The following is a 144179-nucleotide window of genomic DNA, read 5'->3' on the forward strand; positions in this document are numbered from 1 at the left end:
CTGTTTTACGAATAGTATGAATAATTCATGTTTTTAGCAGATTTGGCAACAAGAAAGCAGTCCAGTGAATCGCAATATATTGGGAGTATTGTTATTCGACATGTTCAGGGCGTATAAACGAGCCTCGTTAACATTTGTGAAAAAAAGGGAAAATCCAATACTTCCGATTTTCATAACATTAATAAGAAAGCAAAATAAAATTAATAGTGAGCGGGTGACGTCATCGGTTCCCCCATTTGCATACAGACCAGGAGGTTCATATCAACTGTTTTGTGAAATTTAGCGAATGTCTAACATTATATACATTAATTATTTCGCACTGGACTTTGATGAAATTTTCAGAGCGCGATATTTAATTCAATTAAATTAAGTTTATTTTTCTTTCTGCATAAAATTGAGTTGATAAAATACATGAGGAACAAAGAATATCTTACATCAAAGTCATAGGTTTAGATTAAAAAATGGCATTGGGATGGAAGCAGCCATATAAGCAGGAGAGAATTTCCTCACAATAAGGTCGACTAAAATTACTTTTGAAATAATAAAAATCATAGACAATATCAAAAGTTACAAGATATATACAAAACAATCTGAAAAAATTACAAAGACATAGACATACAAGTGGTATGATTTACACACTAGTTTAATTATCATTTAAGAAATTTCCAATGTTACGTTTGAAAATATTAAATGAGCAAGATGTTTTCCATCTAACGGGCAAAGAATTCCAAAGAACTGTGCGACGAAAAAAAAAAGATTTATGAGATAGGCAAGTTCTTATGTTAGAAAAGTGAAAGTTTGCAGCATTTCTAGAAGGATATTCGTGATTATTACAATTAGACTTAAACAGTTCAATAAAAACGATGGTAGAAGTCCTTCATAAACGTAGATGCACAAAAAGTCCCATTACATATTTGTACATATCGTGGATGAAAAATATAATAAGGATGGGCATAAAAAGGAGTTGGTTTCTGATTGCGCATTTTTGAAGTTTATTTGGTAATATTGTTATTGTGGCTATATATTATTCAAGTTTGTATATTCCTATAAAACACACATCTTTCAGCTCAGCTCTTCACTCGAATTGGTTTCTTGAAACCAAACAATGATTGCAGAATAGAGAAGAAATATCAAGATACCACATTTCAGGGGCTGATCCAGGATTTTCCAAAGGGGGGTGCAGTTTTTTCGGAGGAAAATGTTGACAAGCCCCTAAAAAAAATCAACCACAAATAAAGGATATTTCATACCAGACATAAAATGACAAGCATAAAAAATGAAAAAAAATATACATTACAATTATTTTTATTTTGCGTATCAAAGGGGGGGGGGCACATGTCCCCTGTGCCCCCCCCCCCTGGATCCGCGCCTGTCTCATTTCACCAAGCACTCTTTCCCAAGGAAGCTGCAAACAACATGAACAATACGACCATGAAGAGTGTGTGTATTCACTTCTGTTTGATACTGTTAATGAATTTTTCCAATATGCATTTCTAAAAACGCATATTCAAATTACTTCATTTTCTTAACTCACGAGTTTATACCACGATGTAGACCACATTTCGAAACCTGCATGCGTCAAAAGTAATTCTTCTACGTGTTTGAATCCACAAGGTTGATTTAATATAATGTCTAATCATATTTCCAAGCCCTTTTAATAATGTATATACTTTTTGTTTACCTAGAGGTTGCACACCTTTTTATGTGTTACCAGTGGACAGCAGCGTTCCCTTTTTGAACAAGAAACATAATTATCTCCTATACAGTGCGTATCAAAAAAAAGTTTACACCTTGAAAAAGCCCTGGGAATTATAAAAATATACAACATGTGGGTATTTTTTTTTACATATAATCTTGAGTATGGGTCTCATCTATCAAATGAAAGTAAAAGTTTTGACAGAATGTCTTGAGTGAGCTCTGTCCATTTTTGTAAAGCTCGCTGAAATCTGTTTGCACAGAAATTCTTGTTTTCACGTTGTGTCAACGGAAACGGGCAAAATCAAACTTATCCTGCGAAACATTTTGCATACATTTCCCTTGCATTTTTAGTCAATTTAGAGAAAACGGATACATTTAACCAGTTTGTAACAATTTTGCCACCAAAATTGAAATTATAACACTTAGTAAGCACAACCTTTACCCTTTTTGCCAGCTGGATCTGAGGACATAACTGCATCTGAACAAAAGTTTACATCAGACATTTTTATCATCTAAAGTTGGTTTACATGTCATTTTTCATTTAATACATGTTTCTCCCCACTTTTCCAAGCTTGACAATGATTAACAAAATGAAAATCAAGCCCAAGCAATTTCATGTAAATCACAGCTCAGTGTAAAGCAAATATCGTCACGACGACGATGGCCTCTGTGTGTGGAGGAGTGGGGTGGGGCGCAATGCACTCTTCGAAGTGTTTTGGGCAAAGAAACAAGTTAAAAAGGGTAAAAGATATCTCAAATCAATTTTACTAGCTAAATTCCACGTGTGCTTCATGATTAAGGTCTACTTTTATTCGCATAACTATTTCAAAGTTCTGCGCAAATCATTTTCACAAACTTTTCAAAAGTAAGTGGTGCTCACTCAAGCGGAAATATTTTTCAATAGTTATATCGTCATTTGCTTAAGTGGATCTGTACCAATGTTAAAATGTAGAGAAATCTTCAGGATATTACAAATGTATGATTTTACAGGATTTTTTCAAAGTGTAAACTTTTTTTTTGATACGCACTGTAGAATGTGTTCAGGTTGTTGTGTAGCGGATGTGGCATGCCTTTTAACAGTTCAAACAATATATTCTAGGTTAGGGAAAGTTTGCGCGGCACGTTATCTAAACATAGCCCGAACAAACAATATATGCGAACATTCCTTTTCCTCCCTTGCATTACCCCTCCCGATCTTGATTTAATAATATGACGTGCATTATTTTCATCTATCTGAGAATGGAGGAAGCGATTCTCGATCGTAAATTGCCAATTCGTCTACTGCCAACTCGTCCACTCACCACATGGTCTACTTTGATTTAGTCTAATCATTAGACTAAACGGAATGGCGTAAGACTCTAATGTCATTCCATCCATCAAAATCTCGTTTAACCATTTGTTCCAATCATCACTTCATCTAAACACCATTTCGTCTATGACCATTTCGTCTCATAACCAGTTGGTCTAATATCCATTTAATTTCCATTCATTCTGCACAATTAACACTCAGTCCAACTAGACCAAATGGTATATGAACTAAATGGCTATTGGACCATCTGGTTATTAGAGGAAATGGTGAGTTGACGAAGTGGCAGTTAGACCATGTGGATTGTGGACGAACTGATGGAAGACCTAATGAAAGTAAACGAGTGGGCAATTTGACGAATTGGCATTAGACTTATTGGAAATAAACCTCGACGACTATACATCTCGCTTTGGCCTTTTAAAAACTCTTAATTACCGATCAATACGTGTACTCTTAAAGATAAAGGTGGGTATGAAGATTTCGTTCGTAACTGCAACGGGGACGAATTCAAGAGCACAGTAAATGTATTGAAAATGAACGTCAAGTGACAAAGAACAGCTGGGAGGACTTTGTTGAACATTAATTGGTAAACCGGAACAGCAGTTTCATCTTAACTTTCGGAGCAGACGAAATAATGCGAAGATGTTGTTCGTCCGTAGTCCAGGACGAAATTGCTGCTATGGTTCTCCAACTTCCGACAGAGACTTCTTGTTGGTTGCTCTTTGTCATGAACGGCATTTCGGCAATACATTGTCTATGTTCTTGAATCCTGTGTCACGATCCGAAATAACCGTAATGTGACGTGTGTTACGGTAATTCGCTCCCTAGCTTTTTGAAAATGTGTCCAGTGTGTGCGCGCACTGCCTCTGTGTTGTTTGGTACCATTTTGTTTGTACACCAACATCCCGGATGCACGCATAGGATCCACTGCATGCACACGTACACGATCGCCTATGATTTGCTCTAAATGAAAAATATGCTGCAGTGTTTTACCAGGTTATTATATGTCTTAAATCTCTTTTATTTTGTGATGAAAAAGATGCGTTTTTCTAGAACGTATTACAACTCCCACCCCAAAAGAAAAACTTAAGTATATAGTTGGAAAAAAGAAACATATATTTTGTACTGAAGTGATTTTTCTCGCATAAACTCCCCATTCAGTGTGCGCTCGTACATTATATTTGAAATAGAACACTTTTACTCGAACTTACCCGGCGAGTTACACTATAAGCACGATTCGCTTGTAAGATAGTAACAGACGTGTCTTTGATCTATTTTATTTCACATCTTTATACAGGGTGACCAATTCAGCTATACACGATAAAAAAACATTAACAAAGATAAAAAGCTGGTTTGCAATTGGGCCCTGTTAATCAAAATACATACAAATTAGAAAATACATAATATGCAAAATATACAAGAAATAAACCTTTAAAAATCCCAATCCTCATCAGAAACACACAGAAGCACCCAAACTCACACACACACCATATTACACTCTGCAGACTTACTTGTAACATACATACGAAATACACGACAAGGGAGGATGCTGATGCCGAGGAGTACACCTTCGCTTTGGCTTTTTGGAAATTCATATTTACAGATCAAATACATAATAGACCTTCAAGGATGGAGGATGGATCATTCACTTGGCGCTAGGCAGAAAGTGTATTAGGTCTATACGGTTTTTACATGCATTCTTAAAAATGCTGGGCAACGTACTGTCCACGCATTATTGGTTAAACCTTTATCCAATTCTGGGTAGTTTTAAACCAATAATGTGCGCTTTTGGGTGAAAACTACCCAGAGTTGGATAGATTTTTTAACAAATTGTACGTGGTAGAGTGTGGTAGATAGTAACTTCGTTGTTGTTTTGGTGCATGGATATGCCTAGTAAATCGAAACATTATATACGACACACTACAACACTACAACAATTAAATTGAGTTTGATTAGTCGTTCTTTTAATTTTCAAATTACAAAAGATAAGAATATACAATTATTGCAAGATTGGTAGTCATAGGAAAATTATATTTGATCAACTCGACCAACGTGAATTTAAAAAACTGCAATATATTTTTTTAATACCTTAAAACTACTGAAGAAATGAACACAAAGGCCTAACCATGCATTCAAGAAAATATCGAATGTGTTCGTGTGCCATTTTGTGGGTGTGAGCGTGTAGTTAGAGTGAATTTATGTTAATTTGTAGGTCAGTTTATAGGTGTACCCTGAGTGTTTGTGTGTGTCACAGCTAGTGTAGATGGTAGGTGTATATGTTCTGTGTGTAATCAATGGACTGAGGTCTTTGTGTGTGTGTGTGACTGGGTGCGTGAGGGTGTGTGTGGAAATCTGCGAGTGTACTTGTCGGTCTAATGGCCTTTCATTTACATTTTCCACCAACTCCATTGCTCGATTACAACAAACAATACTTATGACATCTAATTACATTAATCCCTGCTAGATAATTCACTCATTTAGAAGACACCTAAGTTAAAATCAGTATGTACTAAGAATCATACGAATACAGAATCAACGAGATACGGACTACCAAGACATTGAAGAAACGTAAACCTATAGGCCTACAGCTATGTACATTCGCAAGAAATGAGCGAAAATTGAAGATTCGTCTGTTTTCACTATTGTATTTTTTACATTAAAGACCGTATCTCGATAACCAACGGTGACGTCACTGCGACGTCACGAACTTATCACTTTTAAAGCTGACGTCATGAACAAAACAGTTCACCAAAGATAGAGACGTCTCAGCGAAGGAGACTTTGTGCATCTGAATTGGACCTGGAAAGCTATTCATCAACATTTTGTCTTTCGACAAGTTTTCTGTTCTAGATCTGACAACTTTTTATTGACTTTGATTGGCTGAGAAGCGTTAATGTTACAATGGTAACAGTCAGACAAAACATGACTCGATTGTCGGAGGATAAATCATCCGACAAGCCCTTTGACGCACCCAGGAGGGACGTCCGTCAGCAAGCGTTCAGTCAGTTCTTTCTCAAAGTGCATGGGTGACACAGCGACACTGCAACGTCTTATCAGTCAAGTCGGATTTCCGGCAGATCTCAGCGACGTCTCTGATGGCCAGACGTCACCAAGACGGCAAGACCTGCTGGAAACCAGACAGGCTGACGTCTTAGCAGTCGCGGGGACTGGAAAAGAGTCACCATCTCTCCTTCGATAATCGCAATCCGAGCTTGCGAAATGCTTAGGAGACGTCCATGCATGCAACTAGCAAAACTAGCTGTTTAGCCACGAACTAAATTTATTTAAGTAAACAGCGATGATATCAGTTTGCTCGTAGTTTGAGAAAAGTCGTCATTATTTTTCGCTCCTTTACGAACGCTCGTTGGTACAGTTTGATAGGCTGTCATTATATTACGAAACTTCAAGATTTGCTAATTTCTTGTGATATCAATAATATAGATACCACTCTTACATTAAAAGAATGCCCTTGCACTTGCTAAGATTCAAGTGTGGATTAAATACTGCGTGCCTTTATTACAAATTCAGCATATTCTTCCAAAAACACGATTGGAGAATCACAATCACATAATGGAGTGCCAACGCACACAATAAAACATCTAAAGCGCCATGTTATTTGTTAATATACAGAAGCAGGCGGCCCCATTTTTTATTCCGAAAACCTCAAAATCATAGCCTACAATAACTATGATAGAAGAACCGAACATAAGTTAACACCAACAGTTAAATACTTGGCCGGGGCTAGAAAAAATCTAATTTTATCGAACAACATTCCAGGTGGTGCTTCACAAATATAGATTATTGTTCGATTTAATGAAATGACAGTGCGCTAACGTGTCCTGTACCCCTCGATTACAACATGGGATTTAACAGCGAGTTTAGTCACTCTTAAATCGCTGTGAAACGCCATCCTTGAATGTCAAAAGTCATCACTACGTACACTCTTAAAATATTGGGCAACATACTGTCCACACAATAAATGGTTTAATTATTACCTAACTCTGGGTAGTTTTCAACCAATACTATGTAGTTTTCACCCAAAGCACATAAAAACTAATCCAAATTGAATAAAGTTTCAACCAATATTGTTGTGTGGACAGTATGTTGCCCAACATTCTTAAGAGTGTATTTGCCTCTTATTTTCAGCCATGCCATAACCAATTTACTGCTATATTTCAACCAAAAAAACAACAACGGACTGTTACACAGATTATAAAATTATTATTCGGGCAATAGGAACCGAATTATTGTTACAAATCATAGAAAACAATAATAATTTCTGGATGGCGCTAAAACAACTTTGTGTTATTGCCCAGTTCAAGCAGCCATTGATAACGTGTCTGTTAGGTCCCGTTATTGTTTGAAATTGGTTAAGGGCCAGTGATGTACATTATAATTAAGTATACATCTAACATTCTAATCCTAATTAATGACAAAAGTGAAGTGGTCATTTGATCTTGGTTCAGCAATTAGATTTCAAATTTGGCATTTCAGCTGTGAGAACTCGAATTTGCATCTAGCACCCTTTAACTGAAATGTATTATTATATTTAAAGGTATTTTTTAACTTTGTGAGCAGCTGATTTAAAAAATTCTCAAACCAAGATGAAAAATGTGTACAAGTGCATGTATTAGAACTAATAAACCCTGAAAACAACCATTATTGAGAATGAAAAGCTAAAACTACGAGGCAAACCCCGATTTTGTAAAGAGGCGTCTTATAGACACCTAAATAGTACACATAAGTGTATAGGATGAAATTAAGATGGTGTTTCCGGTCACTCTATATTTCAGTTTTTGAAGCACTAAATAATTATTTTCGAACGCAATTTTTTCTGGGCTTCATTTTTGTAACATATCACAGACACAGGTGACAAAATTGACTTTCTAGCTCAGATTTTTAAAAATTCAAACCAATGTTAACCAATCACTTTAAATAAATTGTATTGATATATTTTTATACAACACCATTTAGTATTAAAATGATTCCAAACTGGTGTTGTTTCAATACTTCTCTGGTGTGGAAATATATATTCCGAGCTGGTGTTAAATCAACACAGGAGTTTTTGCAGTGTATCCTTATTTTTTCAGTCCTTATAAAGCTTGAGATGGGGACCGGTTAGGAACGCAAAAATACGCAGATTTGTCATCGGCACGCGATCAAATTAAATTGTGATGTAAAATTCTTAAATAAATGAAAGAAACTTTTATTTCATATCCTTTATAATTATTTTTAACTTTTTTCGGACAGACACATTCATATTTTTTCGTATACTATAATTATATTGGAATTGTGACACGCACTATTCGGGTATAAAACTACACACACGATGAAAGATCGACTGTAAGTAACAAGAGACTGCTTAGTGCCTTTTGAAATGAATTACCACTATTTGAGGTCTAATGGTTATAAGGAGGCATGAAAATGACAACATTTCCAATATTTAAACGCCTCGACAGAAAATAACGGCAAATACGGTTGAGATTGCCAATGTTAGTAGCCCCGGGGTGAAAGTGATGGCGCTGTTGCACTTATCACCCATGCAGCAGCTTCGCCTGAAATGGACTTCGTTGCGCTCGTTGATACCGTTCCGCCCGCAGTCGCCGTCCGAGTATTGGACGTCACATCCATTACCATAGTACGCACATCCTCTGACGATGTCCTCCACTCCGTTGATGTAAGACAAGGAGCTCTGTGGCAGGGGTAGAGAGGGAGGGCGAATTAGAGACATTGTATGGAGATCCATCGAAAAAAGGTATATACACGCACTGTATACTAGTAGGCCCTGGTACTCGAATGCATGACTCGAAACAAAATTGACCTTATAGCTACTAACTTGATAAACATCCATTATGTTTTTTTTTATTTCAAAGCAAACATATCAGAACGTCAATCAACAGAATCAGGATAAACCTAAATCCTTCTCCGAAAATAATATCGATTTTTTTTTATTCGAGCTGTCAAATTTGACATACACCAAGTTTGTTCAGGGGCCCTATGAAAATGTTGTTGGACTTCATTAGGCCTACTCGTGGAAATTGAAGGATAATTGTCATTCCCGACAGATGCTGATGACCACTAGCGGATGTACTCCAAGAACTATCATGACTATGATATTTAATTACCATATGGATTATGAGAAGTGGCCTCACTTTAGATTTGGCGTAGTAGGTTTATCAAACTACATGCGGCAGTGTACCAATCCGGGGTACCAATGAATAAAAAGTTCGAGGGGAATTGTTATACATAATCTTTGAAGTGCAATTCACTCGACGAGATGACCTTGCCACGTCGACTTCCAGTTTTATGTTGACATGACAATATCCGCACAACATACCATGCATTTCGTCATGTTGATATACAACTTTCATGAGTCGACAAAGTGCAACTCGTCAAGTCGGTATACAACTCTTTTTCAAATTGATATGGCAAGATAGCGTATCTCGTGATGTCAACAAAGGTCGACTTGCCTGTATCTCGTCAAGTCCACGGTACTTCAAAGCTTCTTTACCATGCCATAACTGTGCCATATCTTTATAATATATATATACTTCCGTTGCTTATAAAATAACCCTTAGACATATTACAAAAATAGAAGCAAAAACAAAGTAATTTTAAGTCAATCTTTCTTGCTTACGTAACACATTCCGTGGCAGTGCATCGTTTCCACACCGGTTCCACTTTCCTCGAAGTTGCCGCGAGCGCAGGAACTGTAGGACTTGACTCCTGGAATCTCACTGTATCTACACGAGTAACAGGTCTGCGTCAGGGCCTTGTCCTCCAAGAGGGTCAGCAAGCGATCGCCGTTGCATCTGTCCGAGTTGCAGCAGAGCAGGCAGTCTTCCTTGTTGCTGCAGTCGTTGCAGTCATCAAGGGCATTGTCTCTTTGGCATCCTCGCACAATGCTGATGCTGGAAACCCCGAGACTGATCGAAGTCTAGAGAAAGAGAAAACGTGTTTTTGATCTTTATTTTAAGAAGCTATATATTTTTTGAGAAACTATAAGGGTAGAATGGTAATTGACTGGCGATGCTTGCACGAGCATGACAACGTTGGGACTTGTTGGAAAACCAACAATGATGTGATATTGGACATGTTGGAAAGGTTAAAAACTGTGGGGTTGAGAGCTTAATGGGCAGGTGGCGATGGCACAACAATGGAAACTTATATGAAATAGATTTCTTGGATAACCCTGCAAAGCTACGATGTTGACAAAGTCAAAGTCAGAAACTAGGCTGCACCGTTGATAAACGTTTGACCAACGATGGAAATTTATTTGATGGAGAGTGGAGTTGCTGAACACCAACAATGATACGATGTTGATAAGGTAGAAAACTCTAGGTTGGAAGGTTGCTAGACAGTTTGACGATTGCACAATCATGAAAACGGTGGAAACTGATTCGATTGGGAGTTATTGACAAAATTAGGAACTACTATGTTGCAATGACACAATGGTGGAAACGGATCAAAAGGAGAATCGTTGGGAAAATGAAAATAATAATATATTGGCAAGGTTGGGCACTGCAGGGTCGGAAGACAAGAGGCGAAGGCACGGCGATGGAATCTGATTTGATGGAGAGTTCACTTTTTGGCTTTTTGATTTCTTGCAAACAATTCGATTAAATAACCATCATGAAAGAAAATTACTTTCACTGAACTATTCATCCGGTTTTGATATTATCCGGTGTTTTAGCTGATTAATGTTCACTTTGTTTGAATGCATCATGAAGCTTTAGCCTTGGGATGCACCCGGCCATTTAAAGCAGCGAAAGTGTGTTTGAATTACTAGCTTACACCAAGGTCATAGGATATGACACAGAGAGCTGGCATTGAGGAAGATGCAAAGAGGAACAGGGCCCCAACTTAAACAGGCTTGCGATTGCTCCGATCAACCACAACTATGGAAAGCCAGCAACACCAACATCTAAAATATATGTCTGCTCAAAATGTTGTCTAGATGATGATTGTATACTCATACATTCATCGTTGTCTTGATGATTTGGTTTGTTCCCCTGTGGTTATAAAGAACATTTTGCAAATTTCCTGTATGAAAAAATATGACAATGATGGATTTCCATATAGTTGAGATTGTAAGAGATTTGTAAGACGCGGCCCAGTTATGTACTGTCTGAACTGTTCTCAATCTGTCCGACTCGTGCGTATACAGCGCGTTCAGACGCCCATTCTAAAGGCCTGGGGAGTGTTTCATCAACATTTTCGTCTGACAAGTTGTCAGCCCTGACAACTTTCCTTGATTATGATTGGCCGAGAGGCACTGTTACCATAGTAACTGTCGGATAAAACAGGACTTGTCGGATAAAACGTCTGACAACTCCTTTCATGAAATGCTCCCCTGGACACACCGCCAGAACTTGGCTGGAACGTTCCTGGAGCGGTGAAAATTTCATCACCGCTTGTAAACGTTCACCACTGCATAAAACAAAATGACCCCCGTTAAGGTAGTCTAGATTCTAGACGTCGATGTACTTGTTATTTCTCTCCCCTTGCTTCATTCTCCCCGGCGCGCCATCCCCAGTGATCGCGCTATCCCCTCTTTCACGCCCCTCACCATGAGGGGAGGAAATCGTGGGGCTGTTTTTTTTTTATTTTGGACTAGAAGTCGAGGATTGTGTTATTGATCAGCTGAAAAGTAGAACAGTCCCGGCTAATGACTACCGTTAAGGCAACGCCGTATACTCTCGGCCACCGCTGATGGTCCCTCTTACCGCTCCGAAAGTTTTAAGCTGCACAAAATATTGCAAGCGGCGGGGAGCGGCAATTTTCAATTCTGGCAAAGTTTACCACCGCCCCAACAACGCCCAGTCAAAAATTTGGCAGCGCTAGACTCAAGTTCGTGGACGTTTGGGTCCGCTAGGCCAACGCAGAAATCTTGATTGCTGGACCATCGCTGCAGTGCGCTGCTTCGCCCGGGCTGTGATTAAACGTTGCACAAAGTTTGGTGGAGCGGTTGTAAAGGCATGGTCACACCACCCGAGCGTTGTTGGAGCAGTCGTGGAGCGGAGAGAAAAAAATCATCACCGCTCGCTACCGTTCACCATTTTTGTTTTCGATTTTATTTCCCCCAATTTTGTGAGCAAAATTCGACCCTCTTTCCCTACCGCTCCACGACAGCTCTAACAACGCTCGGCAGTGTTACCATGCCTTAAGCGTTTGTGCGAGCGGACACGGCATTGCTGGAACGATGTCGGGCATTGAAGTTGCGATCCATTGCGGTGATGAACTTTGGTTTGGAGTTGGTATGGACAAGCAGTCGTAGCGGGACCAGCATAAGGCTAAAAAAATACGTGGAGAAATGGCCCAGGAGCCCATTTGGAATCTATCAGAACTTCTATCAAAGAGATCCCTTCAGCTCCGTAGTCAAATGCCGCTAAACCAACTTTAAACCCCCGCCAAGCCAACGCCTGCATGCGCAGAACACCGCTTTATCAACGCTCGCGTCACCACTAAACCAACGCTCGCTACCGTTAAACCAACGCTCTATGCAACGCCGGCTTCAGCGGTGCACCGCTAAGGAAACGCCCGTGTTTTCGACCCCCCCCCCCCATTTTGTGCGCGGTGACGAGCGTTGTCGAAAGTAGGCCACCTCTCTCTAAAGTTCAAGGAACGCTCCAACAAGTTTCGGGCGGTGTGACCAGCCCTTAAAGGCGGTTTTCCACTAGGGCGCAGACCAGGGTGACCAGACGTCCCGTATTTCCCGGGATTGTCCCGTATTTTGCTTCTTTGTCCCGGCGTCCCGACAAACCCTTCCCGGGACGCATATTTGTCCCGTATTTCAGAATATTGAACAAAATGTATTTAAAAGTGACGAATTTTCATCAAAATAACCAACAGATGACGAAGCAGAGACAACAATAAAATCGATTTGCAAGTTCTACGGTGATTTTCTTGCTAACCCAATACATCGTAAACTAACTGGCCTCCTGCCATTGTGTGGCAGGCTACTAGCTAGGCATGTAGGATCTGAGCAGATTCTCTCCACCAAACATGCCAAAATAATCACAAAATCGGCGGGAAATTTGTATGACTATATTATGGGTTCTCAGATTACTGATTTGGAGATGTAATCTCGGAGGAACAATTAAGTTATTGAGTTTTCATAACTAGATCTAGTTGTTTCAGCTTCCGATTTGAGTCTTGTTGTGTATGATGCCGCGATGTTTCATCTAATTTTTAAGTAAAAAAAAATCACCTTGATATTTTATTCATTTCTAAAACATTATTTTTAATTCTGAAATTATATTTGAAAAACACCAAATATCATTATGATTTTTGTTAGATGATTGGATTTTTTTGCTTGAAGTTTGAAATTTTTTCCTCTTTCTTTCTTTTCTATCCTTCTTTCTTCATCCTTCTATCCTTCCTGCTTGCCCGTTTTTGTTCCATCTATCTTTATTTCCTATTTGTCTTTCCTGATCCTTTCTCTCTCTGTTCATTTTTCTTTCTTTCCCCTTTTTCTTACCCGTCTTCTTTATCAAATTTCCCGTTTTATATTCTTTCTTTCTTAAAACTTTTTTTCTCCCCCCTCCCTTCCTCTCCTTTTTCTTTAAATTCTTTCTCTTCTTCCATTATGTTTTCATTCCCTCCTCACTTAAATTCTTTCTCCCTCTCATTCCTCCTTTCTTTCATTCTTCATTTTAGTTTTCCTTCTAATTCTTTCCATTATTCTTTATCTCCCTCTCTTAATTCCTTCCTTCCCTCCTCCCTTCTTTCTCTGTTTGCTTCTTTCTTTCAAAGAATGAAGGAAACATTTTTCTTTCCTTCATTCTTTCTTTCCTCCTCATTTTTCTTACTTTTTTTTCTTTCTCTCCTTTATGTTGTCTTTCACACATTGTATTCTTCTTCCATTCCCTTCTTTTTCTTTCTCTCTGTATTCAATTCAAAGAATGACGGTAACATTTTTCGCTCTTTTATTCTAACTTTCTTTTATTCTTTTTTTTCAATTTTCCTTCATTTTCCCCTTAATTTTTTCTTTCTTTCTTCTCAATTCATCTCTTTTCCTTCGTCTTTTCTTTCTCTCCTTCATTCTTTCGTTCACCCACCCTTCCAATTCTTTATGATTATTCACAGGTGTAACCAGTGGCGTAACTACGGGGGGCACGTGCCCCCAATCGGCTGGCCCCCCAAAAAAAAACGGGGGGGGGGGAAAAAAGAGGGAGAAAGTGAGAGAAACGTAGTGGGAAGGAAAAATTATTGTTAATTATGTTATATTATATTATAATTATGTTATATTACTTAAAAATAAAAAAGATATAACTTTATGAAACATAATTTGCTCAGGGCCTATGTCTTCATTGTTCCTGAAGCTCGCATTGTCTGTTTAACGAGATATATAATCCTGTTGTACTAAAACCTCCCGTTTTCAAGTCAATATACACCAAATATATTTCCTCGCACTTCGAATTATTATTGTTTTATGCAGTGACATATCATTTTAAGGTCTTAATATCAAACATTTCACGTCCGCGCTTACGTTCGCATTAGTGGATTAGTGAGATATGTCCGCTCTTCATGAATTCCTAAAACCAGTCCCTAAAATGTCCCTTTTTCTGATCCGAATATAAAAAATTTCAGCTTGCGCTCGCATCATTTGGTTAGTTAAATACGCATGGACTACGTGAATTCCAACAAACAAGCCTTAGAATGCCCCTCTTCAGGTGTGAATTTCCTAATTTTTAACTCGCGCTTCGCGCTCGCAATATTTGATTACTGAGAAGTGCATGTTAATCATGATTACAATGACTACAGGTGCTTTATGTGTTTGGATGCATATAATTCTAAAAAAATCAGCAAGCGCTTGGTACTCGCATTAGATTACTATGGTGAGATATGTATACTCTTATAGATTCCTACAATATAGTCCTTAAAGTGTCCGTTTGGGGTCAATATATACAAAAATTTCAGCTCGCGCTTCGCGCTCGCATTATGTGATCAGTAACATACATATTCGTTTAATGACACTTTCCTTAAAATGTCTCTATAGGTCAGTATACCTACCAAAAGAGCGCGCTTCGCGCGCTCACTAGGTGAATCAAAATTTTTGCTGGTGCCCCCCAATGCCGTGACTCACGGTACACCACTGGGTGTAACACTGTGTAGCCTTCTTTGTTGATCTTTTTTGTCGATTGTCCCGTATTTCATTTTGTGAAATCTGGTCACCCTGGCGCAGACAAGACCAGGAAGGGTTGCGGAAGCAACTTTTGTCATTTCGGCATGCTGTCCGCAACCAAATTCCGTAAAAGATTATGCAAATGATCTTGTCCTAGGACACAACCAGGACTGTCTGCGTATTGTCGTAGGACATTCCTGGGACTGTCCTAGGACAAGATTATCTAAATAAATTTGTCGGCGGTCGGTGCGGACAGCATGCAGATCGTATTAGGACAGAACCGGAGACATTTAGGACAACATCACGAGTGGTAAATTCAAGGCTAGGACAAATCGGACAACTTGCGAATATAGTAGGCGGCAAGTAGTAAGAATTCCAAAAAAAAAATACTCCATGAAAATTATAGTTCATATATTTTTTTAATGAATTTAGGGGTGTTATTTGGGTTTTCTTCGACTACAAAGACTATATGGGATTTTCTTTTATTTCAAATCAAATTGCATACATTGGTGGACATCCCAGGGGGACAGGGGCGACGCGTCCCCTCACTTTTTGGAAGGGGTGCATTTGATATCGAATGCCCCCCTCCCCAATATTTGGAACGAGCAAAAAGAAAAAAAATGGAAAGAGAGGGAAAAGAACCAGAAGGGAAAAGAGAAGAGAAAATGAAGAGGAAAAACAATAGGAAAAAGACGAGTGAATTGAATAAGATGATGGGGGGGGGGATTTCATGTCACTATGTTAAATTTTCGCTCACGCTTTGTGCTCGCATTGCCTAATCTATGAGATACATAACTTGCTCAATAGATTTATATTGAGCTTAAAATATCAAGTTTTAAAGTAAATATACAAAACATTTCTCGGTCATTAAGTTTTCAATTTTTTTGATTTACAAATAGATTTTATAGTTTTCTGAAAAATAACTATATTTTATGGTCTAAATATGAACATTTTCCGCTCGCGCTGCGCGCTAGCATTATTTGATTTGTCAAATAACTATTCTCTTCGTGTATTCCATATTTTTTTTGAAAAATATCCCTTTTTAGGATGGTCTGATTGTGAATAGTATCAGCTAAAACTGTTCGCTTGCATTTTGATTGGGGAGTTATGTATACCTGTATCAATTGTAACAAATTATTTTAAAATCCTCTATCATGACAGTTTATCAAAATTTTCGGCTCGCACTTTGCGCTCGCATTATTTTTGTTAAAAATATTTCAACCCATGCATCCTATTCATGATTACAAAATGTCCAGTTATCTGACCTTAATATCAATTTCGCGCCCTCATTGGGCTTATTAGATTAATAAGTAATATAATGATATTTTCATGATTTCCTAATAATCATTGTCCGTTTTTTTTTTCAGAATGGAATATCGACAAGTTTAATTTCTCGCTAAGGAAGATAGTCATCATAGTCATATGAAGTGTATGGTCATACCCCTTTCCTGTTCATGCTTTTAAAACGTGCTTAGAATGCCCAGTATTTAGGTCGGAATGTAAAAAAAATGTTCAGCTCGCGCTTCGCGCTCGCATTATTTAATAGTTGAAATATGTAGGATAAAGGAAAGTGTGTTAGCGGTGTAATGTAGTATTCACTTTTTGAAAGCATATTTTGTGCATTTTTATACATAACAATAAATTATCTCGGATCTTGATTTTTTTTCAACTAATGTAACTTTAAAAGACTGCATATGTTCATAGCAAAGTCGGGGCTCTCTTTATAACATTACTTTCTTATAATTTTTCAACAAATTAATACATACATTACAAAAGAGGAAGAAAATGGGAAGTTAGGATGCAAATTGCATTCGACAGGCACATGCGGATAAAGGGGTGAGGTGGTCTTGCTCCCCCCTTTAAAAAAGTACAAACAGACATGACAGAAGAAAAAAATTGAAATGGAAACTTAAAAAAGGATATAGTGGAAAAGAAAAGGGGGGGTGCCGTGCTGATACGGCCCTCCTCTCCCTGCTGCTGGCTTACCCCTCCCAGTATTAAAGAGATATACAAGCAGCACAAAAGAAATAGGAATAAACAAAGGAGATGAATGAAATAAGGTAAAATAGAATCAAGGATGAAAAAATCGCGATAATGTACAGAAAATAATTGGTCGAGATTATGAATGTGTAAGATTAGAAATATCAGTTTTAATTTTTGTACGAAAATGTGAATCCAGTGTCTAATCGCCTTTGCCTCCTCTTGTACCAATTGAAATAGACTAAGAAAGAAAATATAAATATGCAATTCCAGGAGGCCGAATGAGATCGCTAGGCCCTATTGACTGCGTAAAAATAGGAAAAATGGAGTAACCAAAGAAGAGGGGAACAAGGAAGAAGAGTGAAGAAATTGACAGATCTGCAGACGGGGAGAATATCAGAGTTTCAGCTAGGTCAATTTGTAAAAATTGATGGTCCCTTTCGCGCTTCATACTTTCAATAGTTTAATCTTAAGAAGATTTTGTACGCTGTTCATTTCTTTACGAAAAATACTTCAGTCTTTTCTTTTTCGTCCTTGATGTTTGAAAGAAGTAAGTTCGCGCTTCGCGCTCATATTCTATGTTTATGAGAAACATGTTCTGTGCGTGACTTTTTCAGGAAGGCCAATTTTTTGTAAAGAGTCGTGGTGTAGTGGTTCTGATTCCCGCCTTGTAAACGGAGAGTCGTGTGTTCGATTCTCACCGCGGTCTAAACCGTCCTCTGGCAAGACGTACTGCATACCTTGCCACTCTCCACCCAGGTGCTAAATGGGTACCCGGTTGGAAGTGAAAGTTATTGTATGCTTGAATTTGCCAGCGCCATTTTGAGGCTGGAATAAATGCAAGGAATACTTCCCAGGGTGTGGACATTGTGCACTTTTCATGCGGGATTGAAATTAATCATGGGGTAAATCATTTTGCCCCTGCTGTAAATCGTTTTGAGCCGTTCTGAGAAAAGCGATATTTGTAAACTTGCTCTCATTTATTATTATTATTTCTTATTAATGACACCTCATTCATGATCAAACAAAGTGCTTAAAATGTAATAGGAATATAAACTTGAATTTCAGTTTAAAATCTACACCTGTATTATTAATTTTGTTGTCCTATTTGTAAAGTCAAGCGCTGCCTATACGGTCCTTTTTTCAGTCGAGTACATTAAAATAATCTAGTTCATAATCAAACGTTGCATGAAACATCTTTTTATGTTCAGTACAGAACAAAATAATCTGCTCGCATCATTGCCAGCTTAACTATTGGAAGAAATATTTGAAAAGTCCACTTTTCGGATCGGTAGAAAATGCTTGAAATATTCCTCCTTCAAGTCTGTAACCCCCCCCCCCAAAAAAAAAAATCAACTCGTGCTTCGCGCTCGCGTAAAACACTGCTTGTAATATTAGGTTCTCAGGTTTGTTTAGTGATATACTAATTAGGCCCCTTGACCCCTTACTTCTTTACTTTTTGTAATTTTCTTGCCTTGTATTATTCCGTTGCCCCATCTAGTGCACTGACCACAAATGGCTTTTGCTACTTGTGTACTCGTTCCATACATATTAGCATTGGATCCACACATTCCTGAATCACTCCGCTTGTCTTCCTATTCCAGTCCGAACGTTCCTGAAACAGTCCGCTTGTCTTCTTGTTCCTGTCCGCACGTTCCTGAAACTGTCCGCTTGCCTTCTTATTCCAATCCGCATGTTCCTGAAACATTCCGCATGGCTTCTTATTTCCTTCTTGAAGCTGACCTGATTGCGGATGGTTTCCGGAAGACGCGGAAGGGTTTAGGAAGGGCAGGACATCATCAGGACATCTTCAGGACAGGGTCCCGAAGGTGTCAGGAATTCAATATCCGCGTCCAAATTTTGGTCTCGACCAAAATTTGGATGCGGACAAATTTTGATTTCCCGAACACCAGGAAGGGTTTAGGACAGCGTGCGGACACTCCCAGGAATGTCCGGACAGGTCGCGGATAGTAATTATTACATTCCGCGCCTTGTCCTGACGCTGTCCTGGCCCTAGTGGAAAAGGGGTATTAGGTGCATTCGTGGGAAGGTTAATTAATACAGGTAGGTGAATTTGAGAGTGTCCGCGCGCTATTGCAGCAAAGGATGACAGATTAAAATGCCATTATAACTATCATTGTCAAGATTATCATCACCATTGCTGTAATTATCATCATCATCCGGATCATAAGCAACAACATTAACATCAACATCATCAGCATCAACAAAATCATCATCAACATCGTCAATATTACCATTTCATTATCACCGTCTACAACAAACATGTCATAATCATCAAATCACCATTATCATCATCTTCATCGTCGTCATCATCAACAACAAGATATCATTATCACCACCATCATGCATCAGATATATCATCAACATGATTTACAATTTACAGATACAGAGGGGGAAAGAAACAGCTTACCGAACATTGTCCATTACAACTATCTTGTGTGCGTGTGTCAGCATTTGTTGTAAAACAATCGTTCTGATTCTCATCGGAATCTTTCCGGTATGTTCCTGAACATTCATAGCATGTTCGTTGAGCAAACACTGTTGACACTCCACCTACCATTTTGAGTGAAAGGCCAAGAAAGAAAGTAATAACATTTAGCAGAATAAACCGTAGTTCAGTTTTTGTTCATGCTTTTCAGTGATACTTTTACATTCCATGTACATTCCATGTAAATCTTTGAAGTTTTTGTTTTATTTTCAATTTGAGAAATACTCAATGAAATTCAAACTTATTGATAATTAACTTATTTGAATTTCTTCTCCTCCTACGTACACTATAGGCCTACTACTTCTACGACTACTACAGGACAGTATTACTATTGTTACTGCTGCTAATTTATGATACGTTTTATTGATATAGCGAAACTATAGGGCCTACAAACAATGGAGATCGGGGCACTCCACGGGCGGTGTCAAGGCGCATCTTTTAGGGTGGGGGAGGACCTATAAAGGCTTAAGTGATACTTTAGAAATTGAGCTATAGAGATATTATGAACTTACACACGGCCCAGCAGTCCTCATCTTTTCTATACCTCCTTTCTTCTTTATTCCCTTTTTTCTTGTTTTTTTTTGTTGGGGGGACCTCTGCTTTCTCTCCTTTCTCCCTTTTCCATGATTTGAAATCATAGGCCTCCCCCTATTCCTTCCCATGAGGCCGCCTAGGGATCTCTGTAATAATACCATATCTATTTAGACTACATGCTAATATTAGTACATATTAATATCTTCTTTTAAGAAATGACCATCTGTAATTATGTTAACTGATGTTAATGATTTTGGCACATCTAAGTTTCAAAACATTGCGTTTTAAAACCCCTATTAGCGCGACTATAAATGCAACACTAAGTAATTCTTAAAAAAGGTGTTTTAAAAGCGAAAGAATACTCCAAAACAATTTGTTTTAGACCCCTATTGGTGCGACTATAAATGCAACCCTGCGTAATGCTAAAAAAAATCAATGACAGAGTTTTAAAAAGTGAACACTATACTCACCAAGCAGAAATATCACGAGAATGGTGTTTGCAGGTCTTGCCATATCGATATCTATTAAATTGACTTTAATCTATTTATATGACGAATCTGGGGCGGTTTTTTTTTACAAGAGAATTCAAAGACAATTTTCAGCAACTCTGCAACAGGGTGGGACTGGTTATACCACTACCTCTTCCACAAATGATTAGCAAGTGATTAGGAACGACTAGTTGGCGAAATAGTCATGAACTTGTGCCTCTCGGGTGACCATGGTTACCGCTTCTGGGTGCCATAACAATGCATGATGTTTCTATCACTACAATATTTACTCGGGACCTATATACCCTATCCAGCTCCTGAGTTGGTCAAGATTAACCCTTGACAGCTTGACAGACCGCGGCCACCAATCGATACGCACGAAACGAACAGGCATTTCCATAATTCTTTGGCGTGTCAAGGGTTAATTGTTTGTCTCTCCTATACTTCTGTGACGCAAAAGCTACACGTGAAAACTTTTGTTGCTTCATCGCGGTCATGTTTACCCTCCGATCCTCAACCATCATTTGTTAATGAAATATTTTCATTAATCACATCGAGTCAGGTTGCTAAGGACGCCTCACTACAACATGGCAACCTGTATGGCGACTGTGTGTTTTCCCCCTTTATCTGATGTTATCTACTCTCTGTATCAGCAGGTTTTCAAGGTTGTATTCAGTGACATTGATAGTGCATTTTCCCTATTCAAAGGTGTTTTTAACTTAATTGCTAGACACCAATTTATCACTAATGATATTACCGTCATCTCTTTATTGGTTACGGCTATAGCAATGCTCGACATGATGCCCTGTTCAACCTCTACACCAGGCACTTCCATTTTATGAAAATGAACATGATGAAATAAAAGCTTTTCTAATGCCTGTTCAATTCTATTCAACTCCTCATTTACAGAGTCAATAAAAAAAATCCCCCCCCCCCAGTATAATGTCGTATACAACTCTCTTAAAAAAAACTCAGTTCGAATTAAACGAATGTCATAAAATGTACTCATCTCATTGGCTGAAAATCTAATTGAGATCGATTTCTACATTCGAGCTTCTAGCAACTGGCTAAAAATCACTAATAATCATCAAAAACTAATCGATATGAACCGATAGATCAATGTTTGTCAACTAATGTTCGAATACTTAGCTTTGGGACTGGAGCAAGTGAACATTCGGAAAATAGACAAAGGGGTTAAGTTTATGCTTTGAGTAACGACAACTCGATCTTTTCATCATTTTTGTTTGATTCCAATCTCCCTCCCCATAATAATTATGTTACGATAACAAATATTGTGAAATCAAGTCCACTGAAAAGCGACTATCGATTCGATCTCTAATAGATTAACAAGCTGAAATGTTCCCAGCTTTTTGCAGGATGGGGTGGGAAGCCCTATTGTAGCATAAATAAATCATTCCTTCGACTATTATGATTGTGAGAATTGATATGAGAATAAATACATAAGGTCAAGTCTACTCCAACAACTTCAATTTGATTTTAATAAACAGAAGTGAAAAATCAAAACAAATAATACTGTGGACACTCATCGCTATCTGATGGAAAATAATGTTTTATTACTTTAAACGCTCGTTTAATTTCACAAAATAGTTACAAGGATATTATGTAAGCAATTAAATTAGATCATACTACATATCACTATTTCTTTTGAATTTGATTACATGAAATATGAATGTATTTTCATCCTATATACGGTGTAACACATGATTTGAATCTACATGTACTTGTATAGTATGATTCATTGCAATAAAACGGCATCAAATTCGTTGCATATTAATATAATCAAACGATAGGACAGGGAAGAAAGTCTTCGTGTAACAGGTCACCCTTTGTGCATCTGAGGAAGGAAACCCATCCTACCTCAAGGCTACAGTTTGTCGCCTTTTTTCTTTTGGACAACTAAATTGATTTAGCGATTGTTGCTTGAATGCGGTGGACTGGTGCGTTAGGAAGGCAAGAGATAAATGTAGATAGAATTTACATTCCCTCTGTACAAAAAAAAAGTATCATTCATTTGACAATTAAAATAATGGTAATATCCTTCCTTTTACAGGACGATTGTGACAATATTGCGGAACACTGGTACACTAGCAATCCACCACTCCCTTCCCCCTCTCTATTCCACTCGCCCCTCTCCCTTCTCTTTCTCTATATTTAATTTCGTCATGAAATATATCGCTTGGCATCGCAAAACCATTGTCCAACGTTAAAGCTGCGTGTAAAACTTCATGACGACATAAAGGAGTTTCTGATTGCGCAAAGAGATAAAGACATAATTTATTGCGCTAAGTTTATGAGATTTTTTTATTGGTGTCTAAGGTTCAATTGCCAGGTAAGGTTCTAGGGCTAGGCAATGACACCGTTTTGATATGATGACATTTATATGTTATTTTGGGCTTCATATTACGATTTTGAAGAGGAAAATTTTTTCATAGGCTACCTTGCAAGTCGTCTGATGTGATCAATTTTTTTTCAGACAAATTCATTCTAAAAATGGATTGAGGGTGAGGTCGTTGAATCAATCACAGCGAGGGAAGTCCAGAGTACGTAGATAGCACATAAATAGTGTCCATTAATCTGGGGTCCTTTTCATAAAGAGTTGCAACTGTTGTAACTTTGCCATTAATTTATGGCAACTACCATGGCAACCTTGATTTTGATTGGCTGATGAGCCCTGTTTCCATGGTAGTTGCCATAATGTCAAAGTTACATAGTTGAAACTCACAGACAAGTTATATAATGCGAATAATTGTGTATTTTTTTTATTTCTAAGAATACCATTTTTAAAAACTCTTGGAAAGGTTTAGATGAGCTTTTGTTATTATGATTTAAAACGTTCGATACGTTTTAAATAAGTCACTAGGACAGTGATTTTTTTCTGGGAAGGGGGGTAGTGTAACGAAGTTGAATTTCGTGTTACCAAGGAGATATCATATCTCCTTGGTATTACACTTATTACTATCAAGGAGTATCAGCATTCTCAGTGTAAAAGGAGCCTTTTGAGCAATAAATTAAATTGCATAGCCCTTGGCCAGTTGGCATAGTTTGCGGGTTTGTTTACATCCCGGCCGCTTGCATGATTGCGTTTCTTCCTAGTCCCAGCATTCCCAGCTAAGGTGAGACTCTGCTTATGATCTGGGTCTCTCTCGTCAAACATGTCAAGAGGGATTGTCCTCTTACGTGATGGCAGAGACGGAGGAAAGTCACGGTTCCTCTGTCGCGTGCGGCCTTCACCCAGTGATGACAGAATGATCTCTAGCGCGTGCGACCTCGCCTGACCTCACGCGCTGAGGACAGATCGGTTACGAGCTCGCATATCAGCAGAACATGCACAAGTATTACGTAACAGCAGACGCGTGCGGCACTTCGCTCAGCGATCACTGACCTCACGCTGAGGACAGATCTTCTTATTCTGTGAGTCCAGGGTCTACCCAGTGTGCTATAACAGCAGAAAAAACTGACGCTCAGTCCCCCTAGCTTGGGAGAAGAGTATAGGCCCTAGAAAATATCACAAGGATGGTTGCTCAATGACAGTAAGAGTTAAGATCTAGAAAAAAAAATATGAAAGGCGAGTTTTCTGGATTACTGGGATTGTCCTAAAGTTGATTTCATTTCCAATCGACTGTCGTTAGATTGTGTCTTACTCTTTGAAAACGTCGGAAGTGACATGTTTAAAGGAGTATAGGCCTTAATTCTTCGGGCTGAAAAATACTTGCATAAAGTAGAATTCATAAAATGCTGAAAATTTCATCACAATATCATAACAAATGCTAACGAAGTTATTGAATTTCAAAGTTAAGCAATATTTTGTGAAAACAGTTATACGCACGTCGTCATGAATATTCATTAGTTGGGCTGATGATGTCACATCCACACTTTCCTTTTTCTTATGTTACTACATAAAATCATAAATATTTCATTTTTTCATACATGTGTAAATGATGCATTTCCATTATGATGAAATAAGTTGCGGCAGTAAATAACTAATGCACTTAATCAGTTGCCAATTCAATTGTTTTAGTTTTTGGTAGATTTTTTTTAATAAACCTAATTTCATATAACAAAATACAAAAGAACAAGCGGGGAAATGACATCATCAGCCCACCAAACAAATATTCAGAAAGTCATGCCTAGAACTGTTTCACCGGAATAATGCAAATCTTTAAAATTCAATAACTTCGTTATTTGTTATCCGATTTTTATCAAATTTTTAGCTTTTTGATTTGTGAATATTACTGTATTTATTAAGATATGATGTATATATCTTTAGCCTGGACCATCCCTTTATCGTTGTGATCGTAAGGTGTTTTTTGGGGGTGGGGGCTCATGAGCATACCTCTTTGTTACTTGATAGGCCTACAAATATCTTGCTACCTGACCGTTTCCTTCTGTAACTGACTAAGCCGGTGACTAAGCTAGGCAGGTATTAGTCTGGAAACATACACCCTTATTGAAAGTTTGGTAAACAAGTGGGTCTTGACACAAGACTAGCGCATATGAAAATAGTTGTAGGGCCTTCAGTCATTGTGTGCATACAGGCCACTTAACTTGATATGTGAAGGGTTTGCACAGTAGACTATGCCGGTATGTCGTGTATATGGGGCAAAGTTCACGCTATATTCTAGCTCGGATCGATCCCGCGTTGAAAATTGCAAGTCATATTGATTTGGAATACAATATTTGCACAAGCACATCTATCCGTTTCGCCGTAGAATTACATGTAGTTGCTGGCATGCACAATTCACATGATGTAGGTAGCTATGCTGGTACGGGCTCTACAATATACACATGCGAACAGAAGTATAAGAAAGAGATACATGTAATTATGCATATGCGCCCACTCGATGTACATTAGGATGGTATATGCTCCTCTGGGACCGGAAAGGTGTATCGGTTATTTTCGCTATTTGACTTCAAAGTTCGGGATCAGGTAAGTCTACCAACTTTCTAAACATACAAGGCGATTCACATCTGCTCTTGTGGCGGGGAAATTGAATTTTGATCTACAGACATGCATGCACATGCACTGAGCAGAGGATCTCTTTTGACTAGATCGGATGTCGAGTGTCCTGTCAGCGGATGCGGAACCCTATTATAGTCTGCAGTCACAGATTGGTTTTCACAATTCGCATAGTGCATGAATGCAGAGTCTGAAGTATTGAGACTAGATTCACTTTGCACTCAGACCATGAACCTATAGGTCCATGATCAGACATATAGTTTGGAGTCCAGCTAGTCTTCACTCTAGACTAGTCGACTCAGTGCTTGCAGACTAGGTGAATTACTGCCAATCATTGGCGGCGGAAGCCAGAAAATTTAGGGGGTGTCCACCTGAAATTTTGGGATGTACACAGGTAAAAAATTTGACAAGCGCCCCCAAAAAAGGTTTTGAACCTAAATTTTATGAGTTGCTAACCAAAAAATTTTTGACAAGCAAAAAAAAAAAGTCATCAACCTAAATTTTAGGGCGGAAAACACACGTTTCAGGGGGGTCCACCTGAATTTAGGGGGGGGGGGACGCAGGAAAAAAGAAAAAAAAGTTATCAAAAAATGTAGGGGGGACACGTCCCCCCCCCCCCCCCCCCGCTTCCGCCGCCTATGCTGCCAATGAGAAACTGCATTGGCAATAATTCACCTAGTATATGCGAGTACAACTTATCTCCTGCTGGATTTAAAATAGCAAGAGCAATTGAAATATATTAAGTCCTTTAAGTTTTTTTTATTATAGAGTAGGCCTATATCGAGGTGATGGCGTCAACAACAAAAAAACACTTTTTTGGGGGGGGCATTTCAGCCTTTTGATATCGTATTCTGGTAGAGCATGATGAAAAAAAAACACTTCCAAAATTTTGTGAAAATCGGTCCATTGGGGCCCGAGATATGATTTCGTGAATATATATACTTATATAGCCCCATTGAAGTCAATGTATTATTGGCCTGATTCCATGACTTTTAGAACCATGCAGGCCAATATTAAATAGATTGACTTCAATATGGGGCTTATTATACATTCATGAGGTCATATCTTGAGGCCCCACGGACCGATTCCCACCATATTTCATTTAGGTTGTGGGGGTTTTCATCATGCTAAAAACGCTGAAATGCAAAAAGTGAAATGTGATGACGTCACGCACGATACTCTATTGTGCTAAAAGAGAATTGCATCCATGGTACAAAAGCAGAACTTTATCCATTTTTGATCGAGATGAACCGTTTTTTTCTGTTACCTATATATATATATAGCTGCACCTTCACTATATCAGAGGAAGGGGTCAACGTGGCGCCGCTGACATAATCTGAGATCCGGAAAAACACTATTCTTCGTAGGAAATCTAATTCAGCTTAACTGACGCATATATATACAGATTCGCAATGACTTCCAATCTGCTGAGCATCAACTTCCTACGGCAGTTGATACGCCATGAGCAACGTCTCAACCAAACATCGACATTTCATAAGACTCTAAGCAGGAGTTTCAGGACACCTTCAACAGGGCGGAAGGCATCATCCAGACCGACCAATGTATTGAAGGTTGCGGGGGTGTGCCTAACCGGTGGTGCAGCAGCTCTTTTTGTCGCAACGAACTGGAAAGGAGTCACCAGAATGTTTTCATCGCTATGCTATCGAGATAATTTTTCGCCTTTTCAACTAGTTTTAAAAGTAAGTTCTTTGTTTTCCACATTTTGAGCCATATGAAATGAATCGAATAAATAGATCATTTCCTTTTCTTATTGACAGCAATCGGGTCACTATAGTAACTGCCCTACTTTCAAAATAGTTGTAAGTAATAAACTTGTAAATTCCGGTATAAGAACAAAATAATTATGCATACCTGTGGCCAATACATAAACACAATGGTCCGCTATACACCAGAGTTGTGATTTTTTTGCCCGGAAAAAGAAATCAATTTGTAAAATGTAAACACAATTAGATAATTTTCGGTTAATACCGTCAGTATAAATATATGTTTCTGCTTTCAATTTGTCAAGAGGGTCACGATCTCGAATCAGATTCACTCCTTGGTTCATATCAAAAACGTAGAAATTGGTCCTACATTCGTCCATCATTAATCGTAATCACAAATGAAAAAAAAGAGGAGTGCACACATTAATAAATCTGAAAGAGAAAAAATGAACGCTAAAGACGTGTAATTTGGAATGAATACTTTATTAATATTGAATACTTAATTATTGACTATTTATCATTGGTGATAATACAATCGCTTTTGTATGCATGCAGGGCGAAAAGAGAAGTGGTGAAATTACAGTCTTGAGGAACACCTAGATCAAAAAATGATTTTGTTGACAGAATTCAGATTATTGCGCTTGACCCGTTGCTGTGGTCTGTCTACACTGAAATTATGAATAATCCCGACAAGACAGGTAGACATTCATATTGAGTAGTTTATCTATCAGTATGTGAGATAGTATGGTTATTGGGTGATTTGTTGCTGGGATGGCAGCTGGTCACAGAATTATTTATTGAATGAAGAGGACTGTTCTGAAAGCGTGGATTGTGCAAATAAGGGTTTAAAAGGGCGGCAAATTAGGGACATTCTAACAAAGCACCTCAGAAGAAAAAAAATGATTCCGGGAAATCGTCTAGATACTTAACTGTTTTTTATAAAAAGAAAATGTCCATAAATAAATATATTTTTGATATTCATCTAACACATCCCCGGCTCTTTTTCTCCCTCTCTCACTTCATACTTCACTCCCTCTTTTAAGCTCTCTATTTCTTTCTTTCTATCTATCCATCTATCTACATATTTATCTGTATATACTCTCTAATTTCCTTAGAGTTAAAAAGATTGCGATCGGGACTAATCCAAAGTTGGATTGAACTTTCCACTGTAGGCCTAATAGATTTAGAATTTAAGATCTTATTAGATTGAAACTTTCGATCTAATTTTGGATTGGTCCATGACCACAATCTATAAGATTGAATTTCAATCTACAGAATTTAAGTAGGCCTACTCACATATAATTATCTAAGAGCAAAGTTTTCCCTGCTTGCTCTGGCAAAGAACTCTCCTTTGAGAGAAAGGTGTTTATGGGCGATACTATTTATAAGAATAGGGGAAGGCGGGGTAAGTTGTGACAGTTTTTGCTTTTTGCATGTTAGAATTGATATGATTAATAATCTTGTCGAAATAAGTACCTTGCCTTAAAATTTCATTCTTCTGAAATATTTTCCACCTATATATAACTTTCTATCCCCACACTGAAAGTCATCGTGACCTTTGAAAAAAACAATGTCAAATGGCTCAACTTGCCCCATATATGGGGTAAGTTTGAGCCACCTTCTGGGGTAAGTTGAGCCACAAAAACTATGTACAAAATGTATGGAGGGGAGAACCAGCATGTCAATTTTTTGTTTAAAGTCTTTTCACTTGCTAATTCTCTATAAATACTAACATCCTGTAAAAGGAAAAGAGCAGTCATGTAAATTTACTCCTTTCAGCCTGCATTTCAATCGATTTTTATGGTTTGTTTGCTTTTTAAGATACATTACCATAGGAATTACCATGGGTCAACTTGCCCCATGCTGTTTGGCTCAACTTACCCCAGTCCGAACTTAGTGCGATAATTTTGTATCCACACATTTATTATGCATCCATCATATAAAAGACTATGACAAGAATGAAGATCCATATCTGGACTAATAATGTTGTTATGTCTTTATTATATTTAAAGACGTATGTGTTTATAAAGCACTTATATATTTCACACTCTTTTTTACTTTTTTGGCTGAAATTAATATTTTTCCCTCTAAAAAATTACTTTTTGTTTCAAAGTTGGAAACATTATGGTGGGGTTAGGGGTTATGCTATGGGTCATCAATACATGACACCACCACAATGTCTGACTCATTCATTATTGGCCTGGGGCTGGTGGCTCAACTTGCCCCTATGTTCAACTTACCCCGCCTTCCCCTATATTTTAAAGGGGCTGCTGATACCAGCTCCGCTTTATGGTGCCTCCTCAATACGTAACCTGTTTGCATGACATGTAGAAATTATCAGTTTTCTTAATGTTTTTTTAGCTTCCTATACCAAGATATATGAAACCAAACATTATATTTCAGTCCTTGAAAATGGACATAAACGAAATTAAATGAAATCTATCTTTCTAATCTATTTCTGGTGCCAGAGATCTCTCTGTGCCCCGGGAAATCCGAAGGGCACTCCCGAACGGGACCTTCCCGGTTGGACCCCGAGGACGAAGGAGCTTTACGAGGACTATCAGAGACAGCTTCTCCGGGACTCCACGGGCTGGAAAGAGATGCTCAACTCGGTGAGCAGGGAGAGAAACAAACGGCTCTATACGCTTAATCACCCAGAATACGGCGCCACCTTTGAATACGTCATGTTCTCCAACGAGGAGCAGAAGAAAAGCATATCCGTCGTGCAGTTTGGAGAGAAGGTCCAGGGGCCTCCGGGGTGAGAAGAACTGCGAGATATACTTTCCGTCCTTCTCCTATTTGCACTGTCAGGGAGTTTCGCACCGCAACGCGTAACCAATTGCAGAACACAGTAAATCTATTAATTGATTATGCCTATCAGAATTAATGACAAAGAACAGCTGGGAGGTCTGTGTCGAAAATTGGTAAACCGGAACATCAGGTTCGGCGTAAGTTTCGGAGCTGACGAATTATTGCAAATAGGCAGTTTGTCCAGAGACCAAGACGAAACTTTAAAAACTGCGGTGTTAAAACTAACACCAATTGGTGTTCATAGAGGACCACACCCTGAGGTGTTAAAATTACACCAAAGAGATTAAATATAACACCAAATAGTGTAAATGTAACAACAAAATGTGTTGTAATAACACCTATAGGTGTAAAACCAACACCACCTATTTAACACCGGTGTAAAATAACTGGTGTGGTCCTCTATGTACACGGTTAACACCACAGTTTGTGCTGTGTGCTGTTTTGATTCACCAATTTTTGACAAAGACTTCTTGGTTGTTCTCTGTCAGGAAGGGCATTTGACAATATATTTGTTTACGTTCTTGAATGCGTTCTGCTTCGCAATGCGAACACCCTCTATATTGTCGAGTTGTCAACAAGACCAAAGTCACTCCACACAAGCTGAAATGTGCATGTTAATTAAACCAAACTGAAGTTGGTACACTGTAAAAACCGCGGTGTTAAAACTGACACCATTGGTGTTGATAGAGGACCACACCCTGAGGTGTTAAAATTACACCCTAGAGATTAAACATAGCACTAAAGAGTGTAAATGTAACAAAAGGTGTTGTAATAACACCTATAGGTGTAAAACGAACACCACCAATTTAACACCGGTGTAAAATAACTGGTGTGGTCCTCTATGTAGACTGGTTAACACCACAGTTTTTGCTGTGTATATTCTGTCTCTTATTATGTCTTATACTAACGCTCTTTGTCGGGGGTAATCGGATTTGATGTCAGTCCCAAATTTTTGAAGCAGATTAATCCCACTGATATTGGCTGTGACGTCAAACAGCCGCTACAAACGGTCGTGACCAGCCGCGGCGGTTTGCTGTATTAGAAATGCCCCCCACCCACCCACCCAAACAATCACCTGGGGAGCGTTTCATCAATATTTTCATCCGACAAGTTGTCAGATCTGACATCTTTCCATAATTTTGATTGGCTGAGAGGCACTGTTCCTATGGTAACTTCGGATAAAACGTCTGACAAGTCCTTTCATGAAACGCCCCTCCACCCAGGTATCACGTACATGTATCTTCATCATTTTACTTGATCCTTCGATCATTGTGTGCAAGTCAGAGGTGACGACAGAATATCCGTCTTTCACACGCTTTTCCAAGTATATTTTGCTTTCTTAAATCGTTGTATAAGTTCTTTATATTCGTAATAACAGTTTTCATCAAACGAATCTAGAGTAACTAAACAAGGAACTTGACACTATCAGCGTGATTATACAATTTGGAGTAAAAATTGAATTTGGAAATTTCAGAAATATCCAATAATCATCCCCGAAAACCTTTAATTGCGTCATAGCTCCCCGATACCCCTCTTCAGCAGCGGCAATAATCATCTCCAAGATGACCCTTTTTCAGTAACCAGCAGGTCTTAAATTATTATATTCTCCTTTATAAACCAATTAAAAATTAAACACTACTTTGAAACCTTTCCTGTTTCGTTCTCTATCCTCTCTTCTTCAATGTAAAAAAAAAACGCTATTTAATATTTTAATCACATTGTTTAAGCACACACACGCACGTTACTCTAACAACTTTTGTTCAAAGCTTTAAACAAGTTACTAAAAAAAGTCTAAACAATTTTTCAAACGTTCTCTCGGTTTAGGCAATTGCTTTAGAAAAATTAAGCAACACTCTAAAAATCAAGGATTTATAATAAATCCAGATCGGCTGTAGATAGTGACCGGTCAAATTTTGATTTATTTTAAATCTTTAGGATTATCTTTCAAATCTTTTAGATTTATATTTAAATCTACAAGGTTTAAAACTTAATCTAATATCGGCTGCTTACTATTCACAGACGATCTGGATTTAGTTTAAATGCTTGATTTTTAGAGTGAACTTGAATTTGTTGTTAAGAATGGCAGGCTCTAAACAAGGTGTTAATTTTGATTATTTCATAGATATGTCCACGGAGGAGCTATAGCAACGATTGGTGACGTCTGCGCTGGAGTCCTCATCCATGAGGGCCTAAATATCAAGACGTGTGTTACTGCAAATCTAAGTGTCAATTATAAAAAGTATGTACCGTTTTTTTTTTTTTTTTTTTGGGGGGGTATTTATTTGTTTACTTCTTATATCATACATTGTGAACATTCTGGAGTGGCTAGGGGAGGCACATGTTTTCTCATTGTTCATCTCAACCGTCGTCAATGGTACTGTTTTTGTGCTCATGATAATTTGAGAATACGGATTGCCAAGTTCTCTGGGGACAATATTTGGAGAGGGGGTTGCTCAGATCATTTGGGGAGGGGGGGGGGTGTCAAGCAAAATACCTACATTTTATTTGAGCATACCAACCTGATTTCCAGGGGTAGTGCTAATGGTGTATAACTAATGCAGCACCCAAGAAAAATGTTGGGGTTGCTTCACCATCCCACATCCCAGGGCCATGCTTAATTTTTGTGGATCTAATGAATTATTGGAGTCAAGGTCATTGTAATGAACGTAACTATAATGCAAGTTCGCGAGTAATCGAAGTCAGTTTATGGATGAAATTCAAACTGTGCCAATGTATTCTCTGTCCTCGAACTCTCCACGTGAAGTCTTTTCATCCATTAATATGCTTCTAAACAGGAATGAGCATGTCCTACCGGACACATCATCATCTTGTAAATTGGCCAATGCATTTTGCAGATACTTCACTTCGAAGATCAAAAACATTCGTCGTCTTATTGATGATCAGAATGCGGCACCTTTGGACAATTCTGCATCAGGACCGGATCCCCCTTGTGAACTATCACAGTTTTGCACTTTAACTGAAGAAGAAGTCTTAAAATTAATAAAGAGATCGTCATCCAAATCGAGCCCTGCAGATCCGCTACCGACATGGCTTTTGAAACGTCACATTTCATCATTCCTCCCCACTCTGACTGAACTCATTAATGCTTCGCTGTCAACAGGGACATTTCCAGCGGCTCTTGGCTCAGCTGTTATCACGCCAGTTTTAAAAAAAACATCACTTGACAAAAATAATCTACAAAACTACCGGCCAGTGTCAAACATTCGCTACTACGGGAATGCATTATCATCACCAATGCATTATCGTACTCTTCAAAACGTCTCTTTGAGCATTGATGAACATTCCTTATCTCCATCAGACTCTATTCGTATTCTTGGTTGTGTTCTAGATAAACATATGACAATGTCAGATCAAGTTACTAGTGTGTCTAAGTCAGTTAATTACCACCTTCGAAATATTAATAGAATCAGAAAGTTTATTGATAATGATACATGTCATACTGCTGTTAGGTTGCTTGTTACATCTAGATTGGATTATTGTAATTCTCTCTATAATGGTGTCACCTCTCAGAACCTAGATCGTCTACAAAAATTACAGAACAAAGCAGCTAGGGTAATTTACTGTCAACCATCATATACACAGACAACTCCCCTGATAAGAGAATTACACTGGTTGAAAGTAAAAAAAACGAATTGAGCATAAGTCTCTGACTATCACATTCAAATGTCTTAATGATCAAGCTCCATCATACCTGTCAAACCTCCTAACAGTTCGCCAATCAATGTACAACACTCGGTCATCATCACATATCCCTCTTCACATCCCCCGAACATTCAAATTAGTAGGTGATAGGTCATTTGCTGTGTTTGCCCCAAATATTGGAATAGATTGCCCCATAAACTTAGACAATGTTCTTCTACTGATGTGTTTAAGAAGATGCTTAAATCTCATTTGTTTTAACATGTTTAATATATTGCAATAGTGTTTCATTTTGTGTAGTTTTGTTTTAAGTTTTTACTGATTGTATTTGTTTGTCATTTGTACAGCGCTTTGTAACTTTTGAAAAAGCGCTTAATAAGAATGAATTATTATTATTATTATTCGCATATCAGTGATATGATGAGGGTCACATAAGTTAAAAGGGCATAAGTCACAAAAGTCATCATCGTGCATGGTGCACAGTACAGTAGTGATCACTGCTTAAGGACAAGTCCACCCCAACAAAAAATTGATTTGAATAGAAAAAGGAATATCCAACAAGCCTAACACTGAAAATTTCATCAAAATCGGAAGTAAAATAAGTTATTACATTTTAAAGTTTCGTTAATTTCATTAAAAGAAACAGTTATATAAACATCCAGGTCGGTATGCTAATGAGGAGACTGATGACGTCATCCACTCACTGTTTCTTTTGTATTTCATTATATGAAATATTCTAATTTTCTCATCATTGTCAAGTGAAACAAGGATTAATTACTCCCAGAACATGTTTAATTTGAATTGTTTTAACATTTTATACTTCAGTCAAGTTGGTCCTTATCATCAAATCTATAGAAAAATGAAATATTGTATAATTCAAACAATAAAAAACAAAAGAAAGAGTGAGGGACACCATCGACTGTCTCATTTGCATGTCACTGAATTGTGCATATAATTGTTTTGTGAAAAATAAGCGAAACTTTAAAATATCATAACTTTCTTATTTTACTTCCGATTTTGATGAAATTTTCAGCATAATACTAGTTTATTTTTTGTCTATTTATTAAAATCAACATATGTCTTGGGTGGACATGACCTTTAAGTTAAAATTTGGTGGGGGAAAAAGGACTATAATATTAGCAGCCCTGCATCCAGCATAGGGAAGCTGATGTGACCAGAATTGGAAGGGCTTGAGACTTTGAGGTAAAAAGTCGCTCATGCAACATGACCAATGATTTTTATGTTCTCCTTAAAACATTTAATGGCTTGATTTGAAAAAGGCCCATGCTTCATTCTTAATGGAAATGAAATTCAAATGAAGTGGATTCAGAGTGCCCTCTCAAAAGGTTGTTATGACTTTATAATACAGAAAAATAAATGTGTTAAAATTTAGTTTTCTTATTTCACTGCTTTTGTCTTTCAGGCCTTTACCTCTAAATTCCACTATCGTTATAGAGACTGTAGTGGACAAGATAGATGGGCGGAAGTATTTCACAACAAGCATCTTCAAGAGTCCTGATGGTAGCAAAATCTACGACACTGTCACGACTGTTTTCGTAGATGTTTCTTATTATTCAAAGAAGGAATCGGCAGCAAAAAGCTAAATAAACTTAGTATGTTTTGTCACTAAAATTCTATAGTGTCGTCACTTGAAATGTTAAGGAAAAAAAATTCTTCCAATTCATTATAATATTTTGATTTGTTGTAACTATACAATTTATGATGTATCATCGGTCATGGAACCTTGATATTTATTGGCTGTTGTGCAATTTTTAACATGGGAACTAGTGACCATCAATTAAAGAGTTGACATTGATAGTATGTTTTTATATGACAAGTGTCTGTCAAGTAGTAGACTCAATTTATTACACCACTTGTATCTAGTTCCCACTGTCAAGTTTTGCACCATGATTGAAACCGTGGTCTAAACTGTAAAGTAATCGTAGTGGTTGTGTCAGATCTTGGCAATCATTTTAGCTGTAGAAACAGAAAGAATTGGACAACTCAGAGATTTCTGCAATCAACTACGAAAGGCCAATCGGGTAATGATAATAGCAGGGCCCGCCGGGAGAACATTTCTTGGAAATGAAATGGCTACCCTTGGTAAATATATTATCATTATTGTTACTATCGTAACGGATCGCACAACGGTTGGAACGAGGTATTAGAGAATAAAAATCAGCTTGTATCTCTCAAAGCCATTGCAGAAAAAAAATCAAGAGCTAAAATGATAGATTTTAAATTCTTAGTACTCATCAAGATTCCTGGAAGGTCATTGATATTATGCCTACAAGATGAATTGAGAGATATTCTCCTATAGTTCTTTGTAAGGTTATTCTAGATGTATTCAAGTTTGCTGCAGCTGCTAGGGGTCTTTATTTCACAAAGTTTCTTGCCAGTGAAACCACTGCTTCTGATTGGCAGACTATATGTTGCAATTGAAAATCAAAACACTGAAAAAGAAGCTTCAGAAACAAATTTCTTCATAATTAAACATATTTTTTCAACAATTACTGGTACTTATCGTAATCCATGAAACGGGGTCAAGCAAAGGTAAATGAAATATGTGATCCACTTACTATTAACAGGATTAAGATCAAATGTAGAGTATCTTTGTTTTAGATTTATAGTACTTTCCTTCAACATACTTGCTACCTAAAAATCTTGATTTACATAAAGAAATTTTCATTTTCTTTTAATTTGCTTTGAAAGATGGCATTGACTGATAAACAGAGTCATCAACATCTACAAATCCTTGATCATTGTCTTTAAATTTTAGAATCTGGGATGCTTTTCATTAGAATTTGTTGTCTTCCAAGTTGTCGGATAAGACACAATTTTCAGAGGTTTAATGGACAAGAAGAACAGTTGGCCGGGTGTTGCTGTGATAACTGTCAGCTAATAAAAACTTATCGGTGTCAACGAATGTAAGAAACGGTTCCATTACTTCTAAGTTTGTAAAACGCTTGTCAAATTTGAAACTTTTTAAAGGGAAAAATACTGATATTTTGAAAGATAAGAAATATTTTAGAGGAGGTAAATCCTTGTGAAGTTTGATTGATGTGTTCAGTCATCTACATAAGGAATGTATTGTTTATTAATGCTGCATTTTCATTTATCGATACTATTTATAATACTTCTTAAAATGTAATGAATATCATTCTAACAATCTATGATACTGAACTGAATCCATTATAACCGGTGCTAAGGGTGCTTGCCTGTATATATGTTTATAATTATGATTCAATGTCAGGGTTTTTTAATTCAAATGTCTTAAACAATGAATGTGTACTGATTACTTGTCAACGGATGCACAAAGGATTTTAAAGCAGACAGGGATGATGATGCTCAAAGATGTACAAGTAGATAAAACTAGGAACATGGGACAATCCTCATGAAATATTCTGATAATTTAGGAAGTGAATTGTGTTTTATAATACTTATTTTGTGGATATTTCCACTTTCAGTTTTCAGAGTACTGCAGCTTTATGTGGTGAATTAATGACAATCATAGGGAGTAAGGAATCCAAATAAGACGTTTTTCTATGTTTGTTCGGAAAATCTTTAGAATAAAGAACTTATTATGTAGTATTTCCCGAGCTATACTTTTTTTCCTTCTGATTATAAATGAAGTTGATTCCCCAAAAATAACCAACCAACTGCTGAGATAGGGAGCAAGAGAGAGAGGGGGGGGGAGTAAAGAGGGGGGGGGGGGGCGGGTAATGAACACGGAATTTCCGCTCAGTGCCTCTAATTATCTCATTTCAGCATACACAAAAAAACAATAGGGAATACTGGATCACTGCTGTGTAATACAGAGTAGCATTTCTGCTCAGTGCCTTTTCCTTGCCAATCCTCCTAATTTACGCAAAGATGATGATCCAAAGCATTTATATTGCACCATATTTCTGTTAAAAACAATCATAGGTGCAGGCTCATGAAGCTAAAATAAGTGAGTTTTAAGAGATGATTTGAAGAGTTTAATGTCAATTTCATGGAATGAAGAATGGAGTGAAGTCCAGAGGCGTGAAGCAAGAGATGAAAAGGCACGGTCTCCATACCCCTGTAGGTGTGTGATGGGCACACGAAGAGTGACACCAATACCAGAAGAGTGCAAGCCAGGATGGACACGGCATTGTTCTTTTAGGGAAGTCACATAACCAGGAACCATGGACAGCCTTGAAAGTCGGGAGAAGGGTTTTTAATTTGATCCTGCACTAATTGGTCATAATTCTTTGTAGACACAAAACAATGGGAAATGTCGGAAATCTGATGTGGAAAAACGCAGAGGGATATTTCTGTTCAGTGCCTTTTCCGCACCAATACTACGCTTTTCGGCAAAGACTTTGGGGGAATTGGGGAAAAAGGTATTGCGAAAGACGTTAGTGGGAACCTGCTATAGGCCACGGCAGAGACTTTTCTTAAAGGGATGCTCCGGGATTAAAATATTTATATCTAAATAAAGAGTAAAATTTACAGAGCAAAATGCAGAAAATTTAATCAAAATCTGATAACATATAGCTATTTATTTGGTTTAAAGTTTAGCAATATATTGTGAAAACAGTTATATGAATATTCATTAGATGGACTGATGATGTCACATCCCCACTTTCCTTTTTCTTATGTTATTACATGAAATCATATTTGTTTCACTTTTCATATATGGGTGAATGATATGTCTCCCTTCTAATGAAATAAGTTACAGTAATGAATATCTAATGCAATAATCAGTTGTTATTCCAATATCTTTGGTTCTTGAGGAAGCAAAATTAATAAACTTAATTTCATATAATACAAAAGAACAAGTGGGGTGGGATATATGACATTATCAGTTTACTCATTGAATATTCCTTAAGACGTGCCTAGAACTGTTTCACCGGAATAATGATAATCTTTAAAATGCCATAAACTTTGTTATTCCTTGTCCGATTTTGATCTTATTTTCAGTGTTTTTTGTCTGATTTTCAAATCATATCATTTTCAGCCCGGAGCATCCCTTCAAGGTGGCATACTGGCATACTTGTAATTCGCCTTTCCATCGAGTCTCGTTGGCAGGATGGATTATATTAACAAGGTGTACAAGCAGTAAGCCTACTTCTCACATACTCGTAGACAAACACCTCATGGGCTAAACCTATTTGGTGTATGGTTGGAACTATCCCTTATCGACCACCTAATCTTCTAAGCATCGTATCTGCGAAAATATTCATCAATTTTACCCAGTTTTCGTCTCATTTGTGCAGAAAATTAAGCAGATCAGATTCCCATGTTTCGCACGGCGACTCCGATTCAATCCGTGTATATATCGACGAACAACGAATACGACGATTTTACATTTGCTCATTTTTCACCCATCTTTTGAAACCGACCACCCGCGATACACTAAGTTTATATTACGGCCGATTCTTGTCGCGGTGGCGAAGTATTTTTAATCTTCCAAATCAGTTCTATGATGTCAACATGCTAAATGATCATCTCACTACTTCCATTGTGAGCTCCGGCACATGATTCGATGATTGACGACGGATATTTGTTCTAAAGCCGTTTCCTATCGGATTTCTTGGTTTTTCAGCGGGGTTAGGGTCTGGTCAATACAATTTTGATTAATTCTACAAAATTTTACTTTTTGTTGCTTCTTTTTTTCTCGTAAAATCGATTCTTACCGTTTCCATTGACACTGCGCATACTCTCCCGCGCGTATCGTTTGTAATACGCAATAATTTTAACGCGCGCAAGGTGGTCGGTTTCAAAAGAGGTGGTCGATATGTGGTAGTCTCACCACTATCCATTTAGTGTAATGGGACATTTGGTGATTTTAGTCTACATTACACCTGGTCTTATACCACTTACATGTAGTCTAATTCACATTTATTCTGCTATCTAGTTGGTCTCATTGCACATATGTCTGTATCATTCTTCATATACATAGACCAAGAGGATTTGGACTAAGTGGAGGTTAGGTGACATGGGTATACCCTACCTGGAAAAAAATCAGACATAATGGCAAATGGGCTACATAGCGATAAGACCAAATGGAAAGTAGACAAAGAGGGTATAGACCAATTAGAAGTTTTCAGGCAGGGTTCACCTTGGCACACTTTCAATCTTAGATTAACTCTCTTACTGCTTAAGATGCCATATTGAGTTTTATAAAAGCCCAAAGAAACACAGCTTGTTACAAAATACACCTGTACAATGTTTATTATTGAACTAATTATGTCTCAACATAATTAAAAAAAAATTAAAATGCTATTTATATCCTTCAATATTTGGATTTTCTTCAAACCTTCACCAATATTTCTTTTCTTAAAATTTCTACGATAGACTTTTCGTCGGGGTGAACTTCCCCTTTATATAACATGTGCATGCTGGCATACTTTTAATTATTTAAGATTTCTTTGTTGACTTCGTTTACATTTATATCTTTTTATCCAAAGGAACTGTTGATGGGCTAGTGCCATGAGCGTCTCTGGATGGTGTGTGCACTCAATAAGACACCACCATTATTTTCAGCACTCCCCCCCCCCACATATTCTGGAAAAATGTCAGGGTCCCGTCTTACAAAGAGTTACAATTGATCCAATCAATCGCAACTGTATGGAAACCCATCCATACCATAATTTTTTCTCCAGGAAATGTGTGCAATTTCCTTAATACACAAAGAGAATCACAATGAGTCTTCAAGAGAAAAACGAATGTATAAATACACATCAAATTTAGGAAATATTTTGAAAAAAATCTGCATCTTGGATGTTGACGTTGCTGGCCCTCCATAGCTGTAATTGATCAGATCAATCGCAACTCTTCGCAACCTTGTTCTATATCAACATTCTCCTTGCTCCAGAAGATTCAACTCAAGCAAAATTACCTGAAGTATAAAGAATTTGAACACATTTCACTTCGATTTCCTCATTGCATCCATGATGTCATTCATCTTCAAGTCCAAAAACTGGCAGTTCATCATGGCATCAAAAACTATAAATAGATGTTCATGTTTGGGATGTAGTACAGGGCTTCACCGTCCGTCCCGCAGATCAACTGCGGGCCCTCTACGTCTAGGGAGTTGACAGGATTGCAGTTTCCTGGTAGAACGTGATTGATCTCCAACTGGTTGCTTGTCGTCTCGCTGCTCAGCCACGGACTGGACGTCTCGCTGTCCACAGGGGGCGCTGTCCTTGTTGATCCCCGAAGGAGAAGGTTGCTGGAAGGGTTTGGTCCTGGGGTATAGAAAAAGGAAAGGAGGTACGATAGTAAATTACTTCAAAAAGATACTCTTTTGCCAAAACAAAACCCAACTGAGAAGTGAGAGTTAGGACTAGAAACTATCATGTGAATATGAAGTAAAATTTGATGATAGGTACAAAAGAAATAGTAAATAAAAATAATTGGCTTTACACCACTGATGTTTACAAAATAATACTAGACTGGCAGTCTGGCATCAAATTACATCTTTAAAGCTTCTATCAAATTCTCAAAACAATTATATGCACATCCTGCTCAGTATGTAAATAAGGAGACTGATGACATCACCCACTCACCATTTCTTTTTTATTTTATTACCCCAGAGAAATGTTGATTAGAATCAAAAGAGAAAAATAAAAAAGCATAACACTGAAAATTTCATCAAAATCAGATGTAAAGTGATAAAGTTAAGAGATTTTAAAGTTAGGTGCTTCATTAGCTTATTTCAGTTCTTATGCGGAGAGGCATGACTACAGTAGGATTCAGGGAATGATTACTTGCCGGTGATAAAATCCTTCATGAAATGATGCCCACAGCCCCATCTCACAAAGAGTTACAATTGATCCAACCAATTTCAACTGCATGGAAATCCATGCATACCCTATTTTTTTGAACGAGAAATTTGCCTAAACTCCTTAGTAAAAAAAAGAGAATCACACTGAATCTTCACGAGAACAATGACTGTATGAATATACATCATATCTGGAAAATATTTTGAAAAAATTTGAATTCTGGATATTGACATTGCTGGCCATTCACAGCTGTGGTTGATCTGGGCCTCGTCTCACATAGATTGATGATTGATCTGATCAATTGCAACTATGGACGGCCAGCAATGTCAACATCCATTACACATGTTTGTTCAAAATATTTTCTAGCTGTGCTGTATATTCACATATTCATTAATTTTCTTGAAAATTCACTGTGCTTCACTTTGCATACAAAGGACAGTGTGCAACTTTTTCAAAGAAAAAAATATGACACTGATGAGTTTCCACAGTTACTTAAGATTGATCAGATCAATTGTAACTCTTTGTAAGATGGGGCCCTGATCAAATGCAACTCTTTGTAAGACAGGGCCCTAATTTTGGGGTACAGCACATTGCATCCTTCAGTAGAGTTTAAAAACACTTATCCCTGGTTGCCTAATCAAGATTTTACCTGTAGGAGTGTTGATGTTGCGGAAGGCAGAACCAGTTGAACTATGACCTTTGGTGGCGTCCCAATGGAGGACCGTTCCATCGTCAGAGCAGGTAAACAGGTTGTTTGGGTTAGTAGGGTGAAACTTCACATCCCAAACTGACAAGAAATAACACAGCATCATTGTCATCAATAATTATTTTAATGATATTCTGCTTTTTTAAATAGCGTGGGATACATATCTAAATGCTTAACATATATTACTCTGGTTATGTACACATATCTCCCCTTCATACAAAGAACTAACACTCAGTTCTAAGGTGTTTGCTTATTCAAAAACATGAACAATAATTAGTTTTCAAACACCTCTATTTGATAAACAGCCAGTTCTAATCAGATTTGATGCAAAAAAATGCTTAGAAAACTATTACTTTTTTCAGATGATAGGCTACTTAGTACTCGTGCATTTATATGAGCATTACATTGTTACTTGTAATACCAATTGCCTTATTAAACACTTATACACAAATCTAATAGATAAAATATATCGCAGTTCATTGCAGCGTAAAACACCTGCCATAACAAGGTTCATTATTATCTTACTGAGCTTCAGTAATCCAGCCAATTTTGCAGAATAAAGATGAAAAGAGGAAATTATGAGGTTGGTTCTTCACATCAAAGCTGAAACAAGAAAATTATGGTAATGAAAACTGGGATATCATTATCATACCATGACTCTGGTGAACTTCAAAGAGTGTGACTGGTAATTGTTCCTTTCTCATGTCCCAGATGTTGAGAATGCCATTCTGACCACCTGTGGCTACAAGATGAGGCTGGGTTGGGTGCCGGTCTATGCAGTGAAGCGGGACCTTCTCTCCAGATCTGAATACAAAAGTAGTTCATAATCCAGTTCACTATTCTGTGTCATGTTCAGTGATTATGTTGAAACAAGGGTAATCTGCATTTCATTACCGCACAAGCATCACAAGAAATTTGTCTAACTTACTAAACAGTTTTATGAATAATGACACTCTGGGGGCATCAATAGCCTAAAAGAAAATCAGAGTACACAACTGGGGCCGGTTGCAGGAAGATCTTGCAATCAATCGCAACTCTAAAAATCATACGCAACATGATTTCCAACCAATCAATAGCGTGCATTTGGGACTTGCAATTGATTTTCGACTTGCGTTTAAACGCAACTCTTTCTGCAACGGACCCCTGGTCTGCAAGTGCGGAATCAAATTTGACATAAATAACAGGCAATACCAGGGGCCCGTCTTACAAAAAGTTGCGATTGATGCGATCAATCGCAACTATGGAAAGCCAGCAAAGTCAACTTATAAAATGCATGTTTGTTCAAAAAATGTGTAGATATGAATGTATATCCATAAATTCATTGATTTCCTGACAATTTGGTTTGTTCTGCTTTGTTTACAAAGGACATACTGCAAATTTCCTGAAGAAAGAAATATGACACTGATGGATTTCCATAGAGTTATGTCTGATTGGATCAATCGAAAGACGGGTCATGTCTGTGCCAAAAAGTCACAGTGAATCTAGTCTCCTGGTTCAGACTGTTTTATGCTATTTGGAGCGTTGTGACCCAGTTGATTAGTCTCCGGACTTTGAAACAGAGGGTCGTGGGTTCAAATCCCAGCCATGGCGTAGTTTCCTTCAGCAAGAAATTCATCCACATTGTGCTGCACTCAACCCAGGTGAGGTGAATGGGTACCTGGCAGGAATTTATTCCTTGAAATGCCCCAGCGCTGTAAAAGGCTGCGGGGCTAAAGCCAGGGTAATAATATCCAAGTCCTTTGGATGCGCATAGAGACGTTATTTATAATGTGTTATGCGCTATACAAGAACTGTCTATTATTATGCTATTTTCAAAACCAAGGGAATGTGCCTCCAGACTAGCGTAAAATGATGTACCCTTTGTCTTGAAAAATGATATTTTGTGAAAATGGAAGAGAGTAAATGCTTCCTGAATGGATAAATGAAAATATGGCCAAGGGAGATGGGTTACTTACACTATGAAGAACCTTGTTGGCTGTGAGCCCGGCTGCCGTAAGTCCCATATCTTGAGCTGTCCGGCTGAGTTCACTGTTATGACTTCGTGCTGTTTCAGGTGTGTCAATGCGTTGATGCTGCAGCTGTCAGCTTCATCTACGTATGGTGAGAAAAAGTGTGCAGGGACCATTTCATGAAGCTGTACATGTACGTAAGAACCGCTTCATGCAAAACTGGTGATGTGACCAAGATATGTGAAATCTCCCCTTACAACTTCCACATTACCCAAATACATATTTCAATTAAATTTTTCTCGTTTATCGCAAAATTAGATGTTCTTTCTTATGAGAGGACAAATAATAGAGGTATCACATCATTACATCATGGTTGAATTGTTTGTCACATTGTTAGAATGGTCAGAGAGAGAGAGATGTTTTGAGGATAATTTCATTGTCCAAAGGGGAGAGTTGTACAAGTACGACATCATAGATCTTGTTCGCATGGCCAATAGGAGGATCTCCATAGCATTTATATTGAACTCGACTTTCAAGTGCTCATAAATTTCTTATTGACAACTTCCACTGATCATATTCTTTGATTTTTCTGCTTTCAAACAAGCTAATTTGCTCCAGGGTTTTCATTCTTCTTTAAAAAGAAACTTTCTTATTGTTTGTCTGATATTGTTCGAATTTTCATCTATCTTCCTGTCCGACCTATTGTTCAGAGGAGGAAGGGGGTGAACTATTGTGTCATCCCCCTCACTTCATTGGCAGGACATCATCTATTCACCCCTGTGTTCTTGGCTGCTTTATTCCTCCAAGAAACAACTTCTTCAATTTTTTTTCCTGGACAAAATACCTTTATTTTTTGGTTAAAAACCTTTTTGGGGGTTTTTTTGTCAATTTTTTCCTCGGAAAAATGTGCCCCCCCCCCCTCGAAAAATCCTGGATCTGCCCCTGCTCACCGATGGTTCTTATCGGTTGTCTGTGCTCCAGCCGCAGGACGTTAATCCTCCCGTCCTCTCCGCAGGTGGAGATATCCGTTCCATTGACGGCTACGCAGGTACAGGAACAGGTGTCGGCAGGGTGGTGATGAATACCGGACCACTTCTGAGAGGGCGCAAAGTCCTGAAGAAGGTAGAAGGGGTAGATTTGTTATCATTATATTACCTTACATTTTCTTTAATAGGTGGGGAAAATGGTTGGGGTAGGGGTTCATGATTTCAGATTTACTCAACTTAAAGTAGAAATACATGTACTATTGAGGAAGTAAATATATAAATTGATGAACAAACTAGCAAAAAAAATTGTTCCAACATAAAACTGACAACTTAAACAGCAAGGGACATATTGTGAGCTTCTTTGTTGGTATAAAAGTGTCGATATTCCGAATAGTCAGACCTTACTAATGAAATCAAATTATCAATCTTCCAGGTATGATTTGAAGCGAAATTGCCCCTAATGAGGAAAGCTTACAAAGAAAGTAAGTGATGTACATATTTCCATAATTTTGGACCTCAAATATGATTCTTCTGGCATGTATAATAATAATTGCACACATTTAAATGTGTGTCAGGGTTGGCGATTTTTTTTTTTTTTTTTTTTAAAAATCAGATTTTTTTTATTTAAATCAGATTTTTTTTATTTTCTTTATTCTTTTAAAGTTCCTTTGAAAAAAAATGTAATATTCCCCCCCTTACTCTTACAATGACATCAATATTGATATAATACATTTCACCCCTAATAGTGTTCTTAACCACATATTTTGTAATTAAAATCCAGTAAAAATGGACAATTAAAAATAAATTTGAGGAATCATGTATCTGAACTTAATTCTATCATACATAGGCCTATGAAGGAATATTCCATAGGGAATTCCCAGTGAGTAGAGAAAATTCCCCTCTGGGATTTTTCATTCAAATATTTAAAAAATCCAAGAGAAAAAATCCCTTATCAAAACTGCCAACAAACCCTTTGCCAATTACTAGTATTCATGTATATTGTAAGAGAAATAATTCAAATCAATGTTTTTTTTTCAATTAGTCACAGCTTTACAATAGTCAAAGAGAGACTACAACTGTATATGTTTAGGATCTTTTTAGTTTGATAAAAAGCTCTTCTCTTGCTACAGATATAGATGCAAAACTCTCAGTTTTGGAGAACAATATATGAGATAGCTTAGTCAAAGGGTGACTATACTACATTATGTTACTGTGATTTTTTTACATTAATCTACAATTTTTATTCCCATATTCTCTACAAAAAAATCTGTTTGATCCATGAAGTATGAAAAAAAATCTACTTACTTTTAACTTAAAGGATAAAAACTGCAAAACTGCTTAAATTACAACATATGTATTACAAAAAAAAAGTATTTTATTTTAAATGAGACACAGCTTACAACTGCCAATGATTGTAACTGAAGTACTTGCATCTTAACATTTAAATGCAGTATTAAATGTTTATTCTGAGTTTTGCAAATTGTTATTGTTATAGAGCTCTTTCCATTATTACATGCAGATACAAAACTTCCATTATTTGTAGCACTGAACATAAAATGGGCTGCAGTGACTTAAAAGGTTTATAAGAGAAAGCTTTTCTCAACAGTCAAATTATGACTGTACTACATTATGTTAATGTGATTTTTATAATTATGTTATTTAAAGCATCAAATGTATGATAAATGTAACAATACAAAATAAGAGGCATGTTAAATATGTTGATTACATGCAGGTATCATTTTTTATTTTACATGACAGAAGTAGTTATGTGTAGGTGAAGGATCAAAACTGGAAAACTGCCAACAAACCTTTTCTCATTGACTTTTATATATTATATATTTTTTTTTACAAACTGCTCTCTGAAAAGTCTTTGGATTATGTGAAAACTTTATGTTAAGAAATTGACTAATAATAACTGACAAAGAATGTTAAATTTCAGAAGAAAAACTCGACATAATTTACAAAAAATGAGTACCTATTGACAACATACATCTGTAGTTTTTAAGGAATTACCTGATTTTATTAATTTGATTTTAATTTGTTTTAAGTAGATATGAAGACTTTGTTGATCTTTTGTTGATATAAAGTTAATTCAAAGTTTTTCAGTTGACTTGAAGAATTAAAACTGCATTGAACAAATACTTTGTCCATGATTTGTACATTTTTCAATGGAAGTGATTTAAATCAATGATTTTTTTTAAAAATCATGGTGATTTAAATCGCGATTTAAATCACGATTTAAATCAACGTGATTTAAATCCGCCCACCCTGATGTGTGTGTTTTCTTATAATGTTCAATAAAGTTCAATGGTAATTTGAACCAAGATTACACCATGTTGGATTAAACCAAAGACAACATAGATAACATTGGTGTCTCCAGGTCCAACTTGTGGCAATTTACCAAGAGTAGACACTGTATTTCCATGGCTAGACTTACCCCTTTAGCTTTGTTGCATCTGAATGCTTGAACACTTCCGCATGATGAAGAAGCTAAGAAAACATCCTGGTTGACAAACTACAGGGAAGGAAATAGAATATACAAGAATGCTATTTAATTGCATATTTACCCTGAATGGGCCCGAGAATAATATATGCTAAAAGATTGATAAAGTGTACAAGTGAATGAGTGTAGTAGAAATGAGTATGAAAACATCAAGATGTCTGAATTCCTCTTTTGGAAAATAAAATAATAGAAAAATTTAAAACAACTTTGGGAGTGGTTAAAAAGAATTTCAGTATATGTAAAAATGGATCAATGTTCTTGGAAGATCATCGAGTCTAACATTTTAAAATAGAGGGGAAAATTGATTAAGTGTAAAGAAAAGAGAAGTACGGTAATACCATTGATTGCAAAGCATGGGCCTCCAAGAGCCTTTAAAATTTATCAAAATGCAGCATATATCACAGTTATTTAGTGCTTACTTATGATTACATAGCAAACCAATCAAATATGAATAAACATAGAAATTCATTCATGACCCAAGATTAGATTATCAAATTTTATCAAAATTTTGGTATGTGATCTATTGTTCTGGTAACCCTGCCTACATGGTCTTGCACAAGCACAAATCTCTTGGAGAATTTCACGTTTGAGGAGAAAATGACATATATCATGCATCATAATCTGATTTGAAAAAAAATAAATTCAACTGAGTGGAATACAGTCTTACAGATGGTCAACTGTTATTACCAACTTAATTGGTATTAAGTTGGTAGAGAGCATTGTTGGCTCAGTCGATAACGCGTCTGCCTGTCAAAGCAAAGATCGTGGGTTCGAGTCCACCCAGGGCGGATGACTGAAGCCAGTGTGTTGTATGTAAACGTCTCTCCTATGTTTCATACATGTAGATGCAGGCTATATGTTACAATCGAAAACACTCCGTCCCTTGGATAGGATGTTAAATGGAGGCCCCGTGTAAAGGAGAGTCACCACCTTTGCACATTAAGAACCCACTGCACTATTCATGTAAGAGTAGGGGGAAACCCCGGTGTAGTGGTCCACCTGCACTCCCCCCAATCAGTGATATCGGGAGGAGAAACACCTGCGGGTCACAGTGATTTACATGTAGTTCACTTTTCGCCTCCCAGGCACAGGTGACGCCAAACAAATAATAATTCAACTTTTTCTTTTTAATTGAAGCAATATTAAATATTAGATAAATCTAAAACAAAATTGGAATGAATCAGTCAATTATAAAAAATTATACCTGTATATCTGTGACATCCCCATCATGTTTCATCTGACAGAGCAATACAGGCTCCTGTTCTTCGTCTCCTGCCTGGCCTTCCAAGGCTGGGGTCTTCTGCTGCGGATAGTCCTGTTGCCAAGCTCCTGCAGCTCCTGCCTTGTTCTGGACACCTGGAACCTTCCAAAGTGAGATCTTATTCTCCTGCAGATTTTTTTTTCAAGATAAAAGTGAAAGAATTATTTTTAAAGTTCACACAATAGACAAGATTGCATGGCATGGCCATAGGAGACCTAAGATTATTTCTGACGATTTGAAACCAATCATCCAACATCAAAGGTTATATTTATTATATTATGATAGAATAAAAAAAATAACAGCTCAGCGTCTGTTCCCTCCTGTTCAAATTTGCACACAAAATGGCAGACCGGTCCTGATGGGCGCATACGCGAATTCTAGCTGAAGTTAGCGATGAAAAGATCTGCCCGCCACAGCTCATTCGTTTGTTAACATGATTTTAGTCGCCAACTTCAGTCCATATCAAAAACTTGGATTCGCCATAATTTGAATATGGACTGAAGTTCATAAATTCATATCGACTGAAATCATGCGAACGGGTGAGCTGCCGTGAAGATAAAAAAAAACCTTTTTTATTTAAAAAAAAACGGCAAAGAGAAGTCAACAAACGATCCAAATTGTTCGGTAAGTGTCATAGCACAATTTGAAATCTTGGGTATTAGGTAATGATACATTAATTTGTAAAAAAATGGAATGAAAAATTTGCGTGCACCAGGTGCATATGAATCCTTCGCACTCGAGATGAATTGAAGCCATGGGTGGTGTGGACAAACATCAAATGAAGGATTGAGCCGAGGTGGGTGTATTTCTGCATGATTTCCTATCTTTTTTTTTGAGGTATTATTGTGGAACCCCTTCCTTGTGAAAAATCCAATTGTAAAGTCCAACTCAAACTTAATTCTGCAAAGCTTAAAGGACAAGTCCAACTCAACAAAAACTTGATTTGAATTAAAAGAGAAAAATTCAACAAACATAACACTGAAAATTTCATTAAAATCGGATGTAAAATAAGAAAGTTATGGCATTTTAAAGTTTCGCTATATTTCACAAAACAGTTATATGCACATCTCGGTCAATATGCAAATGAGGAACTGATGACATCACTCACTATTTCTTTTGTATTTTATTATATGAAATATTTTTATTTTCTCGTCATTGTCATGTGAAATGGAGTTTCATTCCTCCCTGAACATGAGGAATTCCATTATTTTAACATTTTGTGCTTTAGGCAAGGAGGTCCTAATCATCAAATTTGTACAAATTGAAATATTGTGTAATTCAAACAATAATTAAAAAACAAAAGAAATAGTGAGTGACATCATCAATTCTCTCATTTGGGTGTAACTGGCTCGTTCATATAATTATAACTATCTTGTTAAAAATAAGCGAAACTTTGAAATGTCATAACTTTCTTATTTTACCATGTTTACATCCGATTATGATGAAATTTTCAGCGTTATGCTTGTCTGATTTTTCTCTCTTGATTCAAATCAACATTTCTCTGAGGTGGACTTGAACTTTAAGTTAAAGTGCCCAAAATAAACAGGCCAAAGCCATGGCAACCTCAAAAATTGTCTTTTCCTGCTTTTATTCACTTTTAATCATGCTTTTTTTTAATCATGCCTACAAATTATGAAAGTTAATCATGTCATGGTATTGGAGGTTTGTAATTTCTCCAGTAATCAGAGTACATATGAATGACTGGCCTTATCGTCATCCAAGTCACTGGGGACAAACTTGAGACACACCTCAAATATCGGCAATCTTTCAATAGAATCCACGGTTGGAAGATTTTCAAAAGAAATCTATTGTTCGCGATGCGAAACGGTGCGAAGCTTCTCACTGAGCGGGGACTTCCTTCCACCACACGTTTTCCCATTGACACAATAACAACTGACTCGGACACTTTTTCAAACGACAAAAATAGTCTCTTTCTTTTCACTCCTGTGGCGGTATATTCTTCCAAGTTGATGAAACAATGATCAAAACACTAAATAAGACAAATTTAATAACACTAAAAACACTATTTAACTGTCTAAATACTCCTCGTGATCCGAGTCCCCTTCCCGTGTTGAGTTCGTCTAATTTCCCATAGGAGGGGACTTGGATAACGAGGAGTACTATTAGTCGTTATCCAAGTCCCCTCCTATGGAAATAGGACGAACTCAACACGGGAAGGGGACTCCGATCACGAGGAGTATTTAGACAGTTAAATAGTGTTTTTAATGTGATTTTCATTGATTTTAATGATTCTTATTATCGAAAATATTCATTAATCATGTCTATTAAACTGTCTAAAAGTGGCAGAGTGGTTTTGAAGAGGAGGGAAATGAGGGGTAGATGAATATCAACGGGTTAATTGCCGTTTTGTATTTTTAGGAGAGGGGACTTGGATCACGAGTAATAGTACTCCTCGTTATCCAAGTCCCCTCCTATGGGAAATTGGACGAACTTAACACGGGAAGGGGACTTGGATCACGAGGAGTATTTAGACAGTTAAATAGTGTTTTTAATGTGATTTTCATTGATTTTAATGATTCTTATTATCAAAAATATTCATTAATCATGTCTATTAAACTGTCTAAAAGTGGCAGAGTGGTTTTGAAGAGGAGGGAAATGAGGGGTAGATGAATATCAACGGGTTAATTGCCGTTTTGTATTTTTAGGAGAGGGGACTTGGATCACGAGGAGTAGTATATACTGTTTTAATTCAATTCTATTGATCTTAATAATTCATCATCGAAAATAGGAAACAAGTGACACAGTGGTTTAATTCGGATGAAGGGGGACTTGAATCACGAGGAGTAATTATAGACCGACATTCTAATTACGTACCTTACGAAATAAAGCAATGGAGACAGTTAAGAGAGAGATATGCATTTTGATTTATTTAGTAAAAATGTGATAGACGAAATAAAGCATAATCATGACAAACATAATGAGATTTATTCATAGTATAATTAAAAAGTACGACGAAATAAAGCCTATATATACTGAAAAGAAGTAGGTGGTCGCATTTCATAAGTTGGGTATGCAAAAAGGGTGGCGTATGAACAATTTTCCACACGGTGCCATGGATAAATTGTTGCTACATCACAGCATCTTAACCAAATTTTTTGAGTAATATCTCATTTTGAAGCTAGAACTATAGGCTAAATATATTACTATGAATTAGATCAATACAATATCAGGAACAAAAACTATAGCACATTAAAGTTTGAAGTAACAGGGGTGGCGGAGCCGGTGGATGCGGTAAATGATAAAATATTAATTAAACCTAATTAACAACTTACTATAATATGTAATATGACTGATATCCTCATATTTCTGGGCATTTTAAAGCAGGGAACAACTAAATGTCATAAAAAATTGAAAATTTTGAAAATATGCAGCAATGGAATACATGTGTATGTCAGCTCTGATCTGCAACCTTATCAATTAGTAAACCGGAGAGATTTGGTTAATTATCTAATTTGTAATCTTAATTTTTAGTACAAATTTTGTGTATCATTGCAACAAACATTTCTACCCATGATGTTGTCATTTTGCCAAGCATACAAATACAGTGACAGGTATTTTGGGGGCAGAAATGTGAAATTAAATACTGTTAATTAATTAGTATAATTAACATGCATAAAATAATAGATAATTATTCTATTTTTGGTACAGATTTAATCATTGATGTTTCAAGATTATAACTGCAAAATACTAGGGTGATCCAATGTTGCATTAACTTTTGACACCATTTTATGTGCAGCTGGTCCAATTTGAGAAAAACGCATTTCAAAATTCACATTTACATTGACATCTATGTAATAATTAGCTGTTAATTAGTCATTTTAAGGAAAAATAACGGTATTCAAAACTTAAAACTTTTTCATTATGTAGAGAATGGTAATAGCTATAACATATCAAATAATAACATTTTTGACCATTTTTACCCTGTTCGCGAAATTGGACCACCTTATGACATGCGACCATATGCAATTTTGATTTATTTAGTAAATTAGGGATAAACGAAATAAAGCAATGTCTGCAGAAGAGGGATACTCGGGGCCGATTTATTTAGTAAAAATGTAAACGAAATAAAGCAAATTTCATAGTGTGGGAAACATAAGAAGATGAATTTACTCTTGATTTATGTATATGAAAAGTACTAATTTACGAAATAAAGCAATGGAGATTGAAAAGATGATTCAATCCTGATTTATTTAGTAAATTAGGAATCAACGAAATAAAGCAATTGAGACTGTTCGAGGGATATACTCGGGGCCGATTTATTTAGTAAAAATGTAAACGAAATAAAGCAAATTTCATAGTGTGGGAAACATAAGATGAATATACTCTTGATTTATGTATATGAAAAGTACTATTTTACGAAATAAAGCAATGGAGATTGAAAAGATGATTCAATCCTGATTTTTTTAGTAAATTAGGAATCAACGAAATAAAGCAATTGAGACTGTTCGAGGGATATACTCGGGGCCGATTTATTTAGTAAAAATGTAAACGAAATAAAGCAAATTTCATAGTGTAGGAAACATAAGATGAATATAATCTTGATTTATGTATATGAAAAGCACTAATTTACGAAATAAAGCAATGGAGATTGAAAAGATGATTCAATCCTGATTTATTTAGTAAATTAGGAATCAACGAAATAAAGCAATTGAGACTGTTCGAGGGATATACTTGGGGCCGATTTATTTAGTAAAAATGAAAACGAAATAAAGCAAATTTCATAGTGTGGGAAACATAAAAAGATGAATATAAACATGATTTATATGAAAAGTATAATTTACCAACTAAAGCAATAGAGATTGAAAAGAAGTATATAGATGCAATTCGATCTGATTTATAACGCCAATAAAGTGAAGATAGACCAAAGATTGTAAAGCGCGCGTACGCGGCGCGGGCGCTCTACAAATAAGTTTGGTGGAGACTGAAAAGAGACAAGTCACATACAACTACGAAGGAGGATGGTAGAAACAGGTAGGACATGTTTTACGTTGTGAAAAATTGTCCGTGGATCCGAGTCACCGGGGACTTGGATCACGATGATGCCGAATGACTTAACAGTTTATTGCCAAAAGTTAACTTGCAAATTAGGCCCTATTTATTCTTCCTTCGCAAGACGGGCGCTCCCGATCGAAAGCGGTCTTGCGTGCACACGCAACGGAAAGAACCATCTCAACCGTACACACTAAGTTACAGCTCAATTGAATTTCACAACTAAGTTTTCGTGATCTTCGTCAAGGAGCTATAATAAGACGGTATAAGACACGTTACGTACCTCATCATCCCAACTTCCGGTTAAAAATGTATCAGAGAATTGAATTCCTTTGAATGAAGAAGGCTGCCATCTGACTTTTCCAACTTTCTGCGAAACAAACTTGACAAAAATATCCATTTTATTTCACTTTAGTCTCCACATCAAATTTTAATTTTCCGCTACCGCTGTAATTGTGTGAACGTAGATGGCGCGGGGCAAGAAAAGAAGGAGGGTTCGGGAGGAAGGAATGGGGGAAAGAATTACCTTCAGAGTAAAAAAATGATCAAGTCAGAATTAAGATCGATTAACCCATGTACCATTACCATAATCCTGCAATCATTGTCTCCGTTACAAGGCGTATAGGTCTAGATACCCAGGGATACCCGCCACAAACAGGGCCGTAGCCAGAAGCATTTTGTTGGGGGGGGGTGTACTCCGCTCAGCTAAAATTTGCCAACTAAATTTGGTGTGACAGCGCCAACGTGAGCACAGGGAGAGTCTGATGGGGGATGTGCCCCCCCCCCCACAATAATCACATGTAAACAGATTTTGAATTTTTAGAATTCAGTGAATTAGTGGCATTTGGTGAATACTTTAAGGTTAATTATTCAAAGATATACAAAGATATTTGTACTGTAAAAATAAACATTTGGATCACAAAAAGAAAGGCTAGTGTGCCATAGTTGCTAACTCTCAGTATAATGATTTACCCTAATGTGGCTACCGTGGGTCACTGGCAAATTTTTTTAGTCACTCGGATAGAGACATTTTAAGGACTGTGCAATTAAACGGATATGTAATGTACCTCACTGAGCAAATGATGCGAGCGCGAAGCGCGAGCTGAAAATTTTTGATATTCAGACCTAAAAAGGGACATAATAGCAATTCTTAAAAAATAAAAATACTTATCTGTCTCGCTAAACAAACAAAGCAAGTGCGAAGTGCGAGATGAAATTTTTGTATTTATTGACCCCAAACAGAGAAAGTTTAAAGACTATCTTTAGGAATCAAATAAAAGAATACTAATCTCACCATACTCATCTAATTTGAGTGCCGAGCGCTTACTGATTTTGTCAGAAAACATAAAACACTTTTTGTAGTCATTGTAATCACGATTAAAATACGCATCTGACTAACCAAATATTGCGAGCGCGAAGTGCGAGCTGAAAATTTAGGTAATTCAGACCTGAAGAGAAGCATTTTAAGTCTTGGAGGAATTTACGAAGACCTTATCTATTTCGCCAAGTGCGAGCTGAAAATTATGTATATATCGACCCTAAACAGGGACATTTTAAGGACTATTTCTCTTTTTTTTTAGAATCCATTAAGAGTATACATATCTCACCATAGTCATCTAATGAATGCGAGTGCTAAGCGATTGCTGATTTTGTTAGAATCACAGTATCAGTTTCTTGTAGTCATAGTATCCAAATGGTATCCAAGTCCTTTGGAAGTGCATTGAGACATTATTCATAATTGTGATATGCACTATACAAGTACTGTTTATAATTATTATTATTATTATTAGTTATCATGATTATCATCGTATCTCACTAGCGCAAAGTGCGAGCTGAAGAAATAAGAAATTCAGATCTGAAGAGGGGCATTCTTAGGCTTGTTTGCGGGAATTTACTAAGACTATACGTTTTTTCACTAATCAAATGATGCAAGCGCGAAGCGCGAGCTGAAAATTTTTGATACTTAGATTAGAAAAAAAGACATTTTAAGGACTGATTTTAGGAATTCATGAAGTTATAGGGTTAGGGTCAAATTATGAAAAAAAATCATGTAATATAACATAACATAATATAACATTATAATGTACAATAATTTCTTCTTTCCCACTACGTTTCTTTCTTCTCCCTCTTTTTCTCCGTTTTTTATTTTATTTTTTTTTGGGGGGGGGGGGCCAGCCGATGGGGGAGAGAAGTAGACAAGTCTACAAGTTGTAGACTTGTCTTCATGAATTTGCCAACTGCAGAGTTACTAGATTTTTAAGTCTTGTGTTCGGTTCTTTTCAGATCTGAAACGGGGCAGCATTTGTTCATCACTTTGCTGACTGGTAGTTTGCAAAGTGTTCTGTCACTTTAATAGGCCCCCTTTATAATTTGCCAACTATACTTTGGCTTTGATTATTCAAATGAAACCTTGAAAATTCATCCCATCCCATATTTCTTTACTTAGTCTTGCCTCTAATTTTACAAAACTAATGTGTTCGTTAAATCGTCAATAATTGTGGTATAATTTGCAAATTTACAAGCTTTTTTATAATGGGCGAGGACCGGGGGCTTACTTTGTGTGTTATTATAGCTCCATCTGATTTTGTCCTTTGTATTTGGCTGACTAGTAGGGCTCTAAGCCTGGCTACATGGACTTGGCCCGGGACTTGGATTTGCCAACTGGTTGTCTTTACTCTATAAGTCGTAACCTTCTTCGAAGTTAGTACCCCTATTTTTCTTTCCTTTTTCTTTCTTTCTTTCTTTCTCTCCCCTCTCTCCTTCTTTCTTTTTTCTCTTCCTTTCTTTCCCGCTTTCTTTTTCTCCCCTATCCTTCATTTTGCCGACTGCCATGAATGTTGGGGGGGGGGTTGTCACACCCCCATACCCCCCCCCCCCCTCTAGCTACGGCCCTGGCCACAAAGATGCCACCCGGTCAACTGAGCAACTCCATCCCCCTAACCAGACAACATTCGTCACCGGCCAATGCGAGCTTCATGCTCGCATTGCCTGTTATATGAGGTACGTATCTTGCTCAATAGACTGATAAATGGAGCTTGAAATATTAAGTTTTGAAGTGAATAATAAAAGATTTGTTTAACCACGAGCTTTCATTATTTCGTGTGATTTACACATTGATCATCATTACTACCACCACCACCACATCATCATCATCGTCACTATATGACCACCATTATGTCGTCAACACTGTCCACCACCACCGCCATCATTACACTCATTCTAGTCCCCCGGGGGGGGGGGGGGCACTTACATTCACGAATGGATACCATGCGTGACCATGCATGGGGTCTCGAAAAGCACCCTAAACACGTAATTTCCATATTCTGAAAATGTACCCCTTACCAAGTATTGGCGTGTGAAACCCTAGTATTGGAAACAAAACGATACTCTGGCAAATTTTCTCTGAAAGGAACCCCTAAACAAGTACAGGAATGTTTTATTGTTACGGGTCCTTCGGTCGTCGGCTTTACCTTATTTGGTTTAGTACGACCCCACTTTCTACACCAAATCGGACTCTAAACACAAAGTGTTGGGGCAAATTTAAAGGACATCCTTTATAAAACATTTTAATTTTGTTTTATCATCCCCGCAGATTCGACCCTAAACACGTAGTTTCTCTAGCGAAATTGATACAATTTTTCATTATTTTTGTGTTTTGACACCCTTATCACATTACGTATGTAACGTGCACTATCGTGAAAAAGACATCCTTTTTACGTGTGTTTTTTTTTATCGCGCATGGTATCCACTCGTCAATGTAAGTGGCCCCCCGGGTTATAGTCACCACCGTATCGTCATCATCATTAGTATCAATATCTCGCCATCATCTTTACTACAGCATCTAGTGACGTGATTTTAAGCCACAATTTCTTAGGGAGGCCAGACTTGGCGTATGGGCTTGATCCGTTGTTTGTGGAACTTTTTTGTTGTGGGTCATGTCGATACCCATCCCCGTAATGTACGTTAGTGACACTCGGGCCGTGGAATGGTTTGTAAGGGGGCTCAGCCATGCAAAAAATCACAATCATATATGGTAATTTTTGCGATTTTGTACACGGTTTTGAAAATAGGGGCTGAAGCTCTCCCCCCTCCCCCGTTTCGCGGTCCCTGAGTGACACCATCACTTTGACCACCACCAGCATCAATATTGTCATCACCATTAATTGCAACCACCATCAATCAACGCAGCCGCCAAAATTAGTATCAGTATCTTCATCATCATCATCATTTCCTCAACACAGAAAAAACTGTGATGTTAACCCGTGTACATAGGGGACAACACCAGCTATTTTACACTGGTGTTAAATTGGTGGTGTTAGTTTTACACCTATAGGTGTTATTACAACGCCTTTTGTTGTTACATTTACACTCTTTGGTGTTATGTTTAATCTCTAGGGTGTAATTTTAACACCTCAGGGTGTGGTCCTCTATTAACACCAATTGGTGTCAGTTTTAACACCACAGTTTTTACCGTGCATGATCAGGACAATCGTTCTTACTATCATCATCACTTTCCCGATCCCGGGGACGTGGGGGGGGGGGCTTCCCCGCCATCCTGTTCTCATTGTTCGTCGTCTAAGATCTAACAGAATGTCTCTCAATTAATTTTAGTAGGGGTGACGTTACAGACACTCCCCTTGCCCTGTTGGTTGCCATTCGCGAACTATTTTATCGTCACTTCACTATAGATAATAGAGACCACATTGTTACAAAATAAATTCTCTTCTCCAAGTCAAAGTTTAATATATTGCATATTGTTAGAGTTGTATACCACTAATTTGCAGTTGTTACATTGTTGAATAATTTACCGTCATTATCGTTCAAAACCGTGTAACTGCATGGAATAACCACATTTTCTCTTGCATATACGCAAAATAATTACGAGTAGAGCACTTTGTATATTATCTGTTGCCTTGTTGCAACTCAAAGGAGTATAGCGTATTCGGATTCTGGCCTCTTTTCTTTTTCTTTTACTTTACATCTGACAAACTGCGCCGCGCCGTCGACGTGGTCGATGGCGTTATCAAACGGACGAGGTACGATCTTGTAGAATACAGGTGAAGGCAACCTTTTGGGAGATAACATCATTTTTGGCCTGCAGTAAATTTAAGAATGGTGATGATAATGAAGTCTCATTTTGTTATAAAAGGGATGAAGTCTCATTTTGTTATAAAAGGGGTTAAGATCTGAATTTCACCCCCTCAAATAACATTATCGACATGAATAATAACTCTTTACATTAATAATTATGATTATTCTTGCTTTTGCTTATATAGTGCTTAATACTTTGTAAGAAGTCTCCAAGCGCTCTACAGTGTATGCACCATAATTACCCTGCATGGCTTTATTAGCAGTGCAACGGTAACGCGCGCTGCGTTTCAAGGAATAAATTCCTGCCAAGTACCTATTTACCTCACCTGGGTTGAGTGCAGCACATTGTGGATCAATTTCTTGCTGAAGGAAATTACGCCATGGTTGGGATTCGAACCCACGACCTTCTGTTTCAAAGTCCGGAGACTAATCCACTGGGCCACAACGCTCCACATTATTTTACATCAAATTCAAATTGTACCCTCAAAATAATTATAAGTCAAATCAAGTGGATCTGTGAGTTATTGAGCGAATTCTGAGTTCAAAAGTTACGAATACTCCAATAAAAATGTTTCTATCAAGGGAGATGTTTCAATATAATTTCAATTTAATGGTACATAAACGAAACATACACTTCACATTGAGGGGCTATTGTAAGGACATCAGACACACATTTACCGAGGTAAATACATTGTTTTCAACCACATACAAATAGCACTTTTAATTCTTCCGGATCGGACATACAGTTGAGTACTTAAAGATAACCTTTGAATTAAGTTCATGAACATGACCATTTTATTTTTCCGGAAACACATCAATAATGTAATTTATTTAGATGTATTTAATGCCCATTTCCAAAGGAGATATCACATTTAAAACTGGAAGACTTTATAAAAACAATGATGTTAGCATAACAACTTTCCAATACTTCACAAGTTATGAATATTACATGAATACTTAAACATATATACGAGTTGTTTTTAATATATCATTTTCGATACCCTTGGAAGACAGGAGTTTACAATGAGATTATATGATAGGCATAATTGAAATCCAAATTCATACGAAAAAATAATTAAATGATAATTTATTCAGTACAGATCATAAAATCATTAAATATAATAAAGCACAATTGTTTAGATAATATAGTAAATACTTTTGGGGACTTAAATACTGCAATTACGACATAGTCAAGAATGTAGTAGGTCTCTTTTAAGTTGATGATGGCTCGCAAATTACTAGTAAAAGTTTGGGTGGCGCCAGCGTAGGTTGGGGCAAACCGACTTAAAAGTGAAAACCCAGACTTCAGTGACCACCTGAAAGGGCAACCTAAAAACATAAATGTATTACATGTATATGTAAATAGTTTTTGTTGTTCTGCTCTGAAGCGCCTTGAGCATCTAATCAAGAAGGAAAGTGCGCTATGTAAATCTTATGTATTATTTTATTATTATTATATCAAATACCCGTATAATTACACAATGGATACAATTCTTTCTTCCTTTTTCGTTATCCACTTTTCACTGTTTTTAATATCGCTGATAAACTGGCTTATATTAGCCGACACAAGTTGCTGTGGGAGGACTAAAACTCTAAATTTAATTTTCTAAATTTCACAACTTGTAATATCGTATCACAGTACCGTAAAAGCTGCATGATTTGGGTGTAAAACCCGACATCAGTTGGTGTCGGAGGACTATCCAAATGCTTGTTTATAGTGGTGTCTTGATTATGGATAGTCAATTGTGATATATAGCCTACTTATTTCCAACAATAGACGTTGAATTTGTCGGCAAAGTTTGCATGGTCCTCCTGTCCATTTTACTACATGTATCTTGAATACAACTTACATAGTCTTTTTTCATCAATAAGCATGGGTAAAGAGCAGAGTAATCATAAAAATAATCCAAATTAATGTAAATTTAGTAAGAACGTCGTATATCGACCCATAACCAATATGGATTGCAAAACTACAATTTACGAAAATTAGGAATTTTGAGAAGTAGGAATTTGAATAAGACATACGAAAACTTAAAACAGGACTATATATACATTTGACCACTCCTGTATCATATCGCCAATATTGGTCACAGTATGTGATATCATGGCAGGATGGATGTGCTCCAGATCTTTTGGTCAATGACTGTCAAGTACTCCATATCAATCAGGGGCCCGTTTCATAAAGGACTTGCAACTGTTGTAACTTTGCCATTATGGAAACTGCCATGGCAACTTTGATTCTGATTGGCTGCTGACCCCTTTCACCATGGTAGTTGCCATTATTGCAAAGTTACAACAGTTACAAATCCTTCACGAAACGGGCCCCAGATATTACATTCCATACTGCGCTGCCCGCGCGGGCGCGAAAAAGTACTTTTCAATAATCGATGAAATCGACGTTTGCTTCCCGCGAAATCAACTACATAGACGCCATTTTTATCTCAACTGGATCAAACAGACAAAGACCATTTTGTTGAGCTATATTCTAATGCGGCGTTATCAATGGGGAATTTTCGCAACCACCATACAGACGCTTTCTGGGACGGTGAGAATCTATTGTTGAACGCCCTTCATGACAAAGAAGTCTTTGTCGAAAGTCGGTGAATTAAACAGCAATGTTGTCAGCGATGCAGTCTGGACAAACAACTTAGTCGACTCAGAATTTTACGACGATCGACTGCTCCAACTCACCAATTGTCGACAAGACATCTCAATTGTTCATGGTGCTTTGACGGGCTCTTTCAATAGATTTACTATGTTGTAGGATCTGTCCCCTTTGCAGCTTCGAAAACTGCTTAATGATGCCATAGACCATCATCATGCCTTTGTAACGGTCAAGCTATCGAGTGTCTTCAGTCGTTTCTGTCTCAATATTGTGATGCTCTTGATGATGGCGAACAGCGTCAGGCCACCGAACAGGAGGCAAAGGATGACGAACTGATCGAGGGGAATGCCGTAGACGCCGTTCAGGGACTCGCCGGTCACAGCGGCACGTTCTATATCTTGTCTGATGATCTCGAGTATGGTGATGACGCCGACGATGACGACGACGCCGATCGGCATGAAAATGGCGATGAGGCAGAAGTTAACTCTCTGAACCATCTGGACAAAGAAAGTGGGAGGGGTTAAGATAAAGACATATTCACGTTTTTTTCATCAAATAATCATGCTCCAAAACCCCTTAGAAATGATTCGTATAGAGTCATGATATAATAATTATAAAGTGAAACTGAATGTATACATGGTATAACACAACACCCAAAATAAACATGATAAATACATAACGAAATTGAAAATTATGACATGAGAACTTGAGAAGGATATTAAATGGGGACACCGTGGCAACATAGCTCAACAGCCGATCACAATCAAGATTACCATGGTAGTTGCCATAATGACAAAGTTACAACATTTGCAAATCCTTTATGAAACGGGCCCCAGAACAGCTTAATTTTATATACGACCCCCCCCCCCCTCCTCTTTTTTTTTGCTGATTAAATATTTCCTGGAACAAAATCACTTTCATTTTATTTTGGGGGTTTTCAAATTTAAACCAGCACCCCCTGTTTAAAAAAAAATCGTTCCCAAGACCCTGCCCGGGGGGGGGGGGGGTAGTGGGGGAACTAGGTAATTGTGTGTGGGGGGTGGTGATAGTCTTATTTCATTTTGATACTGACCAATTCTGCTCGTAGTTCTTTGATATTGCTGTTACTGTACACCGTTTTACAAGCTTCGCAGCGGACCTTGCCGCTGCTCTTCAGCCAAGACTCTAGGCAGGTCTCATGGACGTGGAGCGATGTGCTGTCGCACCCACATGGGGAAATCAGCTCAGTGTTTCCTAAATTGGCAACGAAAACGATCAAATTCAAATTAGGATTCGATTCTATTTCTAACAGACGGTTGTTACAGACCATATAAAGTACAATACAAAGTAGTTCATCTATTTATGATAACATAAAAATAATATAAATCAAAATTAAAGTATTAAGTTTACATAACACAAATTAATTTTGTAGACAATTTGTAATAGGGCGATTCCATACGTGTCGTACGGGACATTTTGACAATTTCAAGTTTCCTAGCCGAATGCTTGAGCAATAAAATATTATTTTTGTCAATGGTAAAGCTTTAGAGGGTAGTCATGTGAAAAACTAATAACCCCCCAAAATTGATTGGTAAATTATAGGTGAAAATATTGTGTGTCGTACGGGACGCAGAAATGTCCCGTACGACAAGCAACATATGAAGCTCTAATTTACCTATGGACAACATATTTTTCTTGGTTGTCAGTTTTTATTTGCATATAGCCACTTTAATGTTACAACAAAGCAAATTGAAGTTCTTTGTTCGTTTGGACAGCAGGTTGAAAAATGTTGTGAAAATGGCTGATTTTTCTACCATGGAATCGCCCAATACATAACTTAAAAAATAAAGACGATGGGGAAAATTATCATGATTATGGGAAAAATTGTTGTTTTACGGTCATGTTTAGGTACTTTACCTTTAATTATGAATAATAACGTGAACAAATCCAAGATATTCAGCTTTTTGTTGTTGATAAGAGTACCATATGGTCTCGAGATCCACTTTAATATATGTTAGCGCGAGATATTCATTGGCCGACCTTTTCTCCCATCAGACCCATTGAGCATGGCAAAGAACTCGTTATGTTATAACACAGCTTATGGATATGGAAACATAATGTTGGAAGAACACAAAGATGAACATGGAGCATTAGTGTAAACAATGGAAAGATCTACATAGTATGCCACCATGACCACGGCTGTTTTCGTGTTTTTAACAGTCGTGTAATGTTAGAAACGAACTAACACAGACAAAAGTGAAGTAGGGGTGTGTATCATGGCACGATTTAAACATTATTACTTATTATCAGATCTATTCGGCAATTTCAAACAATATAGAATGTTGACATTGCGAAATCTGACAGAATTCAAAAAGACATCCCCCACTGCAGTTCCTTAGTAACTTGCCTGGAAGAAAAACACAGAAATGTAAAATTCATGTAACCCCGAAACCCGGGGGGGGGGGCACTTCCATTCACGAGTGGATACCATGCGCGACCATGGGGTCTCGAAAAGCACCCTAAACACGTAATTTCCATATTCTGAAAATGCACCCCTTAACAAGTATTGGCGTGTGAAACCCTACCCTTAACAAGTATTGGAAACAAAACGATACTCTTGGCAAATATTCCCTGAAATGAACCCCTAAACAAGTACAGGAATGTTTTATTGTTACGGGTCCTTCGGTCGTCGGCTTAACCTTATTTGGTTTAGTATACGACCCCACCTTCTACACCTCGCGCAAATCGGACTCTAAACACGAAGTTTTGGGGCCAAAAGAACATCCTTTTTAAAACATTCTAAATTTGTTTTATCATCCCCGCAAATTCGACCCTAAACACGTAATTTTCCTAGCGAAATCGATACCCTTTTTTCATAATTTTCGTGTTTTTGACACCCTTATCACGTTACGTACGTAACGTGCCCTATCGGTAAAAAGACATCCTTTTTACGTGTTTTTTTGGTCGCGCATGGTATCCACTCGCCAACGTAAGTGCGCCCCCGGGCCCCGAAATCAATCCTTCCATCTCCAGCTAAATCCGTTGCGTCTTAATATTATCGCATGCTCACAATGTGCTAAACTGACGCTAGGTTGCAGTATTATGATATCATTCTTTTTTTATTTAAGTATTTATTAAGATATCTCATAAAAAATCACGATATTTACAAAAGATTTACAAGATTGAACAAAATCATAAAACTTACAAGAAAAAGGCAGGATGATAATAATAGTAATAAAAACAAATTCAGTGAAGAGACTCCGAGACGAGACGGGAAAGAGACCAACTTTCGAGCAGAAGAAAATTTAGAAAAAAAATCCACAACCAGACCATAATAAGGGCATTTGATATATGAGTAGGAGAGGACAAGCTGCAGAGGGAGCAGCTTGAAGCAGCATTATGTTATTAATCAATCGTTCAAATTGGATGTGTGATTAATTGATTGGTTTTGTGTTACGGGACCACTGTCTTATTAGATTGTTAATTCATAAAGATTGGGATTGACCCCTACCGAAAAGAACAAAGGTCTCCAACAGAGTGGCCGTAGGAGTAAAAAAAAGACACCTCACAAATCAAACATTTATTAAAGGGGAAAATGTGTTATAAATACAAACTTATTATATAAGGCATGAAAGATTATCTTCTCCCAAATAATTTGATACCATTATGGCATGTGTTCATAACGCTTGAATAATCAGGGGGTATTTCTTTACTGTGATGTAAAGTCCAATTTGCGCCAAAGTAAGGCAAGGCTGCATGCGTACAATAAAGAATGAATCCAGGGGAGCGTTTCATCAATATTTTCATCCGAAAAGTTGTCAGATCTGACATCTTTCCTTGATTTTGATTGGCTGAAAGGCACTGTTCCTATGGTAACTGTCGGATAAACTGGTCCTTGCCGGATAAAACGTCCGACAAGTCCTTTCATGAAATACCCCCCCCCCCCAGATATGCCAATGACGTCATAATCCTACATGAGTTAGTAAACATATTGGCAAATCCATTTTCAGTGAAATTAACTTGAGAATTGAAACCAAGAAGTTTGTATTAAACAATTCTAATGTTATATGTTGAAAATATATTTTTCAATTGATTTTCATCCAACATTTGGAGGATCGGGGCATCATTGACATCATTAATCGCAGTCTCAAATCAAAATTTACATCACTGTTAAGAATATCTACTGATTATCCAAGCGTGAAGATATACTACATCAATATGGTATTATATAGGAGAAGGTATTTTTACAGCCATATTTAATAATTAGGCTATGTGTTATTGACGTATTTTCCCCTTAAATTGGGACTTTGTGAGGGTTTTTTTTACTCACACGGTATAGTCACAATACGGAACATTGAAATCACCTTCACGCTCTTGTATTTTAACATTTAACAATGTGGATCACTTTTACGATTTAAAATGAGCACACTGTCTTTGTGTCTACAGTGCGAAATTATTTCCACACTGTTAATTGTTAAATTTGAACAATTTAAACAGCTTGAATAACATTTGCATTTTGAAATAGTAAACTCTATGAAGACACTGCCGAGTTGTGCACAGTGTGAAATTATTTTCACACTCTTATACATATAAACCGAGTGAATCACAATACTGTACACTATGTAAACAGACTCTTGATGTGTCCACAGTGCGAAAGTACTTTCACACGGTTAAATTTTAACATTTAAACCGAGTGAATCACATTAACATTGTCAAATAGTGCACTATGTGAACACATTCCTGAGGTGTCCATAGTACGAAATTATATTCACACTGTTAAATGTGAACAACTGAAATATAAATCACATGTACATTTTCAAACAGTACACTCTGTGAACGCACTGTCTAGGTGTCCACAGTGTGATATTATTTTCACACTGTTTAATGTGAACAATATAAGTGTGAATCACATATACGGGTCGTGTGGTCCAGTGGTTAGAGCATTAGACTCATAATTGCAAGGTTGTGAGTTCGAATCCCAACTCCGCCATTGTCTCCACTTTGGTAAAAAGGCCCAAGAGTGATATCTGCCGTCTATTACGTCAGCCATTGTGACTGATTAACCTAGACGTAAAATGTTTCCAAGGTAATTGGTTATATACCAGCTTGGCGTTTACCAGCAATATGCTGTCCTGCTGAGTTTCTACGAGAGTTACCACCAACAGAAACAACAACATTTGCAAAGACCACTATAAAATCAATTCAGTGAGAAATTATTTTCACACTGTTAAATTCTAAAATGCAACAGTGTGAATCACATATACATTCTGTGAACACAGAGCTTAATGTATAATTATTTCCGCACTGTTAAATTTTAATATTTAAGCCGAGTGAATTACATTAACATTTTTAAATAGACTATTTGCACTATGTGAACACACTGTCTTGGTGTCCACAGTGCGAAATTATTTTCACACTGTTAAATGTGAAAATTTTAACAGTGTACATTGCAATTACATTTCCAAATAGTCCACTATGTTAACACACTGTGAATGCACTGTGACAAGGAGGGTTTTTTTTTCCAGCAGGAATGCGTGCAAAGAATAGGCCTTCGTCATATAATTACAGCATTCCTAAAATTTTAATCCAATCTTCTGAAATTCCCGGACTCTGTACTTTTTCTATTTTTCTTTCCCCATTCTTTAAAAGAGAATACATTCTCAAAATGCTAAACCCCTATTTACAATGTGCTTTAAACCTTTATCGATGCGCACCGATAAGTTTGTTCAGCGACTCGTCGTCTTCCCATTATAATACTATTCTCTTTTCCCCCACATAAACCAAAAGTGTTGGAAAAAATATCTCCATATGGACAAAAAGATGTTCAGTTTAGGTCGAATAACAACTTGAAGTCTTGTATATGTTGGAGTAGTATTGTTTTTGCTGACTGTAAAATATAGTAATACAATTCTGACATGCCCTGGCAAGCGGGGGTGCTGGGGTGCTAAAACACCCCAAAATTTTTCTTGGGGTTGCTGCCTGTGTTATTTCCCATAGGCAGCTTCCCCTGGAAATCTGGTATGACGAATGTCAGCAATGTAATAAAAATGGAAGTTTTGTAGCCCCCCCTTCAGAATTTTCCTACACAGTGCTTGAAATAGTGCTTAAACATGTTAAATAGTGCTTATATTCCGTTTTTTCTGAACGGAATTTCAAATATTTTCTGCCCTCGCTTTGCGCTCGCATTGATTTTTCATTATAAAAACATGTATTCAGGCTGTCCTATATTAAAGCGTACTTAAATTATGAAGTTTCAGATAAGAATATCAAAAATTGTGTGTTCGTGCTTCGCGCTTACATTAGATAATGTAAGAAGATTCCCAATTATCCATCCTTTTCCTGATTTACAAAGGATAAATAGAGTTTCCCGTTTTTAGGTCTGAAATCTTAATTTTGTTTCCGCTCGCGCTTGCATTAATTGTAGAGTTATATACCTATCCTGTTCATGATTACCTAAAGTGCTTAAAATTTATTTTTTTCATGTAGGAATGTCAAAATTTTGAGCTCGCGCTTCGCGCTCGCATTATTTGATTTGATTTTTGAAATATGTATAGTCTTCATGGGTAACTGCAAACATTTCTCATGACAGATCCCTTTTCGATCAGGCTTGAAAGTTAAAAATATCTGCTCGCGCTGATCTTGCTAGCACTAATTATTTGTTACAAACGCATCTTGTTCAGGATCATAAACATTGCTTTTAAAAAATGTACAATTTTCATGACAAAATACATGAAATTTCCAAAATTGTGAGCTCGCGCTTCGCGCTCGCACTATTAAATATCTATGTTCTTTTATAATAATAAAGATAAGAAGTTACTGTATATATCATTATATATAACAATTGTAAGAGCAATACATTCATTTATTTAGTTATTTCCTCTAAGGATATTCATAGCATATAATGATTAAGAATATTCCAGAATATCTCAGTAAAGCTTTGTTAGGCATGCCTATTTAATGAGAGCAATTTTTGTTATTTCTGGAATGTGCAAAGATAAACAATAGAGATTGCTACACAATAGACTCCAAGTGGTAGTAAAAAGAACAATATGATTAGCTATGTTGTTTACATTGTTAATTCTAGAGAAGTGGACTATTCTAAATAGAAAGATAATGTTCTTTTTAAAGACAATACTAGAAGCTTCCAGAATAGTAGAAATTTATAAGCTGGCAGTTTCTTCAAGGTCATCATCATATCAGATCAGAACTTAGAGTTTACACCAGACTTTATGTCAGAGACTAGTTTAGTTCCAACATAATACAACGTTTATCGTCTGTGGAATTATTTACTCGCCATCAAGGAACTGCTTGCAGTTACTTTGAAAGAGGAATTCTCAGTTCGAGATCATCAACCTGTTTTAATGAACTCTTTTCAACCCATGAATTGCTGAAATTGACTGTTAATCATCATGCATCAACATCGTCTTCACAGACATTTCAACCCGTTGCTTATCCGTCGTGCTTCAACATCAATTTCGTAATTGTGAACTTTGATTTAAGGAAACTACGCCAACCAACTTAGATTTTATCTGGATTTAATACAAGACTATCATAACCTTGGATTGCACATCTAACTCATCAAGCCATGTAAGATATTTTGTTTTTGTTTTGCTCATTGCTCATTTTCCTGTCAAATTCAAAACTAAATTGTCATTGCTATTAGATTTTCGTTATGGGGTGACCTTGTATGTGTGTGTGCGTATAAAAGAACAATGGAAAAATCAATTGTGTCCTCCCACTACCATTTAGGAGAGATTTTAGCCCATGTCAGGACCCCCACTGAAAAAAAAATCGTCCCGATGGCCTTGAATTCTGACATTTTAATCGAAGTTAACAATATACATACGATTTAAAAAAAAGGTTTCATGGCTCCTTTACTCAGAGAACTTGAGAGAAGCCTTAGAAAGCTCAAGAACTTTTGTTCTGCTATGTTTACCTTTCTATAATTAGTTTGTTCGGCAAACAAATGATGACTGCATGAACTCACAACCCTGCCATAATGTATGCTCGTACTCTATTGTTATGGTTCTCGTAAATCTGCTCGAAAAAAACATTGAAGTTATTCTTACAGCTTTTGTTTCATTTTTCCGTACTTGTTTTCTGGTTGAAACCGGTGAAATGTGTATACAAGCGATCTTGATACATAACAGTAACTCATATCTAACCTACAATATTAAAGGTTTCATTAAAAAAAGAGAGATCTAGATAATATAATGATAGGTGCTAAAGACGACGAGATTAATACGGGGATTGGAAATACGAAGTTGGAAGATGTGTGGCTATTCTACCCATTGGCGGCGGAAGCCAAACAATTTAGGGGGTGTCCACCTGAAATTTTGGGATGTACACAGGTAAAAAATTTGCAAAGCGTCCCCCAAAAAGGTTATCAACCGAAATTACATGAGTTGCCATCGAAAATTTTTTGACAAGCAAAAAAAAAAAAATAGGTCATCAGCCTAAATTTTAGGGGGGACCGTCCCCCCACCTAAAATTAAGGGGAGGACACGTCCCCCCCCCGCTTCCGCCGCCTATGATTCTACCCCCCCCCCCATCCTGTTACACCAACAACAGTTAAAAAAGGTCCACGAACGCAAATACACTCTCCCCACAAATGTAAATAGTTCACCTAGAAATTTGAAAATAAAGTAATCATGATTATTTTTGTAAATTAAGTTTGCGGGTCAAAATCATGCTTATGCATTTTTTCCTGAAAAGTCAAGGACTAGATTGTACATGATGACCATATTAATCTTCCAATTTTTAATGTCTTGAGTGTATATCGGGTACTTTCATCTTACCCACTTGTAGTATCAATCTTTCTATTTTTACTGTTTAATTGTTGTGATTGTTTACCTGTACGAACTCCACATTTTGAGGATCTAGATATACATTTTTCTCCTCTACTTGACGAGTGTAATTTTGATGAAGATTTTAGGGATGATAATAGCTTAAATATTACTCAACTGACTCTTTTAATAATAGTACATCTACCTTGAACACTTTCCTCTCCCCTACTATAGCCCCAGCGAAATGATTCAATATGTGAAAAGCATGAAGAATAGCAATTGAAGTGGTTTTGATGATATATTCAGGTGATATACTAGTATTGTCAAAATTCATAAAGCATGAAATTCATCAAATGTTTATGAAAGACATTTTTCCTGATGAATTAGGGTCTCTAAAATTATTCAAATTTTCAAAAAAGGTGACAAATATAAATAACTACAGACCTATTTCTATCCTGACATATTCTCCAAAATACTTGAAAACAATATTTACAACAAATTTCCACTCTTTATTGAAAGAAATCAATTATTACATAGAAGCCAATTTTGGTTTTCGTAAAAATCATTCCATCGAACATGCACTTTTATATTTCATAAATAGGATGTCGGATGCCATGAATAAAAAGAAACATTTTAAAAGAATTGTTACTGATCTCTCTAAGGCATTCGATACCTTCGATATCATGATTAAGAAATTGTATTACTATCTTGGCGCAACCATTTGTAAAGAGGGTGGTGGAGAAATGACACCATGAGCAGAATTGATAAAGCCAGAAATGTTTTTTGTGAAACTGAATAAGGTGTGGATCTAGGTCTAAGAAGTATGGAAGAAAACCCAAATTAACTTGTTCAAAACATAAGTCAGACTTGAACTTCTCTATGGTTGTGAAACATGATGGAAGATCGACAAAAGGGATGAAGAAAAGCTAGATTCGTGTCAATATCAGTGCATAAAAAGAGAACTTCAAATATTCTGGCCAAGTATTTTTGGCATTGATGAGGTTAACAGTCTCACTTAGCTTAACAAATCGAGTCAGAAAGTCAAAGGAAAACGTTGAAAATGAATAGGACATGTTCTCAGAAAGCAAGATAGCCACCATTGTTACACTGCTCCATGCATGGAATCCAGGAGGAAACGTAAAAGGGAGGAAAGCAAAATGGAGAGAAGTATAGTACCGATGGAAGAGTTGGAATGAGGCAAAGGCGACCGCAAAAAATGAAAAGAAAGCGTGGAGGCCTTATGTGCCAAAGGGTACGAATAAGGATAGTAGAATTACCACGATTACCATGATTACTATGGTATTCGAGGTATAGCATTTGATCTTATAGAAAGTTATCCAAAAGTGCGGGAGAAATTAACTTGTGTTGATACTAATTCCTGTGCGAAATTCAGCAAGGGTCAATCCTAGGCCCGTTGTTTTTTTTTTACATGTCAATGATATTAATAATTCTCTAACACCGTTTTATGTGCTGAAGACATAAACTTAATATTTAGTAAGAAAGACCCTGCAAAACTCCTAGAATATATGAACAGCAATCTTGCCAATTTACTAAAGTGGTTTCAAGCTAATAAACTCTCAATTGATTAAAAAAAAATTCTGAATTTCGGCCTTAATCAAGAATTAGGTATGCATTCTAAATTCGAATCCTATTGAGAGTCAGTTGTATTAAATTTCTTGGTGTGGTTATTGACCAGAACTGAAATGGGAAAAGTCGCATAGACAGTTTAATCAAGTTTTGTCAAGAAAATGAAGAAAATTGTGGTATTAGCTATAAATTATCGCATGTATTACCTGAAAAAATTCATCTGCTATATGACACTTTGTTCTTGTCATACTTAAATTGTGGAAACATATCACGGGGCAGAGCATCTTCCAAAGCTCTGAACCATATATACACTGTTCCTCCAAACATGCCAAAAGTAGTAGGTCATCCGCACTCTGGCATGCATATTTCCACGCGCACACACCCCTCGATCTATTTAAGCAGCTGAATATTTTACGACTTCCAGACATTTTTTTTTAAGACCAAACGGCTTAACAAATACAAAAAAAATTACCTCATATTTTTTACATGTTCTCTAGAGCAGACTCCTTTCATTCTTGCTCCACTAGACGTAACAAAAATCTCCGCACCCCATTTCTGAAATCAAACATGCTCTCTTCAAACTCGATAATACGCTATCCTACTTAAATAACTCACCTTCTTTAAATATATTAAAGAAATATTACAAGTCTTTTCTACAAGCTCACATTGAATATAATTATAGTAACTTAATACATCAGGGTATGTATGTCTGTATGTAGTTGTTTTTGTGTTGGGTTTGTCTGGCCTTAAGGAATGTCTCCTATAATATACATATATACTTGCATATTTATATCAAGTCTCTCTCGCCCATCTTTCCTACTCTGAAGCTGTTCTTATTCTTCACTTCTCTCCTATCTTTCATTTTCCCTTTAATTTCCTTTACCTCTTCTCCCTATTCTCCTCTCTTCTCTTTGACTCCTTGACCCCTTTTTTCAGCCTATTGCTCCAACCTTGTGTTCTTCTGTTGTATCTGAATCTATTTTTTCTTATTCAGGCTACCTTGCCTGCAGGCCTCTATAAGCCTTTTTAGGTTTGCCTCACAAGCCTTTCAATATTTTTAGAACACATTTTTGTATATTTTCCTTTCCACTGAAAAGATAAGTTCACATGTATTTTGTTTGTAATGCATTATGGAACATGTATATATTCTGGCATGAGCTGATATACATTTTGTTATCCTTGATTTTTTTAACTGTATTTATGTTGTTTTTAAAGAGCCTTTTAATCGGCTTGTGAAATAAAAATGAATTAAATTGAATTGAACTGACATGAACATGTCCTTTTGTGTGTATATATAAAGCAATTATGTTATGAAAGAGAAACTTTCATACAATGAAACGTTTACACATTCCTGCCCCCCCCCCACAACAAAAGAAATCACTCTTAAAAGAATTGGAATTAAAATCCAGTGAGCTCATTAGATTGATTTCGTCCAAGTTTTATTTTGAAATAAATGTATTTTAGATGATTGTTTTAAAGCAATGGAAAGCTGAAAAATATAACATTTAAGATATACTTTGTACATGAAACCTACTTCACGTGCAGAGGCCCCCGCCCCTGCATTCTGTAACATGCATTGGGTTTACACTAATTACGTGCATGGTATTGTATGACAAACTTCTGAATTTTAAATAAAAAGTTTGTGTATTTCACCATCTGAGCCAATTTAGCTGAAATCAAACAGTTGAGGTAATATAAACCGATATCCAGGTGTGTGACCTAAAGAATATCTTATTACAGATTATGTTGTATTTGTATCACAAAGTTGTCTCTCATTATTGTACATCGAAATCAACTTTATGGTTGGTTACTTCATTATAAAAAAATAAGAAAACTTTATGGTTTGTATAACAGTGTATAAATTAAGAAACAATAATGATAGGAAATATTGCGATTTTTTCCCTCTCTCTCTGAAATTAATTATGCTTACTATGTTACTGACATATGAATAATTATTGTTCACGTAGGGCCTACTGGAAGACATTTTTCAAACGTTAGGACCCGACCGTGTAATAATACAACAAAAGTTTATTTTTGTTCTACATACCAACCGCGTAGCCAGGATTTCATTTTGGAGGGGGCGGTAAATGCACGCGAAGCGTGCCAACACTTACAGAGCGCGCGAAGCGCGCTCCCTAGGGGGTGGGTGCAGGGAGGGGGAGTTTCCCCCTCCCGCGCGAAGCGCGAAGCTTTTAGTGTTTCATAAATTAAAATGAAAAGGAGCCGTTTCTCTTGTTTCTAGTACCTCCAATTTGGTTGACTATATTGCGATTTTAAACCTTGTTTTCAAAAGTGATTGTGAACACACAAAAGAGGTATACAATGGAGGAAATTAAAATGATAATAACTCCGCGCGAAGCGCGGAAGCTAAAGTGTTTTATCAAATTTTCTTGCCATAAAAAGGGTCCCGAGAAAAGGGTATTCTCAAAGATATATTGAAACTTTCTTTGGAAAGATCAGATTTGATTACAAACAATTTAGCATCAGTGCATATTTTTAACTCGCAAAACAGAGGAGAAGATTGGTAGAGGAAGATATTCCTCCCCGCGCAGAGCAATGAAACTCTGAAATTTCAAAGGGCGGACGTTTCATCAAATGTAAATATCTCTAATACCCAATCGTCTCTTATTCAATTGATTTTCTAAGATTATTGAACTTCATTACAAGGAAAATAGTGCGCATAAAATTGAAACTTCTGTGATTTATTGAAATTATCTATCTATACAGTGCGTATCAAAAAAAACGGGACAGATTTGAAAAGTCTATAAAATTTTAGTTTCAAATTATTATGTCTATATTTTGGTGTTAATAGGTGCTCTAAGGTCTTGTCTTTCAAATGCTATCAAAAAATTTAGTTTCGTTCTTGCTTGAGCGAACACGGGACGTTTTTGTTGGGGGTTCAAAAAGAGGCTTGCGCCAGAATTGCAGAATATGAGTAATATGATGTTCGGACTTCTTGCTAATTAGCAGACTTCCTCTTAACCTTTTTTATTATCTTTGCCATAATTTTCAAATCATGCGGTCAAAATTCATTTTCAGATCTATTTATTTGCTTGAATTATTCTGTTATTTCTTTTTAATATGCTCTCTGTTAACTTTGGATATTCCTTCTTCAAGCTAAAATTATTTTTTTTCAACCGAATTATGGGAGAGCATGGATTTTTTCTCAAATCTTTTCATTATGTGCTACAAAGGTTGTCGTGCCTTTTGAACAAAGCCACACAGATGGGCGGGCGCTCGGGTTGCCCCCCCCCCCTCAATTAAAAAAAAATCATGACCAAGAAAAAACGTGGACAGGAAATAAGGAAAGATAGAAAGTAAAATATGATATCATTTTCTGAATATTATGTCAAAATCTATCACAAAATTTGATATTGTAATTAAAAAAGAGTGGGAATATTTGCGTGCTCACTTCGCTCGCTCACAACTTTTTAATACATTTTACCCGATCTGCCATATCTAGCTCCCTCAAAATTGACTCAATACACCATTGTCATTGAAAACATGAATCCCTTCCTGTGTTTCCTGTCAAGCAATTAAACTTGGTCAAGGAATTAATGACCCCTTGAAAAATAGATTCATGTCTTTTAAAGGTACATAACATTATTTGTTTCACATAATAAAACGATTTGAATAATCACAAGTTTTCCAAATTAATAATTCAAATCTTCTTGCTTGGGTTGACAAAAAAATCTTCCTTTCTCAGTTACTTATGAAGGAAAATTAAAGGTAAGAGAAGTTTAAATGAAAAAACAAAATAATTCAATTAAATAAATAACTTTGTAAATGAAATTTGACAGCATAATTCGAAAATTGTGGCACAGATAATGTAAAGGTCAAGAGGAAGTTTCCTGATTAGCAAGAAGTCTGATCATTGTATTACACATATTCTGCAATTCTGGTGCAAGCCTCTTTTTGAACCCCCAACAAAAACGTCCCGTGTTCGCTCAAGCATGAATAAAATTCATTTTTTTAAATTGCATTTCAAAGATAAGACCTTAGAGCATCTATCAACACCAAAATATAGACATCATTATTTGAAAAAAAAATTTTTATAGACTTTTCAAATCTGTCCCGTTTTTTTTTGATACGCACTGTATAATAAAGGATGATTATTTTTTTACTTATCCTGAAGCGCTTCATTTTGAATATAAAGAAGCTTAAGTGTCATTCAAAATTTCAAACTGAGGGCGCAAAACAGGACAGGAGATGAATGTATACAGGGAAATGACATGAAGTTTAATACAATTTGATAAAAAAATATTGTACTTTTTTATTTAATACGACACGAATTCCATACCTTACTCTTTTTAAATTAGGAACCTGTTTGCCCCCAAATTATGGTTGTTTATAGTAATGAGCTGAAAAGCGGGAGAAGCTGACTTTATGGAGGTGACGGCAGAAACTGATATAAAGATTTTACCCGCTCGGAGCCGACCAGACCAGAAGTTGCGCGATCAATTGAAAAAAAAAGATAACTTCATATATTTACTTCGGCCTAACTTTACTCAAATTCATGCCCTAATATATACAATTTTAACTTTAACTGGCAAGAAGCACATAGCTAAGGTGGAAAAACAAGGTTAGAGAAAAGGTGGGGGAACAATGGAGAACTTCAATATTGTCATTTAACCGCGCGCAGCGCGGAAGCAAAATTCATATATGAATTTAGAGCAAGAAGAGTGAAGGAGTTTCTCTTTTGAGAAAAAAATAAAGAATAAAAAGAAAAAACACAAAGCTACCTTTCTTCCCTTTCCTCCCTTCCCTTTTCCTTTTCTCCTCTCTTTTTTCCCTTCTTTTTTCTTTTTGGGGACGTTTTGGGGGGGGGCGACCGCCCCCACCGCCCCCCCCTGGATACACACATGTATTTCAGTATGTCTGCGTGTATGTTCTGCAGGTTGCTTGTCTCTTTGAACATATTTTCTTCCTTGTTTAATACCTTTTCTTTGTTTATACTTGTTAAAGGTATGTGTTACTTGTATGCAGGGCCCCAAAGAAAAACAGTGCTTAGTCCACTGATGGGGTTATCCTGGGTAAACAAAACTAAATACATAAACAAGTATCTATCTGTCTGTATTTAGATTGGAAACTTTTCGCACGTGCGTTGCGATAGCGTTACATTTACACTTTTGTGGGCACAGTATACATTCATTCAACATTTATTCTGTATACAGAACTCTCTTCTTTAAAACCAGGAAGCTTGTCAGAGGTTTGCAAGACGTAGCAAAACTTAATTCCAAGTAGCCCTACTGAAGTCTTTTTCAATAGACACAGGTTGAAGGAACACCCCATCCGTTCGGTTCCACAGGAAGAAAAACCATGTTGCAGGGATCTTGACCCTTTTATTTGTTCAATAAACCTTTATTCTCTTCTCGCATCAAGCAAGTTTGAACATAGTAAAATTGAATTCATCATCATGAATTAAAAAACAAATTGAATTCCACCGCAATCGTGGTAATTACAAAACTTTATTTGAACTATGATCACATCCACACCTATAAAAACAAGCTGTTGACAATTATTCAAAAATAAAAGTCATGAATAAATTGTAAATCATGTACTAATTGCTCTCAAACTACTACTTGCAAAACAAAAGTTCGATCAATTCTACAACTGCTGGCGTATGGTCTGCCAGTAAAATATGGTTTTATACACTTTGATTGAAACTTACTCGATATTTCATAAACAGGAGGCCAAAACGGATGGATGGCGCACGGTTCAGCCCCCACTTCTGTCCGAAACCGTGTAAAAAAAATATTTTTCAAAACATACCATGACTGTGATTGTGATTTTTTTTGCATGATCAGCCCCTCCCCCACAAATTCATTTCATTTCAGTTATTTTCCACAAATCAATCAAAATACAAAGAAAAACATACAACTCATTCCGAAATAGTATGCATGATTACAATATAAAAGCAGATTCTAATTGGATGGACCAAAAGTAAAGCAAAAGCTTGTTGTGGATAGGCCCTTAAACTTAAACAACCGTTCAAGAATAAACTGGGAGAAGTGCATGAGAATTGATATGTTCTTTTGCCTCTACCTATATCATTTTTAATTGTTCTTGTGTAGGCATATTTGGCCTGCAAGTGAACGCTCTGTAATGTTTGCATATTATAAGAACAAACAGTGCCTTGTGGAATTACCTTAAAGGGGTCATTCGAATATAACTTTTATTGTAACTGATATTAATATTTCATCAAGAAAAGACACAGAAATAGGATTTTTTCTGATATACCCATTATGAATTATGGATATAGATCTCGTCAACAAAGAGGAAGCAAAAGTCAATTAATCCAGATTCAATTGAAATTTGAAGATGATCAAATTTTACGATTTTAAGAAAGTAGTTGCAGCAAACAGTTATTTCATGAGAATTTTTTTTATATCAAGGTTAGTTGTCACCTTATTATAATATAAAAATATCTAGTGTATTAATAGAAATTTATCTTTGTAAAATTATGAAAGATTAGCTTAAACCGCTAATTCTGTTGAAAAGCATATGTGGTAGAGTGCATGTATTATTGCTTGGAAAAGTACCCGACATTAATGTATTTCCGTACTTACATGTATTCTTTGTTCATATCTCAGCAATTACGCATTTTCTTCCAGAGTCATTTGGCACATATCTTTTATTTATACATATGAATACTTGAGTGGTTATTTCACTTGGGTGGTAGTTTTATTGGATTCTGTTCCAATTCATTTTGAGATCGTTACCACAACTGGGGGGTGTTTCACAAAGATTTAAGTATGACTTAGAGTCGCACTTAAATACCGAGTTGCGTACGGTATGAAAGGCTTGACCGCATTGGTCAGATCGTGTGATGAGGACGCGCACTAATGCGTATCTATCAATAAGATCGCGCGTTGCATATCATGTACGCGTCGGCATTTAAGTGCGACTTAAGTCATGTTTAAATTTTTGTGAAACACCCCCCTGGTGTTGAATCCTTACTTGTATACTTGATGCCACGCACCTGACAAAATTTGTGTTAGGACAACGGTACGAATAACTCTGTTCGTTGCAAAATTTTTCAACTTATACCTCGTGCCCCTTTAGATGTTCAATATAACAATATTTGCATCAAATTTTGCCATGATGCTGTATTCCAAAATCGGGTCGCAGACCAATCGTGAGATGTGAGGCGTCTTTAATTACGGCGCCCGACTCCCTGTAAGCCTGGGATTCGATTCCCGGACTCTGTATTACAAGGTCCATGCATGTGGTTCAGTGGCAGAGCGTTCGCCTCGTGAACGGGAGGTCGTGGGTTCGATCCTCGGCCGACTCATACCAAAGACTTATAAAAATGGGACCTTCTGCCTTCTTGCTAGGCGCTCAGCATTTAGATGGAGAAGGGTAATAACATTATTATGTTATGCAGGGCCCGCTGGTAGAGCAGTTTCCTAACTGAAGTGGCTACCCTGGGTAAATAAAACGTTATTATTATTATTATTATGGTATTATATTATGGGCACTTTCCATTTTTTTTAAATGTGTAGGCCTTCTACGTTTTTTGTTAAGTTTTGTCTGGGGTGGCCTTTATTTCCTATTCCGCAAAAAATACGGAAAGAATATTTTTAGCAGATAAAGGAGGCAGTGAAGCAAGTAGGTCAGGTGATTTGACTTCTTATTATGAGTACCAACAATCATGATGACAGTCAAAGACAAAGAATTTTTGTAGAAGATTTCAAGTAGTTATTAACAGAAATAAAGAAATGAGGATATGGTAAAGGGAAATGGAAATCTGTGGAAAAGTACTGTGGAAAAAAATTGAATTTGAAGATGCTTATATAGCATGTATAGGATACAGTCACCATCCAAAATACCCGACTTGGGACCAGGGGCCGATTGCACGAAAGGGTCTTTGCAAGGACCGTCTTTCGTGTCGCCCATCTTTTATGATGCGCCATGTGAAACGCATTTTAAATAAATCATCTGCAAATATATTTCATTCGTCCGTTAAAATAAACAAAATATTTGTTCATAAAAATGATGTGATATATCATGACATTGTATAGAATTTGATTTAAAAGCAAGCTAACGAATCTTATTCTTTATCATAAATTTCAGAAACACCCCGCATACAGCGTATCATAAAAGATGGGCGACACGAAAGACGGTCCTTGGAAAGACCATTTCGTGCAATCGGCCCCAGGGTTCCGTTTCATTAAGACTTGTTACAGTAACAAGTGCAAAATTTCCATGACAAATTTTGAATCAACCAATCAAATTGCAGGATTTCAGTAGCTTTAAACTGTTATTGCAATTTTGTTATTATAACAAGCTTTATGAAATGGGACCCAGGAATTTTTTAAAAGACATCAGGGGAGCGTTACATCAATATTTTCATCCGACAAGTTGTCAGATCTGACAATTTTCCTCGACTCTGATTGGCTAAGGAGTACCGTCACTATGGCAACTGTCGGAAAAGACGTCCGTCGAGTCTTTTAATGATGCGCTCAAAGACCTTAAGTAAGTTTGTCACTCCATGTAGGTTTTTTAACAAATACCTTTGGCACCTCCCGAAGTAGAGCCATAATTTACAGGTGAACCAGTAGACCGAAGACTGCAAGATTAGAATTTACAGAAATCAGTCAATAGGTGACTGATCTCTTTGTCAATTCATATCGTGGTCACTGTGAATAGAATAAACCTATTGTAAGCCTTTGATAAAAGCCTAAAAGGTTGTTTTCCCATGTTGAATGCATTCTGAATTCAGGAGGCCATACAATACTGGCGAGTGAGTTTTGTACGCTCAAAGAATATATGGAATATCACTAGTTTCCCCTTGATCCTGTTGATATACAGTTGTGCTCAAACATGTCAAAGGTTAGTAAACCTCACCACTACATGCATGCACTATAAATTTGTTGACCCCCCCCCCCCCCCGACGATATGTGATACGATTGATATAGTTTTCTTTATTTGCTAGGATGGTCATCCTCATTCTATACTGCCTTGCCCCACTCAGCTCTACTTTGTACTTAATTTGTTGTCACATGCATACCTTTTGTTTAATCTTCGCCACTACTTTCTTCATCTTTCTGGCCCAATCCTCTCTCTGTACCTTCTATCTATATCTCCTTTTAATTACCCTTCCCCTAACTCAGATTTTCTGTCTGTCCCCCTTTGCCGTCTTTATCCTTCCCATTTCTCTTTTATACTTTTCATTCATGCGTGTATAATGTGCCTCATTGTAATGGTTATAATTTGCGTACTTAATATTTATTATGTTAAATACAATGTATGATTTTATTTACTTTCAACAATTTATTTCTTTGTATTATATTAAGAAGTACTAGTGATTTCATTTCATGTTTGTATTTGAGTATAATTCTATTGTCGTAAATTGTACAGATGTTTTATTCAGCCTTTGGCCGCGAGGCATGTTTTTAATAAACCATTATAAAATTGAATTGAACTCCTTCGTGCTGAATATACAAAATACTTGCCCTCGGAATTGTATTGTATAGTACATAATCTCACCTTTGCTATCCCACAGGCTCTTGCAGTATTTGCATACGTTCGGGTAGGTAAACTTTCCAAAGTTCTTAATTCGTGGAGAGAATTTCTCGGAGACGACCGAGTTGGCTTCGTCCGCACCATCGCCTTCAAATGCATGGTTATCGAAAGTTTTCGATGGCGTCGCGGTGTTGTTCTTTCCCTTTCCTTTCATTTCCAAACTTTATAGTTTTCAGTCTCATACCAGTATCACCTCAGAACCTAGAAGATAAGCTTCACACATGCAGGGGATACACTGAGACAAACCTCTACTCCGTCAATTCCAATCGGTGATCAACAGTATTGGCGCTGATTGATATCATGTGTTGGTCCATTCAGTTTTATTCTTTAAAACAACCCGCCAGTAATCATGCTGTTTCAACCTCGAAGCTTTAAAGAAGTGATTTTCTGATGCCTGAACGAAGCTATTGATCTGGCACAAATCAGCAGTTTCAGAGCGCAGCTAGAATTAACGTGAAATAAATGTGTTATTTTCAAAAGGAAATAGTCCCACGGAAAAAGCCGACACACTTCAAAAGCATACATCTCGACTATAAAAAAAAACTACGTGCAGACAACAAGTGCCTGTTAAATTCAGGCAACAAACGGGCTAAACTCACTCGAGTGTAAAGTTTGTAAAGGAGTGGCTTAACATACAAAGGATTACTCGTGCAGAGATTGAGCAAAAACCTCAGAATATTGAGGACAATGTGGATATACGTTCCGTCAACTGCGTAACCATGATCGGGATTCGTAATGAGACGACATTAAGCCTTTCGATTTTCTTAATTCATGCAATCAAGCAACTATTTCGACAAATCTCGTGTGTGTTCGATTTACGAAGTAAAGATATACCCCCCCCCCTTCCTCTCTCTCTCTCTTTCTTTCTCGCGCTCTCTCTCTTTCCCTCTCTCACATACACACATGTTTGCACCACACACACACTAAAAAAAATTGCACAAATAGTTACTATGAATGTGTGTGTGTATTGGAGTTTTGTCAGACGTGTATCAAAACAAAAAAAAGTATCAATCAGATATGATTATTTACGTCTAGGACCGACCTTTAACGTCACCATCTGAAAGACGTGACCAGGGCTCGAACCTCTGCATCAATTTGTAACTTCCCCCACAGCTTGGATTACAGGCGCACTCCACAACGCCCAGTTACCATGAATGCTTATATTATTTCCGTTATATGCCTTGCACCCGTAATAGACCAGTCGGTCACGGCACCTCCCCAAACACTGTCACACACAGCCAATTTTGTTATTGTTTTTTTTCAAACACGTTCACACCTAGTTACCAATAATGCATATAGCATTTCCATTTACATGTATATATTTGAAAGCAGGATATAAGAGCATTGTAGATTAAATGCCTTGCTCATGGGCATATAGCTGCCGCGGCAGGGGATTGCACTACGGACGTTTTCATGTATAGCCAGGCGCCTTACACCACTCGACCACGGCATCTCCACTCACACACCCACACGCCACACCCTCCCCCACACACCCACCCACGCACGTGCAAAACCAAATTTAGGTCCATATGCCAAAACAAAAAAAAAGAAGAAACTGAAAAATATCTGGGAGCTTTTCATCAAAAATTTTGTCATCCGACAAGTTGCCAGATGAGAGCACCGTTGCCATGGTTGCATAAAAGTTACCATTATGGCAACCTGGCCATACAAGATTCATTGATTTTGATTGGCTGCTGATTTGCGTTACCATGGTAGCAACCATTGGAGGGTAAACTTACCATAATAGTAACTTTTATGCAACAGGGCCCTGAGAACACTGAACTTCATTTCGATTTGCTGAGATCATGCTCTATGGAAAGTGTGTTTATCGAATAACACACTTTGTCGAGTAAAGTCCAGTCCATTAAATTGGCATGTCAGAATCTGACGTTGCCCATCAAAATGTGTTCCTCCTCTTTCCTGGCATCGGCGTAAGATGTTGATGGACTGTACGCCGCCCACAGGAAGATCACTGAGCCAAGAGAGGAATGTCAAGCGCCCCACGTTCTCTCTGGTGTCACGCGCGTAAAACATTCCCCCATAGACTTGTGTGTAAAAATGGCACTTTTGAAAACTTCATAAAAAATGAATGTGAAATAAGAGGGTGGAATGTTTACTACCATTGGATAGGATATATATCTGACTTTCCATATCTGACCAGGAAAGGGTACCGTAGCCAGCTCATTTTAAAAATAAATCGCCATTTATGAAGATAACTATGAATGGATCAAATTCATCAACTGAAACAGTAAAATAGCCCTATTTAATCCGCCAGTCAAAAAATAGTTCAAATTCACTTATTTATCTTACCAATTTGGGCGAAGGAAGTTCAGTAGTTACCATTTCTGGAATCAGTGTTAGATTTTGAATCATATTCATACATTTTTGTCAATAAGCAATATCATATTTTAAAAAAATTCACGGGATGGGTCGAACGAATATATTTAGCCCTCCTGATGTAAGTAGGCTCGTGGCACCCTCTTTCCTTCTATATCATAGCACCAGCGAGTGCCACCATTTCTAGTGCGTTCCGAATGTTTCAAAACTTTGTTGAAAATTATTGTGCATTTCTTATTTTCACTGTGCTCTTTCAAATTAATGTTATTGTGGTAATGTAACCTAATTCGCCAAATATTACCTGACAGTTACCACGTTATGAGCTGACAAATAAAACCTGCACTATGGTTGCACGGGCCTATCAACAATGGGAAGGCAAAATATATTCGTTAAAGTCAACCCATTTTTTTTATATAGGTGATTGACAAAGAGTATGAATATGATTGTCCATATAACACTGAATCTATGAGGAAACTACTGAACGTCCTATTCCCGAATTTGGAAGAAATGTCACCAACTTTGGAACTATACTTTGACTGGCTGGTGAATGATTAGGTTTATTTTACTGTTTCAGGTGATGAATTTGATCCCTCAAGAGATGATTTCGTAAATGCCGATTTATTTTACTCAGACATGGTTTATCAGATATATATCTTAGGTCTATCCACAGGGAATAGACATTCGACCCCCGAATTTTTCAAAGGTCCAGTTTAATACACGAGTCTAGGGTAAATGTTCTAGGCCCATGAGACCCTATTAGAGATCTGTGTCACAAATGGATATCCATCGGCAACTTTATTTTTGTTTTAATTTTAGTGAGTTAAAATCAAACCTGAGGTGAAAATGTCAGATATTCATCAACAAATAGCACATGTCATGATACAGCTTGTAATAATACCTTGTTTGATAAGTGAACATAATACAAAATCAAATGTTAATATATTATTTTGGAATACTCACATTCTTAACTTTGAAAAGATGATTAGTGGCAAATCGGGGAGGAGGATTTCATATCAGATCATCAATTTATGTTTTATTAAACAGCATCATATATTTTGTTCCATGTCTATTTCATTTTACACCTATCTATTATAGTTTTTCATCTCATTAATTAAGAAAAGAATATGAAAACGCACAAACCTTTCTGATCGCTGACCATGTGACAGAGTTTGCAAAGGTTGGGCGGAATGAACGGCTGGAAGTGAGAATATTTCCTGGGTTTGAACGACGAGACGAACTTCTCGATGTCGACGTGAGACACATCTTCACCAGTATCCTCAAGCAAATCGATGATGGTTCGACTGCCAGATCGTCCTGCAGATCGACTGCCAGTTCGTCCTCCATGACCGTGTTGTCGATCACGGTAGTTTGAATTGGAAATCACGCTGGTTTTCTTCCGTGGAAGGGATGTCAGGGTGACGGGTTCCGTTGATTGGTCTTGACCCATAATGCAACAGTGATCTGTGCATTCATGACAACCAGACATTATCAACATTTTGACAGCTTCATTGAAGATCAACATGTCAAATAAATATATAGATATCATATATTTATAAATAAATCTTTCTCAAGAATAATTCCTCATTTAGCGCGACAAAAAGTACACTGTTAAAAAACCCGTGATTTTACAGAGAAATAAAAGAAGATTTTGCAGAAAGCAATTACAGAATCATTCTGTAAATTCATAAACCATAATTTTTTTCTCTGCAATTTAACAGAACAGGTCTGTTTAAAAAGGTGAAAAGACTGTTTTATTCAAGGAAATTTGTAAGATGCCATACATCAAATACCAATTTCCTGTAAGATTACGCAATCTGTTAAGATTACAGGTGTTCTCGAGACTCTGCTGCAGGAACTTCTTTTAGTTTAAGGATAAATTTTCTAACAGTGTAATAGGGGTGGGGCAGGGGCGTCGATCCATTTTTCAGATTGGGGGGGGCAAAATCATTAACGTTCCAAAGGCGGTCGATCGTACAAAACACCCACACACACACACATACATATATATATATATATATATGACTCATGAACAGAGACACGTATCACACAGACACGTATCTCACCCAAAAAAATTAATGTGAGCGCGAAGCGCGAGCTGATTTTTTTTATACTGACAGGAAAAGCGTGCGTGTTCAGGACTGTTTGTAGTAACTCATGAGAATGATATAATATCTCACTACACAGATAGTATGAGTGCCGAGAGTGAGCTGAAATTTCTTTATATTGTGACCTGAAAGCTTGATATTCTAAGCATTTTTGGTACCAATGATTAAGATTGGTATCTAAAAGAAGAATAGATGCGAGCGCGAAGCGCGAGCTAAAAATTTTGATATTCACATCTGAAACAATGACAGTTTAATGGACGTTTTTGATAAGAACAAGATATATATATATATATATATATATATATATATATATAAAGATGATTGCAAATCGAAGCAGGAGTTCTTTTAGTGAGGCTTAGAACTGAAAACTGGACATTTACATTCACCTATTTAATCATGAAAAGTACACTGTATGGGTTTTTGCTAGAGAAATGATGCGAGCGCGAAGCGCGAGCTGAAAATTTTTATATTCTAATCTGAAAAGCGGACATTTTGAGCACGATTTCAAATAAAGAACGAGTTGTGTGTCTCAATCTCGCTTGCTGAACATTACAATCTTGTTTTTTGGGGGGCATATCCGGAATTATTGGGGGGGGGGGCAAAATGATATGTTTGCCCCCCCCAATATTTTCATTGGTGGGGCGATCGCCCCCCCAGGATCGACGCCTCTGTGGTGGGGAGGAGAAGATTGCAATATGCTGCTTATTGTTCATGATGATGTGGATTGAGGGCGCGCAAAAATTGTAAAGCTTTGTCTGAAGAAACAATGGAAACATCCTGAAAATTAAGATGTAGCTGATCAGATATTATTTTATTCTCTATGTTTCAACAGGTCATCATAATTATGAACGATTTGAGAAAAAAAATCATTAAATGGTTGCAGGAACCTTAAATGTAAACCTAATAACTTTAAAGGGGAAGAAATTGCAGAAGCTATAAGAAAATTATAATTGTTTTGAAATTTGGATCCAAAAGAATAAGCAAATTTCAAATTGGCAACTGGGTAAGTAAATCATGACAAGTGGTAAAGACAACTTTCCCATATAGGCCATGCACTCAATTATCAAACCATAGAGCTATTAACAGACAAAGTAGCGAACTGTTTTAGGTCTTCATGAAAGAGGAATCGAGTTTGAAGTAGGCCTACAATTTTTTTAATGACATATTGGTCATTTCATGTATTGGAGTAAACTGAAGAGTAATCTTTGCCTTACACACAGCAAAAACTGTGGTGTTAACCGGTGTACATAGAGGACCACAGCAATTATTTTACTCCGGTGCTAAATTGGTTGTGTTACTTTTACACCTGTAGGTGTTATTACACCTTTTGTTGTTACATTTACACTCTTTGATGTGACGTTTAATCTCTAGGGTGTAATTTTAACACCTCAGGGTGTGGTCCTCTATTAACACCAACTGGTGTCAGTTTTAACACCACAGTTTTTACAGAGTACTATGACATCACCGTGACCAATGCAGCCAATTTAAAGTCTCCATGAACATGATCAGTAAAGCGATTACCAATTTTTACATTTTCAACAAAAGAATCATAAGTTTCTTATTGTTAGTGACTTAATTTGCCAGATATAAAACTTCCACTCACCTACTTGTCTGATTTTTCTTTTCCTTCTAAAAACAACTTTTAATAGGGTATATCCCGTTAAGCTCCACAAAGACAAGTCAAAGAATATTTATTGTTTTTTCACCGTACAATCAGGTAGTTATCTACAATCAGACAAGAATTCAATAAGGTGATACGGCAAATTGACCCCTTATTACTATAGTAAAAAATGAATTATCAAGTTCAGAATTCATATGAATAATTAACTTACCCAAACGTGAGGATAAACATCGAAATATGAAGACGATAAAATATTTCCTCCACATCCACTGCCTTATCTGCATCAGCATAAAGACCTAAATATTCCTCGTCGATTAAGAGTCTGTCATATTTCTCGATTTCCCATAGGTAGGGCAATTCTTCTTCTTTTTTCCCTTCTTCTTCTATCCTTTCTTTTCAAGGTCGAAAAATATTTTGTTAGGAACAAAGACTCGCAATGGGGCGTTCATTGTTTGCATTACAATTTCATTATGCATTATGAAAATAATCGCTACATGCTCCGTTGAACAAAGTGAAAACGTGTACATATATTGACAAAGGGCTTGAGAATCGAACCTATCTTTCTCAACAATATTGTTGAGCATGATTATTTCCTCAAATCACTTAAAGAAACTTTATAGCGGAATATAATGTAGAAATGAATTGCAAAAAGATTTTAAATAGCGCCCATCTTCACTTGTTCGCACATCTGATTTCTCAAACAAAAGTTGTTCCGGATTTTCGCTACAACTATTATTTGATTTCTTCATTTCGGTTCTGAAATTGGTAAATATTATGTATAGATAAGATCAAAAGTTTTTAATCAACCTCTCTTGTCCAAGTGATTGTCTGTTCAAACACTCCTGAACTTAGGTTTTTTTTTTTTAATTTATACAGCAGGGGCACGATATAACATTTTTTCTGTTAATTGTAACTTAGTTAGTAAACATAAAAAGCTTGACCCCACTGGTATTCTTTTTCATTGTACAAACCTTTTTGATTTACGAATTGAATTTCATTGATCAAAAATATACTTTAACTATTTATATCAGGGAACCCATACTAACAAGCTTTGCTTTCCAGTGGGTTCCCTTTTTTCATTTCTGTATATGATATTTTGTGTTATGCTTTACATTGTAACTTTTGTTAAATTTGGAATGAAAAAGAATAAATGCAATCAATTAATCAACTCTTATTGTAAAGGTAAAAAGCATGTTTATACAAGTGTATATTTCGTGTATCTAACACCCCCACACATATGGTTGACTTTTAGTTGATAAAGTCACTGTAAACCATGGGCAAAGTTTCAATTATGCTACTCTATATAGGTGTTAAGACTCAGTGGATAAGCCTCCTGACTTTGAACCCCAAGGTCTGGGGTTCGAATCCCTCAGTAGCACCCACTGGCCTGTCTGAAAAGCTCTGTCAGGAATTGGGATGATGGGAGGGGGCAAAAGACCACCCCTCCCTATCGTTCTCTCTCTTTCCCTATCTCTCTCTCCCTCTCTATCTATCGATCTATAAACTTTTTTTTCATCTTGATCGGAAGGTATAGAGTTGGGATTAGTTGACATTCAAGATGTGGTTTACCTCCCTGCCAATGTAGAAAACCCCATTGACGTGTTTCAGTTTGAAATCAACAACAAATGGTTCATGTCTTTGGTCCATTTACGTTAGCTACTCTAAATTCTTGTGTAGCAAAAATGCTAGCGTCTTTTTCAAACCACATAGTTCATAATACAAAGATATGACAGGAAGCGCCGATTACATCGTTGGTAAATTACGTAACAAACACAAAAGGACACAGGATAGATCCCTGTGGGACACCACCAAGAAAGTGTTTGAGGATAAACAACCAAAAAGCAAATTAAACTCATGTCTTATTAGCGCCTGATAGTTATTTTGTTACAGGCCCGCAAATGTAATTTTCGAAAAACAGTTCTCATTCAATAACAATTAATAATATCAATAAATAGGGCAAAATGAATAACTTTTTTAAATCTCCCGACTGCAATCCATTACTTAAATTATCTTTTCTTACATTGAAATATTAATGCAATGCCTCATGTAATTTTCCCACTTTTCAATTAAACTTTTCCTTTAAAAATGGTTTGAAACGCCGTCGTAAAACTCACACGTCCTAATGGATATCTCATTGAAGTGCCGTCGTTTTGGAAGCGAGTTTCTGTATTCATGGTAACGATCCATTAACAATTATCTCTTTCAGGAGTTTGTAGAGAGTTCTTGATGTCTAAACCTTTATTGATATCCCTCACGGCACAAGGCTCCCCAGGCAAACTAGCAATTAAATAATTGATCTTTTAGTCTGTCATGCCATTTGACGAAATGGAATCACGTTGTGACAAGTTCAAAGATCGTCAATTGTTAAAGCATTCTGAAAAGAAGTCTCATTTTGTCTCGTTTCGTGAGTTTGAAATCGTCAAACATTTCTCGACATGTGTCCCTGCTCTCTGAGATAATATCCCTGTCCACATTCAGAATTCTCCCACAGTCGACGTATTTAATCAAAAACAAATTTCAATCAACAAAACAAGTAAGCTGTTGCAATGACCAGTTATCTGCTATCATCTTGCTATTTCATTTGTTGATTTGTTGTTATATGATTGATATTCTCTTTATGTTGTACAATAATATAATTCATAATTTTGATCTGTTTAAATTTATTATGTTGTATTTGCTTTATTTACCTTCAATTTAAGTTGAAAAGCGCTTAGAAACTGTATGGTATTAAGCGCTATGTATATAAGAGCTCCATATTATTATCATTATCACTATTATTGTTGTTATTTTTTATGTTGTTGTTGTCTTAAGACATACAGATGATCTAATTATCCCTGTTACCAGCCTTTTTCCTTACTTCCCTCAGGATTCTCTTGTATTTATTTTGAAACAAGCCCCTCCCCACCCCTTTTATCTGTCTTTTCAAGTCTTAGACTATCTCCGTCTCTCTCGATCTGTTTATACGTCTCTGTCTCTCTATCTTTTTATTCATTTGTATGTCAAAAAGTTCTTCCTATTTACACCTTAATAAATGATAACAACAGCTCCCACCGACAGATTTCTAAATTAGAAAAGAGGCAGTTTTGACAGATATAAAAGTAAGATGATACTATTAGGGAGGAGGTGTAGTAGATACCACCTCTTTTCGACTCTCTTGAAAGGAATGTTGTAATTGTGCACAATCATGACAATGTACTTCCATGGTAGTTGTCTTCATGGCAAAGTTACAACAGTTGCAAGTTCTTTATGAAACGGGCCCCTGATTCCATCATTTTCCTAAATCAGTCCAGTCGATAAGTTACAAATATGTACATAACAGTCCTATGCAGAATACAAGACAATGTTACACCAGATTTCACATATTTCATAATTGACTTCATCTATACAAATTGTTGTCCTCTATGCACAAATGTTGCCTTTATATATCTTCTCATCTTTTCACAATTGCGTTTAAAACAATATTACTTATCTGAGATATAGGCGCGATGACCTAAAATACGGTGAAAATGAGTATTAACAAAAATAATGTATAATCATCATTGATTTGGACAAATAATACAAATGCAAGAAACATTTCAATATCTCATTACAAATTAATCATGAATAGATATATGTCTTTGTTCTTACTGGATAAAACATTTTCATAAATTCATAGCATAATAAAAGCGAATGAGTATACAATGTATAGGAAACAACACAGATTAACGATTTTGTTTGGCACAAATTCGACAAGTCCCCCTGCCGCCCTTTAGTCCAAAACCTTCAAAGAATCCCCGAATTTATATAGAGCCCCTACCTTGGGAAGATGATAACTTTTCTCATTTCTAGACAGAAAATCATGCAGTGTCAACTCCCTTTTCGAGGTGAAAACATTTGCTTACATTCTCCCTAAATATAGTAATGAGTGTATTTCAACAATCTTTACAGAAATGTGTTACCCCTCTGCATCAGCCCCTGCGAATCAGGTAATTCACTCATGCCATCATAGATATTTTACGGTGTTTGATCAACTGTTACACACCATTCAGTCATGAATAGTGGAAAATAATGCACACGTGTATGAGCAATGTATCTATTCTGCTTCGAACAGAAGACAACAGGCAGCACTCTTAAGTCTAATATCTGAGGACTCCAAGAGATTTTTATTGTGGCATTAATGCTTAAGTTACATTTTAGCACGTAGATTCTTGATCTAGCTACTTAACGAATGTCTTGCAGAAGACCTTACGAAAGGCCTTTCTGTACTCACTTCTTCCAAAGGCGTACACAAACATGTTGATGCTGCAGTTTGAGGCAGCCAAGACGGCTGAAGTCCACCATGTCGTGTCACCAAATGTGGCGCCAGTCGCGGACGCAAAGGTAAACAGCACCGTAAGTGGCAACCAAGACACAAGGAAGCATCCGGTGATGATAAGGGGTATGCACATGCTGCGGATGTTTCGTTGAATTCCTTCATGGTTACGCCTCGCTTTGCGAACATTGTCTCTTTTTCGACAAGCCAAACTGTTCAGGTTGACATCCAGCTGATTGATGACGTCTCCCATCCTCGAGACTCCATGTTCCAGGCCGTCGACATGATCAACCACGTCGTTGCCTTGAGTGGTCAATACGTCCCTCAAACGAGCAGTGCTGTTCATCTGAGCACTTATCTTCTCCGAATGGCGAATGGCAATCTGGAAAATCCTAGCATACATGACGAGGAGCAGGAAGGCGATCAGCCAGACGCTCACGGCAAAACTTCCAATCGTGCTTGGCAGAAATTCGGGAGCGGAAAAAGAGACGAGACACAACGAAAACCCAAGATGATACGCGATGTGGTCAATGGAGTCATCAGCTATTCCTACGAAGAATGATAGAAATATCAAGATATAGAATGCTGCTATTGCCACGGCTACAATGGCCCTCCTTCTGGTGACAAGAACTTGATAGGTTAACGGTCGGGTGATTTGTATGTAACGATCAAGGTTAATCAGGAAAAGAAAAGAAGCACTGGTTGCCGGAGCCAAAGTCGTGATAAAACCAGTTATGTCGCAGTATATATTACCATCCTTCGAGAGCCATTCGTAGGTGAATATCGACAAGGGTCCGTTCAAAAGCATGATCGCACCGATGAGATCGGCTATGGCCAGGGCTGTCAGGACGATCTTGCTCGCAGGACCAAGGGTTGTATCAGGAACTCTTGGGATGACGATTGTGTTGGTGATATTACCTACGATTCCAGTTAATGCCACTAAGGTCACAAACGTTGCTTTAGCCACCATGAAAATGAAGTCGACCGGCTTTTCATCAACGGAGTTGGAACTGCTACTTCCGTTGAAACTTTCCATGGTGATGTCAACATTCTTTAGGCTTAAAGCTGCATGAGTCCGAATTTCTGGAGGATGCGCTTGTATTTTGGGTGATTTTGCTTCTTTTTGCAAACTTTATTCATCATTTTGAAAGCTAATAATTTCATTCTCCAATTGGAAGCCTTTATGCGAATGCAGATTCATTGATCAAACCACGTTACCAGACCTGCACGTGACTTGTCCATGGATGTCATAATTATGATGTCTTTGGATATTTTTTTTATTTACCTGCTCTGTGTACTACTGTTCTTTTTATCATTATTTCTTTGAGTCATTCCGTGCTCATTTAATAGAAAATATGACATCAATTAAATTTGCTGTCCGGGGCAAGAGAGAGAGATGCCTTTCACATTTATGCTGGAATAATTCAGGTTCATATATTCTATACCGCACTCTGTCGCACAAATAGAGCACTTACCATTAACAAGACATTTCAAATTATACCGTTATTTGTAACGAGTTGAGTGAGAGCCGATACAGGAATCATATAAAGATTTTTTTTCAATTTTTTTCAATTTGATATTTAGCTTTTATTACGAAATCGTAACGAACAGCCCGCCTTTAACAACTCTGCGCCCCCTCCCCCCCCCCCCCTCTCACTCTCTCTACTCAACAAGGTATATTGTTGGAATCATATTGCAGACACATTTAATAATGGTGGTATCAATCCACAGTGTCGCCGTAATAATCACTACTTGAAAAAAATATGGGGAAATGAGTGATAATCAAAGAGTTTGGAGCTCTTAATTATAACACCTTCTTCACATACGATTTTTTTTCATCGATGATGAATTCTTCTTATTTAGAATTGACCTACCATTGGACAGCAAGATAAAATTATAATATCTTCTGGGACAGATACAAGACTCTTTTTCGAGGGGGGGGGGGCGTCTCTTGAATCTGAACCAGTGGCATTATGAGCAAGCGTGCGAAAATTACCTTTTTGAACCCTTTTAAAAATTCATTTTTTTTTATAGATTTAGAATTGCTATTTACATCAATTTTGTTTTACCCTTTTCCCTATTCTCCCCCCCCCCAACCTGCTATTTCCTAAGGTTCGTGAAACTTAAGGTAGCCATGGCCCCCGACCCCCCCCCCCTTACGCACCAGTAGCGCAGGCTCTTTGTGGACGAGTGCAGACGAACATGGCATATTGGAAGCAATTGTATTCATTGCGAGCGAGCTAAGGTGGCAATTTGTTTTTTCACGTTTAAAGTAAAGATAACTATAAAGGCTGACATTATTTTTTCTCTTCATAATAACCTTCTTCGATTCCTCCTCTTGTTCCTTTTTCCCTCCTCTTTTGGTCGCGGAACATTCCTCAGACCGATCCCCCGGCCCCCCGAAAAAAAAATCAATTTTTACGCCAGTGTCGGTGTGACTGTTTGTAAGAGGGTGTGGGTTGCAGTTACACTTCGTAATTCCGAAGGTTCGTAATTCCCCAGCTAACAATTGGACGTTTTCTGAACGTTTTAAGAACGTTCCAAGTTCGTTCTATGGACGTTTTGTCAAAACGTTTAGAAAACGTCCTTTTGTGGAAGGTTTTGGACGTTAATAAAACGTTCCAAATGGACGTTTAGAAAACGTTTTTTAAACGTTTAAAACCTAAAAATAACCTTTCGAAAATTTTTAAGGACCTGTAGAAAACCTTTGGAACCTTATAAAAGTCCAAAAACCTTTTACAACGTTCTGTGGACGTTCTACGGACGTCCAGAAAACCTTTAAAAAACCTTTGGAACGTTCCATGGACGTTCTGCGGACGTCCAGAAAACCTTTAAAACGTTCCAAAAAACGTTTTGCGGACGTCCAGAAAACCTTTGGAACGTTCAGAAAACGTTCTATAGGAACGTTTGGAGAACCTATTAAAAACTTATGTAAACAATGTAATGAATAAAAATATGTTATTATTTGCACCTCAAGCTCTTGGCTAAATTGTGGAATGGCACTTAAGAGTGAAGTGTCTCCAATCAAATCATGCTTAAAGGGCAGACTTGAGTGGGATTCATTTGGATTTAACTCTAAATATTGCTTCAGTAAATTTATAGTTTATTGAAAGTATCGTCTGTAATGGTTAGTTATTATTTTTTTTTGTTATGTTGGTACATTCCAAGACTGAATTAGTGTTTTTTAATCTTTGAGTGTGTTTCAGAACAATATTACAATAAAACGAAACACGAAAAGCATGAATTAATTACTGCTAAATAGAAAAGAACTCATTAAAAGCGTTTATTTCAATATGTCTAACGTACTATATACACTGTGAAAAAATTGGGCAATATTTTACACAATATTTTGCCCAACGTTGGGCCGATAGTCAACCCTACCAACTACTGGGCAATATTTTACCCAACGTTGTTGGGGCATGAATGTGCCCAACTGTTGGGTAATATTTTGAACTACATTTTGGGGGACATTAATTTGCCCAACTTTTTAATAAAGTTATTAACCCAACATCTGGGCAAGGCCTTTAATAATCACCGAGAAAAATGGCATAATTTTACTAAGTTGTTGAGTTATTATGATCCCTCCCTGCAATCAATAATACTATTTGTTGGGCATTTTTCATTTGCTTTACACAACAAATGGTCATTACTTGACTGGGGTTTTGATGTGAATTATCCAATAGATGGGCAAATAAAACAAGCATTTTGTTTCTCATGCATGATGGTTTGATATTTACGTTCTGTCAATGATTTATTGGAAAAGGTGCACGAAAATGCATCCAATGCTGTTTGTATATAGCAAGAGGAAAATTACTACAATGTATATTTTATAATAAAAGAACATAAATCCTCTGTGAGATATATTGTTTGTTTGCTTAAGAAATCATGTATTACTATCATAATTACTAATTATCATCTAGAAGCTCCTCCATATCTTATCGACCGTGTGTAGCATGCTAAAAGCGCAACTCGTGATCGTAAAGTTTCGCAACATTTACCACTCAGCAGGGCAATTACTAGCCCAACAATTGGACATCTGTATTTTGGCAGCGGCAGAGTAAAAATTTGCCTAAGTATTGGGCACATAATGCCCAACAAAACAATAACCAACGTATATATTACCCAACAAAAAAATGACCAACGTAAATTTACTCTTTTTTTCACAGTGTACAAATTACCACTCATTTGCATAAAGTCCTATTTGGACGTTTTAAGAACGTTCATAAAACGTTCAATAAAATATGTCTCGTTATAAGGTTCCAAATAAAACGTTTTGTGAACGTTTTGATTAAAACGTTCCATTTTGTAACGTCCAAAGAACGTTTAAAAACGTTCTTTTTGGAACCATTGTTTTTTCACAAATTGAAAGTCCAACTTGGACGTTATATGAACGTTTTCTAAATGTTTATTTCAGACGAGGACCTACGGGACCTGAATAAAACGTTTTTAAAACGTTCTGAAAACGTTTTATGTTTGCTGGGTCCGAAACATGTTATATACCTCGATGTTCGTTAATCCGAAAACGTAAAAGGGTTCGTTAATCCGAACATTTGTGGCGGTATTCCGAAGGTTCGTTAGTCCAAAAACGAAATAAGGTTCGTTGTTCCGAAGGTTCGTCCGAAAACGAAATAATGTTCGTTAATCATTACGTTTTTCGGACTAAAGAACCTTCGGAATTACAAACCTCATTTCGTTTTCGGATTAACGAACCTTAGGAATTACGAAGCTTCGGAATTACGAATGCATGCGGTTGGTGTTGTGTGTGTGTGTGTATCTGCGCACAGGATCTTCTTTTTTTTTACATACACTCAAGAAATCATACATAAAAATGTTCAAATCATTGTTTTGATGAATCGTGATGCGAGATTATTGTATTTGGTTTGTATAGAAAGTACCCATTTACGACTGCAAGATGTTTTGTTTTGTTTATAATTTACTTTTTATCATTTGTATGTATTTTTTCGCAATTTTAATTTTGCTCAGTTGTAAAGCGCTGTGATACAATCATTATGAAGGGCGCCATATAAATGCTTATATTGTATTGCATTGTCTTGTAGAAATGAAGTTAATCAATATATGATAACATGCTGATAATAACAAATCATGATAATTATAATGGTAGGAATATCAATGAGCTAATACTGGCGTACCGTGAGTCACGGCATGGGGGGGGCACCAGCAAAAATTTCGGGTGACTTAGGGAGCGCGCGAAGCGCGCTCAGTTGTCAGGTATTCTGACCTAATAGAAATATTTTAAGGCATGCAGTGCCATTAAACGGCTATGTATCTCACTGATTAAATAATGCGAGCGCGAAGCGCGAGCTGAAATTTTTTTATATTGAGGGCTAAAAATGGTCATTATAAGCAAATTGTTTTGTAATCATGATACTTAACTGTCTCGCTAAACAAACAATGCGAGCGCGAAGCGCGAGCTAAAATTTTTGTATATACTGACCCTAAACAAGGAAATATTAAGGATTATATTTTAGAATCCATTAAGAGTATAAATATCCACCATAGTCATCTAATGCTAGTGCCATCCTTTGCTGATTATGTTAGAATCAGATATATAATCCTGAAGTACTAAAACATCCCTTTTTCAAGTCAGTATAAACCAAATATATTTCCTAGCACTTGAGTTATCATTGTTTTATGTAGTGACATATACATGACTCAAAAAGTGATTGCCCCATGTTAAGGTCTTCAAATATATGAAACATTTCCTGTCCGTGATTACGTTCGCATTAGTGGATTGGTGAGATATGTCTGCTCTTCATGAATACCTAAAATCAGTCCTTAAAATGTCCCTTCTTCTGATCTGAATATCAAAAATTTTAAGCTCGCGCTTCGCGCTCGCATCATTTGACTAATGTAATACGTATGGTCCCAGTTACTTCCTACAAAGAAACCTTAGAATGCCCCACTTCAGGTCTAAATTGTCTAAATTTTCAGCTCGCGGTTCGCGCTCGCAATATTTGATTAGTGAGATTCGTATGATACTCATGATTGCAATGATGTGTTCAGATGTAATTCTAATAAAATCAGCAAGCGCTTGGCACTCGCATTAGATGACTATGGTGAGATATGCATGTTTGGGGTCAAAATATGAGAAAATTTCAGCTCGCGCTTCGCGCTCGCTTTATTTAGCAAGACAGGTACCTATCGTGATTACACAAATTTGATTATAATGTCCCTTTTTAGGTGTGAATATGAAAAAAATTCAGCTCGCGCTTCGCGCTCGTATTATTTGATCAGTGAGATACATATCTGTTTAATGAAATTGTCCTTAAAATTTATCAATTAGGTCAGTATGTCAAATGAGCGTCCTTTGCGCCGCTCACTCAGTGATTCAAAAATTTTGCTGGTGACCCACGGTACACCACTGTGGACATATCAGTGACAATTCCTTGTATATTTAAATACATGATTGCAAAAAAATGCCAAATATTTCAGTCATCCCCCCACCCATCAACACGGATTTACGCCAGTGTGTCTCTCCGACAGTGGGGGGGGGGTAGTTTTGAAGACCGAATCAAAATGTTAGCTTTATTCCTAGAATTTTCCTACAACAGAAGGCTATAAGTACTTCAAAGGACTGGATCAATAATGCAAGCGCGGAGCGAACGCTGATCGAAAAACTGATCTTAAAATAAGCCATTTTGAGGACTCATTGCATATTCATGGAGACATACATAGATCTTACTATTTGACCGAAATAGTGCGATATCTAAAATATCATAACTTGCTATTCCTTGTCTGAATTTCTTCAAATCATATTATTACGTCATGAAGTAAAACGTAGGACTGAAGAAAAATTGTCCTTTAAGTGCTGTTATATCCTTATTGCCCATATCCCATTCTTATCTCTATTTCTTCAAGTTGACAATCTTTTTTTTAGAAAAAAAGAGACCCCAGGTGTAGCCTGTAGGTCCTATGGCATTGTTAAAGGTCAAGTCCACCTCAAAAAAATGTTGATTTGAATCAATAGATAAAAATCAGACAAGCACAATGCTGAAAATTTCATCAAAGTCGGATGTAAAATATGAAAGTTATGACATTTCAAAGTTTCGCATATTTTCAACAAAATAGTTATATGAATGAGCCAGTTAAATCCAAATGAGAGAGTCGATGATGTTACTCACTCACTATTTCTTTTGTTTTTTATTGTTTGAATTATACAATATGTCAATTTTTACGAATTTGACGATTAGGACCTCCTTGCCTGAAGCACAAAATGTTAAAATAATTGAATTCCAACGTGTTCAGGGAGGAATGAAACTTCATTTCACATGACAATGACGAGAAAATAAAAATATTTCATATTTCATATAATAAAATACAAAAGAAATAGTGAGTGAGTGATGTCATCAACTCTCTCATTTGGATGTAACTGGCTCGTTCATATAACTATTTTGTTGAAAATAAGAGAAAATTTAAAATGCCATAACTTTCTTATTTTACATCCGATTTTGATGAAATTTTCTGTGTTATGCTTGTTGAATTTTTCTCTTTTTATTCAAATCAAGTTTCTGTTGGGGTGGACTTGTCCTTTAACTAGACCGAGTCAAGGCGACCATTCCACATCTAGCCTCTATAGGGCATGTTTCAGAATACTAGTTATCACAAAAATAAGAGTTTAAAGCTATTGAAATCATTCAGTTATTTTGATTGGTGAAACTTGTTATAGAATTAGTTAGGCATAATTAATGCATTGTTCTTATAACAAATCTCTTTCAGCAGGAAACTGGACCCTGTCAGTCGAAGAATTGCGAACAATATTAAAACGTGTTCAACCATACATATACTCATATATATTCAATCCTATCAACCCCAACCTCCAAATTAAAACATTCACTCAAATATTCACATTCGCTATTTAATATTCTGATTTTACTCAACTGCTATACACAGCACCAGCACCTGCACTTGCAATGCACCCACTTGGTCAGTAAATATCAATCTTAGTCACGAATCTTTTATGAGGCCGCCATCAATTCAAGCCAAACCGCTCACGATGGCGGTCTCCTGCGTTCATTTATTACATTATATGCATATGTTTACATTTATAAAAGATTAATTTATACTCACATCCTTATTTGTATTTATTATGTAATATGACCACATTGTTTATATTATGAATTATTTTGTATTTTGTAATTATAAATAATTTTGTATTGTGTTTTTGAACGCAGAAATAAATGCAAACAAACAAACAAATGGTGGTTCAGTGCAGGGGCCGCGGAACGGTTTTCAAAGTGGGGGGGGGGGGGCCGGCTGAGTGAGCCTAAAGTGGGGGGGGGCTGAAAAATCACAGCTATATGGTAATTTTTACGTTTTTGTACACGGGTTTGGAAAAAAGTGGGGGCTGAAGCCCCCCAGCCCCCCGGTTCCGCGGCCCCTGCAGTGGTCACAGAAAAGTTCTCAAAAAACAGCTCAATATAGAAATGATTCAACCATAGAGATACTAATAACGGATTCAACACATTTCATGATACAGGAAGACTCAACAAGCAGCTCTAATAGAGACGTGACGTAATAGCTGACTATGAAGTGCCCAAATATTATTTCCATGATACTTGCAAAGTATGATGAGAGTGTACAGAGAGATTATCTTCAGTTAAAGTATTACATTTTGAATAACTTTAAAATAAGATAAGTACAAAAAGTAGTGGATATATCTATAATTTAACTTCAGGAAATGTATTCAAATACTGTTGAAAAAAGGAAGATTGGCTTGTCATACATTGATTAAAGTTCATTTAATTTTCCGCGCGCAACATTAACAACATTATCAAAGAACTCGCGCTAGCAATCGAGGTGCATATTCTACCAAAATGCATTCAAGAGGGTCTTCAAAGAATAAGAATAGATCCAAGTCAGAAAATGAGAATCAAAGTCATGGAGATTACATGTCTGAGAAAATTCGAAAACTTGAGGAGCAGTTCCGAAGTGATGCACCAACAAATAAGGAGAAGTCAGGAACGTCGACGGCCATATTTCGCGGGGTCACCATCCATGTGAACGGTTACACAGGTATGTTCAGCCCGGAGGTTGGCCGAGGCTTGGATCCGTTGCGTTGGTTGCTGATCGCTCGAGCTCGCGCTCGCTTGCAGTTGCACTGCAGCTCTGAGCTGAGCGCAAGTGTATGCTTGTGCTTATGGTAACTAAATAGATCTAATGATAGATCCCAACGAGCTTGAGCTCATAATCATAGATCCGCTTAATTTTCACAACCATGACAACCGAATCTGAGTAGATCTAACGTTAACGTTTTATTTTAGTACTGAACTTGTATGGTAGTAAATCGTATTACCGAACACTTTTCATGAATTTGATCATATCAAACACATTATTCCAATAAAATTCACCAAACTTTCACCATAAATACACAAATACCTACAAAATATAAACATGCAGAAATTTTGCCGAAATTGTTTTTCATTTTTACGACATCAGCTTCCAATCGGACCCCTCTTCGCAAGTGAAATATTTTGGTCACTTGAAAAGGTATCGTATTACCGAACGTGTGTTTTCTATGGGAAAAGTTGGGAAAACAACAAAGTCACTGATGAGCTATTTTGACCATATTTTATTGCTTTGAGGATATAAAGACTTCGACATTGTGTTTTTGATAATTTTTCATCATTTTTCTATTTAAGTTCCCTTTGGAAGGAAGTTGCAAAGGTTTGAGCGTATTTGATTATTTTCTGACGCATATGATGCGCGCGTTCGGTAATACAAGGCCGGTCGGTAATACAATCACTCACTATACTGTAACGTTAGATCCAAATTCCAATGAAGACAAAACCAGTAGAGCCTAGTCCTAGAGGTGCTGGTCCAAAAATTGGGATTGTCCCAGAAAACAAGGATATCCTCAACCAAGACGAATCATGTCTTGATAAATTGAGACTGTCCTTGTTTATGGGGACGTTTTTTTTTCAATTCCCCCTACGGGACAAAGACAGCAATTACGGAAATTGAGAGTGCTAAAAATAGATTCAGTGACCTCAATTCCCCCCCCGGCCCAGTTCACCGTCTATTTTTCTTGACTTACCGTCTTCCAATAATCTTGTTATGAAACCTGATATGTTTACATTGACTAGCACACTTGATTGGTGTCGGCACTTGACAGGTGAATGAACTTTCCTAGATTTCTTGTGTGAAGAAAAACTTATAAACTGAGACACTCCCTGTAAACTGGGACGATCCCAATTTTCTGACCAGCGCCTCTACTGAAAACAGTCTGCATGCTGCCCATGCCATGGGCATGCCATGCCCATGGCCATTGCATCGTCCTGCCCATGACATGTCACATATGCACTTGGATTTGGAAATAATGACCTAAAATAATCTAAAATTAATCTTGTAAAAAATTAACTGTTTTAGTTTTACACAGGGTCAGGGCTATTGACAATTGAAGAAATACATGTTATCCGGGGTAATTAAACTGGCAGAAGCAACAATGGCAGAGGTATGCTAACTGGTACCCTCTAACAGTTAGGATAAAATGGCAAGGGCCGAAGGGGAAAAGAAGAGGCAAAATGCCAATGGCAAAGGTAAAAAAATTCTAAACATAAGAGAGGCTACTTTTATAAGAGAGGCTACTTTTATAAGAGAGGCTTAAAAATAGAGGCAAAAATGGCAAGAGGTAAAAATTAGTAGAGATAAAAATACTTAGTAAAAATAGCAGAGACAAAATTTGCAAAGGCAAAAATGGTACTGACAATACTAAAAATGGCAATGGCTGTAAGAATAGAGGCAAACATGGCTGAGGAAAAATTGGCAGAGGCAGAAATGGTAGAGGAGAGGAAAAATGGCAGATAATAATAGATAAGAGATCTTTCAAATTCATTTCTTAAGATCACTTTTACTTACCGGTACCATGTATTATCACTTCTTTTGGAAGTATATTCCACTTCCCAGCACCTTAAAATAAGAGACAATGGGGGCAGTAGACTGTGGCCTTTACTATTTCTTTTTTTACAAATGTTGTATAGAGATGAATATTTTGGGGTAATAATAGTATATGAACTGAAAGTTCAGTTTTACCTCAGAAAATCTAACTTCTGAAATTAAATGCCAAGTTCGAAATATATGGAAAGAATTCCACATGCACCTCCAACCAAAAATAAAAGATTGAGACTTCCAGTGCGTTGATTTCAGATTTTTCTACCCTTATTTACTGTTGCTTACCTTAGTTGGGACTCAAACTCACCTTTTTTTACCTGTAGTCAAGACCTTTCCCACTATGCTAGTGAGAAGCACTGATACCTGAAGGGGTATTTTAACGATTATCAGCCGAGAATTCATTTAGTCTAGACTCACAGACCCTTAACTGACTTAAACTGATGTCTATAGAGAACTACACGCACTGCTCAAAATATGACGGAATGAAGCCATATTTTGGTATGTATTTCCACTCCCCCATCATATATGTTCTATATTATGGCTATATATATTATTCTGAACCTTCTCCATGTTTTTATTTTCAAGTTTATTGGGGGTGCATATGGAACTCTTACCAAATTTATTTCAAAAACAAAGATCTGTTTGTGAGTTGTTAATACTCCGTTCTGTCTCTACCAACTTGCATGGAATCAATTGAAATACATGAACTAATTTGTGACTGGGATAGCAGGGTAGTTGAGTACAAAAAAGAAATAGATGTACATTGCACCAAAAACAAAAATACATACTCATTCTTTTTGTTAGATGACAATAAGTTACAAAATAAAAATGGCCAAACCAATTATTTCATTTTGCCTATTATGTCTGAAAACATGCACATAAGTTTTAACAAATGATTTTTGTTTTTTGTGTGTGTGTGTGTTTTTTGTACACGATTTGCCAGAGAATTTCAAGCTACAAATATTTCAACATTCAAGTGTATCTTTTATGTTACGGCACAGTGCGCTTTAATCTTCATTTTAATCTTTATGTGCAGATCCTTCGTCAGATGAACTGAAGCGACTGATGACAGTGCATGGTGGGATGTATCAGCACTACTACTCTGTATCAAGGGTCACACATATCATTGCAACGAACCTTCCCTATGCCAAGTTGAGGCAGTTGAAGAATGAGAAGATTGTCAAACCTAACTGGATAACAGACAGGTACGTCATTGAGCACTTCTCGTAGAAATCTAAATCAAATTGATGCCTCAATTGCAACCAATGTTGGATGATAGATGCACTTGAGGTTTATTCATGTTGGTATGCTTTCAGGGGTCACATTGGTAAAATCAATGGTCATTTCAGGTCAAACATAAACTTTACCCTGCAATCCCTGTTTTTGGCAAATAACTCTGTAACCGTCACTCCCTTTTCAACCAAACTTGAGGTCATGTGGCCCTCCTCATATTTAATTGGCTTCGTCATTCCGCGACAGATCTATATTTCATCATGACCTGTGGGTACATTTCTGTTGTGCTGGTACAGGTCCATGATATCTCTTGATATTTTCACAATAGCGTGAACCGCAATATCGCCAATGGCTTCTTATTACTTTGCGTTTGTTTAGTGATTGGAAACAAAATCATTTCACATGTTTTCTCTTTCTTTGCAGCATCAAGGCTGGTCGCTTGCTTCCTTCCTTGCCCTATGAACTGTACACAGACCGGTCTTCTCGTCAAAACCAAGCTGTTCTGACGTATTTCAAGGGACCAAAAGACAAATCCGGTGCTTCAAACGTTCCTTCGACAGCAACCAAAGCAGCTCAAGATGAAGAAGCAAGTGACAATGTTCCTCAAAAACAGGACACAGGTTCTGCTCTTTCTGAGGCAGACAAGAGTTTTGATACACCCGACACAAACACCCATGGAAAAGGCAGATCGATCGGCATGGCCACTGCAGGAGACTCTAACTTCCTGTCAGAGTTCTACAACAATTCTCGACTGCATCACATATCAACATGGGGAGCGGAGTGCAAGGCGTATGTTAATGAACTCCAAAGAAACGGGGATGCCACTTTTCCAGGAAAGCAGAGGCTCCTTGCCATCTTGAAAGAAAAGAGGCAAGGTCCAGCCGAGAAATGTGAGCTTGGAGCGGGTGGGACACAGGATGATGAAGAGCGAGAGTGGATTGAGGATTCCACGGTAGGTACCGAAGGAAGGGAAGGTCGGACTACAAGATCAAACAAGAAGGCTGCAAAAAAGGAGACTACGAGAAGGATTATGCACATTGACATGGACTGTTTCTTTGTATCCGTTGGTCTAATCAAACGGCCAGACCTTGTTGAAAAGCCTGTAGCCGTGACGCACTCAAAAGGACAGAGCGGCATGTCCGAGTACAGGCAGGAAATCAGTCAGTTTGAGCGGGAGTATTATGAAAAGAAGTATGGTTCTGATGCCTCACGCCAGAACCACAAGGAAGACCAGAGCAACTGTTCTGCAGACTCCGAAGGGACTGGTAAAGCAGGAGGGGCAGTGTCTTCGTCCAGTAGCAAACCTAAAGACACTTTCCACTCAATGGCTGATATTGCCTCTTGCAACTATGAAGCTAGGAAAGCTGGTGTAAAGAACGGTATGTCCATGGGGAGAGCTAAGTCGCTGTGCCCTGAACTCCAGACGATTCCGTACGACTTTGACGGCTATAAGAGGGTCTCGCAGAAGCTCTATGATATCGTAGCCAGGTGAGGAGTGACATTAAGTGCAGTTTCATTCCTTTGATTGTTTAATATTGACGATTGATTGTCATGAGAACTCTTTTTTAAAGATAAGGGTACACGTATCATCAACTCCTATAAAAGGGTATCATCAACTCCTATAACAGAGTTGCTAATTTTCCGGATTTTTCCGGAATTCCGGATTTTTTCCTTTGCTGAAAAATATTCCGGGAAAAAAAATCGATTGTCAAAGTGAAATCCGTAAAAATTTCCCCTCCAAATCTTGTCACGGAGTTCGCTACAGAGAGCGCAATTTCAATTTTGGATGGCCAATTTGCGCAGACGGAAAATTATTAGCGTTGTGCGCAGCATGAAGTTTAGCTGGTACTGTACTTGCACGGTACGCGCGAGCAATACATTGTAGCAGTTGCAAACGCCGCTCTATACCCTGCAGGGATACGGGTGTCAGCGCTATCCCAGTCGGGCGATCGCCCGGTAGAACCGCTCGAAGCACGGCCCGGTGTGGCTGCAATTGCCTGCTGCTGCGTGAGTGATTGGTTGTCTGCCGCGGGATTTCAGCTGAAAACCTATTTGCTACCATGAAATATGTGTTCTCTGGTGCGTATTCATCAATTCATATGTGTGAACCATCCATCATTTTGATAGAAATTGTGATTTATGGATTTTCAATAGTATAGGATTGTCTTGTTGATGAGTACAGTGAGTGAAAAAGGGCACCCCAGCTGCTACATATACCCGTCCCGAGACGCACCTATTGGCCGCAGCATATTAACCCGCAGCAGGTTAACCCGTACCGTAATGAGTACGGGTTACATGATTTTTTTTTTGAGCACCTTTCTTGCCTATGATATGAAGTTTATTATGTCATTAATTATTTGTTATGTACTACTGTAGATTAATTATTTCAGCCCTCTAAAGAATAAGAAAACGTTCCAGCTTCAGGGGGCTTCGCCCTTGACCCCGCCAGGGGCCCTGGGCGGGCCCCTGGACCCCCGGCCTGGGTTTTCAGGATTTTTTTGAGCTATCAGTTAGCATCTCTGCTATAACACGGGGAGGTTTTTTGTACCACTACAGTAATAATTAAGAAAATGGAAGATGAAAGTACAAATTTGAAAATTTCTGTACATGTAAGTCATAGGAATATAAAGAAGTCCACATTCATTTCTTTCACAGTTTAGTTCCAAACAATGCTTCAAAAGTTTGTCATTAATGACCTTCAAGGGAATCATATCATAGTTTTTGCCCAGGTTCAACATATGAATGACCTTTCTTTATAATTTTTTTTAAAGGTAAAGTCTGGTGTTGGTAAGAACAGAAATAAATTGACACAATGTGATAAAACTTAGACAGAATTATAAAAAAGCATAATACAAATAATATCTACCAAACAGTTTTTCAGGAATATGTATGATTACGGAGTAAAGAGCAAATGGAGATCTGAAGAATTGATAAAAATGCCTGTATTACTGTACTTGAGGTAACAAGTAATGTAATTTCAAGCAAGTCTGAATTATTTCAATTAACCTAATTGCTCTGAAAAAATATTCTGGCACATGATAAACACTGTAGGATTGCTTCCAACCATGTAGCTTTAAAAATTTAATTTTCTATACCAGAACCCAAACTTAACTTTAAACCAGCAATCCTAACTGTGCTTTTACATGTATGTAGTTTTTTTCCCTTGCTTCCTTGCAGCTACACACATGACATTGAGGCAGTAAGCTGTGATGAGATGTTTGTTGATATCTCCGGGATCTTGAAAGAGACTGGAGCCTCTCCCGATGACTTTACTCGGGTTCTTAGACAAGAGATCAAGGATGAAACACAGTGCAATGCCTCTGCTGGAATTGGTAGGCAAATTAATCATAGGTTAACATGAACATCAAGTTTTATTTTTTTGTGGGGGAGGGGTGGTCTGGAGAGGGGTACTGTATAAGTTACCGGATTATCAGCAAAATTTAAAAAAAAGTGATCATATTAATCTCGCTATGTTCAGTCAACAATCAAAAAAATGGAGGCGAAAATCATCTGATTTTAGCATTATCATACCGATCAAAGACTCTGAAAAGTGGTATGTAGTGACTGACAATATGAAAAGAATGAACTGGGTTTGACATATTCTGAGAGTAATTTGAAGAACTTCCGGCAAAGGTGTGTTTAGGATTCGGCAGCATGTTTACTGGCATGTATGTGGTAAGATAATAATGGTTTGTCAATTATTTCATTTCATTAAGCTTCCAGTATCCTTCTTGCCCGAATGTCCACCAGGGTGGCTAAACCGAATGGACAGTTCATCTTAGAATCTCATGCTGTTGATGACTTCATTAGGACCCAACCAGTCAAAGACTTACCAGGTATTGATTTGGACTTCTCTCTCTCTCTTCTTTTTTCTTTCCATTTCCTTACTACATGTTTCTATTTATCTTATCTTTACCTTTTTCCCCTTTATCATTATTCTCTTTCTTTTTTTGTCTTTCTTCATTTTCTTTGGTCTCTCTCTCTCTCTTTTGATTCATTTTTGTCTCACCTGCATAGCAGAGTGAGACTTTACACGCTGCTTTTCTGACGGCGACGGCGTCAACACCAAATCTTAACCAAAGGTTAAGTTTTTGAAATGACAACATAACTTAGAAAGTATATGGACCTAGTTCATGAAACTTGGCCATAAGGATAATCAAGTATTACTGAACATCCTGCCCGAGTTTAAAGTCACATGACCAAGGTCAAAGGTCATTTAAGGTCAATGAACTTTGGCCATGTTATAAAATGTGGATATAGGGGTAATCAAGTATCACTGACAAGTCTTTGGTCGGATGATCAAGGTCAAATGTCATTTATTGTCAATGAACATAGTTTTATGTCATTATATGAATTGTGTTTTTTGTGAATAATTATGATGCTTTGTTTATTGTTTATAATTATATAAACTTTCTAAATAAATTATCGTAGTATGCTTGAATTGAAGCTTTACTAGTAATGATTTGATTATTCCCTTGATGGTCAACAGGGGTTGGGAGGTCCACTACTCGCAAGATGGAAGCACTGGACATCAAAACCTGTGCTGACTTGCAGCAGCTGTCCATGGGGGCCATACAGAAAGAGTTTGGACAGAAGACCGGTCAGATGCTCTACGGATTCTGCCGAGGGCTGGACGATCGACCGATACGCCAGGAGCAGGAGAGGAAATCGGTTTCGGCGGAGGTGAACTATGGCATCAGATTTAAACAGGTATTAAAAGCAACATGTCTCACTTCTAGCCTAGAGGCTATGGTATTCTTGAATAGCCAAACTGTTATCATGGGAACACCAGGTTTCCGAAGGCAAAAGATTGTGTCATTGTTGAGAATATTTGATTCTGCAGATACCAGTCCAAGCGGTTTTGAAAATAAGGAATGTTATTATACTTCAGGAGGATTCGGTCTACTTCATTGATTACAAAAAATCAATTCCCCTCTCCCCCCAAAAAACGATGATGATAATAATAATGAAAATAATGATTATAATGACTGAATAGATAAATTTGTAAATGAAAAGATAGATCAGTGATGAATGAATGAATGAATGAATAAAAAGTATATAAATCAAAGAATTAAATAAAAAGATGAAATTAGAAAATACATAAATGGATGGATGGATGGAAGGAAAGAAGGAAGGATATTGGTGGATGAACGGACTTAATTAATAAATGGAAAAAATGAATGGAATTTTTAAAATCCAACAAGCCAAAAATCTCCTGTAAACCTTTGTCAGTGGAGCAACTTCACTCTTTCCCTTTCAATTAGGACCCAATAAAGCATTCTTTGGATTTTCTGCCACTTTATTATCTGAAGCAAATCAGGATGCAATTGCACCCTGTATCATGGCATCCTGCCTTTTGTGTTCATTCACAATAGCTTGAATTCCTGTTCACACGCATTGTCTTTGCTGTGGTAACATTGGTAAAGTTATCATTTTAGTCTAGAAAATCCTTTGTTCTTTGCGAAAGTGGGCTTTCAACAAAAAAAATCTTAATTCAAGCAGCAGGCAATCCTGTATTATTTTCCACATACCAAGCAAGGCACTCTATGCATTTTCTGCATTCTTGGGTTGTTTGACACCCAAGGCTAAAAACCAATTTAGTTAGAGCGTGTCTCTTTTATAATAGCTCTTAAAATGGGAGTTTTAAGAAATTCAGACAAAAGGTAGCAATGCACCCAAATATCTGCACAATGTGATGAATCTTTTCTTGTTTGGTAGCTTGAACGCCCCCAGCTTTGACTTGAAATGAATTGTAGTGATGTGAGTTTGGATGGATCACTCACATTAACCTCACCACAACGAATGTGCTGTGACCAGGGACTTCGGTCTTATGCGAGTCAAAGTACTGTATCACAGAATTGTGATACCGCCATTGGATAAGTGTGTGTAAGAATTGCATGCAATGATTATTGGAATGGCCTCCTGTGTAGATAGGGATATCCATGTCATCGGATCTTGTTGTTGCGTGGATAAAAGCTGGCAAATGCCATTTGTTCCTAAGGAAATGAATCGAGATGAGAGTTATCATTCTTCATTTGATCAGAAGTTTTCATCCAAGGAACACGGCTACAAGCCTACATCAAGGATCTGAAAGTAGAAGATTTTAGCTTTTATTCTCATCCTTCTTTGCATGATGAGCCAGGAGGCTCCTATAGAGTAAAAATCATTCACTAAAGTGCGCTTACTCTCCACGGAGTCAGGGACTCTGCCCATATCCTGGGGGTATCGGGTCAAAATTAAAATTTTCGCCCCCAAGCTTTCTACTTTCCCTGTAAAAGTTCTACCATAAATCATGTGAAGGGCTAGAACTTCATTTCCGACATTTATTCATACAGTAAGTTACGTCCCATCTTCTCAAAAAGAATTTTCTTTTCTTTTTTTATTTATATTGTTTTAAAAATGTTGGAAATGTACAAAACACAACAAAAAAATCAATTTTGAATGAATTTTTAGTAGGAACATTTGAAAATATATATTTATTCTTGACTTGAATCAGAGACTAAAAGAAACAAATCCAGAGTTACAACTGGAATCATTTCTATTATTTGATCATTATTTGTTTAAGTGCTGATTATGGCAAAGTTGCAGGTTAGGACCACAAAATAAAGTTGAGCCCTTTAAATCTGTGTTATGAGTGAATTGTGAAGTATATGAATATTCTGTGTACAATAATTCATTCTCTTTTTCTGTGATTATACATTATTTCAGACATTGTTGAATATTCTGTGTTGGTTTATCATTAATTGCAGGAGGCCGACTCTGAGAAGTTTATCACAGAGCTAGCAGCAGAGGTCCACAAGAGACTTACGGCTATCAAGATGCTTGCTCGGACTATCACTATCAAATTAAAGGTATTAGATCTCGCATTCATATCTTCCATTTTGTACTCATTCTTTTCATCTGTCTCTTTCTCATTCTCTCATCCCCAATCTTGAGAGCAATGTCTTTCTCCTGAACTTTTTCCCTTTTCGTCTCTTTTTTTGGGGGGGTATTGTTCTTGTTCTTTGTCAAGTCATGTGGCTGGAGAAAAATCATTTTCAGTTCCAGACAAATTCATCCAGTGATACAGTTCATGTGTGAGGAAATGTGTTCTCAAGTAATCCCTGCTTTATTTGTACCCCGTTCCCTGGTTGTGCCCCTTTCAGGTTCGCCATCCCGATGCACCGAAGGAAACTTCAAAGTTCATGGGTCACGGCATATGTGAGGACAAGGCTAGGTCCTGTACCCTTGGCCAAGCCACTGACGATCTCCAAGTACTGCAGAGGGAGAGCAAGAAACTCCTGAAGGAATTGCAGGTCCCAGCTGTGGACATGAGAGGGGTGAGTTGTAAAGACAGGAAATGTCTTTGAAGCTTGTATACTGTCTTGTCCTCGCCTTCCCCTTTAAAAAGAAAAATGAATATATAAATGCAACTTGTTTCAAATTCTCAGCTTTAGATATCATAGGGGTAAAATGCAGTACAAAGAAAATATTGTTCATTCTTGTTCACTGTCAGTTGCCACAATAGCAGTGCCTCTTTGCTGAACAGAAGCAAGAATTTCACAGATATTGTCAGTGAATGACAACATCCCATTGATGGGTAACCTCGTTGAAAATGGTTCTCAGGTTCAAGCTGTGGATACAAAAATATTCTTGCCATTTCTACCACTTGCTACGTTTTGTCCAGGTTGGTATTCAGTTGAGCAAGCTCAGCTCATCTACCCAAGCAGGAAGCCTGCCTAGTAAATCCATTGCCGCTTTCATGACGAAACCCAAGCCTGCTGACACCGCACCCGACCCTGATCCTCAGAGAGTCACCGATCAGTCAATCAGCCCTTCGGAAGCAGCTTCAGCTGCAGCTTCCACTCCATCGGGTTCCAAATCCAAAGTCAGGACCATGCTGAACTTTGTCTCCAAGCGGCCGGCAGACGCCGAAGCGGTTGCCGAGAAGGCGGATGCTGCAGAATCTCCTTCAAAGACACCACGGAAGAAGCGGAAATCGGTTCTCCCTCCCCTGCCGTTTATGCCTGGTCCTGCAGGGCCGAAGTCCAGTCACCTCTCAAATAATTTAGCGCTTCCATCCCCTTCTCAGGTATTGTAATTGATTTATATGGTTGACTTGGTGTTGCCTATGCTCAAAGGATGAAAAATGAATTGTACACTTATAACTAACATTTTGACAACATGAATAAGAATTGCTCTTCCAGCAAAGCTTAGTCTATAATTTTTGTTCTTTTTTCTATTTTGCGTATTTATTTAGAACATCACTGGTGACTTTTTGAGGTTTTCATTGTGGCGGGTCACATACTTAACTTGTACAAGGGTTTGATCTTTCTGTATGTGGTGCATTTGTTTTTATTGGGGGGTTCTCACTAGAGGTTTTTACATTTGTTACAGATCAAGATTGTGATATCTGTGCATATTTTTTATGATAATTTTATAATTTTCCATGTTTGTTGTTTCCTCAACAGATCGATATGTCAGTACTACAAGAACTTCCAAAAGACATACAGGAGCAGATCCTGGAGAGCTACAAGGGACAGAAACCAAGTCATTCTGCAAGGTAGGTTTTAGTGTTTTCTGAATCACCCCCCATTATGATAAAATAGATTTGTATATGGTGCAACATATCCGCTCTTAACCCTAATTTTTTTGGGAGGTCATATGGCCATGGGGGGGAGGGCTTCGGAGACTTGAAATTTAAGTTGGTGAGCAGCACGGTCAAAATAAATTGCACAGCGAAAATATTTTGTGAATCATTGAGGGGGGCCATGGTCCCCCCTCCCAGCCTAGATAGGGTTAAGAGTGCTGAAGGCGCAATGAATGACAGAAGACACAAATATGTATCCACCAAGAAATGAAAGACAAGGAGGCAAGGACAATTCAGAGAGCTGTTCGTAAGGGAACAGATTTATGAAATAGATTTCAGATAACCATTTGATAATATGCAGTAATTGAAAACTGATGATCATGTTTTGTAGCAGCAGAGATGCATCTGAACCAAGCACTTCATCTGGCATCACAGATTCGAGCAGGTGGGACCAAGGTGTGATCGGGTCTGTGCCTCCGCATATCTTGGAAGAACTGATCCAGGATGATCCCAACCAGGGAATGTCGTCACTGGGTGTGGTCGAAGCTCTTCCATCATTCTCTCAGGTAAGTTTCTAAGCCCACTGATCATATCAACATGGTCCCATCTTACAAAGAGTTGCTATTGATCCGATCAACAACAGCTATGGAAAGCCAGCAAGGTCAATTTCTGAAATGCATATTCAAATATTTCTTCCCCTTCATCCAAGTGGTTTATGGTACACCTGAAAATCCTAAAAAGGACGAAGAAAAGTAGATACAGGTAGAAGTGAAACAGAGAAGCTAAGAAGTGGAGGTTTAATAGAAATTAAAGCATCTTCAGGAAACAAGTGTCGCCCTTGAAAGGACTGTTAACCAGAAAGAGTTGAGAAGCGTTAGTATTCGGGAGAGATGAGAGGAGGCTGGCTTGGGTTGGAGAGTTGAGAGAAGACTGGCTTAAGTCAGCAAATGGAATTGTAGAGCAGGAGAGAACACTTGACATTTCAAGCAGGTTGACTCTCAGTCTTCAAGAATCTTAAATCCTTTCTAGGACTATCCACATGGTGTACCTTTAAACCCTTCTAAGAGTGTCCATACTGCCATGCAAACCTTCAAACATGAAATATCTCTTCGTTCAGATTGATCCGTCATGTCTCGAGGCTCTCCCTGCCGATCTTCAAGAGGAGCTTAGATCAGCTTATCGTGGGAAGCAGGCAACTGGTCAGCCTGAACCAGAGCCAGAGAGAGAAGTCAGGAAGATAGAGACTAGATCCCAGAACAGATCACCGGCCAAACCCAGCCCAGCCAAGAGCCCTTTCAAGATCAGGAAAAGAGGAAGGCCAAAGTAAGAGATTTCTAGCATTTTGAGTCTTTTTTCATGCGAAAAAAAAATACCCTAGATAAATCCTGAAATTGCTTCCACTAATATAGTTGTGATCAATTTTTGCTTGTTGCAAGTTAAGAGGTGGACTTGTCTGTTTTATATGACATGTTTTGTAGATTTTGTACACGAGAGATAGTGGGGATCAGGGTCATGAAGCAGAAGAATAAAATGTCCTGAATGTTAGAGAATTTATTTTTCATGTGACAGTCTTGGCAAAACTCTGTAATAAACGATGTACTGTACTTCAAACTTTCAGGAAAGGAAGTCCTTTTGGTAAAGCTAACAACCCCAAGCGACCTCGGTGGCAGATGGACATACAACAGATGATAACTCGAAACCAGACTCCGCCCAAGCCATCAGCCGGAGGTCAGCGACAGGAGGCAATGTCGCCTAGCAACAGCGGTCCTCAGCCTCAAAGGAATGAAGAGAGGAATCTCAAAGAAGATGAGAATAGGACGGAGGAGGACAAAGTGGAGAGAAGTGTTGAAGATTCGGAAGTCAATCTTTGTGGTGCCGTGGAATTATGGGATGTGAAAGTACTTCTAAAGGAATGGATAGCATCAACCAACGGTGAGTGACAGAAAGTTTTTTCTTGATCAAATAAAAAGGTGAGAATATGACGAAAGAGGATGAGGGGATAAGTTTTGAGTATACAGAAGTCAGTCTTTGTGGGGATGTGGAGCTATGGGATGCTGAAGTTCTTTTGCAGGAATGGATAGTATCAACCAATGGTAGGTGATGGAAAGTTGTTTCTTGATCAAATAAGGAGATGAGAATTTGACGAAAGGGGAAGAGGAGAGAAGTGTGAGTGAGAAGAATTGGAAGGCTGGGGTTGTGGGGTTATGGGATGTACTAACTAATACAGGAATAGCAGAGATGCCAACCCTCCCGATTTCATCGGGAGGCTCCCGAAAATTCATCCCAACTCCCGCCCTTACGATTACCATCCTTATCCTCCCGAAATTACGATTTTTTTGCATTGATCAAATTGGATTGGAAGGACATGTATCGTCTGCTAACTTTAGCATGTAGTAACTCCATTACGTTCGCTGCTACTAAATTCTGTGTGAAAAGTAGACAAATAAGGAGCAGCGAAAAGCTGGTGCATGTGATATGCCCAACGGGAATCCACTGTGCACCAGGCCGGTAGGCCCGGCTAGCTTCGCGAGGCGTGTGCGCTCGCGGCCACTAGATTTGTCGAGTCGTGCGGTGGAATATCGGTGTGTGATTTCGGCGTATTGATGGGTTGATATTGACACGAAATGGCGGAAAATCAACAAAAGAAGACCAAGAAATGGTCTCAGAAGTATAAGACTGAATACAGTCTCCAGTACCTGTGTGTTCGGAAGTCGGAAAGAGGAATTTACCATGCATTTTGCGCAATTTGCAGCGTGGACATTTCAGTTTAGCAGGGAGGTCGTGATGATAATTTGGAAGCACTTTCGTTCGGGAGCAAACGGCATAGGCCTACGGACATTGCGATGACAAGATCTTCGAGCTCCACTAGTACCCTGTTGTCTTTATTTCACCAAGCAAGGGACCAGCGCTGAGCTTTTCTTTACTGGATTTATAGTGGAACATAACCTGCCTATAGCCGATAGTGATAATTCATCCTTATTATTTTGGTGAACAGGTACTTCTTTTGTCCCCTCATTTTTTTTATTTACATGTGAAAATGCATATTTGATATTTTTAATGTTAAAAAGTGGGAACAATGTTTATTTCAAAACATGTGAAATGCCCCAAAATAAGGGTCAGATTGCACCAGAGAGCATCTAGAAACCCAGAGCTTCCAGGGCCCTAAGGCGGGCCCTGGACCCCGGCCGCAAGGGTCGAGCGCTCTGCGCTCGAGATGTGCGCTATGCGCACATAATTTGGTGGCGGTTGCAAATCCTCCCTAATTCTGATTTCCAAAAGTTGGCATCTCTGGAATAGATATCATCAACCAACGGTAAGTGACAGAAAGTTTTTTTTTTTATCAAATAAAAAGGTGAAAATACTGTATTACGAAAGAGGATGAGGGGATAAGTTTTGAGTATACAGAAGTCAGTCTTTGTGGGGATGTGGAGCTATGGGATGTTTAAGTACTTTTGCAGGAATGGATATTTATCAACCAATGGTAATTGATAGAAAATTGTTTCTTGATCAAATAAGAGCTGTGTTGTTTCTTGTGGAATGTTGAAGATGAGATCTGAGAGGAATTTTCATCCCTCTTGTGAGGCAGCAACACAATTTTAGCCAGGGCCCAGTTGCATAAAGCTACCATTATAGTAACCTTGCTATCCAATGGGAACTCCCATGGTAACAATGCTAAGCAGCCAATCAGAATCAAGGATTTCAGGGAAGCTACCATTGGATGGCAAAGTTTAACTTGGGCCTCAGGAATGATCCTCCCAAGTTTTTACCCTCCCCTCTCCACAAAAACTAAAGTGATGAATGAAGAAAAGAGCTATTATTGATAATAATAGACATTTATATAGCGCCATCTATCTAGAAATATTCTATTCTGAGGCACGTTGTTATTATTAATATTATTACCCGGGCTTTAGCTCGAGCTGCTGGGATTCGAACCCATGACCCTCTGTTTCAAAATCAGAAGACTAATCCACTTAGCCACAATGCTCCACATTGATGCACTTTCTTTCTTTTTTTTATGATAGATCCAGTCGATGAAGATATAGGATTCATAGTTCAGTATTTGAGAGAGCTGATCTTGGACAGGAACCTTGAAATGGTTGACCATGTCATGAGAAGTCTCATTAGGTAAGAAATATATTGTTCATTGAAAGATCATTGTAGAAAGACTAATTGTTAATCATTTGTTTTATTTTTTTCTATTGTCAAGGCAGCTTTATCAAGAACAGTCGACATTCATTGATCATTTTCTTTATTGAAAGCGCTTGGGTTTTGTATGCTGAATTGTAATATTGCACGCTGAGGGTGATAATGATATGTTAAAGAAGAAAATTATGAAAGAAGGATGAAAGGGGATAGAATAAGAAAGAGGAGGATGGAAAAAGAAGAAAAAAGTGGAGGATGTGGGAAGAACAAAAGGAGAAAGATGAAAGAAAGAAAGAATAAAAAGGAATGAAGGGGAAGAAAAAGAATATATAGTCTTTAGAGAAAAGATGGAAATAAAAACAATAAATGGAAGAAAAATGAAGAGGGAATGAGAAAAAAACAATTAGGAAAGGAGGGAAGAAAAGAAAGAGAGGAAGGAAAGAGGGGCATAAACAAAACAAAGGAGGAACGAAGAAGAAAAGTTAGGAGAAGTACAATGAGAAAAAAGACAAATAAGGGGAAGGAGTAAGCAGACAAAGAGAGAAAATTCTAATTCTTTTTCATATACAGAGTAAAGAAATTTTTTTTAAAGAGTGAGAGAGACGAACAGTTAACAAGAGATTGATTAGAACATGTGCAGGGAGGAGGTGGTCGGGAAATGAAAGAATTGTTTTGAATTGAATATTTCTTGAATAACAATGTCACTTATTATGCTTTAAAAAAAATCATGTCAATCAATACAAATTTGAAATCGTGTGATTTGTTTCAGGCAAGAAATAAATAGTGGAAGAAACTGTGACAAAGAGAGAGTGGGAAAACGAGACAAAAATAGCAAGCTGATATGTCTATAAAACAAGATGGGATGAGAGAGAAGGAAAGAAAAGAGCATGACAATGACTAATTAAATGAGGACAAGTGGGAGAGAGAGAATGAGAGTGGGAAATGGAGGCTTGGGAAAGAACCGAGGCACTTATCTACTTCAATTGATGGTGAAACACAAGACACCAATATTATGGGAAATTTTGAAGACGACCTGGTCTATTTCCTGTTACTCTGTCTTGTCCCCTTGGGGTGTAGCAAAACAAAGCAGAGTGCAATAATGGCAGTGCTTAAAGACGAGAGACCCGTGACGACCAAATGTCACTTTCGCCCTCGAGCAGGAAAACCAGTTGTGTTTCATGTAGCTATATGATTCTGTCTGCCTGTGTTTGAGTGGTCTGGTGATATTAATTTTCCAATATATTTTGGGCAGTGAAATCAGAGATTGAGTTATTCTAAAGCCATTATGAAATTAAATTTAGGGTCAGTAGAGCTGCATTTAGAAAGGTAGGTGACTTGAGATTTTTTTTTAATAAATCTGTTCTTCCCCTCCATCTTATTGCTCCTCACACATGGGTTGAATCTCCTATCAATTGATTTAAGTGTATTATTTGGTGCCAATCGATGATGATAAAGGGAAACTGCAAGAGTGATATTTTTTTGCCATGACTATGTTTTTGAACATCATTCACCAGTGTATAGACCCTACACACATGATATCCCATGGCCTAAGAGACCAAAGCGCACCCTCACTCAGACGACAAGTGAGGTTGCTAGAGGATATTCATTCACATGCGATCATGTGTGATTTTGATAGAGTTCAGACTTTGCATGGTGATGTTTTTTACATATATTTCATATATATTACACAAAGTTCCTGTACTCTTTGTTATATACATCACTATGAAAAAAAAAATAAGAATATGATTGTATGCTCATATTGATTTGTATCTATGTATTGTAAGGAAAGTATCAATAAAAATATCATTGAAATTATGATAAAGATCAAGTTGTTCATTTGCTTATCCATTTCAGATCGGTGAAACGGCAAGGATCTGGCCCTTGGCTGGAGGCAGTCGAAGTGGTGGTATCTCGGATACAGCACACAATGGGTCAAATATACAACGTCCGTCTCAAGATTGCCCCATCATGAAACGTCCTGTCATAGAAAGGGCTTGGACCTACATGTACTTCAACTTTACTAGAATTCCAGTCCTGGTAAGCTTTTCTTTCGATGAAACACGATGCTACTTCAGGTCAAGTAAATTCCACTATTAGGCTTTGTAAGCTTGAAGACCTCCGCACACCTTACAACTGTAACAGCTGCAGTAGCATTGTTGAACCTGGATCTGGCCCTTGGCTGGAGGCAGTCGACGTGGTGGTATCTCGGATACAGCACACATTGGGTCAAATATACAACGTCCGTCTCAAGATTGCCCCATCATGAAACGTCCTGTCATAGAAAGAACTTGGACCTACCTCAACTTGGCGAGAATTCCGGTCCTGGTAAGCTTTTCTTTCGATGAAACACGATGCTACTTCAGGTCAAGTAAATTCCACTATTAGGCTTTGTAAGCCTAAAGACCACCGCACGCCTTACAACTGTAACAGCTACAGTAGCATTGTTTAACTCATTTATTTTCACTTAAAAACAAATAATTTACCAATAAACATATAGTTTATATATCGGTAATAAACGTTGCAGGTTCAACAAAAGTTTGAAATAATGGTCACAGGAAGGCCATTGTTATTGTGTGTTTTCAAAGGCAATAAAAATAATGTCTTGCCAGTGATTTTTTTTTCAACTATACTGAATTCATGGGATGGTGTATTTGATGGTTGTGATACTAAACAGAGCAGTACTGCAAACTTGTTGAATATTTTATGAGATGCTAGATGTCTGTATTTTTGCAGAATTTTTTCTCTTTATTTTTTTTCAAAGCATAGAAAATAAGTGTTAGTGCTATTCCATCAAACACCAATTGAACATGTATCTTCAGTTCGTATTTGGAATTAATAAAATTCTTTTTGTTGTCTCTACGCCTACCAACTTTTAAGGGGTGGTCCGGGCTGAAAATATGTATATATAAATAGAGTAGAATTCACAGAGTAAAATACTGAAATTTCATCAAAATTTGATAATAAATAACAAAGTTGTCGAATTTTAAAGCCCACCTATTGAAAATTCACGAAGACCAGAATAATGCAAATCTTTAAAATTCACATTTTTTTTATATAAACTTTGTTATCGTTATCTGATTTTGATCAAATTTTCTGAATTTTACTTTATTTATTGAGATATTGATATCTCCAGCCTGGACCATCCTTTTAATATTCTTTCCAATAAAATCCGATACAAGGGACATTTGATATAGCACCTTTTCCTTTCTGTTACAAAGCACTACGCGCATACTACTCCATGTTTGGGCCACTAAAACAATAAATGAACACCTCAGAATGATGAGTGTGATCCATGCAACACTATGGGATGATAAGGACCAACTTATTGATAAAAGGAAGAAAATATACCAAGCGACTTGGAGGTTGCGTGAAAGTCTTTATTCCACCACGGCCAAGAGGCCAATGCAAGGGGGTGCGCTTACACTTTGCACATTCAGCATAAAAATCATCATTACAATGATTAAAACTACAAACTGGCGCAATCCATTCTGTCTGATTCTGACCCTTGACCTGATTTCTTTTTGATGAGTTTATTATAGATTTGATTTTATTTTATTGATTTCCGTTTCACAACATAAGAATGATGAATATAACATGACAAGGTCAAAAATACTGCAAAACATAATAATATATATATAACATAATCTTAGACTTAAGGAATATATCAAGCTGCAGTTGAGCATGAAGAAAAATTACATGTGAGAGGATGACTCGGATCATTCCTGGTGGTTGTTTCATAAAGCTCTTCGTAATGTTACGCTCAACTTTATGCGCGACTGGAACAAGTTCTTAGGTGATATCAGTTATACAGGGATATTAATGAGCACAAGAAGGGATCATCAGTCGTGCGTAAAGTCATTTTATCTTACGAAGAGATTTATGAAACGGCCACCTGGTTTTGATTTTGATGTGACCCGTGAAGATGGTTTGAATCTGACGGATCATGCAAGGTCACCCTCTAGCTCTATCAGTACTCTCTTCTTGACATACTCTTGTCACAAACCATTATATCCCCCCCCTAATTTTTTTTTTTGGGGGGGGCTACTTTTACTACTTACTGCCAAAACTATGTGCAACATTGGATAACATTAAACATTGTAATGAATGTGGATGTCCAGGGCTTTTAAAAAAAGTTTTTGAGGCTCTTTTGATCATTTTGGGGGTTAGATTGCCCCCCAGCCCCCCACCTCCCAGCCCCCCATGTATTTATTCCCTGATCATCCTACTACTCATGAAAGAATGGATAAAGAGAGGATAGAATCTGAAACAGGGTTTTTCTTTTCTATCAGGGGCTCTAAAATGATTTTTTTTGAAAATTTCTGGGTCTGTTTCTATACATTCAAGGACTACTTCTCAAATATTCAGGGACTACTCTTTCCATTTCAGTGGCTACCATTTTTCGCCATTTCAAGGGCAAATACCTGGTCTGGCAAGCGGCAAATGCCTTTGATGATGGACTGCCTTCCATTTTCCAGAAGATTAAAGTCTTCTTGATCTATAAAAACGAATTAATTAATGGACAAAGAAAAATTTGAATCATCAACCAGTCAAACTTACGCGATGTTTCCAGCTTGCCTGAGGTGCTTTGGATGTTTGGGTTTTTTTTACTGCAAAAAAAAAAACAGATTTTGGCCATGCACACAAACCATCGCTTGCACTTCATATTTACACAAACATAGTGCAAAGAGAAGCAGACAGTATTTAAGGATTGCATGTACAACTTTATTATAAAAAATAATAACATTGAATTACTGATATAAATATAACATCCTTTATGAGACTTTACAAATTAATGATTGAACTGAACCCATCAACAATGCATGGTGACTCCCTACTGCTGGTAGTCTCTTGACCAGGCTGGCTGTCGGCATGGTCTTCTCCTGTCCTTGGCCGACGAAAACTTCTTTGATGCCGTTAGTGTGACTTCGGTGTAGTACCACATCTGGCCTGCCGTATTCGTCATGAAGCTCGTAACATCATCTGAGGGTGGGGATGGGGGTGGCTGCGGGATATCCTCTGGTTCTTCATCTGATGGCAAGTACTGTGAAATGTCACGTAGATCCGGTAGATATGACTGGTTGCAGCCCTTGGAAACACTATCCTTAGAGACGGGGACGCGTGCAGCTTCTCTTCTTCGTTGGGAGGCGGAGTGAAACGCAAGACACTGCTTGTGGGGTTTTGGGTGGGCGATTGTGGCTGGTCCATCTATGGTGGCAGAGGTTTGGGCACTTGAATTTTCGATCAATAATGAATTAACTAGTTAAAGAACATACATGCACATATCTTTCCGCTTATTTCACAAAACTAAAAATGTAAGAATTTCAGAAATACCAACAAAGTACCTTTTTTAACCGCTGTTTTTTAACTGTTTCATCTAAACTAATTCGCTGGAATATTTCTGTTTTGTAATCTTACGTTCCTTTTTCATTGTAATTGAATTTGAGACTAAATATTAAGACAGCTAGTTCACCTTTTCTTCATCAGAAGTGCCTTTCGTTTATACATGTTGCTGGCAGTGTCCCTTTTCAGTCGGTCTTTTTCTGCTTGTGTTGGCATGAAGAGTAGCTCTAATAGAATAATAACAGAAAGCTGTTCTTTCGGTTAACGGTGACTTTACGAATGACCAGTTTTTATAGGTAATGACGTAATTCCCAAGAAAGGATTACCAATTGTTTGTAATGTCACTTGTGACTTACGAACAGCTTTATGAAAGATCCGTTATTCTGAATTTCGGTCCATAAGTTTATGACTCGGGATTTCCATTTCTAAAGCCAGTTTGTGTGCCATTTCTCGGGCAATTGCTGGTCTTCATGGTTCCTCATCTCGGCCTAGGTCCTGTGGGGAATATGGTGGTAAATGAGGAATGGCCCAAATTGAATTTTGTGCCATATACCTCTTCCTTTTCCTGGCATTGTCCCTAATAACTTGAACAAGGTGTTATATATAAGAATAATTGTAGAAGAATTGTGAAAGCAGTTACATTAATCTATTAGTTATTTCCTCTTTAAGAATAGCCTAGAATGATCAAGTACATTCCACAGCATGTTTGTAAGAACATTCCGGAATGTCTTTTTATTATGCAGGCCTTGCCTATTTAAAGGCCAAGGAGTTGTATTGTTATTTCTGAATAGAGATTAGGAACAATAGGCTTAGCTATGCTATTGACACACTGTTGATTTCAATGAGGTCATTCAAGAGTCTTCTGGATTTTTGACTGCTCCATTATAGGAGAATGTTCTTTTGGAAGAAGGTGTTAGAACCTTCTATGGTGGTGACATTTTTTAGAAGCTTCTAGATTAGTTGAAACTTAGTATATATAGCTGCAGTTTCTTTAAGGACATCATCACACCATCACATCATATGAGAGCAGGAGATCACATCACATCATATGAGATCACTTCACCAGATCAGATCAGAGCAGTTTATGCATCAATGAACTGTTTGCAGTTATTTTGAGAGAGAAATTATCAGTTCTCATCGAGATCATCAACATCATCAACCTGTTCAATGAACACGCTTCAACCCATGGATTGCTGAAATTGACTGTTAATCATCATCAACATCGTCTTCACGGACATTTCAACTCGTTGCAGTGACTCTTATTATTCATCGGACTTCAACATCAGTTTCATCATCGCCATCATTGTGAATTTTCGCCAGTCAACTGGGATTTTATCATTTGGATTATTACTTGGATATAGTATCATCACTTCGGGATTTTACATCGGACACTTCAAGAGATTTATGTAAGATCATTATTTGTTTTATTTATGTATAATTATTTCCTGTAATAAAAAAAAGGAAATTTAAATAAAATTTTTATTGTTATTTGTTGCAGTATCGTAACAAATAATTTTGGGGGCTTGTCCGGGAAACGAAAACCAAATTTGTATAAGCCAATTTGAAACTAAAACAGTTGTCCGGGAAACGAAAACCAAATTTGTACAAGCCAAGGCAATTTTGAAACGAAAACCAAATTTGTATAAGCCAATTTGAAACTAAAAACAGTTTTTCAGGAAACGAAAGCCAATTTGAGACGAAAGTCAATTTGAAACAAAAGCCAATTTGAATTGGAAACATTTTGGAAATTTTTGGAAAGTTCTAGAATATACTGTACTGTGTTATTACTTGGTTGTATTTGTGTATATTCACTATGGCTACATTTGATGTTGAAGAATTTCTTGCAAAGACAGAATTGTCATATGATCATTTGAAGTCACTGAAGAAAGATGATTTGATAACAGTTTGTGATCATTTGGGTGTATCTCTAGCCCCAGGTTTAAAGAAGGCAGAGATAATTGACTTGTTAGCTAGTCACATGAAGCTTACAGAGGAGCCTGAAACTTCTATCAATATGTCAGAGGATGCTCAGATCCAACTGGCAAACATTGAATTGGAAAAGGAAAGAATTAAAGAAAACCTTGAGAAGGAAAGAATCAAAGAAAACCTTGAAATGGAGAAAATAAACATTGAAAAGGAAAGAATCAGAGAAAACATTGAAATGGAGAAAATGAGATTGGAGTACCAGTTAAAGTTGAAAGAAATGGAGTTAGCTCATGCAAATACTAATACTAACTCTGTTAAAGATAAATCTCCCCAAGGCTTTGATGTGGCGAAGAACATTTGCCTTGTGCCAAAATTTGATGAAGAGGGAGTTGATACATATTTTGTGTCATTTGAAAAAGTGGCCAAGAGACTGAATTGGCCCGAGGAATACTGGACTCTTCTCCTCCAAAGTGTTTTCGTTGGAAAGGCTGCAAAAGTCTATTCTTCGCTCTCTGAAACGCAATCATGTGACTATGCTACAGTAAAAGAAACAATTCTCAATGCATATGAGTTGGTACCAGAAGCGTACAGACATAAATTTAGGAACATGCAAAGACAATCAGGCCAGACGTATGTTGAATTTGCTAGGGAACAAGAAATGATGTTCAATAAGTGGTACAGATCACTGAAAGTTGACAAAGATTTTGTTCACCTTAGGGAAGTTGTCCTCCTAGAAGAATTCAAAAAGAGTCTTCCTTTTGGCATTAAATCTCACTTAGATGACCATAGAGTTACTGAAGTCAGTAAAGCAGCCATAGTAGCTGATGAATTTGAGGTCACACATAAAGGTAGTGGAGATAGGCCTCCTTTCAAGAATTATTGGAAAAAGAAAGGTAAAGGGTCATTTGAATCCCACAATAAACCTAGTGAGGGAAAATATGCAAGCAAGGATAAAGACGCTAACAAGAATCAGGCTAGTGGGGGCACAGAATCAACCAAACGGTCTGAGAGTCGTAGTTCCAAAATTTGTACTCATTGTCATAAATCGGGACATTTGAAAGAATCATGTTGGAAATTGGTTGGAATGCCAACCACAACTAAGAAAGAATTGCTCAGATTCTTAGGTATGAGTGGCTTCTACAGGAAATTTGTTCCAAATTACAGTACTGTGGTTAGTCCTCTGACAAACCTGCTGAAGGCAAAAGTGAAGTATGTTTGGTCTGACGAATGTCAAAGATCATTTGAGAAATTAAAGGCCATTTTGGTGAATGAGCCTATTTTGGCAGCTCCAAACTTCACAAAGCCATTCAAAGTAGCAATTGATGCATGTGATGTTGGAGTAGGAGCAGTATTGCTCCAAGAAGATGAAGAAGGCATCGAAAAACCAGTGTGCTACTTCTCTAAGAAACTCAATCGGTTTCAAAAGAAATACTCAACTATTGAAAAAGAGGCCCTGAGTCTCGTACTAGCCCTTCAGCAGTTTGAGGTGTATCTAACCAATGGAGAGATTACAGTCTATACAGATCACAATCCTCTTGTGTTTTTGGAGAAATTCAAAACAAAGAATCAAAGACTGTATAGATGGAGCCTAATGCTCCAACCATTCCCTTTGAAAATTGTACACATAAAGGGAAAGAATAATGTAATTGCTGATGCTCTATCAAGAGTATAAAAAGTGAAATTATTCATGATTTTGACCAAGTGTGTCATTGGAAGAAAACATTTTTGATGTTCATTTATTTTAACATGTTCGTTAAGTACTATATCTTTGTACACGATAACTGTAAATAATTTATCAAGATGACTTTGAACAGTTAAAAGAAAAATTAATCTTAAAGAAACCTTTACTACGGTAAAGCTTTCTTTTCCCCGGTGGGGGAGGTGTTATATATAAGAATAATTGTAGAAGAATTGTGAAAGCAGTTACATTAATCTATTAGTTATTTCCTCTTTAAGAATAGCCTAGAATGATCAAGTACATTCCACAGCATGTTTGTAAGAACGTTCCAGATGTCTTTTTATTATGCAGGCCTTGCCTATTTAAAGGCCAAGGAGTTGTATTGTTATTTCTGAATAGAGATTAGGAACAATAGGCTTAGCTATGCTATTGACACACTGTTGATTTCAATGAGGTCATTCAAGAGTCTTCTGGATTTTTGACTGCTCCATTATAGGAGAATGTTCTTTTGGAAGAAGGTGTTAGAACCTTCTATGGTGGTGACATTTTTTAGAAGCTTCTAGATTAGTTGAAACTTAGTATATATAGCTGCAGTTTCTTTAAGGACATCATCACACCATCACATCATATGAGAGCAGGAGATCACATCACATCATATGAGATCACTTCACCAGATCAGATCAGAGCAGTTTATGCATCAATGAACTGTTTGCAGTTATTTTGAGAGAGAAATTATCAGTTCTCATCGAGATCATCAACATCATCAACCTGTTCAATGAACACGCTTCAACCCATGGATTGCTGAAATTGACTGTTAATCATCATCAACATCGTCTTCACGGACATTTCAACTCGTTGCAGTGACTCTTATTATTCATCGGACTTCAACATCAGTTTCATCATCGCCATCATTGTGAATTTTCGCCAGTCAACTGGGATTTTATCATTTGGATTATTACTTGGATATAGTATCATCACTTCGGGATTTTACATCGGACACTTCAAGAGATTTATGTAAGATCATTATTTGTTTTATTTATGTATAATTATTTCCTGTAATAAAAAAAGGAAATTTAAATAAAATTTTTATTGTTATTTGTTGCAGTATCGTAACACAGGCTTGACATATAGGATTGCCACCACTCATACTCTTCATCGCCAGAGAAAAGTAGAGTCCAGTCTTTGGTGTTCTGGGAGCAGTCTCTCCAGTGGGATGTTGGTGATATTGGGCTCAAGAAGTGCTGGCTTCCCAGTGGGACATACTGTTGTACCTTGTTGAGTATGCTTCAAGAATCCACCCATGAGAGGTTGCCATTCCTGGCACTTAATCCTTTGAAATGTCCAATTACTGAATTGCTGGCTTCCCAGTTGTTTATATACATGTAGATGTAGAACACAATAGACATCTGGCAGAGAATAACTCGCATAAATATTATGCTAATACATGTACCAGTGAAAGTAAGCAGAGCTAGCCAGTGACATTGGAACAATAGATGTATGCACCTGCCTAACATTTCTACTTTAGGATGAATGCCATTGTTGTTCCACTACACTGCACTTCACTTCCAGCAGCCAAGCAGCTAGCATGGACACACCCTTACCTCTAAGGTAATAATACAGACCGATACATGCTATAGTGGGTATAAGATATAACACCAGTGGGACATATGATTTTACCTTGTTTAGTATGCTTCAAGAATCCACCCATGAGAGGTTGCCATTCTTCCTTCCTACCCCTTCAATCCTTTGAAGTGACCAATTACTGAAGTGCTGGCTTCCCAGTGGGACATACGATTTTACCTTGTTGAGTACGTTTCAGGAATCCACCCATGAGAGGTTGCCATTCATCTTTCCTACCCCTTCAATCCTTTGAAGTGACCAATTACTGAAGTGCTGGCTTCCCAGTGGGACATACGATTTTACCTTGTTGAGTACGTTTCAGGAATCCACCCATGAGAGGTTGCCATTCTTCTTTCCTAGCCCTTCAATCCTTTGAAGTGACCAATTACTGAAGTGCTGGCTTCCCAGTGGAACATACGATTTTACCTTGTTGAATATGCTTCAAGAATCCACCCATGAGAGGTTGCCATTCCTAGCCCTTCAATCCTTTGAAGTGACCAATTACTGAAGTGCTGGCTTTCCAGTGGAACATACAATGTTACCTTGTTGAGTATGCTTCAAGAATCCACCAATGATGGGTTGCCATTCCTGGCCCCTTCAATCCATTGTAGTGACCAATTACGTACTGTGTCACCGTCCATCATAAATCTGAAGTGGCGGGGTTGCGAATGCGTATTCACTCTACTGAGATTCCTCTTCTCTGTTCATGTTGTTTTTTCTTTATAAATATAGTTAGAGCCTTCATGAACAAGTGATTCAGAAATGTCTCAGTCCTAGTTTCACATAAACATACAATATCAAAATTCAAGTTATTTCTTGAGAATGGCATCAGATATTTTTTTCTTTTGAAGACCAAAAACAGTTAAACCCATTAATGTGCAACAAAATTTGTACAAAATTTCATGGTCATCAGACCATCCTTGGCCAAGATATCAGGGGGGTCCCCCCCCCCTTCAAAATCTCCTCGTTTCGCCCATTCAGAATATGGTTAAATAGCCTTAGCAATTGCCATATCTACCGAGTATGTTAAGGGTTAAAAGGTATCATCAACAAAATTACATGTGGGTGTGTGTGTTTGTAATCTAGTGAATTCATACATTACCAACTTACTGTATTTCTCCTTCATTGACAGCGGATAGATGTTTTAAGACATGTCGGAGCTATAAGAGATAGGAAGGAAAATATATGATGGAGGATTTAAATATGAGGATGAATGTGAGTCTAAGATACATAATTCTAAATAAGTTTTTTTGGTTCATACATGTAGATGCAATACTGTTTATATTTCATATTCCTCTGGCACTACTTCAACTTCTCCTTCCTGTACAAAGCGAAATTCAACATAACGTCCATCAGCTGCAGGGAAAGTGTCTCTAATCAGTTGGACAGAGCAAGCTGGAATCACTCTCCTCACATGTTGCCCTAGAACTCCATGAATCCAATAGGTGAACATTCTGTAACCACAGTACCTATACGACCTGTAGATAGGGGGTGGTAAGAGATGCAATACTGTTTATATTTCATATTCTTCTGGCACTACTTCAACTTCTCCTTCCTGTACAAAGCGAAATTCAACATAACGTCCATCAGCTGCAGGGAGAGTGTCTCTAATCAGTTGGACAGAGCAAGCTGGAATCACTCTCCTCACATGTCGCCCTAGAACTCCATGAATCCAATAGGTGAACCTCCTGTAACCACAATACCTATACGACCTGTAGATAGGGGGTGGTAAGAGATGCAATACTGTTTATATTTCATATTCTTCTGGCACTACTTCAACTTCTCCTTCCTGTACAAAGCGAAATTCAACATAACGTCCATCAGCTGCAGGGAGAGTGTCTCTAATCAGTTGGACAGAGCAAGCTGGAATCACTCTCCTCACATGTCGCCCTAGAACTCCATGAATCCAATAGGTGAACCTCCTGTAACCACAATACCTATACGACCTGTAGATAGGGGGTGGTAAGAGATGCAATACTGTTTATATTTCATATTCTTCTGGCACTACTTCGATTTCTCCTTCCTGTACAAAGCGAAATTCAACATAACGTCCATCAGCTGCAGGGAGAGTGTCTCTAATCAGTTGGACAGAGCAAGCTGGAATCACTCTCCTCACATGTCGCCCTAGAACTCCATGAAGGAGTATAGATAAGAGAAGGTCTCTCATAACACTTCTCTGAAAGAATATGGTTATACCTGAGCATCATTTTTTTTTCAACATCTGTATTAGTAGGAGTTACAAGAATAACTCCTCAATACAAAAAGAATGTTACACCAGAAGGAAAGACGTAAAATCTGTACTGATAGGAATCATATAAATGCTCCTCAGTACACAATAACGTCACACCAACACTACCTTCTGTAGTTGCATCATAGGTATGAAACGGTTATTCGAACCATACATATTCATAAAATTAAATGATGGAAATCGGTTTGTGTTTATTTTATAACATTAATATAGACGTTTCCTATTTCATACCTATTAGATAAAATTTGGCGAGTAAGTAACTCTCAAAATTCATTAAAAAACAATAAAAACTTATTTTTCAACGAGTGTTCCAACTAGGGATGAAGTTCTCTGGACTGGAGGCCTACCCATAAAGTCGCAGCCCATTGGCAAATGTTATGGTCATGATCTCTGTAAGGGAGGTCCCACGGTATGTCGCCACCAATTGGCCCATGTCACCCAGATAGGCAGGGGTATTATACGCCTGGTCTGGATGGACCTTAAGATGGGGAGAATCAGTCTCCAACAGGAGCCGATCCCGCGGGATCTCCCGGACCGCGGCACGCTGCTTTGTAGAGAAGTTCTTGCAATAACCCGTTATACCAAAGTAGCAATGGGGGAAGGCCTGGGTCCATTCGGGGACTGCATGGAGGTCTCCAGTGAAACAATGGAGATGGATCCTCTGATGCACCAGGCACTTCTCCCGTAGTGCCTTAAGGACAATAGGATAAACATCCTTGCCCAAACGGTCCCGATCTGATCGGCAAGGTAATGCAATAGCAGGTCCCATTGTCTCCTAGTATAGAGATGGGCCTGCATTGTTCTAATTTTGCAGCATATCTTTTTGTGATTTTCTCCTGCTATAAAGTATATAATACCTGGGAACAATACAATTCTTTTGTTCTCTTTCAATCATTTCATATTCACAATGATAGAACAATTTATATATTACCACAAATCAATAAGCAAAGTAAAATAACAGCAAGCACGATTTACATACAAGATGTACAAAGTGGAAGTAACTTAGTGATAGTGGCTGCAGAATTAATATTTCAGAAATTTGTTTTATTCATTTTTAATTAATGTTTTTCTTTATATTTTTCGGGCCACCAAACTTTACTAACGGGCCACCAAAAAAATATTTGAAGGTTTTCGTGGCCCGAACGGGCCACCACCAAAAAAAGTTATTGTGGAGCCTTGATTAAAGCCTTGGCCTTGGCCTTGGAGGTTTGAGCCTTGACTACAACACTGAAATCTAGCCTAATATTGTCCACCTATTTATAATACTTTGCTAAAGATGAGCACTTATATATTCTTTGTTGTTGTCTTGTATGGGAGACTCATTGTTATTAATACTTGGATTATCATACCAATTTTTTTTTTCAAATATCCATGCAAAATCTAGAAATAACTGGTTTACATACATGTAGTACGTACTGTGGACTGTAAAACAATTGTATGTCACAGGTTTATCCATCTTTGAAATAAGAAAAAAAAAACAGCAAATGCTTAAAGCAACTATTGCCTTTAATATCAACAATATAGAAATTAACTTAATATATATTGTAATGGTATAAAAAAAATTGTATGTGAGGTTTCCAGCAAGACTTAGGTGCTCCGGACGATGGTTGCATCTTCTGAATTTAATAGGTTTCACCTGTAAAGTAAAGAGAAATACAGAAAGTATGTGTCCCTACCAAAAATACTCAGAACAGCAAAATAAGAAAAAGATGCCATTAAATAATTATAATAGGACTTAAAGTAGCTTATGTGTAATATATTTATCTTTATGCAATGATTTCAACTTAGCAAATCTACCGAGTGAAAAATTGATTTGACAATTATAAAACTTGATAAACTACTCACACATTAAGCCGGGGGGTGCATTGTTATCCCACTAATGGTGGCTGCACAATCGCGAACCGTGTGTGCGAGGAGAAATTTAAAAAAAAATTAAAATGGTGAAAAAACTCAAAACAGACGGCTGCCAGCTGTCTAGCACTAGCCAGCCAAGGCCTGTTGTTAGAGCAAAGTACATGAATCACTCATGAGAATGGCCTGCTTCTCTTCCCTGCTTTTTATAACTGGCAGCAATCCAAATTTTGTATGGTGATAATGGATGGCTTCACCTTCTCCGCTGTTGCTGTTTTGGTACCTCTTCGCCTGTTGCATTATATGCCTTTTCAAATTAGGCAAGGTTCCATGTGGGTATGATCCATGAATGATATATCTGGTAATACTTTCTACCAGATCCCTGTACTCCTCCGATTAAGACAGGAGATCTAAAAGCAAGCCCTTGACTTGAAAACACCTGGTGCTGATGGACTGTTTGTGATCAATCAGAAACAGAGGCTGCCCAAACGTACACCTTTGTCGGATGCTACAGTCTTGGCTTGAATTTTCTAGGGGCGACTTCGCCTGTTGTTGATCAACTTGCTGGAAACATACTGTCAAATGTTGATCCAGCTACACGCTGGACTCTCCGAAAAGATGACATTGTCGAAGTTCATTAGTTTGAAGGGAGGCAATCACATTGGCCAACTTTTTCTCTCTGTTAGGTATCCTGATGAGTTGGCAGTACTTTGCCCCTGTTGCTACCCATCCCAATTTCCTCCTGGCACTCCTGATCATTGGTAGTACAATGTCTTATTCCTGTTGACTAGTAGAATCTTCTGCTGGTCAGGTGCCGTCATTTTGACATCTAGCTGCATCCTGTCATGAATTGAAAATTGGGTCGTTTGACAACAAAATAGAGGGCAGGGTTCAATGTGATGACATTTTTATCTCGTTGGCAGAGTGGAGGTCTCCAGAGTGGAGGGGAACAGCTGCTGAATATTCCCTGCTGGATTGAAGGAGTTTGTCATGTGGTATCCATTGATAAGTCTTGATCCATGATACCATCAAATATCTTGATTTTGGTTGCTCCACACCTGGGGCCCGTTGCAGAAAGAGTTGCAATCAATCGCAACTCTAAAAATCATGCGCAACTTGATTTTCAACCAATCAACAGCGGGCATTTTGGACTTGCGATTGATTTCTTGGCTTGCGTTTAAACGCAACTCTTTCTGCAACGGGCCCCTGGAGATATTGCCCAAACGTGCACCTTTGTGGGGTGCTTCTGTCTTGGCTTGAATTTTCGAGGGGCGGCTTTGCCTGTTGTAGGATCCACGTGCTTAAAACATGCAATTGCATGTTGGTCAAGATGCACGCTGGACTCGTCTGAAAAGATGACACGGTCGAAGTTCTCATTGATGTGAACACGGCCGATTACACAGGCCAACCTTTTCTCTGTTATTTTTAAAGAAAAACCAACAGAAAGAAAAGTAAATTAGTACAGTGAATGATACACCCCCCACCCCAGCCAGAATATTGACTTTTTAAAATTGGGGGGGGGGGGTGGTCACGGCTTGTCAGTATGTGTGCTACTGGAAATAGGGGATGACCTTTGACCTTCAGGAATTTTTCTTCACCACTCTTGACAAGGTGTTATGCTAGGTCACTGCATGAATACAATCTGTTCTATATTATGACACTTTGCAATTCTTTCTTGTACATGGCATTTTCTGTATAAAAAACACCTGTAGTATCCTTCCCAGATAATGCTGGAACCACCGATTTGTCATCCAGATGAATATTCGCTGTGTAATCTTGAGGAGATGCAAACTTTCATTTCACAATCCTCAGAAATAATCCAGTCTGTACCCTGTAAAGTATATCGAGAACTGCATTTTACCACAATATTTCCCATGAACTCCATACCCGCACACTTGTACAAACATAATGCTCACTGAGACAAAGAAATATTGGAACAATTACAGATTTGATCATCCAGGAATTAAAGTGATTACACTCCAAATGAATGGATGCATAGGATGGTATTGAGTTAAAAATGATTCATGGATTAGTTTTAGAACCTTTTCAGTGAGTAGCAAAAGCTGATTGCATTCATGATTCTTTCAGTAGACTAGGGAACTTTTGTTGAATGCTTCAGGTGTGGTTTGAGTTTCCTCGGACCAGCGTCTCTTGTCTCAGGGTTGACTTGGCGGAAGCAGACTTTGGCGTAGTGATCCAGCTAGACAGTGCACTCATCTGTGAAGACAATATCGGAAAACCGATCACCAACTGATAGCCAGTTAGAAACATACACAGAATGTTTGATGCAAATCACATCATGATCAGTTGGCTATTTCTGATAGCTATCCAATTGAATCAACAGATAGAGTCCAACCACTATGAATTACAGTAATATAATTATATGATATTTTACCAACACTAATTATATTACTACAATAAGGAATGGCTGGAAAGCCATTCACGTCACATCAACGTGTGTTGACGTCACACAACTCAAACTTTTTATACCAAACTTGACACGACGCTTGATGGCGAGTACTGAATGTACACAATACGGTTTTTCATTCTGGTCATTTCAGCAATGCTGATTTTTTGTGTGGGGGCATAATTCCTCTTAAAGGCATCGTTGAATCTGTCCTGTACTGGTCTCACCTAATGCCAAGGGTCAAACCCCTAGCATCTCTGCCCCTCAGTAGCATTGCCATTTAGATGAATCATTCTGTTGATGAGAACATATTGCCAGAATGGCAGAACAGAATTGAAAAATGGGAGTGTCTTTACTAAGCTGCATTGACCAATAGTGTCTTTGCTGTGATAAAGTTGAATTTCGTACTTTCAAAGACGGATGAAGCTGCAAGATGTACTCCTACTTGCAGTGATCTTCCTGTTAAAATATGTATCTCCTTATGACCATCCAGTTTCTGGTTGGATAAGTGGGATTCTTTTTTAAAAATGTGTCCACTTCTTTACCTGGAAGCTTCCTTCCTTTTTTTCTGCTGCCAACCGTACCCAGTGATTCCTGTTGACATTGATTGGAAGAAAGCAGGAATGTCTTCTCCATGTTGACCAGAAATTTGGAGTGAACAACAAAAATGCCTTGTGATGTCTGTCATATAATCAGAAATGTCTCACAGCACCTCCTTTCTATGTCTTTCATGCATCTTCTGATCCTCTACATGGTGGACAAAGAAATGGCAAATGTTCAAGTTCAATTCATTTATTTCCAATTAAAAATCACAATATAAAGATTCATAAAAATACATAATTAAGCAAATGTAAACCTGAGATTTAGGGTAGGTGTTCTCTGCTTGGCTGCTAAGTAGTAAAGTGGCTTTGAAGTTCAGATTCGAGAATTTTTTCTATTGTCAATAGCGTTGTTATTTATTTTATTTATTCATGTTTTCTTTATAAAAAGCAGGGTAGTCCCGTTCAAGCCAGAGGCCTGCTTTACAAGGGAGCCCTGCTATCATTCCATTCAGGCATCCATATATTCTATTGCCAATGGATAGTATGTAGATTTCTAGGGAGCATGTACATTACAGCTGGCAATTTTATTTGTAAATTCTTCAATAGTACATAACAATTCCCATAATGATATTTTTCACCCACTCCAAGAAGGGAGTCACAATATTCCTTGAGACTTTTCCTGTGGCTGGGAGTGAATAGAAGCATCGCATCCATTGTGCATAAAGGTTGCAAGGGCTCTACCACAATTACCACATGCCAGTATACATTCATGCTTTAGTTTCAAATTTCAGTGATCTTGGAGACTGCTGAAAGTCCTTGCCAATTTTTTGTCTTTGAAAGGTCCTTAAAAGGTCTCCCCTCTTTGGAATGGGGGCCTCTGTTCAACCACTATTGTGAAGAAAAGCTTGAAGGACTTATTGGCTTTTGAAAATTTTGTTGTTTTCAGTGATTTGATCTGAATGAAGAAGCAAACATTTCTCTTTTTGGTCCAGCGGTGTCCTTCACATTTTAATCCTTGTCCATATCCCCAATTTTGATGCTTTTTAAAACAAAATTTATTAAGAATAATGTAAGAGTAAGTTCTTTATCATAAATTGTAGTTACAAGTTAATTTGAGATAAACTTTGATAACTTGCTGGAATTAGCTGGAGAGCATGGGCAAGACTTTCAGAATATCAATTTTTTAAAACTTACATTATCACAAGTTTTTCAGGCCCATATGTTCAATTAAAGGGATGGTATTTATTTGAATTTTGTAAAATTTAAATATTGTGCTTTTATTTTTTCGTTCTGTATTTGTGGGGGAGAATTGTATATTGTCAATCTGGCTTTATAATTCATACCCAGCATGTCTCTCTTGCGATCGATACCAAGGAAGTGTCTCTCTATAAGGTGACTGGTTGGTTTCCAACGAGTCGTGGACCTGGATGGGATGATCTCTTGTGTCCTTTGAGCAGGCCATGCATAGCATTAAAAACTTGTTTTATTTCCGTTTCCCAAATCCTATCACCTTAATATTAACATCTCTCCTAATATAATGAGCTAATAATTCAATCGCTATGGTAAATGAATATGGAGAGTGGATCCCCTGCCTTACTCATCTATTAACTTCAAAATATGCTGTAGAATGCCCCCGTTCAACACGCAACTACTTACATTATTATAAAGAGTTTTGACCCAAGAACACAGATTTTTCCCAAACCCGAAATGTTCTAAAGTTTTGAATAAAAGTTTATGAGAGATGATCTCGAATGCCTTTTCAAAATCCACTGCAAGTAAAAAACCTAAGGGTTGATACAAAGATTGAAAAAACATATCAATTAACCAAACTGCTACCCCAATATTACGATCTTTGACATAACCCACTTGATCACAATGAATAATATCTCCCAAGACCTCTTTCACCCTTGTCGCTAACACTTTTGATAAAATTTTGTAATCTACATTGAAAAAATTATTGGCCTGTAGTTTTTCATGTGCAAAGGATTTTTACCTTTTTTTTCAATTAGAGTAATTACCCCCTGTCTCTGCGAGTTTGACAACATTTTAACTTCAAAACTCTCATTGAAAGCTTAAACTATGATTTTTTTTTTAAAAGTGGCCAAAATGTAAAGTAGAACTCTGTGGTAAAACCATCATTGCCAGGTGATTTATTCCATTTCATTCCCTTTAAAGCCTGAAAACATTCTTCATGTGTTATTGGATATTCACAAAACTCCCTATTTTCTTTACTTAATTTGGGTAAATCATTAAAAAACATTTTGAATATCATCACTAGTTTCAAAATTTTTACATGCATATAAATTTTTATAAAACTCCTGAATGATTTTTATAATACCTTTGCAATTTCACACTGTTTCCTGATTTTCATTATAAATCTTAATCTCACTTCTCTTATTTGATTTAAGTAATTGTTCAAAAAACTGAATTCCTTTCTCCTTCTTCGGACCATTGGGCTCTTGAACAGACCTCAAGACCTTGACAAGAATAGCCAAAAAGTTTATCTAGTTCCTCTTTTTTAATTTGTTTTGGACGTCAATATGAAAAGTGGTTGTTAAGCGATGTTCTAAATCTTTAATTTCTTTTTGTAATTTTTCAATGTGATTTTTTCTGAGTTTTACTCTTTCACTGGAAAATGCCATTATATATTCTCCTAACTTCATTTTCATAAATTCCCAAAATTTAATCTTGTTATTTGGTCCCGCCATATTCTTTCTATTTCAGAAATTTTCATCTTTACCCCGTCTACAAAATCAGAGCATAAACTACTGTCAAACTTCCAGTACGATCTCCCATATGCAAAACTTTCAACTAAATAGTTAAACTCGACCTGAACTCCAGCATGGTCAGGAGTGATAGAGGGTAAAATGTCTGAACTTTTTATGTCTTCTAATTTCAAGGAGATAAAAATATAATCTAATCTGCTCTGTACAAAGGGAGTTTTTTGTTTGAAGGTAAATTCTTTTTTGTTAGGATGCCGCTACCGCCACATATAAATTGGATTTAGCCTATCAAGAAAATCCACCAATGAATCTTTATATTTATTTTTCGAAATATTACTTCCACCAATGTAGTCTAAATTTCGATCAATAGCAATATTGAAATCTCCAACAATAAGAGAATATTCTTGACTGATTACAGAAGATAAAATTTTGTCTAACTCAGACAGAAAATTGCATTGTGAGTTTTCTTTATTCCCTGTGGGGAAATATACACTACCCAATATAATCTTTTCACCTTGACACTTTCCTTTAATTATAACATATCGTCCTTCTTTATCAATAATTTTTTTCTTTGAGAAAATCAACCTTTGATTTGAACATTATGATAACCCCCCTACTATGGTAACTTCCATGACTGAAAAACATTTCCCCCTTCAATCATCCTTCCATCCGCCTTCAGTGTCTTTTGTGCTGAAAGTTTCCTGCAGAAATATTATATCACCCAATATCTGACACCACTGAAATATTTTATTCCTTTTTATTCTATCTCTTAAAACTCAGACATTGACCAAAAGTAATTTTAAGTTACCCGACATCAATTGACACAACCTCGGTTTAACTATTGAGAAAAGTTTCAAATTGAAATGAGAAATAGAAATTGATATAATTTATTTTGATAAAAAAATATTCAGGAAATATATATTAGCTACCGCGGTACTCGATAAACCTCTATTTTTTGGGGGGGAATAAAATAAACTTCTAATTCTAGCTACAACTACCCCACCCCAAAAAGGTTATCTTTCCAAAAGTCGGGTCATCTCGTCCCAAATATATGTTTTATTTCGATTTTGAATGACCTTGTATTTTTCACCATCATAAAAGAACTAAACTATTTTGAGTAGGGATTTCAGCCAATGTTCCAGTGATCCACAAATATTTATTTTTTATGCGTGCTAGAGTTATAGGATGCACTTTTGATTACCATTAACAAAATAAAGTCAAGATTTAGGGAATAAATCAGGGCGGTCTCAATTTTAAGAAAGGAAAATAAGCAAATTGGAGGAGTTTACTTCAGAAAATTTTGGGGCGTGTTCTTTCTAGAATTTACATTTGAATTTAATTTTTTTGATATTTTTGGAGATGGAACTGGATTCAAAGGTCGTTTCGCAATTTTGATTATGACGTAAGAACAGCTGATCGACAATCTTTGTTATGATTGTTGTTTTTATACTGAAAAAGCATTAGAAGACCCATATATTTTTCGAATATTGGTTGCCGGACGACTGTACGGGCATGCGCGTTGTTAACTCTCAGCTCAGCCTCAACTAAACTTAGCGATCGAGATCGTAGACATGCAAAATCAACAGCTTATTTTCATATTAAATGCCGCTTAACACCAAAAAGGCAAGTATTAAGAGAAAGCGATCTGATAAGATACTACTTAATCTTGAAACTGATGAAGTAATTATATTCATACTTCAAGTTTCATCGGGTAATCTTTATTTTACATCTGTTTGTTGTCATTTTCTTTTCAGCCGAATTAAATTTATTCAATGATTAAAAACATGACATCGATGTTTACGGATGGGACCGACATGAGATTATCGTCGACGCGCAGACGACCGCAATGGTTGAGACAAATTTTCATTTTTATTGCATTTTGTGATGTATATAAAAATAGCGGATGTACAATACAATTCGACTCATCAAACAATGAATACGTTTTTAATGTACTTTCATTTCATGTAATCGACTGAGATTGCAAATTTCGGTATTTTATACCCCAGACTCTGGATTTTCGAACCCTGTTTGCCGTGGTCAGCAAAGACGTAGCAGACAACATACGCTCTACTGAGCATGCTCAGAACCGTGGACTAAAATAAAACCATGGTTTAAACCATGGTTTAATTTTAAACCATGGACTAAAGAAACCATCGTTCGTGAAACAGAGAGGGGGTTTAAACCCCCTCGGGTTTAAACCATGGACTAAAAAACCTAGGAGGGGGTTTAAACCCCCTCGGGGTTTAAACCTCCTTTGTGAATTCGGGCCAAAAAGTCTAAACCTCTGAAAAAAAAACTTTGGAACAAAAATATAAATGAAAATGATATTACAGCAAATCGGTAGCTTGATGTATTTAAAATAACAAAACCTATTAAACTAAACTGGGGATAAGATGAATACAGATAGACACCAGAACTGGAAAACATAACACCCAACAAACAGAACACAGACACTTCTGCAAACATACTCAAACACATGCCCAGATACCGTCCCTAATATGAAACTCAAAGAAGTACATGTAAGACTTCATGTCCTAAAAACAAATGCAAAGTACGAATAGGCCTATTTTGAGGCCTCTCCCATCACTCCTGTGATTCGAAAACTAAAATTAAAGAAGATTCAAAGTTATTTTTCACAAAATTTATCACACCCTCCTAAAAAAATCAACTAAATTACCTCACTCATCCCAGTGTTTATATTGAATATAACAAAAAAAATAATTTGTATCTTAACAATTGGTTTTAACATTTCATACTATTTATCCACCCCTCATAACTACATTTTGGCCCGTCCTTACAAAGAACCACGACAGACCTGACTAACCACAACTATGGAAGGCCAGCAATGCCAATATCTAAAGATGCACGCTTGTTCCAAACTTTTCCTACTTGTATATTGACGCATTCATCATTATATTGACAAACCAGCATGCCCCTCCCTAGACATTGTACTAAAATTTCCGCAGATCAATCGCAGCTCCCTGCAAGACGGGGCCCAGCTGGGTGACCACATACAGGAAGGTGGTGACGAGGTATAAAATATATGCTTTCGCCTTCCAGCCCCGATCCGGGCCAATTAGAGCATAGAGGACATGATACACCATGACTTTTAAGATATTCATATTAGTATTCTGTTCATCAATGCAAACCACGCCCATTTTCAACTCCGATAGTCCCGAGAAACCAGAGACGACTCGGGTTACTAAACGAAACAAAAGGCACCAACCTTCGGGGTACAGTCACGTCATAACTACCTCACCTAAACCAGGACTCTACGACATTGTACTTATTCAACAAAACTGATATATTTCTATCATTTCAATAACTACCTACTTTCCTTCTTGCATCCCAACAAATGACATTATAAATAGCACTTAGAGTACAAAAAAACTATCTGTTGTGTGAAGAAAAAAAGATATCCCATTCCTCCAAGCACAATATCTTTATAATTGTGGATTTATTTCTCTTCAAATATAGTTCGTAAAGTCTCAAAATCTTTATGCAATCTACTTATATTCAAACTTTTATCTATTTATATATATATATATAAGTCGATGAATAATGCATTTAGCACCACCCATCCAAAACAGACTAAAACCTTTACCAAGAACTATGAAGGTAGAGATCACTCTGCTGTCAGCTTAACCAATAACGAAGCAGGGGCATCCATCCTCTCGTATAGTCTGAACTTATATAGGCGATGAAGAGCTCTTGCATACTTGACATGAATCCTCTTTGATCTGTCCCTCCAGTAATGAAAGGACAGTTGGAACAAGACCATAATCATATCTATGTAGATCATAACTATGATAGAACCCTGTTGAACACTGGGAGAGTGATACCAACAGTGATTAGACTCTCCCTTTTTTACAGGCAAGAATTCTGCTGAGTTATAGACCTGGTCTACCTTCTTATGGGCGGGCTAACTTTAGACCATGGAGACTGGATAACAGATCTGGATCAGACTAGGCCTAGACCTAATCTAACTCTTATTTGACATACTTCTTATCTAGCCCACAGTCAATTAGGTCTAGATTTAGATCAGGCCTATAAAGACATGAAGAATTGAAGTGATACTAATTGTAACAAATAAAACAAAGTTATTCCTAAAAGTTGCAGCCTACCATAAGCCTACCTCATTGGGCTGGGGGACCTAGTTTAAGAGAGGAGCAATACTAACTTTGATATGGACTTTAATTAAAGATACATAATGGTCTGGTTCCATGCCCAAGACATCTTTGCAAAGAATTGCAATTCCGTCGAGATATGTTTTCCTCATGGCTTTCAAGTACCAAATGTGCTGGTCTGACACAAGCAGGCTCACAGCACAAATGGGACACTTCAAGCTCAGATGGCAAGGACCAAGATGCAGCAATATTGGTCATTAAGGCCACCCTGTGTGCTACGCGCACAGTCTTGCCTATCCATACACTTGTATTTTGCTCCTTAAATTGAAAATCCAACACTGAGATATTGGGTCCCCGTCAGACCCTCCGTGCTTCTCTCAAATCTTGTCTCCATAATGTTTACACCATTCGTCTTCTGTCAGATTCTTCAACTGACTCCTCCTCATTCCTCTTCCAACTGCAACAGCCATCTTTTCACAAGTTATTACTCAATATTCCTCACATAGCTGGTAACGATCGAACTAGGATAACACAGCTAGCATGGCATAATTGTCTGTAGATATGGATGTAACTTACAACACACACAAGTTAGGGCTATTCACATAGAAGCAGCAAACTACAGTTTAGCAGACTGACACTTTACTGACACAGATTCATGAACAAAATCATAAACAAATTTTTTATATCTTTTTCCCCCGAAAAATGACAGAGAAGCGGAAATCCACAAAAATGGGGAAAATGTTCAATGTTTACACCCCACTAGACCTAGATCTACCCACTTTATCTGATTTCATTCTTCTTTTTGCATCCATTAGACCTTACTTGTTAGACTTCTAAATCTAATTAGATGTTTTTCATGAAATGTTACATTTGATGTTTTCTGTCAGTCTGAAGTTTATTTCTCTTCAAATTCGGAATACAGTACTTGTCAGCTCCTACCACATGCAGGTGCAAAACTGTACTACATGGAAGACCCTAGTGCAGTTTGAACTTACCCTTGAGAATGTCTGTCAACTCCTCCATCCCTCATTCTAGCAGCCTTTGCCTCGCAAAATTACCCATCAAACGAATATTCTAGCCCAGGCCCAGCTAGCTAGCTTTGCACATTGCACACAGCTATAGGAATTGGCCAATAAGCGATCGTGCCTGTTCCCTGATCGCATTAAAGGAAACCCGTTGTACGTAACTATTGCACTGGGACTAACCGCCCTTTCACACGGTAAAAAAATCGTAATTTGAATGATTCCAGTGAAAAATAAGGCTAATGACAAATTTTTAGCACTTGTGAAACCAAACTAGAGTCATAAACGCTAGTCACAATCACAGATTCTACTCCGGAGGTGAATTCCATTTATGTTTCACTCTAATTACACTACAAATTTTTTCTTGTGAAAGGTCCGATGATTCTAAAGACGTATTGCAATCATTAAAATAATGATTCAAGATTCGCGTGTGAAAGGGCCAATAGTTATTCATTGATGACCGAAATTATAGTAAAAAGGGAGCTAAACTACTGGAAATAGACTGTTTTTCAAGTCAGTCATACTTGACTGGGAAATCTAGTTAATTATTTGACTAGACTGTTTTTAGAGTGTAATAACAAATTAATGTTAAGATTGTTGAACGCTACTGTAATTGTGTCATGTGATTCGATGAATGTATATATAATTTGTTTTACTATATATTTTTGCATTGTTTAGTAATTCATAAGGTTGTGAAATGGTTCCTATGCATACATTTTGTCATCCTCAATAAGCTAAGCATTAGTGGAAAAATCGTGTAATTTGATATTTTTTACATTGCTCCGATGATGGTGTAATTCAAAATGTGTATAATATTTTAATTATGTATATATGATCATGTATGTATATATAGATTTATTGTAAATTATGTACTACAAAAGCCAAATATTGTAATTTGCCACAAACTGCTTGTTCTTGATGTTGATGGTAATCATGATGAAGATATTGAATATGAATAGTAAAAAACTTTTACATCAGTACCACATTGAGTTTATAGAATAAATATATTCATGTACACTGTATTGAAAGAAGAAACTTGGAATTGTTTTCTTTTCATGAGTATAATTTTGTTATATATTGCTCAAGTTGCCAAGAGTGGAGGAGTTGAAGGAGTTCTCCAAATTGGAATTTGAATGTAAGAAAGAGTCGGAATAATCCACATTTGGTGAAGAATACTGTGATACATTCAATGGTCTATTTTCTAAACTCATTTTTTTTCACACTGATTGCTGCTTGTCAGTTTACTGGGATCTTTGTTTTTTAATGGTAAAGAAAGCAATTGTATTCATCATTTAAAGATTTTGGCCCATATTCTGAAGTCAGGTTTAACTTAAACCATGGTCGAACTTTGTGCTATAGTTATGGAAAGCCAAACGTTTCAAAGTTCTGTTAACATTGAATGTGTCACATGTTTACTTTGCTCTTTCCTAATTCTTTAATGGTGAAGACGACTGTCATACTTATGTTTTGGGAATCAAATGAGCTGATGCATTGAACCTCAACTGTTATAGATTTATGTTACATTTGGCTTTCCATAGTTAAACCAAAACCTAAAACCAGAGTTTAGATTAAACCTGAATTTAAAATATGGGCCCAGAAGTATATATAAGGCTTTGAGTGCCACACATGAGGCTAAGCCGCTAAATTGAACAACTATTTCATGTGTATGGATATTTGCGGCATATTGCGGCTCCTCATAGTTAAACGATGACCTTTCAAGTCAATCAGGCTGAGTTCAGAAAACAGGCCTGTGATTCTGTGATTCGTATACATGATTCTGAGTGTGCGATGTCTGCAAAACTGAACCCCACCACCCCATTGCATCTAGAGAGGAACAAAGGCCCCCCCCCCCCCCTCTTAATATTTTTTATCCTCTGGAGAGAAAGGAGAAAAGAGAATTAGAGATAGAGAAGATAAAAACATTGAGA

The 144179-nt window shown here is 37.3% G+C and overlaps 6 protein-coding genes across 8 annotated transcripts; 2 read left to right on the forward strand and 4 right to left on the reverse strand.

Annotated features, from left to right (window-relative positions):
- Positions 1-8010: 8010 nt before the first annotated feature.
- Positions 8011-21002, reverse strand: LOC121427654. Its single transcript, XM_041624166.1, has 4 exons — positions 20625-21002; positions 19543-19685; positions 9642-9941; positions 8011-8696 (listed from the first exon to the last, which is right to left on the reverse strand). Exons 1-4 carry the CDS (start codon positions 20665-20667, stop codon positions 8448-8450), a joined length of 735 nt encoding a protein of 244 aa, XP_041480100.1. The 5' UTR covers positions 20668-21002; the 3' UTR covers positions 8011-8447.
- A 4180-nt stretch (positions 21003-25182) lies between these two features.
- LOC121427713 (acyl-coenzyme A thioesterase THEM4-like) lies at positions 25183-37375 on the forward strand. Its single transcript, XM_041624243.1, has 5 exons — positions 25183-25590; positions 26904-27320; positions 29813-30102; positions 32278-32394; positions 35239-37375. Exons 2-5 carry the CDS (start codon positions 27033-27035, stop codon positions 35417-35419), a joined length of 876 nt encoding a protein of 291 aa, XP_041480177.1. The 5' UTR covers positions 25183-25590; positions 26904-27032; the 3' UTR covers positions 35420-37375.
- A 2625-nt stretch (positions 37376-40000) lies between these two features.
- Positions 40001-54434, reverse strand: LOC121427765 (nucleoporin Nup43-like). The gene is made up of 8 exons (XM_041624316.1): positions 54268-54434; positions 48918-49100; positions 47648-47725; positions 45175-45337; positions 44231-44366; positions 42928-43079; positions 42219-42356; positions 40001-41032 (listed from the first exon to the last, which is right to left on the reverse strand). Exons 1-8 carry the CDS (start codon positions 54382-54384, stop codon positions 40791-40793), a joined length of 1209 nt encoding a protein of 402 aa, XP_041480250.1. The 5' UTR covers positions 54385-54434; the 3' UTR covers positions 40001-40790.
- A 5230-nt stretch (positions 54435-59664) lies between these two features.
- On the reverse strand, positions 59665-82107 carry LOC121427425 (E3 ubiquitin-protein ligase MARCHF1-like). The gene is made up of 3 exons (XM_041623816.1): positions 81525-82107; positions 62753-62913; positions 59665-62177 (listed from the first exon to the last, which is right to left on the reverse strand). The coding sequence occupies exons 1-3, from the start codon at positions 81712-81714 to the stop codon at positions 61893-61895; spliced, it is 636 nt and encodes a 211-aa protein (XP_041479750.1). The 5' UTR covers positions 81715-82107; the 3' UTR covers positions 59665-61892.
- A 9712-nt stretch (positions 82108-91819) lies between these two features.
- On the reverse strand, positions 91820-92950 carry LOC121427272 (alpha-1A adrenergic receptor-like). The gene has a single exon (XM_041623609.1). It carries the CDS (start codon positions 92948-92950, stop codon positions 91820-91822), a length of 1131 nt encoding a protein of 376 aa, XP_041479543.1.
- A 7751-nt stretch (positions 92951-100701) lies between these two features.
- Positions 100702-118869, forward strand: LOC121427800 (DNA repair protein REV1-like). Of its 3 annotated transcripts, none has more exons than XM_041624361.1 (15): positions 100702-100947; positions 103859-104027; positions 104479-105543; positions 107233-107387; positions 107772-107891; positions 108545-108765; positions 110805-110906; positions 111201-111374; positions 111722-112126; positions 112506-112597; positions 113016-113190; positions 113742-113947; positions 114243-114556; positions 116647-116749; positions 118622-118869. In XM_041624361.1, the coding sequence occupies exons 1-15, from the start codon at positions 100749-100751 to the stop codon at positions 118737-118739; spliced, it is 3618 nt and encodes a 1205-aa protein (XP_041480295.1). In that variant the 5' UTR covers positions 100702-100748; the 3' UTR covers positions 118740-118869. The 3 variants fall into 3 exon arrangements, with proteins under 3 accessions (XP_041480295.1, XP_041480296.1, XP_041480298.1); XM_041624362.1 differs by having other exon boundaries at positions 113019-113190; XM_041624364.1 differs by having other exon boundaries at positions 113022-113190.
- The last annotated feature ends 25310 nt before the right edge of the window (positions 118870-144179 follow it).

The sequence above is a fragment of the Lytechinus variegatus genome, chromosome 14 (genome assembly GCF_018143015.1).
Source record: "Lytechinus variegatus isolate NC3 chromosome 14, Lvar_3.0, whole genome shotgun sequence".
NCBI classification, from domain to species: Eukaryota; Metazoa; Echinodermata; class Echinoidea; order Temnopleuroida; family Toxopneustidae; genus Lytechinus; species Lytechinus variegatus.

Bases quoted from the DNA above. Each gene is read 5' to 3' on its own strand.
- LOC121427425 (XM_041623816.1), bottom strand. From the start codon at position 81,714: ATGAAAGGAAAGGGAAAGAACAACACCGCGACGCCATCGAAAACTTTC. The intron at 62,914-81,524 runs GTGAGATTATGT...TTGCCAATTTAG, and splicing joins GAGCCTGTGGGATAGCAAAG to GAAACACTGAGCTGATTTCC. The intron at 62,178-62,752 runs GTCAGTATCAAA...TTCTTTGTCCAG, and splicing joins AAGAACTACGAGCAGAATTG to ATGGTTCAGAGAGTTAACTT.
- LOC121427713 (XM_041624243.1), top strand. From the start codon at position 27,033: ATGACTTCCAATCTGCTGAGCATCAACTTCCTACGGCAGTTGATACGC. The intron at 30,103-32,277 runs GTGAGAAGAACT...ATTATTTCATAG, and splicing joins AAGGTCCAGGGGCCTCCGGG to ATATGTCCACGGAGGAGCTA. The intron at 32,395-35,238 runs GTATGTACCGTT...TTTGTCTTTCAG, and splicing joins CTAAGTGTCAATTATAAAAA to GCCTTTACCTCTAAATTCCA.
- LOC121427765 (XM_041624316.1), bottom strand. From the start codon at position 54,384: ATGGATATTTTTGTCAAGTTTGTTTCGCAGAAAGTTGGAAAAGTCAGA. The intron at 43,080-44,230 runs GTAAGTAACCCA...TTTTGTATTCAG, and splicing joins CCAACAAGGTTCTTCATAGT to ATCTGGAGAGAAGGTCCCGC. The intron at 42,357-42,927 runs GTATGATAATGA...ATTTCTTGTCAG, and splicing joins TGAAGTTCACCAGAGTCATG to TTTGGGATGTGAAGTTTCAC.
- LOC121427800 (XM_041624361.1), top strand. From the start codon at position 100,749: ATGCATTCAAGAGGGTCTTCAAAGAATAAGAATAGATCCAAGTCAGAA. The intron at 107,892-108,544 runs GTATTGATTTGG...GATGGTCAACAG, and splicing joins ACCAGTCAAAGACTTACCAG to GGGTTGGGAGGTCCACTACT. The intron at 110,907-111,200 runs GTATTAGATCTC...TGCCCCTTTCAG, and splicing joins CTATCACTATCAAATTAAAG to GTTCGCCATCCCGATGCACC.
- LOC121427654 (XM_041624166.1), bottom strand. From the start codon at position 20,667: ATGGCAAGACCTGCAAACACCATTCTCGTGATATTTCTGCTTG. The intron at 19,686-20,624 runs GTGAGTATAGTG...TCAAAATGGTAG, and splicing joins TCTCGTGATATTTCTGCTTG to GTGGAGTGTCAACAGTGTTT. The intron at 9,942-19,542 runs GTAAGCTGTTTC...CTCTTTCTCTAG, and splicing joins GTTGTAATGGACAATGTTCG to ACTTCGATCAGTCTCGGGGT.
- LOC121427272 (XM_041623609.1), bottom strand. From the start codon at position 92,950: ATGGAAAGTTTCAACGGAAGTAGCAGTTCCAACTCCGTTGATGAAAAG.